The sequence below is a fragment of the Rattus norvegicus genome, chromosome 1 (assembly GCF_021556685.1).
Source record: "Rattus norvegicus strain SHRSP/BbbUtx chromosome 1, alternate assembly SHRSP_T2T, whole genome shotgun sequence".
NCBI lineage: Eukaryota > Metazoa > Chordata > Mammalia > Rodentia > Muridae > Rattus > Rattus norvegicus.
Window position 1 is genome coordinate 37,167,898 of NC_141534.1, and position 125,084 is coordinate 37,292,981.

Below are 125,084 nucleotides of genomic sequence, written 5' to 3' on the forward strand. Positions count from 1 at the left end.
CAGCAGCTCCAGTTGCAGAAACTTGCACAGCCTATATCGTGAAAACTGTGCCTGCTACACCCGAGTCCCACTTGTATCCAAGTCAATTCGCAAGGAAACTGCGATTGCATTCACCAAAAGCTTCCTTAGGGTATTTCTTGAAAACTACGCGTCCTACAAATGAGACCCACTCTGAACAAAGCTAGTTCGCTTAACCACTTTCACCTTATTATCGAAATCTCCTCCTGCCTAAATCTTGTAAACTATGCCTGCCTACACCTGAGTCCCAATGGGAACGAATTAAATTTGCTGAGAAACGGCGGTTCCGTTCGCCAAACGCTTATTTAGTCTGTATCTTGAAAACTACGTCGGCGACAAATGAGTAGCACTTGGTAAGAAGAAAATTCGCTTAGAAACTTCAGCTCCATTCGCGAATAGTACCCCTGCTTATATCTTGAAAACTATGCCTGCTACAACCAAGGCCCACATGGAACGAAGTTAATTCCCGAAGAAACATGCGATTCCATTCACCAAACACTTGCTTAGTCTATATCTTAAAAAGTACAGGTACTACAAATCAGTCCCGCTTTGAACGAAGAGAATTTTCTTAGAAACAGCAGCTCTAGTTGGAGAAACTTGCACAGCCTATATCGTGAAAACTGTGCCTGCGACAACAGAGTCCCACTTGTATCCATGTCAATTCGCTGAGAAACTGCGATTGCATTCGAAAAAAGCTTCCTTAGGGTATTTCTTGAAAACTACGCGTGCTACAAATGAGACCCACTCGGAACAGAGACAGTTCGCTTAAACACTTCAGCTCCTTTATCGAAACTACTCCTGCATAGAAACTACACGTGCTACAAATGAGTCCCGCTTTGAACGAAGAGAATTTTTTTAGAAACAGCAGCTCTAGTTGCAGAAAGTTGCACAGCCTATATCGTGAAAACTGTGCCTGCTACAACAGCGTCCCATTTGTATCCATGTCAATTTGCCGAGAAACTGCGATTGCATTCGCCAAAAGCTTCCTTAGTGTATTTTTTGAAAACTACGCGTGCCTCACTGAGACCCACTAGGAACAAAGATAATATACCTTGGGGAATTCAAATTCGCTTAAACACTTCAGCTCCATTTGTGAACATTACCCCTGCCTATATCTTGAAAACTATGACTGCTACAAATGAGGCCCACATGGAACGAAGTTAATTCCCGAAGAAACATGCGATTCCATTCGCCTAACACTTGCTTAGTCTATATCTTAAAAAGTACAGGTACTACAAATGAATCCCGCTTTGAACAAAGAGAACTTTCTTAGAAACAGCAGCTCTAGTTGGAGAAACTTGCACAGCCTATATCGTGAAAACTGTGCCTGCTACAACAGAGTCCCACTTGTATCCATGTCAATTCGCTGAGAAACTGCGATTGCATTCGAAAAAAGCTTCCTTAGGGTATTTCTTGAAAACTACGCGTGCTACAAATGAGACCCACTCGGAACACAGACAGTTCGCTTAAACACTTCAGCCCCTTTATCGAAACTACTCCTGCATAGAAACTACACGTGCTACAAATGAGTCCCGCTTTGAACGAAGAGAATTTTTTTAGAAACAGCAGCTCTAGTTGCAGAAAGTTGCACAGCCTATATCGTGAAAACTGTGCATGCTACAAACGAGTCCCACTAGTATCCACGTCAATTCGCAAGGAAACTGCGATTGCGTTCACCAAAAGCTTCTTTAGTGTATTTCTTGAAAACTACATGTGCTACAAATGAGACCCACTCGGAACAAAGCTAGTTCACTTAAACACTTCAGCTTCATTATCGAAAACTGCTCCTGCCTAAATCTTGAAAACTATGCCTGCTACAACCAAGGCCCACATGGAACGAAGTGAATTCCTGAAGAAACATGCGATTCCATTCGCCAAACACTTGCTTAGTCTATATCTTAAAAAGTACAGGTGCTACAAATCAGTCCCGCTTTGAACGAAGAGAATTTTCTTAGAAACAGCAGCTCTAGTTGCAGAAACTTGCACAGCCTATATCGTAAAAACTGTGCCTGATACAAACGAGTCCCACTAGTATCCACGTCAATTCGCAAGGAAACTGCGATTGCGTTCGCCAAAAGTTTCTTTAGTGTATTTCTTGAAAACTACATGTGCTACAAATAAGACCCACTCGGAACAAAGCTAGTTCACTTAAACACTTCAGCTTCATTATCGAAACCTGCTCCTGCCTAAATCTTGAAAACTATGCCTGCTACAACCAAGGCCCACTTGGAAGGAAGTGAATTCCTGAAGAAACATGCGATTCCATTCGCCAAACACTTCCTTAGTCTATATCTTAAAAAGTACAGGTGCTACAAATGAGTCCGCTTTGAACGAAGAGAATTTTCTTAGAAACAGCAGCTCTAGTTGCAGAAACTTGCACAGCCTATATCGTGAAAACTGTGCCTGCTACAACAGAGTCCCATTTGTATCCATGTCAATTCTCCGAGAAACTGCGACTGCATTCGCCGAAAGCTTCCTTAGTGTATTTTTTGAAAACTACGCGTGCCTCACGGAGACCCACTTGGAACAAAGATAATGTACCTTGGGGAATTCAAATTCGCTTAACCACTTCAGCTCCATTTGCGAACATTACCCCTGCCTATATCTTGAAAACTATGACTGCTACAAATGAGGCCCACATGGAACGAAGTTATTTCCCCAAGAAACATGCGATGCTATTCGCCAAACACTTCCTTAGTGTATATTTTAAAAACTACAGGAGCTACAAATGTGTCCCGCTTTGAACGAAGAGAACTTTCTTAGAAACAACAGCTCTAGTTGTAGAAAATTGCACAGCCTATATCGTGAAAACTGTGCCTGATACAAACGAGTCCCACTAGTATCCACGTCAATTCGCAAGGAAACTGCGATTGCGTTCGCCAAAAGCTTCTTTAGTGTATTTCTTGAAAACTACATGTGCTACAAATGAGACCCATTCGGAACAAAGCTAGTTCACTTAAACACTTCAGCTTCATTATCGAAAACTGCTCCTGCCTAAATCTTGTAAACTATGCCTGCTACAACCAAGGCCCTCTTGGAACGAAGTGATTTCCTGAAGAAACATGCGATTCCTTTCGCCAAACACTTGCTTAGTGTATATCTTAAAAAGTACAGGTGCTACAAATGAGTCCCGCTTTGAACGAAGAGAATTTTCTTAGAAACAGCAGCTCTAGTTGCAGAAACTTGCACAGCCTATATCGTGAAAACTGTGCCTGCTACAACAGAGTCCCATTTGTATCCATGTCAATTTGCCGAGAAACTGCGATTGCATTCGCCAAAAGCTTCCTTAGTGTATTTTTTGAAAACTACGCGTGCCTCACTGAGACCCACTTGGAACAAAGATAATGTACCTTGGGGAATTCAAATTCGCTTAAACACTTCAGCTCCATTTGCGAACATTACCCCTGCCTATATCTTGAAAACTATGACTGCTACAAATGAGGCCCACATGGAACGAAGTTATTTCCCCAAGAAACATGCGATGCTATTCGCCAAACATTTCCTTAGTGTATATTTTAAAAATTAAAGGAGCTACAAATGAATCCCGCTTTGAACGAAGAGAACTTTCTTAGAAACAGCAGCTCTAGTTGCAGAAAATTGCACAGCCTATATCGTGAAAACTGTGCCTGCTACACCCGAGTCCCACTTGTATCCAAGTCAATTCGCCTAGAAACTGCGATTGCATTCACCAAAAGCTTCCTTAGAGTATTTCTTGAAAACTACGCGTGCTACAAATGAGACCCACTCGAAACAAAGCTAGTTCGCTTAAACACTTCAGCTTCATTATCGAAATCTCCTCCTGCCTAAATCTTGTAAACTATGCCTGCCTACACCTGAGTCCCAATGGGAACGAATTAAATTTGCTGAGAAACGGCGGTTCCATTCGCCAAACACTTCTTTGGTCTGTATCTTGACAACTACGTTGGTGACAAATGAGTAACACTGGGTAAGAAGAAAATTCGCTTATACACTTCAGCTGCATTCGCGAATATTACCCCTGCATATATATTGAAAACTATGCCTGCTACAAAGGACGCCCACATGGAACGAAGTTAACTCGCTAAGAAATTGCGATTCCGTTCGCAAAACAATTCCTTAGCCTATAACTTAAAAACTACACGTGCTACACTGAGTCTCGCTTTGAACGAAGAGAACGTTCTTAGAAACAGCAGCTCCAGTTGCAGAAACTTGCACAGCCTATATCGTGAAAACTGTGCCTGCTACACCCGAGTCCCACTTGTATCCAAGTCAATTCGCAAGGAAACTGCGATTGCATTCACCAAAAGCTTCCTTAGGGTATTTCTTGAAAACTACGCGTCCTACAAATGAGACCCACTCTGAACAAAGCTAGTTCGCTTAACCACTTTCACCTTATTATCGAAATCTCCTCCTGCCTAAATCTTGTAAACTATGCCTGCCTACACCTGAGTCCCAATGGGAACGAATTAAATTTGCTGAGAAACGGCGGTTCCGTTCGCCAAACGCTTATTTAGTCTGTATCTTGAAAACTACGTCGGCGACAAATGAGTAGCACTTGGTAAGAAGAAAATTCGCTTAGAAACTTCAGCTCCATTCGCGAATAGTACCCCTGCTTATATCTTGAAAACTATGCCTGCTACAACCAAGGCCCACATGGAACGAAGTTAATTCCCGAAGAAACATGCGATTCCATTCACCAAACACTTGCTTAGTCTATATCTTAAAAAGTACAGGTACTACAAATCAGTCCCGCTTTGAACGAAGAGAATTTTCTTAGAAACAGCAGCTCTAGTTGGAGAAACTTGCACAGCCTATATCGTGAAAACTGTGCCTGCGACAACAGAGTCCCACTTGTATCCATGTCAATTCGCTGAGAAACTGCGATTGCATTCGAAAAAAGCTTCCTTAGGGTATTTCTTGAAAACTACGCGTGCTACAAATGAGACCCACTCGGAACAGAGACAGTTCGCTTAAACACTTCAGCTCCTTTATCGAAACTACTCCTGCATAGAAACTACACGTGCTACAAATGAGTCCCGCTTTGAACGAAGAGAATTTTTTTAGAAACAGCAGCTCTAGTTGCAGAAAGTTGCACAGCCTATATCGTGAAAACTGTGCCTGCTACAACAGCGTCCCATTTGTATCCATGTCAATTTGCCGAGAAACTGCGATTGCATTCGCCAAAAGCTTCCTTAGTGTATTTTTTGAAAACTACGCGTGCCTCACTGAGACCCACTAGGAACAAAGATAATATACCTTGGGGAATTCAAATTCGCTTAAACACTTCAGCTCCATTTGTGAACATTACCCCTGCCTATATCTTGAAAACTATGACTGCTACAAATGAGGCCCACATGGAACGAAGTTAATTCCCGAAGAAACATGCGATTCCATTCGCCTAACACTTGCTTAGTCTATATCTTAAAAAGTACAGGTGCTACAAATGAATCCCGCTTTGAACAAAGAGAACTTTCTTAGAAACAGCAGCTCTAGTTGGAGAAACTTGCACAGCCTATATCGTGAAAACTGTGCCTGCTACAACAGAGTCCCACTTGTATCCATGTCAATTCGCTGAGAAACTGCGATTGCATTCGAAAAAAGCTTCCTTAGGGTATTTCTTGAAAACTACGCGTGCTACAAATGAGACCCACTCGGAACACAGACAGTTCGCTTAAACACTTCAGCCCCTTTATCGAAACTACTCCTGCATAGAAACTACACGTGCTACAAATGAGTCCCGCTTTGAACGAAGAGAATTTTTTTAGAAACAGCAGCTCTAGTTGCAGAAAGTTGCACAGCCTATATCGTGAAAACTGTGCATGCTACAAACGAGTCCCACTAGTATCCACGTCAATTCGCAAGGAAACTGCGATTGCGTTCACCAAAAGCTTCTTTAGTGTATTTCTTGAAAACTACATGTGCTACAAATGAGACCCACTCGGAACAAAGCTAGTTCACTTAAACACTTCAGCTTCATTATCGAAACCTGCTCCTGCCTAAATCTTGAAAACTATGCCTGCTACAACCAAGGCCCACTTGGAACGAAGTGAATTCCTGAAGAAACATGCGATTCCATTCGCCAAACACTTCCTTAGTCTATATCTTAAAAAGTACAGGTGCTACAAATGAGTCCGCTTTGAACGAAGAGAATTTTCTTAGAAACAGCAGCTCTAGTTGCAGAAACTTGCACAGCCTATATCGTGAAAACTGTGCCTGCTACAACAGAGTCCCATTTGTATCCATGTCAATTCTCCGAGAAACTGCGACTGCATTCGCCGAAAGCTTCCTTAGTGTATTTTTTGAAAACTACGCGTGCCTCACGGAGACCCACTTGGAACAAAGATAATGTACCTTGGGGAATTCAAATTCGCTTAACCACTTCAGCTCCATTTGCGAACATTACCCCTGCCTATATCTTGAAAACTATGACTGCTACAAATGAGGCCCACATGGAACGAAGTTATTTCCCCAAGAAACATGCGATGCTATTCGCCAAACACTTCCTTAGTGTATATTTTAAAAACTACAGGAGTTACAAATGTGTCCCGCTTTGAACGAAGAGAACTTTCTTAGAAACAACAGCTCTAGTTGTAGAAAATTGCACAGCCTATATCGTGAAAACTGTGCCTGCTACAAACGAGTCCCACTAGTATCCACGTCAATTCGCAAGGAAACTGCGATTGCGTTCGCCAAAAGCTTCTTTAGTGTATTTCTTGAAAATTACATGTGCTACAAATGAGACCCACTCGGAACAAAGCTAGTTCACTTAAACACTTCAGCTTCATTATCGAAAACTGCTCCTGCCTAAATCTTGTAAACTATGCCTGCTACAACCAAGGCCCTCTTGGAACGAAGTGATTTCCTGAAGAAACATGCGATTCCTTTCGCCAAACACTTGCTTAATGTATATCTTAAAAAGTACAGGTGCTACAAATGAGTCCCGCTTTGAACGAAGAGAATTTTCTTAGAAACAGCAGCTCTAGTTGCAGAAACTTGCACAGCCTATATCGTGAAAACTGTGCCTGCTACAACAGAGTCCCATTTGTATCCATGTCAATTTGCCGAGAAACTGCGATTGCATTCGCCAAAAGCTTCCTTAGTGTATTTTTTGAAAACTACGCGTGCCTCACTGAGACCCACTTGGAACAAAGATAATGTACCTTGGGGAATTCAAATTCGCTTAAACACTTCAGCTCCATTTGCGAACATTACCCCTGCCTATATCTTGAAAACTATGACTGCTACAAATGAGGCCCACATGGAACGAAGTTATTTCCCCAAGAAACATGCGATGCTATTCGCCAAACATTTCCTTAGTGTATATTTTAAAAATTAAAGGAGCTACAAATGAATCCCGCTTTGAACGAAGAGAACTTTCTTAGAAACAGCAGCTCTAGTTGCAGAAAATTGCACAGCCTATATCGTGAAAACTGTGCCTGCTACACCCGAGTCCCACTTGTATCCAAGTCAATTCGCCTAGAAACTGCGATTGCATTCACCAAAAGCTTCCTTAGAGTATTTCTTGAAAACTACGCGTGCTACAAATGAGACCCACTCGAAACAAAGCTAGTTCGCTTAAACACTTCAGCTTCATTATCGAAATCTCCTCCTGCCTAAATCTTGTAAACTATGCCTGCCTACACCTGAGTCCCAATGGGAACGAATTAAATTTGCTGAGAAACGGCGGTTCCATTCGCCAAACACTTCTTTGGTCTGTATCTTGACAACTACGTTGGTGACAAATGAGTAACACTGGGTAAGAAGAAAATTCGCTTATACACTTCAGCTGCATTCGCGAATATTACCCCTGCATATATATTGAAAACTATGCCTGCTACAAAGGACGCCCACATGGAACGAAGTTAACTCGCTAAGAAATTGCGATTCCGTTCGCAAAACAATTCCTTAGCCTATAACTTAAAAACTACACGTGCTACACTGAGTCTCGCTTTGAACGAAGAGAACGTTCTTAGAAACAGCAGCTCCAGTTGCAGAAACTTGCACAGCCTATATCGTGAAAACTGTGCCTGCTACACCCGAGTCCCACTTGTATCCAAGTCAATTCGCAAGGAAACTGCGATTGCATTCACCAAAAGCTTCCTTAGGGTATTTCTTGAAAACTACGCGTCCTACAAATGAGACCCACTCTGAACAAAGCTAGTTCGCTTAACCACTTTCACCTTATTATCGAAATCTCCTCCTGCCTAAATCTTGTAAACTATGCCTGCCTACACCTGAGTCCCAATGGGAACGAATTAAATTTGCTGAGAAACGGCGGTTCCGTTCGCCAAACGCTTATTTAGTCTGTATCTTGAAAACTACGTCGGCGACAAATGAGTAGCACTTGGTAAGAAGAAAATTCGCTTAGAAACTTCAGCTCCATTCGCGAATAGTACCCCTGCTTATATCTTGAAAACTATGCCTGCTACAACCAAGGCCCACATGGAACGAAGTTAATTCCCGAAGAAACATGCGATTCCATTCACCAAACACTTGCTTAGTCTATATCTTAAAAAGTACAGGTACTACAAATCAGTCCCGCTTTGAACGAAGAGAATTTTCTTAGAAACAGCAGCTCTAGTTGGAGAAACTTGCACAGCCTATATCGTGAAAACTGTGCCTGCGACAACAGAGTCCCACTTGTATCCATGTCAATTCGCTGAGAAACTGCGATTGCATTCGAAAAAAGCTTCCTTAGGGTATTTCTTGAAAACTACGCGTGCTACAAATGAGACCCACTCGGAACAGAGACAGTTCGCTTAAACACTTCAGCTCCTTTATCGAAACTACTCCTGCATAGAAACTACACGTGCTACAAATGAGTCCCGCTTTGAACGAAGAGAATTTTTTTAGAAACAGCAGCTCTAGTTGCAGAAAGTTGCACAGCCTATATCGTGAAAACTGTGCCTGCTACAACAGCGTCCCATTTGTATCCATGTCAATTTGCCGAGAAACTGCGATTGCATTCGCCAAAAGCTTCCTTAGTGTATTTTTTGAAAACTACGCGTGCCTCACTGAGACCCACTAGGAACAAAGATAATATACCTTGGGGAATTCAAATTCGCTTAAACACTTCAGCTCCATTTGTGAACATTACCCCTGCCTATATCTTGAAAACTATGACTGCTACAAATGAGGCCCACATGGAACGAAGTTAATTCCCGAAGAAACATGCGATTCCATTCGCCTAACACTTGCTTAGTCTATATCTTAAAAAGTACAGGTGCTACAAATGAATCCCGCTTTGAACAAAGAGAACTTTCTTAGAAACAGCAGCTCTAGTTGGAGAAACTTGCACAGCCTATATCGTGAAAACTGTGCCTGCTACAACAGAGTCCCACTTGTATCCATGTCAATTCGCTGAGAAACTGCGATTGCATTCGAAAAAAGCTTCCTTAGGGTATTTCTTGAAAACTACGCGTGCTACAAATGAGACCCACTCGGAACACAGACAGTTCGCTTAAACACTTCAGCCCCTTTATCGAAACTACTCCTGCATAGAAACTACACGTGCTACAAATGAGTCCCGCTTTGAACGAAGAGAATTTTTTTAGAAACAGCAGCTCTAGTTGCAGAAAGTTGCACAGCCTATATCGTGAAAACTGTGCATGCTACAAACGAGTCCCACTAGTATCCACGTCAATTCGCAAGGAAACTGCGATTGCGTTCACCAAAAGCTTCTTTAGTGTATTTCTTGAAAACTACATGTGCTACAAATGAGACCCACTCGGAACAAAGCTAGTTCACTTAAACACTTCAGCTTCATTATCGAAAACTGCTCCTGCCTAAATCTTGAAAACTATGCCTGCTACAACCAAGGCCCACATGGAACGAAGTGAATTCCTGAAGAAACATGCGATTCCATTCGCCAAACACTTGCTTAGTCTATATCTTAAAAAGTACAGGTGCTACAAATCAGTCCCGCTTTGAACGAAGAGAATTTTCTTAGAAACAGCAGCTCTAGTTGCAGAAACTTGCACAGCCTATATCGTAAAAACTGTGCCTGATACAAACGAGTCCCACTAGTATCCACGTCAATTCGCAAGGAAACTGCGATTGCGTTCGCCAAAAGTTTCTTTAGTGTATTTCTTGAAAACTACATGTGCTACAAATAAGACCCACTCGGAACAAAGCTAGTTCACTTAAACACTTCAGCTTCATTATCGAAACCTGCTCCTGCCTAAATCTTGAAAACTATGCCTGCTACAACCAAGGCCCACTTGGAAGGAAGTGAATTCCTGAAGAAACATGCGATTCCATTCGCCAAACACTTCCTTAGTCTATATCTTAAAAAGTACAGGTGCTACAAATGAGTCCGCTTTGAACGAAGAGAATTTTCTTAGAAACAGCAGCTCTAGTTGCAGAAACTTGCACAGCCTATATCGTGAAAACTGTGCCTGCTACAACAGAGTCCCATTTGTATCCATGTCAATTCTCCGAGAAACTGCGACTGCATTCGCCGAAAGCTTCCTTAGTGTATTTTTTGAAAACTACGCGTGCCTCACGGAGACCCACTTGGAACAAAGATAATGTACCTTGGGGAATTCAAATTCGCTTAACCACTTCAGCTCCATTTGCGAACATTACCCCTGCCTATATCTTGAAAACTATGACTGCTACAAATGAGGCCCACATGGAACGAAGTTATTTCCCCAAGAAACATGCGATGCTATTCGCCAAACACTTCCTTAGTGTATATTTTAAAAACTACAGGAGCTACAAATGTGTCCCGCTTTGAACGAAGAGAACTTTCTTAGAAACAACAGCTCTAGTTGTAGAAAATTGCACAGCCTATATCGTGAAAACTGTGCCTGATACAAACGAGTCCCACTAGTATCCACGTCAATTCGCAAGGAAACTGCGATTGCGTTCGCCAAAAGCTTCTTTAGTGTATTTCTTGAAAACTACATGTGCTACAAATGAGACCCATTCGGAACAAAGCTAGTTCACTTAAACACTTCAGCTTCATTATCGAAAACTGCTCCTGCCTAAATCTTGTAAACTATGCCTGCTACAACCAAGGCCCTCTTGGAACGAAGTGATTTCCTGAAGAAACATGCGATTCCTTTCGCCAAACACTTGCTTAGTGTATATCTTAAAAAGTACAGGTGCTACAAATGAGTCCCGCTTTGAACGAAGAGAATTTTCTTAGAAACAGCAGCTCTAGTTGCAGAAACTTGCACAGCCTATATCGTGAAAACTGTGCCTGCTACAACAGAGTCCCATTTGTATCCATGTCAATTTGCCGAGAAACTGCGATTGCATTCGCCAAAAGCTTCCTTAGTGTATTTTTTGAAAACTACGCGTGCCTCACTGAGACCCACTTGGAACAAAGATAATGTACCTTGGGGAATTCAAATTCGCTTAAACACTTCAGCTCCATTTGCGAACATTACCCCTGCCTATATCTTGAAAACTATGACTGCTACAAATGAGGCCCACATGGAACGAAGTTATTTCCCCAAGAAACATGCGATGCTATTCGCCAAACATTTCCTTAGTGTATATTTTAAAAATTAAAGGAGCTACAAATGAATCCCGCTTTGAACGAAGAGAACTTTCTTAGAAACAGCAGCTCTAGTTGCAGAAAATTGCACAGCCTATATCGTGAAAACTGTGCCTGCTACACCCGAGTCCCACTTGTATCCAAGTCAATTCGCCTAGAAACTGCGATTGCATTCACCAAAAGCTTCCTTAGAGTATTTCTTGAAAACTACGCGTGCTACAAATGAGACCCACTCGAAACAAAGCTAGTTCGCTTAAACACTTCAGCTTCATTATCGAAATCTCCTCCTGCCTAAATCTTGTAAACTATGCCTGCCTACACCTGAGTCCCAATGGGAACGAATTAAATTTGCTGAGAAACGGCGGTTCCATTCGCCAAACACTTCTTTGGTCTGTATCTTGACAACTACGTTGGTGACAAATGAGTAACACTGGGTAAGAAGAAAATTCGCTTATACACTTCAGCTGCATTCGCGAATATTACCCCTGCATATATATTGAAAACTATGCCTGCTACAAAGGACGCCCACATGGAACGAAGTTAACTCGCTAAGAAATTGCGATTCCGTTCGCAAAACAATTCCTTAGCCTATAACTTAAAAACTACACGTGCTACACTGAGTCTCGCTTTGAACGAAGAGAACGTTCTTAGAAACAGCAGCTCCAGTTGCAGAAACTTGCACAGCCTATATCGTGAAAACTGTGCCTGCTACACCCGAGTCCCACTTGTATCCAAGTCAATTCGCAAGGAAACTGCGATTGCATTCACCAAAAGCTTCCTTAGGGTATTTCTTGAAAACTACGCGTCCTACAAATGAGACCCACTCTGAACAAAGCTAGTTCGCTTAACCACTTTCACCTTATTATCGAAATCTCCTCCTGCCTAAATCTTGTAAACTATGCCTGCCTACACCTGAGTCCCAATGGGAACGAATTAAATTTGCTGAGAAACGGCGGTTCCGTTCGCCAAACGCTTATTTAGTCTGTATCTTGAAAACTACGTCGGCGACAAATGAGTAGCACTTGGTAAGAAGAAAATTCGCTTAGAAACTTCAGCTCCATTCGCGAATAGTACCCCTGCTTATATCTTGAAAACTATGCCTGCTACAACCAAGGCCCACATGGAACGAAGTTAATTCCCGAAGAAACATGCGATTCCATTCACCAAACACTTGCTTAGTCTATATCTTAAAAAGTACAGGTACTACAAATCAGTCCCGCTTTGAACGAAGAGAATTTTCTTAGAAACAGCAGCTCTAGTTGGAGAAACTTGCACAGCCTATATCGTGAAAACTGTGCCTGCGACAACAGAGTCCCACTTGTATCCATGTCAATTCGCTGAGAAACTGCGATTGCATTCGAAAAAAGCTTCCTTAGGGTATTTCTTGAAAACTACGCGTGCTACAAATGAGACCCACTCGGAACAGAGACAGTTCGCTTAAACACTTCAGCTCCTTTATCGAAACTACTCCTGCATAGAAACTACACGTGCTACAAATGAGTCCCGCTTTGAACGAAGAGAATTTTTTTAGAAACAGCAGCTCTAGTTGCAGAAAGTTGCACAGCCTATATCGTGAAAACTGTGCCTGCTACAACAGCGTCCCATTTGTATCCATGTCAATTTGCCGAGAAACTGCGATTGCATTCGCCAAAAGCTTCCTTAGTGTATTTTTTGAAAACTACGCGTGCCTCACTGAGACCCACTAGGAACAAAGATAATATACCTTGGGGAATTCAAATTCGCTTAAACACTTCAGCTCCATTTGTGAACATTACCCCTGCCTATATCTTGAAAACTATGACTGCTACAAATGAGGCCCACATGGAACGAAGTTAATTCCCGAAGAAACATGCGATTCCATTCGCCTAACACTTGCTTAGTCTATATCTTAAAAAGTACAGGTGCTACAAATGAATCCCGCTTTGAACAAAGAGAACTTTCTTAGAAACAGCAGCTCTAGTTGGAGAAACTTGCACAGCCTATATCGTGAAAACTGTGCCTGCTACAACAGAGTCCCACTTGTATCCATGTCAATTCGCTGAGAAACTGCGATTGCATTCGAAAAAAGCTTCCTTAGGGTATTTCTTGAAAACTACGCGTGCTACAAATGAGACCCACTCGGAACACAGACAGTTCGCTTAAACACTTCAGCCCCTTTATCGAAACTACTCCTGCATAGAAACTACACGTGCTACAAATGAGTCCCGCTTTGAACGAAGAGAATTTTTTTAGAAACAGCAGCTCTAGTTGCAGAAAGTTGCACAGCCTATATCGTGAAAACTGTGCATGCTACAAACGAGTCCCACTAGTATCCACGTCAATTCGCAAGGAAACTGCGATTGCGTTCACCAAAAGCTTCTTTAGTGTATTTCTTGAAAACTACATGTGCTACAAATGAGACCCACTCGGAACAAAGCTAGTTCACTTAAACACTTCAGCTTCATTATCGAAACCTGCTCCTGCCTAAATCTTGAAAACTATGCCTGCTACAACCAAGGCCCACTTGGAACGAAGTGAATTCCTGAAGAAACATGCGATTCCATTCGCCAAACACTTCCTTAGTCTATATCTTAAAAAGTACAGGTGCTACAAATGAGTCCGCTTTGAACGAAGAGAATTTTCTTAGAAACAGCAGCTCTAGTTGCAGAAACTTGCACAGCCTATATCGTGAAAACTGTGCCTGCTACAACAGAGTCCCATTTGTATCCATGTCAATTCTCCGAGAAACTGCGACTGCATTCGCCGAAAGCTTCCTTAGTGTATTTTTTGAAAACTACGCGTGCCTCACGGAGACCCACTTGGAACAAAGATAATGTACCTTGGGGAATTCAATTTCGCTTAACCACTTCAGCTCCATTTGCGAACATTACCCCTGCCTATATCTTGAAAACTATGACTGCTACAAATGAGGCCCACATGGAACGAAGTTATTTCCCCAAGAAACATGCGATGCTATTCGCCAAACACTTCCTTAGTGTATATTTTAAAAACTACAGGAGCTACAAATGTGTCCCGCTTTGAACGAAGAGAACTTTCTTAGAAACAACAGCTCTAGTTGTAGAAAATTGCACAGCCTATATCGTGAAAACTGTGCCTGCTACAAACGAGTCCCACTAGTATCCACGTCAATTCGCAAGGAAACTGCGATTGCGTTCGCCAAAAGCTTCTTTAGTGTATTTCTTGAAAATTACATGTGCTACAAATGAGACCCACTCGGAACAAAGCTAGTTCACTTAAACACTTCAGCTTCATTATCGAAAACTGCTCCTGCCTAAATCTTGTAAACTATGCCTGCTACAACCAAGGCCCTCTTGGAACGAAGTGATTTCCTGAAGAAACATGCGATTCCTTTCGCCAAACACTTGCTTAATGTATATCTTAAAAAGTACAGGTGCTACAAATGAGTCCCGCTTTGAACGAAGAGAATTTTCTTAGAAACAGCAGCTCTAGTTGCAGAAACTTGCACAGCCTATATCGTGAAAACTGTGCCTGCTACAACAGAGTCCCATTTGTATCCATGTCAATTTGCCGAGAAACTGCGATTGCATTCGCCAAAAGCTTCCTTAGTGTATTTTTTGAAAACTACGCGTGCCTCACTGAGACCCACTTGGAACAAAGATAATGTACCTTGGGGAATTCAAATTCGCTTAAACACTTCAGCTCCATTTGCGAACATTACCCCTGCCTATATCTTGAAAACTATGACTGCTACAAATGAGGCCCACATGGAACGAAGTTATTTCCCCAAGAAACATGCGATGCTATTCGCCAAACATTTCCTTAGTGTATATTTTAAAAATTAAAGGAGCTACAAATGAATCCCGCTTTGAACGAAGAGAACTTTCTTAGAAACAGCAGCTCTAGTTGCAGAAAATTGCACAGCCTATATCGTGAAAACTGTGCCTGCTACACCCGAGTCCCACTTGTATCCAAGTCAATTCGCCTAGAAACTGCGATTGCATTCACCAAAAGCTTCCTTAGAGTATTTCTTGAAAACTACGCGTGCTACAAATGAGACCCACTCGAAACAAAGCTAGTTCGCTTAAACACTTCAGCTTCATTATCGAAATCTCCTCCTGCCTAAATCTTGTAAACTATGCCTGCCTACACCTGAGTCCCAATGGGAACGAATTAAATTTGCTGAGAAACGGCGGTTCCATTCGCCAAACACTTCTTTGGTCTGTATCTTGACAACTACGTTGGTGACAAATGAGTAACACTGGGTAAGAAGAAAATTCGCTTATACACTTCAGCTGCATTCGCGAATATTACCCCTGCATATATATTGAAAACTATGCCTGCTACAAAGGACGCCCACATGGAACGAAGTTAACTCGCTAAGAAATTGCGATTCCGTTCGCAAAACAATTCCTTAGCCTATAACTTAAAAACTACACGTGCTACACTGAGTCTCGCTTTGAACGAAGAGAACGTTCTTAGAAACAGCAGCTCCAGTTGCAGAAACTTGCACAGCCTATATCGTGAAAACTGTGCCTGCTACACCCGAGTCCCACTTGTATCCAAGTCAATTCGCAAGGAAACTGCGATTGCATTCACCAAAAGCTTCCTTAGGGTATTTCTTGAAAACTACGCGTCCTACAAATGAGACCCACTCTGAACAAAGCTAGTTCGCTTAACCACTTTCACCTTATTATCGAAATCTCCTCCTGCCTAAATCTTGTAAACTATGCCTGCCTACACCTGAGTCCCAATGGGAACGAATTAAATTTGCTGAGAAACGGCGGTTCCGTTCGCCAAACGCTTATTTAGTCTGTATCTTGAAAACTACGTCGGCGACAAATGAGTAGCACTTGGTAAGAAGAAAATTCGCTTAGAAACTTCAGCTCCATTCGCGAATAGTACCCCTGCTTATATCTTGAAAACTATGCCTGCTACAACCAAGGCCCACATGGAACGAAGTTAATTCCCGAAGAAACATGCGATTCCATTCACCAAACACTTGCTTAGTCTATATCTTAAAAAGTACAGGTACTACAAATCAGTCCCGCTTTGAACGAAGAGAATTTTCTTAGAAACAGCAGCTCTAGTTGGAGAAACTTGCACAGCCTATATCGTGAAAACTGTGCCTGCGACAACAGAGTCCCACTTGTATCCATGTCAATTCGCTGAGAAACTGCGATTGCATTCGAAAAAAGCTTCCTTAGGGTATTTCTTGAAAACTACGCGTGCTACAAATGAGACCCACTCGGAACAGAGACAGTTCGCTTAAACACTTCAGCTCCTTTATCGAAACTACTCCTGCATAGAAACTACACGTGCTACAAATGAGTCCCGCTTTGAACGAAGAGAATTTTTTTAGAAACAGCAGCTCTAGTTGCAGAAAGTTGCACAGCCTATATCGTGAAAACTGTGCCTGCTACAACAGCGTCCCATTTGTATCCATGTCAATTTGCCGAGAAACTGCGATTGCATTCGCCAAAAGCTTCCTTAGTGTATTTTTTGAAAACTACGCGTGCCTCACTGAGACCCACTAGGAACAAAGATAATATACCTTGGGGAATTCAAATTCGCTTAAACACTTCAGCTCCATTTGTGAACATTACCCCTGCCTATATCTTGAAAACTATGACTGCTACAAATGAGGCCCACATGGAACGAAGTTAATTCCCGAAGAAACATGCGATTCCATTCGCCTAACACTTGCTTAGTCTATATCTTAAAAAGTACAGGTGCTACAAATGAATCCCGCTTTGAACAAAGAGAACTTTCTTAGAAACAGCAGCTCTAGTTGGAGAAACTTGCACAGCCTATATCGTGAAAACTGTGCCTGCTACAACAGAGTCCCACTTGTATCCATGTCAATTCGCTGAGAAACTGCGATTGCATTCGAAAAAAGCTTCCTTAGGGTATTTCTTGAAAACTACGCGTGCTACAAATGAGACCCACTCGGAACACAGACAGTTCGCTTAAACACTTCAGCCCCTTTATCGAAACTACTCCTGCATAGAAACTACACGTGCTACAAATGAGTCCCGCTTTGAACGAAGAGAATTTTTTTAGAAACAGCAGCTCTAGTTGCAGAAAGTTGCACAGCCTATATCGTGAAAACTGTGCATGCTACAAACGAGTCCCACTAGTATCCACGTCAATTCGCAAGGAAACTGCGATTGCGTTCACCAAAAGCTTCTTTAGTGTATTTCTTGAAAACTACATGTGCTACAAATGAGACCCACTCGGAACAAAGCTAGTTCACTTAAACACTTCAGCTTCATTATCGAAACCTGCTCCTGCCTAAATCTTGAAAACTATGCCTGCTACAACCAAGGCCCACTTGGAACGAAGTGAATTCCTGAAGAAACATGCGATTCCATTCGCCAAACACTTCCTTAGTCTATATCTTAAAAAGTACAGGTGCTACAAATGAGTCCGCTTTGAACGAAGAGAATTTTCTTAGAAACAGCAGCTCTAGTTGCAGAAACTTGCACAGCCTATATCGTGAAAACTGTGCCTGCTACAACAGAGTCCCATTTGTATCCATGTCAATTCTCCGAGAAACTGCGACTGCATTCGCCGAAAGCTTCCTTAGTGTATTTTTTGAAAACTACGCGTGCCTCACGGAGACCCACTTGGAACAAAGATAATGTACCTTGGGGAATTCAAATTCGCTTAACCACTTCAGCTCCATTTGCGAACATTACCCCTGCCTATATCTTGAAAACTATGACTGCTACAAATGAGGCCCACATGGAACGAAGTTATTTCCCCAAGAAACATGCGATGCTATTCGCCAAACACTTCCTTAGTGTATATTTTAAAAACTACAGGAGCTACAAATGTGTCCCGCTTTGAACGAAGAGAACTTTCTTAGAAACAACAGCTCTAGTTGTAGAAAATTGCACAGCCTATATCGTGAAAACTGTGCCTGCTACAAACGAGTCCCACTAGTATCCACGTCAATTCGCAAGGAAACTGCGATTGCGTTCGCCAAAAGCTTCTTTAGTGTATTTCTTGAAAACTACATGTGCTACAAATGAGACCCACTCGGAACAAAGCTAGTTCACTTAAACACTTCAGCTTCATTATCGAAAACTGCTCCTGCCTAAATCTTGTAAACTATGCCTGCTACAACCAAGGCCCTCTTGGAACGAAGTGATTTCCTGAAGAAACATGCGATTCCTTTCGCCAAACACTTGCTTAATGTATATCTTAAAAAGTACAGGTGCTACAAATGAGTCCCGCTTTGAACGAAGAGAATTTTCTTAGAAACAGCAGCTCTAGTTGCAGAAACTTGCACAGCCTATATCGTGAAAACTGTGCCTGCTACAACAGAGTCCCATTTGTATCCATGTCAATTTGCCGAGAAACTGCGATTGCATTCGCCAAAAGCTTCCTTAGTGTATTTTTTGAAAACTACGCGTGCCTCACTGAGACCCACTTGGAACAAAGATAATGTACCTTGGGGAATTCAAATTCGCTTAAACACTTCAGCTCCATTTGCGAACATTACCCCTGCCTATATCTTGAAAACTATGACTGCTACAAATGAGGCCCACATGGAACGAAGTTATTTCCCCAAGAAACATGCGATGCTATTCGCCAAACATTTCCTTAGTGTATATTTTAAAAATTAAAGGAGCTACAAATGAATCCCGCTTTGAACGAAGAGAACTTTCTTAGAAACAGCAGCTCTAGTTGCAGAAAATTGCACAGCCTATATCGTGAAAACTGTGCCTGCTACACCCGAGTCCCACTTGTATCCAAGTCAATTCGCCTAGAAACTGCGATTGCATTCACCAAAAGCTTCCTTAGAGTATTTCTTGAAAACTACGCGTGCTACAAATGAGACCCACTCGAAACAAAGCTAGTTCGCTTAAACACTTCAGCTTCATTATCGAAATCTCCTCCTGCCTAAATCTTGTAAACTATGCCTGCCTACACCTGAGTCCCAATGGGAACGAATTAAATTTGCTGAGAAACGGCGGTTCCATTCGCCAAACACTTCTTTGGTCTGTATCTTGACAACTACGTTGGTGACAAATGAGTAACACTGGGTAAGAAGAAAATTCGCTTATACACTTCAGCTGCATTCGCGAATATTACCCCTGCATATATATTGAAAACTATGCCTGCTACAAAGGACGCCCACATGGAACGAAGTTAACTCGCTAAGAAATTGCGATTCCGTTCGCAAAACAATTCCTTAGCCTATAACTTAAAAACTACACGTGCTACACTGAGTCTCGCTTTGAACGAAGAGAACGTTCTTAGAAACAGCAGCTCCAGTTGCAGAAACTTGCACAGCCTATATCGTGAAAACTGTGCCTGCTACACCCGAGTCCCACTTGTATCCAAGTCAATTCGCAAGGAAACTGCGATTGCATTCACCAAAAGCTTCCTTAGGGTATTTCTTGAAAACTACGCGTCCTACAAATGAGACCCACTCTGAACAAAGCTAGTTCGCTTAACCACTTTCACCTTATTATCGAAATCTCCTCCTGCCTAAATCTTGTAAACTATGCCTGCCTACACCTGAGTCCCAATGGGAACGAATTAAATTTGCTGAGAAACGGCGGTTCCGTTCGCCAAACGCTTATTTAGTCTGTATCTTGAAAACTACGTCGGCGACAAATGAGTAGCACTTGGTAAGAAGAAACTTCGCTTAGAAACTTCAGCTCCATTCGCGAATAGTACCCCTGCTTATATCTTGAAAACTATGCCTGCTACAACCAAGGCCCACATGGAACGAAGTTAATTCCCGAAGAAACATGCGATTCCATTCACCAAACACTTGCTTAGTCTATATCTTAAAAAGTACAGGTACTACAAATCAGTCCCGCTTTGAACGAAGAGAATTTTCTTAGAAACAGCAGCTCTAGTTGGAGAAACTTGCACAGCCTATATCGTGAAAACTGTGCCTGCGACAACAGAGTCCCACTTGTATCCATGTCAATTCGCTGAGAAACTGCGATTGCATTCGAAAAAAGCTTCCTTAGGGTATTTCTTGAAAACTACGCGTGCTACAAATGAGACCCACTCGGAACAGAGACAGTTCGCTTAAACACTTCAGCTCCTTTATCGAAACTACTCCTGCATAGAAACTACACGTGCTACAAATGAGTCCCGCTTTGAACGAAGAGAATTTTCTTAGAAACAGCAGCTCTAGTTGCAGAAACTTGCACAGCCTATATCGTGAAAACTGTGCCTGCTACAACAGAGTCCCATTTGTATCCATGTCAATTTGCCGAGAAACTGCGATTGCATTCGCCAAAAGCTTCCTTAGAGTATTTTTTGAAAACTACGCGTGCCTCACTGAGACCCACTTGGAACAAAGATAATGTACCTTGGGGAATTCAAATTCGCTTAAACACTTCAGCTCCATTTGCGAACATTACCCCTGCCTATATCTTGAAAACTATGACTGCTACAAATGAGGCCCACATGGAACGAAGTTAATTCCCGAAGAAACATGCGATTCCATTCGCCTAACACTTGCTTAGTCTATATCTTAAAAAGTACAGGTGCTACAAATGAATCCCGCTTTGAACAAAGAGAACTTTCTTAGAAACAGCAGCTCTAGTTGGAGAAACTTGCACAGCCTATATCGTGAAAACTGTGCCTGCTACAACAGAGTCCCACTTGTATCCATGTCAATTCGCTGAGAAACTGCGATTGCATTCGAAAAAAGCTTCCTTAGGGTATTTCTTGAAAACTACGCGTGCTACAAATGAGACCCACTCGGAAGAGAGACAGTTTGCTTAAACACTTCAGCCCCTTTATCGAAACTACTCCTGCATAAAAACTACACGTGCTACAAATGAGTCCCGCTTTGAACGAAGAGATTTTTCGTATAAACAGCAGCTCTAGTTGCAGAAAATTGCACAGCCTATATCGTGAAAACTTGCCTGCTACAACAGAGTCCCATTTGTATCCATGTCAATTCTCCGAGAAACTGCGACTGCATTCGCCAAAAGCTTCCTTAGTGTATTTTTTGAAAACTACGCGTGCCTCATGGAGACCCACTTGGAACAAAGATAATGTACCTTGGGGAATTCAAATTCGCTTAACCACTTCAGCTCCATTTGCGAACATTACCCCTGCCTATATCTTGAAAACTATGACTGCTACAAATGAGGCCCACATGGAACGAAGTTATTTCCCCAAGAAACATGCGATGCTATTCGCCAAACATATCCTTAGTGTATATTTTAAAAATTAAAGGAGCTACAAATGTGTCCCGCTTTGAACGAAGAGAACTTTCTTAGAAACAGCAGCTCTAGTTGCAGAAAATTGCACAGCCTATATCGTGAAAACTGTGCCTGCTACACCCGAGTCCCACTTGTATCCAAGTCAATTCGCCTAGAAACTGCGATTGCATTCACCAAAAGCTTCCTTAGAGTATTTTTTGAAAACTACGCGTGCTACAAATGAGACCCACTCGAAACAAAGCTAGTTCGCTTAAACACTTCAGCTTCATTATCGAAATCTCCTCCTGCCTAAATCTTGTAAACTATGCCTGCCTACACCTGAGTCCCAATGGGAACGAATTAAATTTGCTGAGAAACGGCGGTTCCATTCGCCAAACACTTCTTTGGTCTGTATCTTGACAACTACGTTGGTGACAAATGAGTAACACTGGGTAAGAAGAAAATTCGCTTATACACTTCAGCTGCATTCGCGAATATTACCCCTGCATATATATTGAAAACTATGCCTGCTACAAAGGACGCCCACATGGAACGAAGTTAACTCGCTAAGAAATTGCGATTCCGTTCGCAAAACAATTCCTTAGCCTATAACTTAAAAACTACACGTGCTTCACTGAGTCCCGCTTTGAACGAAGAGAACGTTCTTAGAAATAGCAGCTCCAGTTGCAGAAACTTGCACAGCCTATATCGTGAAAACTGTGCCTGCTACACCCGAGTCCCACTTGTATCCAAGTCAATTCGCAAGGAAACTGCGATTGCATTCACCAAAAGCTTCCTTAGGGTATTTCTTGAAAACTACGCGTCCTACAAATGAGACCCACTCTGAACAAAGCTAGTTCGCTTAACCACTTTCACCTTATTATCGAAATCTCCTCCTGCCTAAATCTTGTAAACTATGCCTGCCTACACCTGAGTCCCAATGGGAACGAATTAAATTTGCTGAGAAACGGCGGTTCCGTTCGCCAAACGCTTATTTAGTCTGTATCTTGAAAACTACGTCGGCGACAAATGAGTAGCACTTGGTAAGAAGAAAATTCGCTTAGAAACTTCAGCTCCATTCGCGAATAGTACCCCTGCTTATATCTTGAAAACTATGCCTGCTACAAACAAGGCCCACATGGAACGAAGTTAATTCCCGAAGAAACATGCGATTCCATTCACCAAACACTTGCTTAGTCTATATCTTAAAAAGTACAGGTACTACAAATCAGTCCCGCTTTGAACGAAGAGAATTTTCTTAGAAACAGCAGCTCTAGTTGGAGAAACTTGCACAGCCTATATCGTGAAAACTGTGCCTGCGACAACAGAGTCCCACTTGTATCCATGTCAATTCGCTGAGAAACTGCGATTGCATTCGAAAAAAGCTTCCTTAGGGTATTTCTTGAAAACTACGCGTGCTACAAATGAGACCCACTCGGAACAGAGACAGTTCGCTTAAACACTTCAGCTCCTTTATCGAAACTACTCCTGCATAGAAACTACACGTGCTACAAATGAGTCCCGCTTTGAACGAAGAGAATTTTTTTAGAAACAGCAGCTCTAGTTGCAGAAAGTTGCACAGCCTATATCGTGAAAACTGTGCATGCTACAAACGAGTCCCACTAGTATCCACGTCAATTCGCAAGGAAACTGCGATTGCGTTCACCAAAAGCTTCTTTAGTGTATTTCTTGAAAACTACATGTGCTACAAATGAGACCCACTCGGAACAAAGCTAGTTCACTTAAACACTTCAGCTTCATTATCGAAAACTGCTCCTGCCTAAATCTTGAAAACTATGCCTGCTACAACCAAGGCCCACTTGGAACGAAGTGAATTCCTGAAGTAACATGCGATTCCATTCGCCAAACACTTGCTTGATCTATATCTTAAAAAGTACAGGTGCTACATATGAGTCACGCTTTGAACGAAGAGATTTTTCTTAGATACAGCAGCTCTAGTTGGAGAAACTTGCACAGCCTGTATCGTGAAAACTGTGCCTGCTACATCCGAGTCCCACTTGTATCCAAGTCAATTCGCCTAGAAACTGCGATTGCATTCACCAAAAGCTTCCTAAGGTATTTCTTGAAAACTACGCGTGCTACAAATGAGACCCACTGGAAACAAAGCTAATTTGCTTAAACACTTCAGCTTCATTATCGAAATCTCCTCCTGCCTAAATCTTGTAAACTATGCCTGCCTCCACCTGAGTCCCAATGGGAACGAATTAAATTTGCTGAGAAACGGCTGTTCTGTTCGCCAAACGCTTATTTAGTCTGTATCTTGAAAACTACGTCGGCGACAAATGAGTAGCACTTGGTAAGAAGAAAATTCGCTTATACAGTTCAGCTCCATTCGCGAACAGTACCCCTGCTTATATCTTGAAAACTATGTCTGCTACAACCAAGGCCCACATGGAACGAAGTTAATTCCCGAAGAAACATGCGATTCCATTCGCCAAACTCTTGCTTAGTCTATATCTTAAAAAGTACAGGTGCTACAAATGAGTCCCGCTTGGAACGAAGAGAATTTTCTTAGAAACAGCAGCTCTAGTTGCAGAAACTTGCACAGCCTGTACCGTGAAAACTGTGCCTGCTACAACAGAGTCCCACTTGTATCCATGTCAATTCGCCGAGAAACTGCGATTGCATTCGACGAAAGCTTCCTTAGTGTATTTTTTGAAAACTACGCGTGCTACACTGAGACCCACTTGGAACAAAGATAATTTAACTTGGGGAATTCAAATTCGCTTATACACTTCAGCTCCATTCGCGAACATTACCCCTGCCTCTATCATGATAACTATTACTGCGACAAACGAGGCCCACATGGAACGAAGTTAATTCCCCAAGAGACATGCGATTCTATTCGCCAAACACTTATTAGTGTATATCTTAAAAACTACACGAGGTACAAATGAAAGAAGAGAACTTTAAACGAAGAGAACTTTCTTAGTAACAGCAGCTCTAGTTGCAGAAAATTGCACAGCCTATATCGGGAAAACTGTGCCTGCGACAACCGAGTTCCACTTGTATCCGAGTCAATTCGCCAAGAAACTGCGATTGCATTCACCAAAAGCTTCCTTAGCGTATTTCTTGAAATCTACGCGTGCTACAAATGAGACCCACTCGGAACAGAGACAGTTCGCTTAAACACTTAAGCTTCATTATCGAAAACTGCTCCTGCCTAAATCTTGAAAACTATGCCTGCTACACCTGAGTCCCTATGGGACTGAAGTAAATTTGCTGAGAAACTGCTGTTCCGTTCGCCAAACGCTTCTTTAGTCTTTATCTTGAAAACTACGTAGGTGACAAATGAGTAGCACTTGGTAAGAAGAAAATTCGCTTATACACTTCAGCTCCTTTCGCGAATATTACCCCTGCATATATCTTGAAAACTATGCCTGCTACAAAGGAGGCCCACGTGGAACGAAGTTAACTCGCTAAGAAATTGCTAATCCGTTCGAAAAACAATTCCTTAGTCTATAACTTAAAAACTACACGTGCTTCACTGAGTCCCGCTTTGAACGAAGAGAATTTTTTTTAGAAACAGCAGCACTAGTTGCAGAAACTTGCACAGCCTATATCGTGAAAACTGTGCCTGCTACAACAGAGTCCCACTTGTATCCATGTCAATTCGCCGAGAAACTGCGATTGCATTCGCCAAAAGCTTCCTTAGTGTATTTCCTGAAAACTACGCGTGCTACAAATGAGACCAACTTGGAAAAAAGGTAATGTAACTTGGGGAATTTAAATTCGCTTATACACTTCAGCTCCATTCGCGAACATTACCCCTGCCTATATCTTGAAATCTATGACTGCGACAAACGAGGCCCACATGGAATGAAGTTAATTCCCCAAGAAACTTGCGATTCTATTCGCCAAACATTTCCTTAGTGTATATCTTAAAAACTACACGAGCTACAAATGAGTCCCGCTTTGAACGAAGAGAACTTTCTTAGAAAGAGAAGCTCCAGTTGCAGAAACTTGCACAGCCTATATCGTGAAAACTGTGCCTGCTACAACCGAGTCCCACTTGTATCCAAGTCAATTCGCCAAGAAAGTGCGAATGCATTCACCAAAGCTTCCTTAGTGTATTTCCTGAAAACTACGCGTGCTACAAATGAGACCCACTCGGAACAAAGCTAGTTCGCTTAAACACTTCAGCTTCATTATCGAAATCTCCTCCTGCCTAATTCTTGTAAGTAAGCCTGCCTATACCTGAGTCCCAATGGGAACGAATTAAATTTGCTGAGAAACGGTGTTTCCATTCGGCAAATGCTTCTTTAGTCTGTATCTTGAAAACTACGTCGGCGACAAATGAGTAGCACGTGGTAAGAAGAAAATTCGCTTAGAAACTTCAGCTCCATTCGCGAATAGTACCCCTGCCTATATCTTGAAAACTATGCCTGCTACAACCAAGGCCCACATGGAACGAAGTTAATTCCCGAAGAAACATGCGATTCCATTCGCCAAACACTTGCTTAGTCTATATCTTAAAAAGTACCGGTGCTACAAATGAGTCCCGCTTTGAACGAAGAGAATTTTCTTAGAAACAGCAGCTCTAGTTGCAGAAACTTGCACAGCCTATATCGTAAAAACTGTGCATGCTATAACAGAGTTCCACTTGTATCCATGTCAATTCGCCGAGAAACTGCGATTGCATTCGCCAAAAGCTTCCTTAGTGTATTTCTTGAAAACTACGCGTGCTACAAATGAGACCCACTTGGAACAAAGATAATGTAACTTGGGGAAATCAAATTCGCTTAGAAACTTCAGCTCCATTCGCGAACATGACCCCTTCCTATATCTTGAAAACTATGCCGGCTACAACCGAGGCCCACTTGGAATGAAGTTAACTCGCCAAGAAATTGCGATTCCCTTCGCCAAAAGGTTCCTTAGTGTATTTCTTGAAAACTACGCGTGCAACAAATGAGAACCACTTGAAACATAGAGAATTATCTTAACAACTTCAGTTCCATTATTGAAAACTAGTCCTGCCTAAATCTTGAAAACTATGCCTGCTACACCTGAGTCCCTATGGGACTGAAGTAAATTTGCTGAGAAATGGCGATTCCGTTCACCAACCTCTTCTTTAATATGTATCTTGAAAACTAGGCCAGCGAAAAATGAGTAGCACATGGTAAGAAGAAATTCGCTTAGAAACTTCAGCTCCATTCTCGACCATTACCCCTGCTTATATCTTGAAAACTAGGCCTGCTACAACCGAGGCCCACTTGGAACGAAGTTACTTCCCCAAGAAACATGCGATTCCATTCACCAAACACTTCCTTAGACTATACCTTAAAAACTACACGTGGTACAAATGAGTCCTGCTTTGAACGAAGAGAATTTCTTACTCCAGTAAAACGAAGAGAATTTTCAACTCCAGTTGCAGAAACTTGCTCAGCCTGTATCGTGAAAATTGTGCCTGCTACAACAGAGTCCCACTTGTATCCAAGTCAATTCTCCAAGAAAGTGCGATTGCATTCGCCAATAGCTCCCTTAGGGTATTTCTTGAAAACTACGAGTGCTACAAATGAGACCCACTCGGAACAAAGATAATTCGCCTAAACACCTCAACTTCATTATCGAAATCTCCTCCTGCCTAATTCTTGTAAAGTATGCCTGCCTATACCTGAGTCCCAATGGGAACGAATTAAATTTGCTGAGAAACGGCGGTTCCATTCGCCAAACGCTTCTTTAATCTGTATCTTTAAAACTACGTCGGTGACAAATGAGTAGCACTTGGTAAGAAGAAAATTCTCTTATACACTTCAGCTCCATTCGCGAACATTACCCCTGCCTAAATCTTGAAAACTATGCCTGCTACAACCGAGGCCCACATGCAACGAAGTTAATTTCCGAAGAAACATGTGATTCTATTCGCCAAACACTTCCTTAGTATATATCTTAAAAACTACACGAGCTACAAATGAGTCCCGCTTTGAACGAAGAGAACATTTATAGAAACAGCAGCTCCAGTTGCAGAAACTTGCACAGCCTATATCGTGAAAACTGTGCCTGCTACAACCGAGTCCCACTTGTATCCAAGTCAATTCGCCTAGAAACTGCGATTGCATTCACCAAAAGCTTCCTTAGAGTATTTCTTGAAAACTACGCGTGCTACAAATGAGACCCACTCGAAACAAAGCTAGTTCGCTTAAACACTTCAGCTTCATTATCGAAATCTCCTCCTGCCTAAATCTTGTAAACTATGCCTGCCTATACCTGAGTCCCAATGGGAACAAATTAAATTTGCTGAGAAACGGCGGTTCCATTCGGCAAACGCTTCTTTAGTCTGTATCTTGAAAACTACGTCGGCGACAAATGAGTAGCACTTGGTAAGAAGAAAATTCGCTTAGAAACTTCAGCTTCATTCGCGAATAGTACCCCTGCATATATCTTGAAAACTATGCCTGCTACAACCTAGGCCCACATGGAACCAAGTTAATTCCCGAAGAAACATGCGATTCCATTCGCCAAACACTTGCTTAGTCTATATCTTAAAAAGTACAGGTGCTACAAATGAGTCCCGCTTTGAACGAAGAGAATTTTCTTAGAAACAGCAGCTCTAGTTGCAGAAACTTGCACAGCCTATATCGTGAAAACTATGCCTGCTACACCTGAGTCCCTATGGGACTGAAGTAAATTTGCTGAGAAACTGCGGTTCCATTCGCCAAACGCTTCTTTAGTCTTTATCTTGAAAACGTCGGTGACAAATGAGTAGCACTTGGTAAGAAGAAAATTCGCTTATACACTTCAGCTCCTTTCGCGAATATTACCCCTGCATATATCTTGAAAACTATGCCTGCTACAAAGGAGGCCCACGTGGAACGAAGTTAACTCGCTAAGAAATTGCTATTCCGTTCGCAAAACAATTCCTTAAAAACTACACGTGCTACACTGAGTCCCGCTTTGAACGAAGAGAATTTTTTTTAGAAACAGCAGCACTAGTTGCAGAAACTTGCACAGCCTATATCGTGAAAACTGTGCCTGCTACAACAGAGTCCCACTTGTATCCATGTCAATTCGCCGAGAAACTGCGATTGCATTCACCAAAACCTTCCTTAGTGTGTTTCTTGAAAAATACGCGTGCTACAAATGAGACCCATTTGGAACAAAGATAATGTAACTTGGGGAATTCAAATTCGCTTAGAAACTTCAGCTCCATTCGCGATCATGACCCCTTCCTATATCTTGAAAACTATGCTGGCTACAACCGAGGCCCACTTGGAATGAAGTTAACTCGCCAAGAAATTGCGATTCCCTTCGCCAAAAGCTTCCTTAGTGTATTTCTTGAACGCGTGCAACAAATGAAAACCACTTGGAACACAGAGAATTATCTTAACAATTTCAGTTCCATTATTGAAAACTAGTCCTGCCTAAATCTTGAAAACTATGCCTGCTACACCTGAGTCCCTATGGGACTGTAGTAAATTTGCTGAGAAATGGCGATTCCGTTCGCCAAACACTTCTTTAATATGTATCTTGAAAACTAGGCCAGCGAAAAATGAGTAGCACATGGTAAGAAGAAATTCGCTTAGAAACTTCAGCTCCATTCTCGAACATTACCCCTGCTTATATCTTGAAAACTAGGCCTGCTACAACCGAGGCCCACTTGGAACGAAGTTACTTCCCCAAGAAACATGCGATTCCATTCACCAAACACTTCCTTAGACTATACCTTAAAAACTACACGTGGTACAAATGAGTCCTGCTTTGAACGAAGAGAATTTTCTTACTCCAGTAATTTCTTACTCCAGTAATTTCTTACTCCAGTAAAACGAAGAGAATTTTCAACTCCAGTTGCAGAAACTTGCTCAGCCTGTATCGTGAAAATTGTGCCTGCTACAACAGAGTCCCACTTGTATCCAAGTCAATTCTCCAAGAAAGTGCGACTGCATTCGCCAATAGCTTCCTTAGGGTATTTCTTGAAAACTACGAGTGCTGCAAATGAGACCCACTCGGAACAAAGATAATTCGCATAAACGCCTCAGCTTCATTATCGAAATCTCCTCCTGCCTAATTCTTGTAAAGTATGCCTGCCTATACCTGAGTCCCAATGGGAACGAATTAAATTTGCTGAGAAACGGCGGTTCCATTCGCCAAGCACTTCTTTAATCTGTATCTTGAAAACTACGTCGGTGACAAATGAGTAGCACTTGGTAAGAAGAAAATTCGCTTAGAAACTTCAGCTCCATTCGCGAACATTAGCCCTGCCTATATCTTTAAAACTATTCCTGCTACAACTGAGGCCCACATGGAACGAAGTTAATTCCCGAAGAAACATGCGATTCCGTTCGCCAAACAGTTGCTTAATCTATATCTTAAAAAGTACGGGTGCTACAAATGAGTCCCGCTTTGAACGAAGAGAACTTTCTTAGAAACAGCAGCTCCAGTTGCAGAAACTTGCTCAGCCTATATCGTGAAAAGAATGCCTGCTACAACAGAGTCCCACTTGTATCCATGTCAATTCGCTGAGAAACTGCGATTGCATTCGCCAAAAGCTTCCTTAAGGGTATTTCTTGAAAACTACGCGTGCTACAAATGAGACCCACTCGGAACAAAGACAGTTCGCTTAAACACTTCAGCTCCTTTTTTGAAACTTCTCCTGCCTAAATCTTGAAAACTATGCCTGCTACATATGAATCCCAATGGGAACGAATTATAATTGTTGAGAAACGGCGATTCCATTCGCCAAACGATGAAAACTACATAGACGAAAAGTGAGTAGCACTTGGTAAGAAGAAAATTCGCTTAGAAACTTCAGCTCCATTAGCCTACATCACTCCTGCCTATATCTTGAAAACTAAGCCTGCTACAACCGAGGACCATGTGGAACGAAGTTAACTTTCCAAGAAATTGCGATTCCATTCGCAAAACCATTTAAGTCTATAACTTAAAAACTACACGTGCAAAAATGAATCCCGCTTTGAACGAAGAGAATTTTTTTAGAAACAGCAGCTCTAGTTGCAGAAACTTGCACAGCCTATATCGTGAAAACTGTGCCCGCTACAAACGAGTCCCACTTGTATCCAAGTCAATTCGCCACGAAACTGCGATTGCATTTGCCAAAAGCTTCTTTAGGGTATTTCTTGAAAACTACGCGTGCTACAAATGAGACCCACTCGGAACAAAGCTAGTTCGCTTAAACACTTCAGCTTCATTATCGAAATCTCCTCCTGCCTAAATCTTGTAAACTATGCCTGCTACACCTGAGTCCCTATGGGACTGTAGTAAATTTGCTGAGAAATGGCGATTCCGTTCGCCAAACACTTCTTTAATATGTATCTTGAAAACTAGGCCAGCGAAAAATGAGTAGCACATGGTAAGAAGAAATTCGCTTAGAAACTTCAGCTCCATTCTCGAACATTACCCCTGCTTATATCTTGAAAACTAGGCCTGCTACAACCGAGGCCCACTTGGAACGAAGTTACTTCCCCAAGAAACATGCGATTCCATTCACCAAACACTTCCTTAGACTATACCTTAAAAACTACACGTGGTACAAATGAGTCCTGCTTTGAACGAAGAGAATTTTCTTACTCCAGTAATTTCTTACTCCAGTAATTTCTTACTCCAGTAAAACGAAGAGAATTTTCAACTCCAGTTGCAGAAACTTGCTCAGCCTGTATCGTGAAAATTGTGCCTGCTACAACAGAGTCCCACTTGTATCCAAGTCAATTCTCCAAGAAAGTGCGACTGCATTCGCCAATAGCTTCCTTAGGGTATTTCTTGAAAACTACGAGTGCTGCAAATGAGACCCACTCGGAACAAAGATAATTCGCATAAACGCCTCAGCTTCATTATCGAAATCTCCTCCTGCCTAATTCTTGTAAAGTATGCCTGCCTATACCTGAGTCCCAATGGGAACGAATTAAATTTGCTGAGAAACGGCGGTTCCATTCGCCAAGCACTTCTTTAATCTGTATCTTGAAAACTACGTCGGTGACAAATGAGTAGCACTTGGTAAGAAGAAAATTCGCTTAGAAACTTCAGCTCCATTCGCGAACATTAGCCCTGCCTATATCTTTAAAACTATTCCTGCTACAACTGAGGCCCACATGGAACGAAGTTAATTCCCGAAGAAACATGCGATTCCGTTCGCCAAACAGTTGCTTAATCTATATCTTAAAAAGTACGGGTGCTACAAATGAGTCCCGCTTTGAACGAAGAGAACTTTCTTAGAAACAGCAGCTCCAGTTGCAGAAACTTGCTCAGCCTATATCGTGAAAAGAATGCCTGCTACAACAGAGTCCCACTTGTATCCATGTCAATTCGCTGAGAAACTGCGATTGCATTCGCCAAAAGCTTCCTTAAGGGTATTTCTTGAAAACTACGCGTGCTACAAATGAGACCCACTCGGAACAAAGACAGTTCGCTTAAACACTTCAGCTCCTTTTTTGAAACTTCTCCTGCCTAAATCTTGAAAACTATGCCTGCTACATATGAATCCCAATGGGAACGAATTATAATTGTTGAGAAACGGCGATTCCATTCGCCAAACGATGAAAACTACATAGACGAAAAGTGAGTAGCACTTGGTAAGAAGAAAATTCGCTTAGAAACTTCAGCTCCATTAGCCTACATCACTCCTGCCTATATCTTGAAAACTAAGCCTGCTACAACCGAGGACCATGTGGAACGAAGTTAACTTTCCAAGAAATTGCGATTCCATTCGCAAAACCATTTAAGTCTATAACTTAAAAACTACACGTGCAAAAATGAATCCCGCTTTGAACGAAGAGAATTTTTTTAGAAACAGCAGCTCTAGTTGCAGAAACTTGCACAGCCTATATCGTGAAAACTGTGCCCGCTACAAACGAGTCCCACTTGTATCCAAGTCAATTCGCCACGAAACTGCGATTGCATTTGCCAAAAGCTTCTTTAGGGTATTTCTTGAAAACTACGCGTGCTACAAATGAGACCCACTCGGAACAAAGCTAGTTCGCTTAAACACTTCAGCTTCATTATCGAAATCTCCTCCTGCCTAAATCTTGTAAACTATGCCTGCCTATACCTGAGTCCCAATGGGAACGAATTAAATTTGCTGAGAAACGGCGGTTCCATTCGGCAAACGCTTCTTTAGTCTGTATCTTGAAAACTACGTGGGCGACAAATGAGTAGCACTTGGTAAGAAGAAAATTCGCTTAGAAACTTCAGCTGCATTCGCGAATATTACCCCTGCCTATATCTTGAAAACTATGCCTGCTACAACCTAGGCCCACATGGAACGAAGTTAATTCCCGAAGAAACATGCGATTTCATTCGCCAAACACTTGCTTAGTCTATATCTTAAAAAGTACAGGTGCTACAAATGAGTCCCGCTTTGAACGAAGAGAATTTTCTTAGAAACAGCAGCTCTAGTTGCAGAAACTTGCACAGCCTATATCGTGAAAACTATGCCTGCTACACCTGAGTCCCTATGGGACTGAAGTAAATTTGCTGAGAAACTGCGGTTCCATTCGCCAAACGCTTCTTTAGTCTTTATCTTGAAAACTACGTCGGTGACAAATGAGTAGCACTTGGTAAGAAGAAAATTCGCTTATACACTTCAGCTCCATTCGCCCACATTACCCCTGCCTATATATTGAAAACTATGCCTGCTACAACCGAGGCCCACATGGAACGAAGTTAATTCCCCAAGAAACATGCGATTCTATTCGCCAAACACTTCCTTGGTGTATATCTTAAAAACTACACGAGCTACAAATGAGTCCCGCTTTGAACGAAGAGAACTTTCTTAGAAACAGCAGCTCTAGTTGCAGAAACTTGCACAGCCTATATCGTGAAAACTGTGCCTGCTACAACAGAGTCCCACTTGTATCCATGTCAATTCGCCGATAAACTGCGATTGCATTCACCAAAACCTTCCTTAGTGTGTTTCTTGAAAAATACGCGTGCTACAAATGAGACCCATTTGGAACAAAGATAATGTAACTTGGGGAATTCAAATTCGCTTAGAAACTTCAGCTCCATTCGCGATCATGACCCCTTCCTATATCTTGAAAACTATGCCGGCTACAACCGAGGCCCACTTGGAATGAAGTTAACTCGCCAAGAAATTGCGATTCCCTTCGCCAAAAGCTTCCTTAGTGTATTTCTTGAACGCGTGCAACAAATGAAAACCACTTGGAACACAGAGAATTATCTTAACAATTTCAGTTCCATTATTGAAAACTAGTCCTGCCTAAATCTTGAAAACTATGCCTGCTACACCTGAGTCCCTATGGGACTGTAGTAAATTTGCTGAGAAATGGCGATTCCGTTCGCCAAACTCTTCTTTAATATGTATCTTGAAAACTAGGCCAGCGAAAAATGAGTAGCACATGGTAAGAAGAAATTCGCTTAGAAACTTCAGCTCCATTCTCGAACATTACCCCTGCTTATATCTTGAAAACTAGGCCTGCTACAACCGAGGCCCACTTGGAACGAAGTTACTTCCCCAAGAAACATGCGATTCCATTCACCAAACACTTCCTTAGACTATACCTTAAAAACTACACGTGGTACAAATGAGTCCTGCTTTGAACGAAGAGAATTTTCTTACTCCAGTAATTTCTTACTCCAGTAATTTCTTACTCCAGTAAAACGAAGAGAATTTTCAACTCCAGTTGCAGAAACTTGCTCAGCCTGTATCGTGAAAATTGTGCCTGCTACAACAGAGTCCCACTTGTATCCAAGTCAATTCTCCAAGAAAGTGCGACTGCATTCGCCAATAGCTTCCTTAGGGTATTTCTTGAAAACTACGAGTGCTGCAAATGAGACCCACTCGGAACAAAGATAATTCGCATAAACGCCTCAGCTTCATTATCGAAATCTCCTCCTGCCTAATTCTTGTAAAGTATGCCTGCCTATACCTGAGTCCCAATGGGAACGAATTAAATTTGCTGAGAAACGGCGGTTCCATTCGCCAAGCACTTCTTTAATCTGTATCTTGAAAACTACGTCGGTGACAAATGAGTAGCACTTGGTAAGAAGAAAATTCGCGTAGAAACTTCAGCTCCATTCGCGAACATTAGCCCTGCCTATATCTTTAAAACTATTCCTGCTACAACTGAGGCCCACATGGAACGAAGTTAATTCCCGAAGAAACATGCGATTCCGTTCGCCAAACAGTTGCTTAATCTATATCTTAAAAAGTACGGGTGCTACAAATGAGTCCCGCTTTGAACGAAGAGAACTTTCTTAGAAACAGCAGCTCCAGTTGCAGAAACTTGCTCAGCCTATATCGTGAAAAGAATGCCTGCTACAACAGAGTCCCACTTGTATCCATGTCAATTCGCTGAGAAACTGCGATTGCATTCGCCAAAAGCTTCCTTAAGGGTATTTCTTGAAAACTACGCGTGCTACAAATGAGACCCACTCGGAACAAAGACAGTTCGCTTAAACACTTCAGCTCCTTTTTTGAAACTTCTCCTGCCTAAATCTTGAAAACTATGCCTGCTACACATGAATCCCAATGGGAACGAATTATAATTGTTGAGAAACGGCGATTCCATTCGCCAAACGATGAAAACTACATAGACGAAAAGTGAGTAGCACTTGGTAAGAAGAAAATTCGCTTAGAAACTTCAGCTCCATTAGCCTACATCACTCCTGCCTATATCTTGAAAACTAAGCCTGCTACAACCGAGGACCATGTGGAACGAAGTTAACTTTCCAAGAAATTGCGATTCCATTCGCAAAACCATTTAAGTCTATAACTTAAAAACTACACGTGCAAAAATGAATCCCGCTTTGAACGAAGAGAATTTTTTTAGAAACAGCAGCTCTAGTTGCAGAAACTTGCACAGCCTATATCGTGAAAACTGTGCCCGCTACAAACGAGTCCCACTTGTATCCAAGTCAATTCGCCACGAAACTGCGATTGCATTTGCCAAAAGCTTCTTTAGGGTATTTCTTGAAAACTACGCGTGCTACAAATGAGACCCACTCGGAACAAAGCTAGTTCGCTTAAACACTTCAGCTTCATTATCGAAATCTCCTCCTGCCTAAATCTTGTAAACTATGCCTGCCTATACCTGAGTCCCAATGGGAACGAATTAAATTTGCTGAGAAACGGCGGTTCCATTCGGCAAACGCTTCTTTAGTCTGTATCTTGAAAACTACGTCGGCGACAAATGAGTAGCACTTGGTAAGAAGAAAATTCGCTTAGAAACTTCAGCTGCATTCGCGAATATTACCCCTGCCTATATCTTGAAAACTATGCCTGCTACAACCTAGGCCCACATGGAACGAAGTTAATTCCCGAAGAAACATGCGATTTCATTCGCCAAACACTTGCTTAGTCTATATCTTAAAAAGTACAGGTGCTACAAATGAGTCCCGCTTTGAACGAAGAGAATTTTCTTAGAAACAGCAGCTCTAGTTGCAGAAACTTGCACAGCCTATATCGTGAAAACTATGCCTGCTACACCTGAGTCCCTATGGGACTGAAGTAAATTTGCTGAGAAACTGCGGTTCCATTCGCCAAACGCTTCTTTAGTCTTTATCTTGAAAACTACGTCGGTGACAAATGAGTAGCACTTGGTAAGAAGAAAATTCGCTTATACACTTCAGCTCCATTCGCCCACATTACCCCTGCCTATATATTGAAAACTATGCCTGCTACAACCGAGGCCCACATGGAACGAAGTTAATTCCCCAAGAAACATGCGATTCTATTCGCCAAACACTTCCTTGGTGTATATCTTAAAAACTACACGAGCTACAAATGAGTCCCGCTTTGAACGAAGAGAACTTTCTTAGAAACAGCAGCTCTAGTTGCAGAAACTTGCACAGCCTATATCGTGAAAACTGTGCCTGCTACAACAGAGTCCCACTTGTATCTATGACAATTCGCCGAGAAACTGCAATTCCATTCGCCAAAAGCTTCCTTAGTGTATTTCTTTGATACTACGCGTGCTACAAATGAGACCCATTTGGAACAAAGATAATGTAACTTGGGGAATTCAAATTCGCTTATACACTTCAGCTCCATTCGCGAACATGACCCCTTCCTATATCTTGAAAACTATGCCGGTTACAACCGAGGCCCATTTGGAACGAAGTTAACTCGCCAAGAAATTGCGATTCCCTTCGCCAAAAGCTTCCTCAGTGTATTTCTTGAAAAGTACACGTGCTACAAATGAGAACCACTTGGAACAAAGAGAATTCGCTTGAACACTTCAGTTCCATTATCGAAAACTACTCCTGCCTAAATCTTTTAAACTTTGCCTTCCGACACCTGCGTTCCAAAGGGAACGTATTATATATGCTGAGAAACAGCGATTCCATTCGCCAAACGCTTCGTTAATCTGTATCTTGAAAACTCCGCCGGCGACAAATGAGTAGCACATGGTAAGAAGAAAATTCGCTTAGAAACTTCAGCTCCATTCTCGAACATTACCCCTGCCTATATCTTGAAAACTATGCCTGATACAACTGGCCCACTTCCACACAGAAGGAAGTCAATTTACCAAGACACTGTGATTCCATTCGGCAAATGCTTCCTTAGTTTGTGTCTTGAAAACTACGCCTGTGACAAATGAGTCCCACTGGAACCCAGAGAATTCGCTTAGAAAAACCAGCTCCATTTGGGAAAACTAGGCCTTCCTATATGTTGGAATCTACGCCTGCTACAACTGAGTCCGACTTGTAACCAATGTAATTCACTTAGAAACTGCAACTCCATTCGCGAAAACTTGCCCTGTTTATATCTTGAAAACTACACCTGCTACAAGTGGTTCCACTTGGAAAGAAGATAATTCGCCAAGAAACTGCGTTTCCGTTGGCCAAAGGCTTGCTTTCTCTATATCTTGAAAACTACGCCTTCTACAAGTGAGTCCCGCTTGGCACCAAGAGAATTCGCTTAGAAACTGCAACTCCATTCGCTAAAACTTGCCCTGCCTATGTGTTGAAAACTATGTCTGCTACATGTGAGTTAGACTTGGAACAGAGAGAATTCACTTAGAAACCGCAGCTAAATTCGTGAATAATTTCCCCGCTTATATCTTGAAAACTGCACTTGCTACAAGTCAGGCACGTTTGGGTCGAAGAGAAATGCTTAGAAACTGCAGGTCCATTCGCGAAAACTTGTCCTGCCTATAACTTGAGAATTATGTCTGCTACAAGTGAGTACTGCTTGGAACGAAGAGAATTCACTTTGAAACTGCAGCTCCAGTCGCAAAAACTTTCCCAGCCTATATCTTGAAAACTATACCTGCTACAAGTGGTTCCCAGTTGGAATGAAGAGAATTTGCCAAGAAACTGCAATTCCGTTCGCTAAACTCTTGCTTTGTCTATATCTTGAATACTATACCTTCTACAAGCAAGTCCCACTTGTAACGAAGAGCATTTGCTTAGAAACTGCAGCTCCATTTGTGAAAACTCTCCCTGTCTATATCTTGAAAACTACGCTTGCTACAAGTGAGTCCCACTTGGAACGAAGAGAATTTGCTTAGAAACTGCAGCTTCATTCGTGAAAACCTGCCCTGCCTATATTTTTCTAGGGTGTAGCTTGCTTCCTTATGTTGGGCTTTACCATTCATTTTCCTTTGTAGGGCTGGATTTGTAGAAAGATATTGTGTAAATTTGGTTTTGTCATGAAATATCTTGGTTTCCCCATCTATGTTAATTGAGAATTTTGTAGGATATAGTAATCTGGCCTGGCATTTGTGTTCTCTTAGGGTCTGTATGACATCTGTCCAGGATCTTCTGGGTTGTCCCCTTTGATTCATTCTATTGTAATATTTCCTACTTGTTTAGAAATGTGGTACAAAACAGGAGTCATTGAGTATGACCAAAGACGAGCACGGCAAGTCATTGGTTCGATAATAGTTGATAAGTAACTAGATGTTGGGCAGCACACACTGCAAGGAGATTCTAGGTTATAGAATGATTGTCATCCTTGTAGATATAAGGCACTAATTGCTAAATATTCTTCCCTTAACTCAGTATGGTAAGCATTCTCTTGATACTACAAATTTGAACTTTTTATGTTTCAGACTATAGTCAATTAAGGCTAATTGCAAGTGTGCAAAGAAGAAAAATTAAGTAGTCAAAAATGAAGGAATTAAATATTTACATTTAATTTATTTCACATTATACTATGAAAATGAATTTACCTTCTCAGAGAGGAGTGAAAAGTCAAAGGACTTGCACTGACAATCCTAAAGAGAAATAATAAGACATAATATGTTGAATTTTAAAGGGGTCCTTAGGTTTCTGAGAAACCAAATGAAGACCCAGAACTATGTTCAGTTCTATGGTAAAATAACTTCACTTAAGTCTAATCAAAGGACAGTTGTTTACAGCTGAGCTGTTAGTGTCACTTATTGCACCTATTCTGATATCTTGGCCATACTGGTTATTGTCATATTTCATAGGTGTTGCAGGTGAGTAAAAGTATCATTTGCTTCCTTAACATGTCAACCTGCCTACTATTTTATCTACCTAAGAACCTTCTAAGACATATCCATCTACAATCAGTTGATTGCTGAGACATCCCTGTAAGATTTATTTAGGAACAGGCACTTAAGCCGCCAACTTTGACAGAAATCCAAGTGCTACCTAAAGCATCTATATTTTGGAAAAAGTCACATGAAATACTTTAACAATTGGAAGAATTTCTCTCAAAATGAATGAAATCATGGCTGGTTGCAAGAAATCTAGTCAGATTTATGGAACTAGTGATGTCATAAACCTTAAACTTTATCACACTAATTTACTAATCTGCCACGCTTCTTACAGGATTCTAAATATTAGTATTATATCTACCAACAAGTGGGGCCATCATCCCTCATCAAAGAACCCTCTTTGTAGAGAAAATGGAGACCATTACAGAAAAGAAAAACTGGACACAAAGTGCTTTGTGTAAAACGCAGCACCTGTGAGTACATGTACAATATAGCGAAAAATCTCTATAGCTCAGGGAACATTGTAAAAGAGGGATTACAAATACTTTAAGAGCCACCATACTTGAAAGTGTGTTTTCAAATTGCCTGTCATAAAAATGGGTGCAAAAACACAATGTTAGCAATATCAATGCACTAGTAAAACAGTGGAAAAAATTCATGTGTCAAAAGTTATAGGCATCTAAAGATGACCGTCAGAAGGTTAATTTTTACAGAAATGACCTGCATATGGATTGTCTAATACACACTGCACATCATGGAAACTAAATCACAAACACAGGAAAATGGACTCAAGTTGTATCCATATTTTAGGATACAAATATACATAAATAAACACATATATAAAGCAATATTGATGAGTTTGAGATTGCAGTGACTGAAGGGAGAAAAGTCAGCCTATAGTGCTTAATTCATTTTTTAATAATGCATAGGTGAAATACCTGTGTGGGGGGAGGGGAGGAAATGGGGGCTTATGGACAGGAAACCAGGAGGGGGGATAACCTTTGAAATGTAGGTAAAGAAATATATCTAATAAAAATATTTTAAAAATTTAAAATAATAATAGTAATAAATGAAAACATTTTGAACTTATTATAGTTGGGAGTTCAGGAGGGACCAAGAAAGAGTAAATATGGAAATTATCAATTATATTACTGGAGATTTTCTCTAAGATTTCCATATCTCAAAATTGTATTACAGAGCATTTCCACATAGACAATGAATAAAGAATATTTCATGCTGAGGTCTCAGGTCATGCAGAGAGATAAAACAAATATACTGTATGCTTCTGTATATTTCTGAATGTATGTAATGTATAAGGATTAATATATGTGTGCATGAGTGTGTGTGTGTGTAAAGCATGTTTATGTACATTTGAAAAGAGCATCCAGTATTGGTCTTTCTTAGTTTTTTTTTTTTTTTTTTTTTTGGCATAAGGTCTCTTTTGATCATTGCTGAACAACATGTCAGGAATATCTGGCGTATAAGCTTCTGTTAACTACTGTCTCCAACTCCCACCTTCATCCAGGTAGAAGCTTCTGGTCTAGAGATGCTTGTGCAACAATACTCAGTTTTTTTTGTGTTCTAAAGTATGTTTCGCTGACCCAAGTTCATGTCACAAAGCCTGTATCTCAGTTGCTTAAGCACTGATCTTTTCAGGTCATTTTGTATAATCTAACAACTTTGATCCATCTTTAACTTCATCATGCGTGATGATTAAATTTGATTGGTAATGGAATTTTATTTAGAACTTTGTATGGCACAGAATTCTGGGCACAATTCTGAGGGATTATTTAATGTCATTAGTTTTGGCTGCACTTTAGAAACTGAGGTGGGAAAGCAAGTACTATAACTGGGCTGTAGAGGCAGAGACAGAAAAATCCCACTTTCCAAAGACTATGGAGAATCATGACCAAGGCACATTGGAGTGTAAGCAATAACACTTTTATTTATTATAACATTTATTATGATAGCATATGAATGCTGAAGCAGGATGTTGTAATAATTGTTCTGCTATGATTAAGTGGAAAATAGAAGGGAACATTAAAATAGAATGACCTTATAATGACTTCAGTCATCTTCTACCACTTATATGTGGTAGGTGTTCTGTTCTGTCCTGTTAAATGAAACATAAAATGTCATTGTTAGACAAACATTCTCAGATGATAGATTCACTTCACTTCAGATAAGAGTAATATTTCGGTATATTTTCTTAACTCTATACAAATAATTACTTGCATTATCAATGTATAGGAATTTGAGTGGTACTACCATATTAATCAGTTGCGTTTTAGCCTCTTTATCTTTCTTCACGTAGGTTTTGTAATGGATCCTGTGCCTTTTAATATTTATGCCAATGCTAAGCATTTGGCAAGATTGTCTCTCGTAGGAAATTAAACAAACATTATTGTTTTTGCATTAAAATCAAAAAGCATGTTGACAGTGGTACAGGACTTAAACATGCAGAATGGATGTATGAATTAAAACATTGTTTCTAAATGATCTTATCAAAAATAATAATAATTATAAAATTATAAAATTATAAAATAATAATTTCATATGCATGAATCCTCTATGACTTAAAGACCATAGGAAGAATGGCAATATTGTGGGATTCTTACAGAAGCTGAATAAAGAGTCTGTCATACTTCCATGTGGTATATATAGTACATAAGTATTTGTGTGTGTGTGTGTGTGTGTGTCTGTCTGTTTGTGTGTATACATATAAATTATACATACATATATATTGGTTTGTATTTACATATGCATAAATTTAAGTATAATTTAATTAAAGTTTTTCCATACTCTAATATCATTTTGTGCCCAAAACTGCTCTCATATTTACAAATTTATGAAATAAGTGAATGATGTCATCCTTCCATTCATTTGATGACTAAATAAATCTTGGATCACCTGTAGGACCTTCCTCCTGCAGAGCAATGGATAAAATTTTTAATTTTTCACCATTATCGCATGTATTCTTGTTATGGCCAGCTAGGAATTCTTTGATTTGCCAGAAGAGTTTATCTGCACAAGTCTTTAAATCCTCAGATCTTCTGTCAATATGTTTATTAAATATATCATCATTTCCAAATATTTGATGATAGTTGTCGATCATGATTTGTATAATGGACATCTGTAACAACATAAGGCAAAACAAGATTGTCATTTCACATGGTTTACAAAATTGAAATTTAAAAATGAAATCCAAAACTATGAGGAAAATAACAGTTGCCACAGATAGGAACGCATGATATGAAGTTTCTGAAATGAAGACTCTTAAGTTCTCTGCATTTTACCAAAACTTGTCAAAATTTAAGGCATACTTGCAAAGAATAGAAGAACTACTTAACCAAAGCAACATTTCAAACCTGATGTGCTGCCAAACACTGTGAGTTAATCTAATATTAACTGTCTTTCATTGACATTTTTAGGGGGTAGGGGGATTGGGAGTTTCTGTTGGGATGTTTTGAATGGGAATGTTTTGAATGTTTCTCGTTCCAGGCATGGCAATACCCTCTTTGTGACAACTTTCTGGTGGCTTAAGTCCCTTGGCCCTCCTGTTAAAAGTATGCCATTGCCTATAATTTGGAATTACAAAATACAGGTGCCCATTTTCAATGTACTTTCTCTGCTAAATTTTTGCTTCCCAAGACAAGAGACATCAGGTTTCAGCTTGCTGGTTTTTTTTTTTTCTTTCTGCAGACATGCTCCTCTGTCATGACATTGAAGTGCTATACTCTCTCAGCATTTCTAAGTCCCAACGAACCACTTACTTGAATAAGTTTCCCTGGTCATATTGTTTTGTTTTTTATTGATTATTTTATTTATTTATATTTCAAATGTTATCCCCCTTCACAGTTCACCTCCACAAACCCTGTATCTCCTCCCCCTGCCTCTATTACAGTGCTCCCTCCCTCACCTATACACTCTGGCCTCAACACCCTAGCATTCCCTAACTCTGGGTCACCAAGCTTCCTTAGGACTAAGCAGCTTCCCTCCTAGTGATGCCAAATAAGGCCATCCTCTGCTACATATTCAGCTGGAGCCACGGGTTCCCCCATGTGCAATCTTTATTTAGTGTTTTAGATCCTGGTGTTTTATTAAGGCAAAACAAATGTGCCTGAGAAAAGAAGTTGGTGAGATAAGGGAGTTTAATGGAGACAATGCCTCCATCAGATTGACCTAATGTATAGAGAAGTCTAAGGGATATTGTCCTGATTAACCTTGGAATTTGTAGGGCCCAGATCTCCAGGATGGTGCCACCCTTGAGCTATTAGTCAGAAAATGAAAGATATGAGGTACAAGGCAAGAGGCAGAACTCCTACTCAGCTTTTACTTCAGTTATTGAATTCAGGTTCCTGCCCTGCTTCAGTTTAGGCCCTGATATTTCTCAGGAGTTAACTGGTAACTCCAAGTATATCATGGAGTGTAACCTGTCTTCCATAAGTTGCTTTTATCAGTGTTTTGTCACAGCAATCATAGAAATTATAACACTTCCTAAATTGAGCAACACTGATAAGTTACTTTTCTTCTGAGGTGATGGCTTAGGTTAAGTCAACTCTACTCATCACATATTTCTTACATATTTCTTATGCAGCTAAGTTTATGTTTGAGCAGTCCTGCACAAGATAGTCATATTTTATATGCAGCTTGTACAGAATAGTTTTGCTTGTTTGTTTTCATGCTTGACCATACAAAAGAATATATTTGAAAAGAACTGCCCATAACAGAAGAATCACTAATAGTTATTAGGAGTGAAAAATGAATTTTGTTGCTTCATTTGGACATGCGTTTTGATACAGGCTTGGATTTTACGTTTTCAGGAGCTTGGTAATAAGAAATTACCTATAAAAGGTAGGTTTCTAGTCCAAGCCAAGTTGAGTCCTGGGTGAGAATACTATTCATGTGTGTGACATCACTAATTCGTCCTTCCTGTGGACTTAATCCCTGGAAACTACTAGTTAAAATGTACCCTGCTTTCTTTCAGTTTTAACTCTTTTGTTGCCTTTTATCCTTTTCAAAATATATGTCTTTTTTGAATCTCTTTAAATTTATCATCATGATCACAAGTAGCTCTCATTTTATTTTTCAATCCTTCCAACTATCTCTTGATAACAATCCCCCTCGCAAACTTCAAAAATTAAAATTAAATAAAGTTTTAAAGTTAAATTAAAAAACCAAACAAAAAATAAAATTCTTTTTAAAAATGCAGGAATTATACCCTTTTGTCCAAACAGGTTTACTTGCAATTGTACATCGAAATAAGTCACTGGTCTGCTTCAAGCCCTATGGATTTTGCTACACCATCAATACCGGAACCTCCCAGACATGCCTCTCCTTATATATCCTAGCTTGCTGTAGCCTTTAAATCATTGTGATCCTTCAGCTTTGAATCTGCAGGACCTCCCCCTTCATATGCTCCAGCAGCAGGATCTAGGCCCCCTACATATATGTAGCAGATGTGCAGCTGGATCTTATATATGTACCTTAAGTATTAGTGTGCAGGCTAGCTCTGACTCTGTGGTCTACCACTTGATTGCTTTCTTTTAGCTGGGCTGCTTTGTCTAGCTTCAATGGGAGGAGATGCACTTATTCCTGTTGTGAGTTGATGTATGAGAGTGAATTGGTGTTTGTGGAAGTTCTACACTACTAAGATGAAGGAAAATGGAGGGAAGAAGGGGTCGTGAAGATGGGACTTGGAGGAAGGGACTGTAATCAGGATATAGAGAAAATAAATTAGTGAAAAAATATTTTTTCTTTATTAACTTGAGTATTTCTTATTTACGTTTCGATAGTTATTTCCTTTCCCTGTTTTCGGGCCAACATCCCCCTATCCCCTCCACCTCCCCTTCAATATAGGTGTTCCCCTCCCCATCCTCCCCCCCATTATGGTCCTCCCTCCAATAGTCACATTCACTGGGGGTTCAGTCTTAGCAGGACCAAGGGCTTCCCCTACCACTGGTGCTCTTACTAAGTTATTCATTGCTACCTATGAGGTTAGAGCCCAGGGTCAGTTCATGTATAGTCTTTGGGTAGTGGCTGAGTCCCTGGAAGCTCTGTTTGGTTGCATTGTTGTTCATATGGGGTCTCGAGCCCCTTCCAGCTCTTGCAGTCCTTTCTCTTATTCCTTCAATGGGAGTCCCCTTCTCAGTTCAGTGGTTTGCTGCTGGCATTTGCCTATGTATTTGCTGTACTCTGGCTGTGTCTCTCAGGAGATATCTACATCCGGTTCCTGTCGGCCTACACTTCTTTGCTGCATCCATCTTGTCTAATTGGGTGGCTGTATATGTATGGGCCACATGTGTGGCAGGCTCTGAATGGGTGTTCCTTCTGCCTCTGTTTTAATCTTTGCCTCTCTATTCCCTGTCAAGGGTATTCTTGTTTCCCTTTTAAAGAAGGAGTGAAGCATTCGCATTTTGATCATCGGTCTTGAGTTTCATGTGTTCAGTGCATCTAGTGTAATTCAAGCATTTGGGCTAATGGCCACTTATCAATGAGTGCATACCATGTGTGTTTTACTGTGATTGGTTTACCTCACACCGGATGATATTTTCCAGTTCCCTCCATTTGCCTATGAATTTCATAAAGTCATTGTTTTTGATAGCTGAGTAGTATTCCATTGTGTAGATGTACCACATTTTCTGTATCCATTCTTTGTTGAAGGGCATCTGGGTTCATTCCAGCTTCTGGTTATTATAAATAAGGCTGCTATGAACATAGTGGAGCACGTGTCTTTTTTATATGTTGGGGCATCTTTTGGGTATATGCCCAAGAGAAGTATAGCTGGGTCCTCAGGTAGTTCAATGTCCAATTTTCTGAGGAACCTCTAGACTGATTTCCCGAATGGCTTTACCAGTCTGCAATCCCACCAACAATGGAGGAGTGTTCCTCTTTCTCCACATCCTTGCCAGCATTTGCTGTCACCTGAGTTTTGATCTTAGCCATTCTCACTGGTGTGAGGTGAAATCTCAGGGTTGTTTTGATTTGCATTTCCCTTATGACTAAAAATGTTGAACATTTCTTTAGGTGTTTCTCAGCCATTCGGCATTTCTCAGCTGTGAATTCTTTGTTTAGCTCTGAACCCCACTTTTTAATAGGGTTGTTTGTCTCCCTGCGGTCTAACTTCTTGAGTTCTTTATATATTTTGGATATAAGCCCTCTATCTGTTGTAGGATTGGTAAAGATCTTTTCCCAATCTGTTGGTTGCCATTTTGTCCTAACCACAGTGTCCTTTGCCTTATAGACGCTTTGCAGTTTTATGAGATCCCATTTGTCGAATCTGGATCTTAGAGCATAAACCATCGGTGTTTGGTTCAGGAAATTTTCTCCAGTGCCCATGTGTTTGAGATGCTTCCCCACTTTTTCTTCCATTAGTTTGAATGTATCTGGTTTGATGTGGAGGTCCTTGAGACCTGAAGAACTTAAAACTGCACCTGAACACATTAGTTGTAAAGTAATTGAAAGTATACAAAATAATATACACCAATTTGTCACCTACACACACACACACACACACACAAATATGCACACACACATATGAAATATATATATACATATATATATGTGATATGTACTTTTATATGACCATTATTTCACTTGATGTGAATATTTAATAATATAATAGTCTAATTACTGTGAAACACAACTATTATATACTCCAAAAAGAGGACTGGAATGAAAAAAAAAAACAAGCAAAACCTGGGTAAATAGGATTATTTTAAACTTCACTCTAGTCTTCTTTGACTACCATTATATGTGAAGCATTCTGTTGGCCAAAATCAATATCTATGAAGAAAGAACAAAAGAAAGACTGAAATGATTCATTTATTTTAAACTACATTAACCATCTTTCTTCCCAAATCTTCCTGAAACAGATAAATATATATTTCACTCCACTCCAGAAAATGGAATCCTAGGGTTTCCTTTTACAGAAATGATCTTTCCAAAATATTCCTACTTCCTGCATTACAATGAGAATTTTGTTCCCAAAGGCAAAAGTCAGATCCCCTTACCTTTCTTGATACATCACTCCAAAACCATGCATCCTTTGTAGTCTGATCCCACAAAACATAAGGAGCTATCCGGATAGATAACCTGTGAGTGTCTAAATTATTCGTGGATGAGTCTCTTATTATGACTAATACGCAAATGAAATGCTTTAGAAGGAGAAAGTTTGCCTGAGGAATCTTCAGTAGAAGTCTAAACAAAGAAAAGGGATAATTTTATTTTAGACCATCTGAAAACTAATGTTAGTTACAAAACTAACTATGAAGAAAACAGAGCAAATGTTTTGTAGACCAACTCATAGTATAACCAGAATTCAAAAGAAGTATAATATACAGCTAGAGTACTACATAAAATATTTTCTGCAAATCATTTTACTGTATAAAATCATGGGAACATTTTAAAAGTATGAATGATTTTCTATGTAATAGATATTTGACTGCTTCCTACAGAAGCCAGAGGAAGGTGTCGGGATATTGGTATTAGAATGAATGAGATTGTTGCAGGCCATATGTGTTCTGTGTATGTGTATCTAGTGTTACTAAACATCAATCCATCTTCCCAAGCACCATGGAGTGGAGACACATTTAATGTCTAATGTAGTATAAATCCATGTAACATTCATGTGACACTCTAGAACGTAAGGAGCAGAAAGCACTCTAGTGACCCTACACAATGCGATTATAAAAGTTTCACTACAGCAAGACAGAGATGCATGGCACCTGGGTAGCATGTGGAGCTCAATGCTCTTGTTACACACAAAATCATTCTCTGTAGTATTGCACAGAAAAAAGATTCAAAGAAGTCAAAGCTATACCTGACCTAGACTGTTCGAGGTAGTTATATCTGAGAAAGAAGTATTCAGTAATAGCTTCATGTTCTAATCAATGACATATATTTAGCATGTGGTATATTCACAGTAACATGGTAATAATATTAGGATGCAAATAATCCACAGGTATTATACACACCGCCTTCTTTTAATTTGTTTCACACAGGGACTAAACCAATACTCTAGGCTGACCTGCACACAAGGTGTTGCATAGGCTGTCTTCTAAACTGTGACAGTTATAAAGGAGAAGACACCCAGGTGGGATTACAGACATGGTTCAACACTCTAGTTTGAGAAATGAACGTGTTTAAAAAGTGACAATACGTGTCTGTGCTAAGGAAACCTCTTGGCATGGGACATCACCCCAGCTTATAATACTGTAAACACAAGCCTATGTACCTTACAAAAACACTGCTTCTATATTGGTATAGTTCCCCAAGTGCTTTCTGAATCATTACCTTTGGATGGCATTAATTTTTCCAGCCAGAGTTCTTTCATCTGGGATGCTAAGTCAATTCTCATATAAGTCAGAAGTAAGTAAACTTCCTTCAATGTTTGCAATGAAGTCCTTTTTTAAAATGAAAATAAAAAAGTAATGGTCAATGTACACTTTAGAAAGAACATGAAAAGCATTTTTGTTTAAAATTAACAGTTTAGACTAGTGATTCTTAACTTGGGAGTTATAATCCATTAGGGGTTCACATATCATATCTCTTCTATGTCATATATTCTCTCCATTTTTCTTTATAATTCTTGCCAATGGCAAAATTTTAATTGTGAGAAAGCAGCAAAATGATGTAATGGTTAGTAATCACCAAACCATATGGAAATATATTAGTGTTACAGTATTAGGATGGCTGAGAATCATTGGTTGAAAGCATATTACATAAAAGACTCCCAAACTTCTATCTCCCCAGAATCTTGGATCAAATGTTGAACCTATATGGAGGACCTTGTGTTTTCTTCCCTAAGACTAGAATCAATGAAGCAGTGTCCTAGTTGCTATAGCAATGAAACAAACCTATTGTCTGTTCAAATTGCCTCTCCTGACTTCTAGTCCACACCATGACTTGCAATCATAGATCTGCACTCCACTTCCCAGCCCAAAGCTCTCTCTGCCTTGAAAAACGCCAGATGCTATGTGGAATATCCAGACAGGAACCTATCATAACTGCCCTCTGAGAGTCTCCACCCAGCAGCTGACTCAAACAGGCTATGTAGAGCCACAGCCAATCATTGGATCTTATGGATCAATCAAGGGCTTGTATGGAAGAAATGGGGGAGAGATTCCATGACCTGGAGGAGATAGGAACTCCACAGGAAGAGCTACAGAATCAACTAAGCAGCACCACTTGGAGCTGTCAAAGGCTGAATTAACATCTAAAAATCCTGCAGAAGCTGCAGCATGACCTACAGCACAATTTCTAGCAAATGTAAAGCTTAGTCTCCTTGTGGGTCCCCCAACATGTGGAGCAGGGGCTATCTGTAAGCTGTTGACTGTGAAAACCTGTCCCTACCTGGCTTTAGGGGGAGAAGATATGCTAAATCTGAAGAGAGTTGATGTGCCTGGGTAGGAGGACAACCCAAGGGTCCCAATTCAGCTCAGGGAAGGAGAGAGACCCTGTGAGGGGAGAATAGGTAGGGGGCAGCATACAAGACATAAAATGAACAAACAAAAAAAAAGTAAAATGACGATGATGATGACGATGATGATGATGGTTTAAAAATCTACCAAAACAATCAAACCAAAACCAAAGTCCTCTTCTTGGCATAGGCAACTATCAAAAATGACAGCACCCAAAATTAACTCATCCTGACTGTATAATTGTTGAATCTGTACTTTAGGCTCACACAGTGTAAAGCTGTTGTATACAAGTACACCTTGCTTACAGACCCAGCAGGAATAGTGATGAAGCTTACTTATTTTCCATGTGAGAAGGTCTCACAGTTTCATGTCTTTTCCTTAAAATTTGTAAATATTCAACTATCTAAATTTAGTTGTAAGCATCAGATTGTTTGAAGGACAGAAACTGTCTTTTGCATGAAATACAACAATGAACTTTCATGTTGTACTAAGGATAGCAAGCCATAAAAATGGAAGAATCCCAGGTGCCCTTGTACCTGTAAATTGCTTTGAATACACATGGCTAACTTCAGTAAGGTCTTAAGTTTCTGGCAGTGAGAATCAGACAGACTTGGAAGGCCAAGGAAGGATCATTCAGTACCTTTGCCTAATGTTAGTAAGCATAGTTAATCCCAGAGCATTATTTTTATTATTTATGTCTGGGCCATAGCTTCACAGACTTCTGAAAGGTGAAATCAGATCATGGCCCAAGTAAAAATAAAACAATGATATTTGCTCTAGAGTCAGTGCAGCTCCCTGGCAAGTTAGGAGTGTTAGTGTGTTAGACAAGTTAAAAGTAGGTTAGGCTAATACTTGAATATTTGACATGGAATTAGAATGGCATTTTCTGGCAAAAGTGAAAGTGCTGGATTATTTTTTGATTGAGAAGGAAAACGACTTCTGGTATATACAAGACAGAGGGTAATATTCAACATCGATAGCTTATTGTAGGTGAGTGTTGGACTTGTCAATTTGAACTGTTATTTGTGAAGGATATTTTTTGGTAAATATTATTTAATACATTCATTTGATAAAGCACATTTTTACCACCATTATAACTTGTTCAACTATTAATTCACAGGGTATGTTCAGAGGCGAAATCAGTGGGAATATTTGTAATGCCCAACTAAAGCCCATAGGATATATGAGGATGTGAACTTCCAACAGAAGCTGTTCACCTGTGTCATTATGATGAATCTTTGGGTTTGTCAGACTTTTACCTGCCATGCCTCTTATCAAGAGGTCACATGTCCATAGTTCTTGGAAACAGTCATCCTCATGTAATCTTAAGCACAGAAAGCACATATGCATCTCTAGAGAGATGCTTAATGTTGGTGACACGAAAACCTTCCTTACCTTCAAGACAGATGCTATTACAAGCATGCATTCTTTCATCCATTCAATGAGTTGTTCACTGTCAATCCTCTCTCTGAGGCACCAGTGTGAATTTTCAGGTAGAATTTTGAATATGTGATCTGATTCTCGTCCTTTCCCTGCAATTATGGACGACATATCCTGTGTGGGGTAAGGATGTAGTATTAGAGATCCACACCTGAAGCACAAATATGTCTTTTATTGTGAACCTGAGCAAGGACAGTTTTGGATGCACAGCTATAACTGAGAGGAATAAAGTAGTCATTGAACTTTTTTTCTGTTTTAGCTTCCAAATACATTTTCTTCCCTAATCCATTTTTTCCCCAATTTGTAACATCATGGTTTTGTTGGACTTCTGTTCCCCAAAGCATTTTTGGTGAATGGCAAACAGCAGGCTGAAGATAACGTACATATACACAAGAGGACAGAAATGATAAATAACCCTATAGTCTTTCGAAAAAGAGGGGGAAAAGTATGTGTCAACAAAAAAATAACAAAGACCCATAAATACTGCTCATTAATAACTCTAAGCATTAACTGTCTCACACCAATAATATACAGACTATCAGTTTGGGTCAGAAAGCAGGTTTCATCTTTCTCCTGCATCCAAAAAATACACTTGTTTTAGATAAAATCGCGTACTCGTGTTTACGATGCAAGTACCTATATTCCTTTGTCAAGGTTTCAGGTGCCATATAGTTTTCCATGTTCATTGGTGTTGCCTTGTTCAGTTAATGTTTAGGAAGTGATGTTGGTGAGGCTTTATGGGTGAGGTCAAGGGAACATGGCAGAAGACTGGGAGGAAAGAAGTTTAAAAAATCACTTCTACAATATTGTTTCTCCTAATAACATCAAGAGTGTTATAAATTTTATCAAGCTTTCAAAGGATAGAATCAAAATGTTACTACAGGATGGTCTAGAATTTTTACTGTTTAAATCTGACTGATTCATGAACATGTGGGAATCTTTCCATTATCTGATATCTGTTCAATTTATAAGACATTTTGTTTTGTTTTGGGTTGAATTTTTTTTCATTTTTTCTTTTGTTTTTGGTTTTGTTTTTTTAATCATAAAAGCCTTTTATTTCTCGGTTAGAATTTTCCCATGAAACTTAATACTTTTAAAAGTTACTGTTAATGACAGGTTTTCATTGATTTACCTTTCAGTAAGTTTGTGAATTTTACAAAGAAGGAGTACTCACTTTGTGTGTTATTCTTCTATGTTGCTACTTTTGAAAGAATTTACAAGATATCTTATTATACTTATGGAATATTTAGGCTCACTTATGTTTACTATTATATGATTTTCGAAAAGACATACTTTGAATTCTGCATTTCTAATATATGTCCCCTTGGTCATATGCAGTTTTAATATTATCTTATTTGTTTACATATGCTGTATGAAACAAGAGTAAATTGAGTATGACCAAAGATCAGCAAAGGAAGCCATTGGTACCATAATATTTCATAAATAACTTGATGAGGGGTAGCACACACTATAAGGAAATTCTAGGTGATAGAATCATTATCATCCTTGCAGACATAAGGCACTTACTGTTAAATATTCTTCAATTAACTCAATATGGTAAGCAGTCTTATTGCTAGAAATTTCAACTTTTGATGTTTTAGACTATTGTCAATTAAGGCTACTTGCAGATGTGGAAAGAAGAAAACTAAAGTAACCAAAAGAAGGAATTGTATATTTATATAACATTTATATCATATTACTTTAGGAAAATGAATTTATCTTGTCAGAGAGGAGTGAAAATGTGTGACTTGGACAAGTCAAAGGACCTGCACGGATGATCCTAAAGAGAAATAACAAGATACCAAATGTTGAACTTTAAAAGCATACTTAGGAATAACATTTTTTTCTGAGAAACCAAATGAAAGACCCAGAGCCATGTTCAATTCTATGGTAAAGGAAATACATTTAAGTCTAATCAAAGAACAGTTGTTTTGAACTGAGCTGTTAGTGTCACTTATTGAACCTATTCTGCTATCTTGCCATACTGGTTATCATCGTACTTTATAGGTATTACAGGTGGGTACAACTATCAATTGCTTCCCTAATGTGTCAACTTGCCTACTGTTTTATCTACCTTAGAACTTTGACTTAAACCTAGAGGCTTCTAGGACATATCCAGGTAGATTGCTGAGATTCCTTGTAAGATTTATTTGGCAACTGGCACTCAAGCCACCAACCCTTAGAGAAATCCAAGTGCTACCTGACGCATCCATATTTTGGGGGAAAGCCACAGGAAGTACTTTAACAATTGGTAGAATTTCTCTCACCAGGATTGAAATCATGGCTGGAGGTAGAAATCTAGTCCGATTTATGTAGCTAGTTTGGTCATAAACTTTAAAATTGATGACATTAATTTAATAAATTAGCGACGTTCCTTACAGCATTTAAATATTAGTCTTATATGTACCATCAATTGGGGCCATCATCCTACACCAAAGAAGCCTCTTTGTATAGAAAATGGAGACCATTACAGAAAACAAAAACTTGGACACAATGAAGAGATAATTGCATTACGAAAATTCCAGCACCAGTGAATAAATGTACATTAGAGCTAAATGCTCTGTAGCTCAGGGACCATTGTAGAGGGCTTACAAATACTGTAAGACCCAGCATACTTGAAAGTCTGTTTTGAAATTGCCTCTCATAAAAATAGGTGCAAAATCACAATAATAGCAACGTCACTGCAGTGTTAAGGCAATGGTCAAAATTTTGCTTGTCAAAAGTTATAGGCAGCTAATTATGACTGACAGAATATTATTTTTACCAGAAATGACCTGCATATGGATTGTCTAATACATACTGCATATCATGGAAACCATATTCACAAACAGAACAAAATGAACTCAAATAATATTCATATTTGTAAAGATAAATATATACCAGCTAATTATGACTGACAGAATATTATTTTTACCAGAAATGACCTGCATATGGATTGTCTAATACATACTGCATATCATGGAAACCATATTCACAAACAGAACAAAATGAACTCAAATAATATTCATATTTGTAAAGATAAATATATACCTACCTACCTACATATATATATATATATGTATATATATATACATATATATAAACATGTACAAAACAATATTGAAATGAGTATGAAAGTGCAGTGACTGTGATGGACTTAAGGGAGAAAAGTCAGGCTACAGTGCTATAATTTAATTTTTGATAAAAATTTAAAATCATACTAGTAATAAATGAAAATATTGTAAACTTATAGTAATGGGAGTTCAGGAAAGAAGAAGAACAGCAAATATGGAAATTATCAATTTCTTTACTGGAGGTCTTCTCTAAGATTTCCATTTCTCAAATTTGGATTACAGACACTTTTGAGATAGACATACCATGAATAAACAATATTTCATGTTGAGGCCTCAGGTGATGAAGAGAGATATAACAAATATGCTGTATGCTTCTGTGCATTTCTCAGTGTACGTAATGCATGCATGTGTGTGTGTGTGTGTGTGTGTGTGTGTAAAACACATGCAGGTCACATCACTGGTGATATATATTTAGAGATTAATTAGAGCTTTGAGCTTATTAACATATGAGGAGCCTCCAGTATTAGTCTTTCTCTGTGTCTCTTTTTTTGGGGGGGGAGGGGGAGTGTCTTTTGATCATTACTGAACAATATGTCAGAAATATCTGTCCAATAAGCTTCTGTTACTGTATCTGACTGCCATCTTTATTCAGGTAGAAACTTCTCGTTTAGAGATGATTGTGCTACAATACCTACTTTTGTTTGTTTTTTAATGTATGTTTTGATGACCCAAATTCATGTTACAAAGTCTAAATCTCAATTGCTTTGGACACTGGATTATCTTTTCAGGTCATTTTGTATATTCTAAAACCATGATCCACCTCTAAGTTCATCATGTGTGATGATTAATTTTGATTGTTAATGGAATTTTATTTATAACTTTCTATGGCACAGGATTCTATGCAGAATTCTGAGGGATTATTCAGTGTCATTAGCTTCTGGCCACACATTGGTAACTGAGGTGGGAAAACTAGTATTATAACTGGGCTGTAGAGGCAGAGACTGAAAATTTTTCCAAAGACTGTGTAGGACCATGAACAAGGCACATTGGAGTGTAAGCAATAACCCAATTTAATAACATTTGTTATAATAGCAAACAATATGAAATATGCAGCATAAAATAAGTACAATGAGTGGAAACTATTTGTAACTAATACGGTGAAATATAAAACTACCATAGGATCTTGGAATGATTCTTCTAATATGATTAAATGGGAGGTAGAAGGGAACATTAAAATACAATGACCTTAGACCTTCTTAAATCATCCACTACCACTTATATGTGGTAGTTGTTGTGTTTTGTCCTACTAAATGAAACATAAAGTGTCATCATCAGACAAATATTCTCAGATGATAGATTCACATCACTTAAGATAAGGGTAATATTTGGGTGTATTTTCTTAACTCTGTAGAAAGAATTACTTCATTTAAAAATGTATTTGAATTTGTGTGCTACCACCTGATAATCAGGTGAGTTTAACCTCTTTATCATACCTCTCATAGGTTTTGTAGTGGATCCTGTGCAAATACTTTTACCAATGATAAGATTTTGACAAATATTGTTTCTCATAGGAAATTAAACAAACATTAGTATTTTCATGCTAGGAAACCAAAGCATGTTGACAGTGATGCAGGGCTTAATCTTGCAGATGTTTAATCAATTTTTAAATCAAATCATTGTTTCTAAATGAACTTATCAAAAATAATAATTTCATATGCAAGAAATTCTCTAACTTAAGGACCATGGGAAGAAAGGGGGGAAAATATAGCAGACAATATTGGTGGATACTCTAAATAAACAATGTGTCATACATACCTGAATGATGTATCCAGATGTATTTCAGTATATGAGTACATATATGTGTGTGTGTGTGTGTGTGTGTATATGATGTTTAAAAACTTTTCCCACACTCTCTCAAATAATCATTTTGTGTCCCAAAGCTTCTCTGATATACACAAATTTATGACATCAACAAATGATTTGATCAAATGACTCCATTCAATTGATGAATAAATAAATCTTGTCTTACCTGTAGGACTTTTTTCCTGCAGTGCAGCATATGAAATATTAAATTTTTCATCAATATCATTGGTTTTCCAGTTGTAGCCAGCTATGGCTTTTGTCATAATAGGAGATTTTCCAGAATAATTTATTGATTCTTTGTATGTCTTTAAGTCTTCAGACCTTTTGTCAATGTGTTTACTAAATATATCATCATTTCCAAATATTTGATCATAGTTGTCAATCATAATTTGTATAAGAGACATCTGTAACACCACAAGACAAAAACAAGATTGTCATTTCACATAGTTTACAAAATAAATTTAAATATGAAAAGAAATACTAGGAGGAAAATTACAGATAGGAACCCATGCAATGAAGTCTCGAAATGGAGACTCTAAGTCTTTTGCATCTTTATACAACTTGTTAAAATTTCATGCATATTGCAAAGAACAGAAGAACTACTTAACCAAAGCAACATTTCAGAACTGATATGCTGCAAAAAAAAAAAAAAACTGTGAGTGTACCAAATTAATGACTGCTGTGTGTTACGTTTTTGTGTGTGGGTGGGGGTAGCTGTTTATTGTGATGTTTTGAATGGGATGCCTCTCTAGTTCCAGGCATCGCAATACCCTCTCATTGACAATTTTCTGGTGCCTTGGTCTGCCTGGTGAAGAGTGCCACTGCTTAGAATTTGTAGTTACAAAAGGTAGGTGCCCATTTTCAATGTACTTTCTCTGCTACATTTTTGCTTCCCAAGATAAGAACCATCAGGTCTCAGCTTCCTGTTTGTTTTTTCTTCTTTTCTGCAGTCGTGCTCCTCTGTCATGACACTGAGGTGCTCAGCATTTGTAGGTCCCAAATAACCACCTACTTCAATTAGTTTCCCTGGTCATGTAGTTTTAATTTTTATTGTTTATTTCATTCATTTACATTTCAAACCTTATCCCCCTTCACAGTTCCCTTCCACAAATCCTATATCTCCTCCCCTGCCTCTATTGCAGTTTTCTCTCACTTGACCACACACTCCTGCCTCAACAACCTAGGCCATCAAGCCCCTCAGGACTAAGCAGCTCCCCTCCTAGTGATGCCAAATAAGACAATCCTCTGCTACATATCCAGCTGGAGCCATAGTTCCCCCATGTGCACTCTTTGGTTGGTCTTTTAAATCCTGATGTTTTATTAAGGCAATAGAAATGCGACTGAGAGAAGTTTGTGAGAAGAGGGAGTCTTAATTGAGAAAATGCCTCCATCAGATGAATCTATTGTATAGTGAAGCCTAAGGGATATTGTCCTGATTATCCTTGGAATTTGTAGGGCCCAGATCTCCAGGATGGTGCCACCCTTGAGTTATTAATCAGAAAAAGAAAGATATGAGATACAAGGCAGGAGGCAGTGCTCCTACTAGGCTTCTACTTCAGTTCTTGCCTCCCTGTTTTATTTTTGGCTCTGACATTTCTCAGTATTTAACTGGTAACTGCAAGTATATTGTGGAGTGTAACCTGTCTTCCATTAGTTGCTTTTCATCAGTGTTTTGTCACAGCAATTGTAGAAAATTATGACACTTCCTAAGTTGAACAACACTGGTAAGTTACTTTTCTTCTGAGATGATGACTTAGGTTAGGCAAACTCAATTCATCACATATGTTTCTTCTCAGCATGCACCTCAGTTTATTTTTGAGCAGTCCTGCACAGGATAGTCTTATTTTATATGCATAATGTACAGGATAGTTTTGCTTCTTTGTTTTCATACCTGACCATACAAAAGAATATTTGAAAAGAACTGTCCATAAAGGAAGAATCTTTAATAGTTATTAAGAGTGAAAAATACATTTTATTGTTTCATTTGGACTAAACATGCAGTTTGATATAGTCTTGAATTTTAGGTTTCCAGTACCTTGGTAATTAGAAATTAACTAAAAAAGCTACGTTTCTAGTTCAAGCCAAGTACAGTCCTGAGCAAGAATCTTATTCAAGCTATCCCTTGGGCTATCATCCTCCATTGTGAGTAACATCATGATATCTTCTTTCCTGTGGACCTAATACCTGGGAGCTACTAGCTAACATGTACCTTGCTTTCTGTCATATTTACATTTTCTTTATCTTTTACCCTTTTCAAAATATGTGTCCTTTATTAATTCTCTGAAATTTCTAATCATGCTACCAAGTAACTCTCATTTCTTTTTTCAATTCTTCCATATATCCCTTGGAAACAATCCCCCCTCACTAAATTTCAAAAATTAAAATTAAATAAAAATTTAAATAATTAAAAAAAATTAAAAATACAGTGTGTGAGATGTGTTGTGCCATAAGTGGTCACACATTATACCCTCTTGTCCAAACAGATTTTCTTGCAAATGTATAGTGAAGTAAGTCTGGTTTAAGCTCTCTGTATTTTACTATACTCTCAATACTGGAACGTCCTGGAGATGCCTCTCCCTCTATATCCTGGTATCTTGCTGTAGCCTTTAATCATTGTGATCCTTCAGCTTTGAATCTGCAGGATCTCCCCCATCATATGCTCCAGCAGCAGGATCTAGGGCCCCTATATATATGTAGTAGATATGCAGCTTGATCTTCAGGTATGTCCCCTACCAGTTGTATGTACACATGCAAACTCACACTCATACACACACTCATGCACACACACATATGTCCTCTAGACCTTATGCAGATGGCTCTGACTCTGTAGTCTACAACTGGATTGCTTTCTTTTATCTGGGCTGCTTTGTATGGCTTCAGTGGAAGGTGATTCACTTATTCCTGTTGTGAACTGATGTATGAGAGTGGGCTGGTGTCAATGGTAGGTCTACACTACTGAGGTAAAGAAGAATGGAGGGAAAAACAGGTTGTAAAGATGGGACTTGGAGGAAGGGACTGCAATCAGGATATAAAGTAAATAAATGAGTGAAGAATATTGATGTATATGTGTTTATAATAAAATTAACAGCTACAGTATACCTGAGGATCATAAAACTGTACCTGAAATAGGTTAGTGCTAAAATAATGGAAAGCATACAAAATAATATACAACAATTATTCATCATTACATATGTATATACATATACATATAGAAATACATGCACATGTATAAGTACACTTTCACGTATATGTACACATGCAAACACACACTCATACACACAATCACACACACACATATATGTATACACACACACATATATGCAATGTGCTTTAATATGGCCAGCAATTCACATGATGTGAATATTTAGTAATATCATGGTCTCACCACTGTGAAACACAACTATGCTATACTCCAAAAATAGGGCTACAGTGGAAAAAACAAACAAAACCTAGGTAATCCAGATCTTTAAAATTTCACTCTAGTTTTCTTGGATTACCATTATATGTACAGATTATTGTTGGCTAAAACATCAATATCTAAATCAATATCTAAGAAGAAAGAAGGAAAGAACAGTAGAAAGAAATGATTAACTTACTTTAAACTACATTAAAAATCTCCCTTCCCAAATCTTCCTGAAATAGATCAATACATAATCTACTCCACTCCATAAGAATGCAATCCTAGGGTTTCCTGTTAGAGAAATCATCTTTGTAAAGTATTCCCAATTACTGAATAATAATTAGACTTTTGTTCCCAAAGGCAAATTTCAGATCCTCTTACCTTTCTTAAGACATCACTCCCAAATAATGAATCTCTTGAAGTCTGACCCCACAGTACATGTGGATCTATGCTCAGAAATAACCTGTAACTGTCTAAATTATTCATGGAAGAATCTTTTATTATTACTAATACACATATGAGATGTTTTAATAGTATAAAGTTTGGTTCTGGGATCTGTTGCAAGAGGCTAAACAAAGAAAAAGGAGAATTTTAGGTTAGACCATCTTGAAAATAATGTAAGTTAGAAATCTAACTACAAAGAACAAATAGGGTAAATGTTTTGTAGACCAACTCACAGTATAACCAGAATTTAAAAGAAGTAAGAATACATAGCTAGAGTATTACATAAAATATTTTCTGCAAATCACTTTTCTGTACAGAATCACGGAAAAAACATTTTTCAAATTATTTATGAATTTCAGTGTACTAGATGTATGACTGTTACCTACAGAAGCCAGAGGAACATGTCAGGATCCCTGGTAACAGAATGAATGGATATTGTTGCAAACCATGTATGTTTTGTGTGTGAAAACATCCAGTGTTATCAAACAGCAAACCATCTTTCTTGCCACCGTGGGGACACATTTAATATCTAATGTATTATGAATCGACGATACACCCTTATAACAATCTAGAACATAAGGAGCAAAATCACACTCATGACTCTACTCAATGCCCTGGTATTAGAATGAATGAAGATTTTTGAAAACCATGTGTGTTCTGTGTATGAAAACATCCAGTGTTATTAAACAGCAAACCATCTTTCCAACCATAATGGAGTGGAGACACATTTAATATCTAACGTAGTATGAATCCATGTAACACTCTTGTGACACTCTAGAACATAAGGAGCAGAAAGCACACTTGTGACCCTACAAAATGCGATTATAAAAGCTTTGTTACAGCAAGACAGAGATGCAGGGCTCCTGGGTTGCAATGGGAGCTCAAAGCTCTGGTTAAGTATGAAACCATTCTATGTATCACACAGAAAAATGATTCAAAAAAGTCAAAGCTATACCTGATCTAGACTTCTCTAGGTAGTTATAGTTGAGAAAGAAGAATGCAGTAAGAGATTCCTGTTCTAATCAATGACATATATTGACCATGTGAACTATTCACAATACCATGGTAACAATTCTAGGATGCAAGTAACCCACAAGTATTATACACACTTACTTCTTTTAATTTGTCTCACACAGGAACTAAAGCAATACTCTAAACTGACCTGAACACGCGGTGTTACATAGACTGTCTTCTAAATCACGACATTTATAAAGGAGAAGGCTCCCAGGTAAGATTACAGACATGGTTCAACATGCTAGCTTAAGAAATGGGAACGTTTAAAAAGTGACAATACCTGTCTGACCTAAGGAAACCTCTTGGCATAGAACATCATTCCAGCTTATAATCCTGTAAACACAAGCCTCTGTACCTTACAAAAGCATTGCTTCTATATTGGTGCAGTTCCCCAAGTATTTACTCTATCATTACCTTTGAATGGCATTAATTTTTCCAGCCAGAGTTCCATCTGGGATGATAAGCCAATTTTCATAAAAATCCAAGGTTAGTAAGCTTCCATCGATGTTAATAATAAAATCCTTTTTTATTGAAAATAAACAAAAATAGTAATGGTCAATGTACATTGTAGAAAGTACTTGAAAAACATTTTTGTTTAAAATTAGCAGTTTAGACAAGCGATTCTCAACTTGTGGGTCATAATCAATACAGGGTCACATATATTTTCCATATCAGATATTCCATCCATTTTTCTTTATAATCAAATCAGGAGCAAAATTTGAATTATGAAGGGAAGCAAAATGAAGTAATGGTTAAGAGTCACAAAGCCATGAGAAAATATATTAGTGTTACAGGATTAGGGAGGCTGAGAATCATTGGTTGAGATCGTACTTCCCTAAAAGATTCCCAAACTGTCATGGCTCCAGAATCTTGGCTCAAAATTGGAACCTATATGCAGGATCTTATTTTTCTTCTTCCCTAAGACTAGAACCAATGAAGTAGAGTCCTAGTTGCTATAGCAATGAAGTAAACCTACGGTCTGTTCAAATTGCCTCTCCTGGCTTCTAGACTACAACACTCCTTGCAATCATAGATCTCCACTCCACTTCCCATTTTATGTAGTCCTGGCTGACCCAAACTCACAGAGATCCTCCTGCTTCATCTTCCCAGTGTCGGGATTACACACATGTGCCACCATGACTAGAATGTCTCTCCTTGAAATCTGTTTTACATGTTAATGTTGGTGTTGTACATACAGTATACTTAAAGACTGCAATTTGGAGATTTTCTTGTTTATGAAGCTTCCTCTGGACCCTTTCCCTATTTTTAACATGCCTGCCTGTTCACACGGATTTGTAGATGTCTTACCACATGAGTTCCTTCCCCTTTACTAAATCACATGCCCGAGAATCAACTTAATGAAGTGGTGTATGTTGGCCAACAATTAGAGGCCATCGTCCACCATGGCAGGTTGAGCAGCTGTCTACATATTATCCTCTCTGAGAATGCAGAGAGCAATGAATACTTATGCTCCACCCCCTTTCTCTTTATATACAGTCAAGGCCTATTAATTGATCAGTGCTGCTCACTGTTAAGATTTATTGTCCAACTAGCCTGACCCCAGTAATCTCTCAGGGTATCCAGAAGGTTATGTAATCAAGGTGTGGTACATTTCTTCAGGCTCTTCTTTTTTTGTTTTTCTTTGTGGTTTTTTTTTTTTTTTTTTGAGACAGGGTCTCACTCTGGACTGAAGTTGGTCTTCACCATGACTTATTCTCTGTCTCCAGGTTGTTAGAATTACAGGGCCTAACCACCATATTTGCCTGGAAATCTCCACAGACCTAAATCTATTTGTTTCTTGGTGATCAAAAAGAGAATCTAACAATGGTCAAGCTAGGCCCAATGTCTTTGCTCCCTTCCTGCTGCCTGCTGATTGGAATGTAGAAATCTCAGCTATCTCTCTGGTACCATGGCTTCCTGTCTTCCCACCCCCCCCCATGACAATAATAGACTAGACCCCTGAAAATGTTAAGCCAGTACCAATTAAAAATTTTCCTCTGTAAGTGTTGTCATGGTCACGGTGTCTCTTCATAGCAATAGAACATTGACTACGACACTGGTAGTATGTCTGATCTTAAACAACTGTAAACTCAACCAGGCATGATGCTAGTAGAACATCCAGGTGAGATGATGTTGGGGCTACAAGCTCATAGAGAACCCCAAACAACAGATACCTGTAAGGTCTCATGGGCAGGTCTCTGTTTTCTTTAGTGTCCTCTTTCTGTCTATCTTACTGATTTTTATTCTCCCCATGAACAGAGTGTAAAAATACATTGCCTTTACTTCTAAGTCATCCTTAGCATTCTCTTTAAGGCCTGAGTTTATGGGACAAGGTTTCTTACTAGAATCTTCACCTTTGGTGTACTTCTAATCTCTGGCCTCTTGGGCCCTGAAGAACAATATAAGAACCAGGTTCTCAGAGACTCTCAAAGAGAAGAAATGAAGTCCATGAACTCAGTGAAAATTTTTACCAACCCAAAGTCAAACTGATTCAAATCAACGCTGGCCCACTAAATATCAGATCTTCTTCAAGAGAGAAAGCTCCCAGGACTGGGGACAAAAGTTGAAACTTGAGCTTTTAATCTCATTTCAGATGAAAGCGATGTGGTATGGGAGTCAGAGGCATGAGGGTCTCTAGGTTGTGTTAAGTCTGGGCTGTGCATTGAGAACCTTTCTCAAAAGAACAGCCATAAGGAAGTGACATGGAAACAAGCTGTCATCTCAGGAGATGTCACTTTATATGATTTGGTGACTTAATCCTATGAAAAGAAACTCAGATATGGGGTGACAGTCTAATGGCAGAACCTTGTCTAGCACAGACAAATAGAAGGACAGGAAGGAGAGAGGAAGAAGGGCCAAAGATGAGCGATGATACAGGCATTCAAATGTTAAGAACTGGAGGAAAGCTAGCTGTCCCACACTGTAGCAGTGCTTACAGTTTACTGCAGTTAAGAAACTGGAGATGATTGTCCCTGTGTTGCTGTACAGAAAAGACTGGAACAGTAGCAAAGACAGTGGCTGCGCCCATTTCCTGGGTGCTTTAGAGCAAGACACCTTCTGGAGAGGTTTCCAAATTAAAATGTCCAAGTGGTACTTCTGAGCTTAAAATTTCATAGCTTAGGTAAAATCAGATTTTTCTTATTTCCAAATGAAGTTTTGAAGGTTTTCAAGTTGTTCCTCTAGAGGGTGCCCAAGTGCTTGAATATTCTGACAGTGAATCTCTCCAAATGAAGTTTGGAAGGTTTTCAAGTTGTTCCTCTAGAGGGTGCCCAAGTGTTTGAATATTCTGACAGTGAACCTCCCCAGGCATCTCCCCAGTGGTCAACGTTTAATATGGGAACAGTTAGTTATTTTTACACAGTTCTTTTTGCTTGTGTGTGTGTGAGCTGTCCTTGTCGACAATAGCTTTTTGTTTTCCTCAATGAGGAGTGTTGCTCATTTGTGAGCCTTCATGAACTCAAAGTGAAATGGTTAACAATATTTATCCTGCTAGAATAGGCTGCATCTTTTTCACAACGCATTAAAAAACAACAACAACGATAACAAGACTCTGGCTTTTTCTCTGTGTGTGTGTGTAAAAATCAAACTTTTATTTTAGAATTTATATCAACATCATAAAATATATGTATTGCTGGGGCACATAGTGACAGGGGTATATATATATATATATATATATATATATATATATATATATATACACACACACACACACACACATATATATATACACACATATAATATATACAGCATCAGCATTATGCCTTAATTGCCATATAGTCTTTCTCTCTCTCTTTTTTTTTTTATTAACTTGAGTATTTCTTATTTACATTTCGAGTGTTATTCCCTTTCTCGGTTTCCGGGCAAACATCCCCCTAACCCCTCCCCCCCCATTCTTTATGGGTGTTCCCCTCCCCATCCTCCCCCCATTGCCACCCTCCCCCCAACAATCACGTTCACTGGGGGTTCAGTCTTAGCAGGACCAAGGGCTTCCCCTTCCACTGGTGATCTTATTAGAATATTCATTGCTACCTATGAGGTCAGAGTCCAGGGTCAGTCCATGTATAGTCTTTAGGTAGTGGCTTAGTCCCTGGAAGCTCTGGTTGCTTGGCATTGTTGTTCATAGGGGTCTTGAGCTCCTTCAAGCTCTTCGAGTTCTTTCTCTGATTCCTTCAACGGGGGTCCCGTTCTCAGTTCAGTGGTTTGCTGCTGGTATTCGCCTCTGTATTTGCTGTATTCTGGCTGTGTCTCTCAGGAGCGATCTACATCCAGCTCCTGTCGGCCTGCACTTCTTTGCTTCATCCATCTTGTCTAATTGGATGGCTGTATATGTACGGGCCACCTGTGGGGCGGGTCTGAATGGGTGTTCCTTCTGTGTCTGTTTTAATCTTTGCCTCTCTATTCCCTGCCAAGGGTATTCTTGTTCCCCTTTTAAAGAAGTGAACCCCATTTTTAATAGGGTTATTTGTCTCCCTGCTGTCTAACTTCTTGAGTTCTTTGTATATTTTGGATATAAGGCCTCTATCTGTTGTAGGATTGGTAAAGATCTTTTCCCAATCTGTTGGTTGCCGTTTTGTCCTAACCACAGTGTCCTTTGCCTTACAGAAGCTTTGAAGTTTTATGAGATCCCATTTGTCGATTCTTGATCTTAGAGCATAAGCCATTGGTGTTTTGTTCAGGAAATTTTTTCCAGTGCCCATGTGTTCCAGATGCTTCCCTAGTTTTTCTTCTATTAGTTTGAGTGTATCTAGTTTGATGTGGAGGTCCTTTATCCACTTGGACTTAAGCTTTGTACAGGGTGATAAGCATGGATCAATCTGCATTCTTCTACATGTTGACCTCCAGTTGAACCAGCACCATTTGCTGAAAATGCTATCTTTTTTCCATTTGATGGTTTTGGCTCCTTTGTCAAAAATCAAGTGACCATAGGTGTGTGGGTTCATTTCTGATTCTTCAATTCTGTTCCATTGGTCTATCTGTCTGTCTCTGTACCAATACCATGCAGTTTTTATCACTACTGCTCTGTAATACTGCTTGAGTTCAGGGATAGTGATTCCCCCTGAAGTCCTTTTATTGTTGAGGATAGTTTTAGCTATCCTGGGTTTTTTGTTATTCCAGATGAATTTGCAAATTGTTCTGTCTAACTCTTTGAAGAATTGGAATGGTATTTTGATGGGGATTGCATTGAATCTGTAGATCGCTTTTGGTAGAATGGCCATTTTTACTGTATTAATTCTGCCAATCCATGAGCATGGGAGATCTTTCCATCTTCTGAGGTCTTCTTCAATTTCTTTCTTCAAGACTCTGGCTTTTGAGATGACATATACTAATTCACATTGTTTACCTAGCTGTAGTGCTATATGAACACTACTTAAAAGGCAAAATAAACTTGGTTTGTATTTTAAAAAAAAGGTTTCAGAGCTGCAGAGGAACAGCCTTGAAAGATGCTACTGACATGGAGACTCCAGGCTCAATCTCAGCCCATGAAGAAGATAACAGAACACAGAAATCTTCCTGTTCCTGCTAGCGCTGTGGCAGCGCATACGTGCCCTCCTGATGCATGGGGAACTGAGATAGGAGAGCCTGGAGTTTGAGGCTACAAACGGAGGCACTGTGCTTTCTCATTACCAAGCCTAGTATAGGACAAATCAGCACAACTCAGAAATCGGTCTCTCCCGCTCTTGCAGTTGCAAAGGGAAATGGGATGTAGCTTTGGACAGTTCTCAAGTTCCATCTGGGTCTCCCCTCTCCAGCTCTGAGTCCAGTCTCGCCAGTTTGTTGGATGTGAATTCTATGATCCCAAATTAATGTGCAAAATCTTTTTTCCTATAATTTAGCTTTTCATCAAAGCCACTAAGAACCAGAAGCTAAACAAAAAGTCACAGCTTCTTAAGAACTTTTTACTTCTTTTGTTTTCAAGGGCTCAGGTCACCATCAAGGAGACTAAAGCTGGGGTAGGAAGAGCATGAGAATGTCTCAGAGGTATTGGGCCTTTACTGGGAAGATCTTTTCAGATACCCCTGGAATGCTCTGAACTCACAGGCAGGGGATTTAGAGGTGGGACTCTTTATCCTAGTAGCTAGATGTGGAAATGGCACTTCCAAGTCCTATTTGAGGATGGCTTGCCCAGGGAGCTTGGCTCAGTGGAGTGTAGAATGAATGTCACCATGAACAATAATTCTGGTCCAAGTGCAAATGTCTGCATCAAGTTCTCAAAAAATCCTTTTATGGTCCATTTGTTAGGACACACCCTGGTTTGAAACCTTGTTTTGCCTCAGGACCCAAATTCTTAGAAACATGCTAGCTTGCTGCAACACTGACTGGATGCTAAGATTCATTCTTAGGCACTGTGACATTTGAGCCTTTGCAAAATATATTATGTTTATTCACTCCCCCCCCATCTTTGTGTGTGTGTGTGTGTGTGTGTGTGTGTGTGTGTGTGTGTGTGTGTGTGCACTTGTGCACATGAATTCCACCGTGCACTGTGTGGCATCAGTGGATAACTTTTGGGAGGAGTTCTGTCCTTTGGACCTGATTCCAGAGATCACACTCAAGTCACCAAGCTTGGTAGCAAGTTCCTTTACCTGATGAGCTTGTTGGTCCAGTCTGACCTTTCACTGAACCCTTAGCCCCTCTTTCCCCATCAGCCACAAGAAAGCAATCTCTGCAGGGTTACTTTTGGTCCTACGTGACTTTCTTAGGTTCCAACAGCTAAACATTTTAATTAGAATTCAACATAGTAACTAAATTGCTAAATTTAATAGGAATTACAGAATGTGGGCTTTTCTGATTCTGTATTGCTTTCCATATTCTTAATTGAGAGTCTTCTATACAGTAAAACAGTCATCATTTGGACCTATTTGGTTTCCTTAAGATATATTTTTAGGAAGATTTTATGAAGTTTGGATGTTTAATTTGCTCCTCAAATACCAATTTTCAAACTAGGAAGTGAGTGTTCTATGAACTTCACATGAGAACTCACTCAATAGATTTTTTTTAAAAACACTTTTGAGTCATTCGAAAGCTGTTTCTACCTCCTTCTTTCCAGGTCTTAGAATTCCTGGGAGGACTTTTGTTTTCCTAATGAGAAAGCAGACTGTGGTGGAGCAGTGGATGCACTGACACTGTCTCTCCTCTTGCTGTGCCTTCCATGCAGATGCCTGAAGCCTTGGAGGAGCTGAATGGTAGAGTTTCCTTGTATCTTCCAGAGGAGAAGAAAACACCATCCAGAATCCTTGTGACAAGCACTCGCTTGCGATTGAGCAAGGGTCATGTTGCCTGTCATCTGAAAAGCAGCAGAGAAGCATCATCATTGTGCCCCCACTCTACAAACAAAATGCAAGTCTCTGGGCATGCTGGTGGCATCCCACACTCCCCCTGACCTGCTGGCTCATCCTGCTGCATAGGACATCATCTGCACTTGGAACTCCTCGGTCTCCACCAATGGTTCTTCAAGTCTCAAGTCATGTACATTTTCAGATCATTGAGCTCCTCTGCAGGATACTGGTGCTACTAAGGCTGGAGACGGTAAGACATGTGCACATCCAGTGTATCCTCAAAGGCTTCAGTCCTTCATGAGTTCTAGGTTATCTTCATGGGGCTCATCTTTCTTGCTATCTTCTATGACCGAGATCTACTCAGACTGCCTTTCTAGCAGATCCTCAATGAGGTTCAGGCTCAAAACAAGAACCAAGGATAGTGACTGATGGTGCTGGAGGATAGCAAACACCCAATAGCCAGCAACATAGAAACTTCGCAGGGCTCTGTGGACTGTGTGGATGACAGTGCACATCCTTTAAATCTAATCTCCATGTTTCAGTGACTTCTGTTTGCTACAGTGAATGGTGTGAGCCTTGTCTAGTTTACTACCAGGCACAGATGGAGTTCTTAGAACTCCCTTTGAAAACATTTAGACATGTGTAGAAATCAGGAAGTAAAGATTGAGTGTTTTGACAGACACGAGTCCTGCCAATGTAACTATGCAAGCCCAGTGTTAACTTCCTCCACGACGTTCACCTTTCCTTCATGTTTATCTTCGGCTTCCTTTGAAGAATGACCTACAGCAAGTAACTTGCCTTCCAAAGCCTCTGACTTACAGATCCACAAAGAAAACTATGAATTTTAGATTTCAAGTACTAAGTATTAGTCAGAGTTCTTCAAAGAAATAAAAGAAATAGAACCAATTGTATATGTCTCTCTCTGCATGTGTGTTCTGTATACACAGTCATATGATGCACAATGTTTTTTTCAATAGTGTATTTCACACTCAAGCTACAAAACTGCCTAGGAACAGTTTTCTCAGTCGGTATTCCAGCCCTTGACTTACATGTAGCTCTCTATGTGTGTCTACTTGTAAAGTCAGTGTTATGTTTGAAAGAAATCTAAAAACTGCAGAGCTCACAGTTGAGATCTAGTCAGCCTGACAGCCTGAGAATTAAAAATGTCACTGACAGATCAATCCCCCAAATCAAGCTAGGAATCAACCTTCACCTATATTCCTCTTTCTATTCAGCCAGCAACTGGCCAGATGTCACACATACATACACACATACACACACACATACACACATACACACACACATACACACACACACACACGCACACACACACAGAGGAGCAGTTATGTCCTTTAGTCCACCATTGTACATGCAAAGCTCTTTAGAACACTCTTCCAGATACTGTAAGACATACTCTTTAGTCAGTTCCTGGGCATCCCATGCTTGACCAAGTTGACGTGCAATTACTAATCACATGATGTTTCCCAAATACAATGGCCTCAAGAACAGGAACTGAAAATTAGCAAAGCTTCATGTCTCAGTTCTAAAGCTGAGGGTATCAATATATTTTCTGTTAAGAAATCCTAGACTACTAAACTTGTACTGAGATGCTGATGCTACAATTAGAAGTGAGAAGAAGTCACTTTTGAATTACAAAATGAGGATTCCAATTTACTAATCCAGATTGATGGTCTAAGTGCAGAAGTAGAGACAGAAAGTCAACCATCCAGTCATATGTCTGAAACACAGAACACAGTAGAACTGCTACCTCTCTCTGTCCAATACTGGAAACAGACAACAAATAAACAAAACTGGTGACTTGAATATGTGGCGAATGAAAGCACACAGCCCAGAAGTGTAATTGATAAGATACGAAGTTCTAAGAATGTAAGGCTCAGCTCTGGTCTCTTTCTTGTGACAAGTCCACCTTTAAGTAGGGATTACTCACGGAGACCCAAAGCCACCTGTCAGGCAGACAAAGTTCCCTGAACCTGAGATCAGGGTATGCCCTGCTAAAATGTTTGCCCTAAGCAAAAGTCAGGGGCTTCATACTGGCTGTCTCACATTACTAGGATGCATATCCTAGGGTTTGAGGGGTTGTCGTTGAGGAAGTGATGTAGACAAAGCTTGTTCCTCAGAAACTAGACTGTCCACACACCTCTGTGAGAATCCTCTCACGATGCACTACTGAGCTGGGGTGGAGACTAGCCAGATAAAGGCAGATGGGGTTGGGGTGTGGATCTCAAATTTTCTCTGGTATCTATTAAAGTCAGCAGAGTCTTGCCACCATGTACTCATGTAGTGACAAGCTAGAGACAATTATATAGAAATAGTGCCACAGAGGCTCTTGTTATAAGGGGAACATGAAAACAAGGATATAAAAGCATTTGGAAAGTAAACAGTGGAAACAGCATCAGAGCCTGCATATCCTTCTCATTCCCCCATCCACATGGGATGAGATGGTATAAGATGAAGATGCCACTTTGGGAGGCAGCATTGAGGATGCTACTGGCCTGCAGTTTACAGCCTGAAGGAAAACTAGAGAAGTTTCATACCCACTCCATCAATGCTCTGCAGAGTTTAGCAGTGGGGTGGATAGTACTGCTGTGGGAAATGAGCCTGCAGGCTTCATAAGTAAATTCTGCTTGCTTTATTTTGCTAGAAAACCCTCTGCACTCCAGTCCCCAAGCAAAGAAACATAAACAGATAATCCAAACATTTTAATTAAATCAGTTCTTCCTCTCTCTCTCTCTCTCTCTCTCTCTCTCTCTCTCTCTCTCTCTCTCTCCTTTTCTTGGAGGTTGGATTTTTCCGTGATGCACAAACTTTTCCTGAGTAGCCTATAGATCAGCCTGGTTTCTAAGTCAATGCCTATATACCTCTGTATCCAGAGTGCTGGGATTAATGGTATGTTACTATTTCTTGTTCTCTGACACTTTTCATTGTTGTCAAAAGATAAAATAGAATTCATTTTTATTTATTTTTTGAGTGAAATTTTGCTGCCTACCAAAATTTGTTTGCCTTTCAAAGTAGTTTATCAGTAAGTCTAGAATGAAATAAAAATGAATTGCTGAGAATGGGAAAGCTACAGATGCCGTTCCTAGGTTTTGCTTTGATGTTCTACTGGAAATACAATTGTGGTGACGAGAGAACTTACTGGGGCTTCCTTTATTCAGACAGGAAAACCCTAGAAGATCTCAGGGAATTCTGTTTCTTTTGTGTTCAGGAAGGAGAGGTGTCTTATTATCTTTAGTGTGATGTTTTCTACCATTTTGTACAAGGAGCTTTCCTACATGTTGTATTTTGGCTCTCAAGTTGGAGCGTATTTTTACTTAGCATTTGTCCTTGGCAAATGGTGTTTTGTAATTCCTTTTATATATCAGTCTCAACCTTATGTCATAGGATTGTAAGCCTTGTGCCTGACACTTAAAAATGAACACGAAATCCTACTTGTTTTTTAACATTTGTACCAAAACTTAATAATAATTGGTGAATTCCATAGTATGGACCATGCTACAGGACTCTTTGCTAAGTGGTTTCCCATTTAATATTCCAAAGCACTATTTAAATTTGGTGAACGGACAAAGGAACAGGTTTGTAGAGATAACAGTACTTGATTGGCTCACATGGTATAAAAGGAACCAGAATTTTTACTTCCCTTTGATTCATAACCCAGGTCCTAACACTTTTGTGAGCTACATTTTAAAAGGAAAAATTTTGCATTTTTGCCATATATTTGTAAGTGTGTGTTCCTCCAAATTACTGGCAGTACTTCATTATTTCTGCCCAAGAGGATGTTGTCTGATTCCTGGTAGATGTAGTGGCTGGTGTTTGCAGGATGATGGGATTTGGACTCCAAGCCTTATGATCGCACAGCAAGTTCTTTTAACCAGGAAACCATGTGTCTAGCCACCAGATCTGTAGTTTATAAACGAGTGAATATAGAGTTAAACATGGACACTAAGAGAGGAGAAACACACATACAAGCATGAAAGGCATGTGAGAAGGAGAGGCAGATGTGGGGAAGCGAGCTGTGTAAACCAAAGACAGAAGTGAGCGGGGGCCAAGAACAGATGATTTGAAAAACCTTTAATTAATTTATTAATCCATTAATTGATACATTATCGTATTCTGTGTGCATATGCCTATATGTCTTAGTGTGCATATATGGAGGTCAGAGGACAATGAGTGAGGAAGTCATCCTCCTACCACATGGGTTTTAGTGATAGAACTTGGATCCCCATGGTTGATGACAAGTTCCTTATCCCCCTTTTTAAAATTACATTTATTTTGTGTGTGTGTGTGTGTGTGTGTGTGTGTGTGTGTGTGTGTGTGTGTGTAGAGGGGCAGGAGTTGTGAGTGTAGATGTTGTAGAAATTATTTAATCCCAACCCAGGTTTTCTCCCCTGCCTCTGACCACTTAGTTCCCAGATAAAAGACACCCACAAGCTTTATATTTACATTAAGCCTTAATCAGCACAGGAGCTGGGCAGATATGGATACTCTGGCAGTTATGCCTGTTTCCCAGCTAATAATCCCGCTATATAATGTGCTGTGTTTCATCTGGGCTGCTCTTAACTCCAATTAGCCAACCCACCTGACCCATGGCGGCTTCCTCCTCCCTTCACCTCATTATTCCTCATGGTTCTTCTTGGATGCCTCAAGTCCTGGGATGCTAAACCCTCCCTGTGCCCAGCTGTTGACTGTTGGAATCCTTATTCATCTATCAGAAATAATTTGGGGACACAAGTTTACATAGTATCACTTGGGTCTACATATGGACTCTCTTGTCTCTGGGACAATCAGGCCATGGAGGCCTGCAGTTACCATTACAATACAGAGCAACATACCAAACCTCAAAGCATGGAGGTCAGGGCCATCTGGTAGGAGTCAGGTTTCTATGTAGGTCCCAGGTATTGAACTGATTATGTCAGGCTTGGCCACACAAGAATCTTTACCCATTGAGCTATCTTCCTGGCTCATGAAAAACCTTTTACAGGCTAGTTTGGTCCTGTGGCTCTGCATATGTGAGCTTCCATGTGTGCAGGCCAGAGGACAACCTTGGGGTTTACTCTTCAGGTGCCATCCACCAGTTTTTATAAAATGGGAGTTTTCATTTGACTAGGAATAGGACAGGTCAGCCCGGCTGACTGGCTAGGGAGGATATGGAGCCTCTGTCCTCCCCAGCAAAAGTGTGTGCCATCAAACCAGGTTTCTTTATTGTTGTTGTTATTTTAATTGGCTTCTTGTGTTTGGACTGAAGTTTATCATCTGAGTTTCTGGCTCCATTGCTTTCCATGTAAGCTGAGAGGACAAAAGAAAATGTCTGTGATTGATGTGTGTATTGTATATGATTGTCCTTGAGTCTAGTATAAAAGTGAACCAGAATGTTGCTTTCTGGCTCAGTCTTGCTTGGTTACACTCAAGGTTTAAGAGGAACTTCTTAAAGGTTTAGTTATCCAACAAAGGCTGTATAATTCTCTAAAGTCCCTGATTCTTACATCTGAGATTACTAAGAATTTACTTAATTTCATTTTTCCCATTTTAGGCACAGTCTGAATTATGTAGCTGAAATGTGGAATAAATTATTAATAGTAAAATTATTAAGTGTTTTTAAGTTAATTAGGACACAGGCCAAACTATTGGAAAAGACTGGATCCGGTGCAAATATTGAGAGTTTTCCCTTGCCTGTGATAGCCCAAAGGTAGGCAGCCAATCCACAGAGGGCAGCATTTCTCTGGCTATTCAGGGCCACAGGTCCCTCTGTCTGCTTAGCCATTCTCTAGGGATTAGGGATGACACTATTTTTCTTTAATTTAGAGAAATGTCATGAGGCAACTGCTCCTAGCTTGCCAGCTGCAGGGCACCCTAGGATGGTTCGGCCACTCTCAGCACACTGAGATACAGAGGAGGCAACTTCCTCAAGCAGAGGATCCTGGTGCTCTGTCTCCCAAATAAGCTGCGAACCTGAGGACGTGGACTTCATGTCATTTTCTCATGAGAAAGTAACTTTGTTTATACCTTAATTAGACAGCAGCACCTCTAACACGTCTAAGAGTTGGACTGCTGACAGATTCTGCAAGGAGGTTTGGGTCACTTTGATCCAGTATGTGCTATTGCTAGAGAAATAGCAGCTGGTGAGAACTAGAAACGGTGGGAAACTTTTATCCTGCTTTGCCTTTAAAAGAAGTTGAAACTGAATAAACTGTGCATTGGCTGACTGGGCTGTGTAACTCTTGTCCAGGTTAATGCGACCCTCACTTAAGACCTCAATGTACCAGACTATAGCAGTGAATTAATTAAACAACTTTGGCTCCTTAGTACAGTCATGGCACCTGCCGAAGTGTTCTCTGGTTTCGAGAATGAAAGACACATTTCTAATTCTCCTGACAGCTACCATACATCTCCCTTCCACTCAGCATCCCAGGTTTAACACCTTTTAAATCTATGTTTTATCTTTGCTGCCCTGTTACCTTCTGGGAAACACCCCACTCCCCCAATAGGGTCCAGTTCCCTTCTACCTACATCATAGGCTGCTTTCTCTCCTGTAGCTCTTAAATCTGATCCTTCTAACTCTGGATCATGGTGACTCTCTTCATCCTTTCCTCTCTCCCAATCCCTTGACCTGTTTATCTTTCTGCTCAGCCATTGGCTATGGCAACTCTTTATTATCAGTTGAAGCCCTCAGGGGCACTCAGGTCTAGAAGTGAGGCTTTTTGGGGACAAAATAAGACAATTCCCAACACCAGATGTTGACAGTTTACACATACATTCTTGATATTGAATAAAGCCACTATCTTTGAGAATATAGGAATTTGATCCTCAGTACTAGGGAGGGTAAACATAAAGAAGAAAATGGCAGTCATTTTGTCTATGGACACTGTTCACATGTTTCTGGCTAGAACTTAGTCACATGCAAACTCTTGATTTGAGAGACACCTAGGAAATATAATTCATAGTTGCCAACTCTGTACTCTATTAAAGATGTAGAAAATGTGAAGGGAAGATAGAAAATAATAGTACAGACTCTCTCAAAATTCTCTGAGGTCTGTGGATTTGTACTCCAGGGACCCTGGAGCCTGCTCTCCCTGCTCTAACCAGAGACATAGGAGGCCCACACTAAACAGTGACAGTACTACCTGACTCCCAGGAGACTAGCTGTCACCCTGCTCACAGAGCTCTACATTCCTCCAGTGAGGCTTGATCCAGTCAGAGACATGAATGACAGTTAACACCAGAGATAAACATAAGGGAGAGGCAAACTCCAGGTCATAAACAACAGAACCCAATGCAAAATCTGCTGCTCAATCAGAGGACCTATAGTGTGCTTAATCATCATCTGTAACAGGGTATCTAGTGCCATCTGCTGGCCACTGAGGGAACTGCATGCAGAGGGACCACAGACAAAAGTCAGCCAAAGAACAATTCATCAAAATAAATAAAAATGAATACATTTTTCTTTCAAAAAGGCATACAAATGTATGGTCAAGGCAAACAACACCCAAGAAAACACAATAATGCAATATTTCATAACAACCCCAGAGTGCAAAGAAACAGCATAAAAACAGTCTCTTAAACCTATAATAATTCTGTATGTATTTCTTGAAAAAGCAGTTGGAGTAAGCAACCAGGCTGTAATGCTCTTATAAGTTCCATAGCCTCATCAACCCTTCGTACCAATCTCCACCTGTTTGATTTTTCCTTAATCACAAATATGTGTGAGTTAGAATCCTGCGTCTCTCTGTGATCGAACTGTAAACAGTAGTCAATGTAACACTGGCAATCATTAACCACAATCTTTAAGTATCCCTTGTAACACAAGAGCACAGCCATAACTTTGGAAAGCAAAACTCACCCTCCAACAAACAATCTATTCTCTAAAATCCAGTCTCTCCAAAACTCCAAGTCCATTCCTCGAGCTATAAAGTATGACTGCCAAGTCTTGCATATGAACGAGCAATGGTGCAGGCTCTAATACCTCACTAAAGAGACAATGCCCTAAATTCTTTTATAAGTCTGGTTTCCATGATAAGAGTTATATTAAAATATGATCCCAATCTAGACCTGTTTCCCTATGTTGGCTCATGCCACGTGTTGTCTAGAATGACTCCAGTTTTAAGCCAACTTTCTGTTACCAATGTTACAAATTTTTAACCATACCCAATAACTTAAAAGCCAGTCACCTATAGCCAAGACATGTAGAGCGCATTATACATTTAAAACCAAACAGAAAAAAATGAAGTGACAACACATATCTTTAGTACTTAGATCAAACACCATTTTTACTTTTTCTAGCTGTCATTTTAAAAGAAGCACCTTGTTACCTGTTGAATCCAATAATCACAGTCAAAGATTTCTCTAAGAGAAACAGCTAACAGCTCCATTACCATAGAAGGTTTGAAGCTGCTGGTACCTTTAAGATCAGCTAGTGTAAACATTTAGCCAGCCCCCTGGGGAGCTTCCCCAGTGGACAGACCTAGGCTCCTAACTACATTCCTCCATTGATGCGAGATCCAGTCAGAGACAAGCATGACTGTGACACCAGAGATAACCAGTTATCTATGATGCAGGTCTCCAAAGGTCAATTTAAACTGCTTTTTATTTATTTGTTCCTTTCTTGAAAGGACTTAAAACTAAATCAAGGGAGGAATCAACCAGCATTTAAAGTTTTAACCATGTTTTTCTTTTAAACATGAAACACAAAACATTCAAGCAACTAGAAGCAAAACCCAGTCATAAACTGACATACATGGACAGCTTGGAGCATCAAGGACAGACAATAGACATAGAGGGAAGGAGCTAGATGGTGTCCCACCAAAAGGTCCCAGATATCGTACTTAAAGGAAATAAGAGCCAGAAATAAGTGGGTGTGGTTATGGCCTTGCTGGAGTGGGTGTGACCCTGGCTGGAGTGGGTTTGGCCCTGCTGGAGTGGGTTTGGCCCTGCTGGAGAGGGTTTGGCCCTGTGGGTGTGGTTTGTCTCTCGGTGCTCTGCTAGCAGCCTTCAGATGAGGATGGAGAACTCTCACCTCCTCCTGCACCATCCTGCCTGGACGCTGCCCTGCTCCTGCCATGATGATGACGGAATGAACTTCTGACCCTGTAAGCCAGGGCCAGTCACATGTTGTCCCTGTGAGAGCTGCCTCGGTCATGCTGTCTGTCTGCAGCAGTAAAACCCTAAGTAAGTCAGAAGTTGATACCAAGGCCTGGGTATTACTGATAGGCCTCACCATACTTTTATTTGGAAGAACGTGAATTTTGGGACTTTGGATTTGGAAAGCCACAAAATGGTTTGAGTGGGGCCCAATGAGCTATCCTGGCAGGAAGACTTTGTGGCTGTGAGTGATTTTAACTGCATAGACCTGGCCCAGGAGGCTTCAGGGAGAATAATTTCAGTGTGTGGCCTGGAGATTGTTTTTGTGGTGTTTTGGTGAAGAATGTGGCTGCTTTTTGCCCCTGTCTGAAGAGTCTGCCTGAGGCTAAGGTTCATTGCACCGACAAAGGACGTCTCAGAAAAGCCCAACAGAGACTCTGTTCTCTGGTTAAGTCTCAGGAGGAGAATTTTGGGCAAGTGCAGTGAGATTAGTAAAGAAACAATATATAATATATTGTTTGGGTATTAAAGGGGCACCCACAAGTGAAACAGAGCCATGTCTGAACCCAGCACAGAGGCCCTAGCAGATGCTGAGCTGATGCCAATGCCCACATGTACTCAAGACAGTTAAAAACTATGCCTGTGTGAAATCTTCTATACGCCCATATACAGACGTTCACAGCAGCACAGTTCTTTCATGAAGCCTTTGGTCTGGCAGTCCATCCACTGAAAAATAGCAAAGTAAAATGTTTGGTAATATATGGAAAAGGGCTCGGTGATATGAATTATTATAGAACGATGAGGAGAAACTGGGTCAAGGGCATGTACATGAGATCATGATGTATACCGACTTTCTAAAAACACATATATTCAAAGACACGAAACTGTGACCAGGACAAATGCCCTGTTCTGATTGAATTTGCAAAGATTACAAAACTATGATGCTTGCCCGATTGAGGTTACAGGGACCTTGTCGCTATCTCAACCACCTTTACTTGGATGGACCCCATAGAATAAGAGGAATTACTTCAGTGAGGAAGTTGTGCTCAGTGGTTTGAATAAATCTTGTCCCCACGGAAAATTGCGGTAAAAACCGTGATGCTTCTGTTCGGTGCCAGAAGAGCAGGCTGTGTTGCCTTATGGGTCTGTGCCCATTTGCCCTTTTGTTTTTCTGCCATGTTAGGGTGCAACGTGAGTCCTTCACCAGATATAGCCACCCATCTTGGTCACCCGGCTCCCAGAACTTGGAGGTAAATAAACATCTTTCCTTTATTAATATTACTATTAATTATTAATTATCTATTTTTCTTATAGGGAAAGACAATGGGTTAAGAAATTATGAGTAAGTTTTGCTGTTAACAGAAGTGTCAGACTTTCAGCAGCTCAGAAACAAAGACGACAATGCACACAGACAGACAAACACACACACACACACACACACACACACACACACACACACACACACACACACACGTCAGCCTCGAGTCCTGTGGAGCCACTTACTGGGAGAGGCAGGGACATGAGGTGGGAGTCTGCCCCTCTCTGATGGCCACCTAGGTTGTGGTTCACACATCTGGTTGTCAAGGACACAGAGAATCATGGGATGGTGGAGAGATCATGTTGACAACTGCTGGGGACGTTGTGAGTGTCCCAGGCTTCCAGCAAGAAACAGCAAGGGCTTTTAAATATTTTTAAAATGTGCTTTTATTGTCTCAAAAAATAGCAAGAGAAGTATGGTGTTTTTAAAGTCAATAAATAAAGCTACGCCAGGTGGCGCCACACTTTAACCTAGAGAGCTAAGTCAGAAAGCTTGTGACATCCAGGCAATCTGGGGATGTAAAACAAAACCCTGCCGAGAAAAAAAAGTAATAAGAACAGAAAAAGTAATAAAAAGGGGGAAAATAATGCTGTAAAAAACTTATAATTACTAAATAAAAGTAATAGAGGAAAATATTGCTGCAAAAAAACCTTGTAATTGCTAAATAAGATCAAACAGAAAAATTACTCCAAAATGTACCATCTGGGCTAACGACCAGGGAATATAGTATTCTTGCAGTTGCAAAATCTCTCACAGAGATTTCATCCATTTCCTACCACAAAACTGAGAGTACTCTGTAGGTAATGCGCTGTTATCTACATCAAGACACCCAATATTATACATGAAGAGCAGCTCAACAACTTCCCTATGTTCATGCTGCACTCCCTGATCTGTTGGAGCGACTGTGGGTGTCTGATGTGTCTCCTTACCATGGAACGGTATTCCCCCACGTTAAAGCCAGAAATATTGTGGAAACAACTCCAAAGAAACCTCTTTGGACCCTCTTTCATCCACAATATGAAAAGAACAAGCCCCATTTGCAAAAAATGGCAACAGTGTGAGTCCTGAAAGGTCAAAGGAGGAGGAAGAAAGGAGGGTTTGCAAGCCACTCACTTCAAGAAATGCTGGAGGACTCAGGTACACACTCGCAGTGTGTCAACAATGTTGTCTTGAGGAAAAAATACACAACGGATAACATATTACTTGACAAATCCACGCCAGAATGACTGAAGCTACGTTGTAAAGACTCAAGTCGAGGAAGTTTGCTTATTGAGTTTATAATGTATGGAAATTATGTGATGCTTCCCCTTCCCTCGCCATCATGAGCTTGGTTTTTGGTGGAAGGGACGGTGTCTGTGAATGTCACCCGTGTTCCCGTGTCGCCCTTTGATCTTCTTTTCCGACACTTACAGTGATGGGTGATAGAGGGAGTAACCGTAGCCAACAATTAATTATTCTTTACAAGATGAGCTCCAATGTGAGCCCAATTAAAGAATTTCTGGACACCTCTTCCTTGCTAAAACAAGTACATTTAATGAAGAGAAGCCCCCTGCCCGTCACTCAGGCTTTCATTCCCGTGCACGCTTACAGAGGTAACCACTGCCCTTCTCTCCCCATCTGGAAATACCAATTGTCACCCTTTAAATGCTCCGTGTCCTCCTGACCCCTGGAAATTTAACTTAGAGGCTTTTACAACTTTTTCCTCGAGATGACACCATCTGGAAAGGTGTTTCTGGGGACAAACATGACTACAGGGCATTTTAAGCAACAGAACACCGGTTCCATATGCAAGGCACAGCAATTGCAAGAATGAAGCAAATGCTTAACTTCAGCCAGAACTCGGAAAGAGAGGTCTTGATGGACTCAAAGCTTGAATTCTTTGGACCCTGCTACAATTTGTCCATCATAACATGGAATAATAAACAAAGGGTTTCAAACACCACAACATTCCAACATCTTGTCAAAAGTGATTATTTGAAAGGTCACAACTGTGGCATGTGACTCCTATGGGTTCCAACAGGAACGTACTTCACCACACAAGCCTCAGACATCTCACCCCATCCAAGCTTAAGATCCCATCTGACAGATGTGTGAAGAAAGGTTTCAGTCACAAACAGCTGTGGAAACTGCAAACATGAGGCTTGGGAAGGACATGACTGTTCAAGGGGCAGCATGCAGAAAAGATTTTATGATAATCTCTCCCTGGTTGTGTTAAGTGCTATTGAAATCTACACATGTGATAAAATTTCACACACACACACACACACACACACACACACACACACACACACACACACACACACAATGAGATCTAACATAATTTCCAAAATGTCAATAGGTGACTTTATTTCACAGATAACAACTTCCGATCTAGAACAACCATCTCTATAGTTCTACAATGGAGGCTCCTTGGGCGAGGCTGGATGAAGATTCTGTAGGAGTTTTCCTGAACCGTTTTAAAACTCTGACCGGTGCTACATTATTTTTTTAATATTAAGGGCTTTTATTTCTTTTTCAGTTGGTTGTTTTTGTTTTGTGTTTTGTTTTGTGTGTCAGACTGGATGGAAAATTCTAGACAGTCTGATCCTGTGGTTTAATTTTCCTACACATTTAAACACAGTTAAACCTCAGGGATGGCTACCTTGAAATTCTGTTGCAAAGTAGCAAAGCTCCCATGATCTTTAAGGTAAGAATGGATTCTATCAACTGATAAACAGGACTCGGGGCTCGGACCCAGCAAGGAACAATATGGGAATTTTTGTCTTTCTTTTTTTTTTTAATTTTTCACTAAATAATTTTTTTTATAAATTGCTTTTTGTATTAATTTTTCTTTTTTTAATTTTTTATTAGATATATTTCTTTACTTACATTTCAGATGTTATTCCCCTTCCTGCCTTCCTGTCAATCAGCCCCCATTCCCTCCCCTTCCCCTCCCCCAACTTTTTGCCTTTTTAATTAAAAATAGTTTCTTCACTCACATGATACACCCCAAGGAGAGTTTCCCCTTCCTGGGATCCAATAGGAGGGAAGTGTGAATCTTCCTGGGAAGGGGAAATGGAATCCAAAGGAATTTTGTGAACATCTGATTTGCTAGGGGCTTCTTTAAAATGTGTGCCATGTTAAGTTTAAACCCTTGCACTGCATGGAAAACTGGCTTACGAGGTGCACCTAGGTAGTGGGGACACCAGCTTAGGCTTAAAGAGCAACAGAGCAAATGGGTAGCATCCCAGGATGGCTCACAAATGAGCCCCCACCAGCAAGAGTGAGAGCCCACTGCACATGACAAGTGCACATGTCGAAGCCTGATTTGCCAGAGGCTGAGAGTGACATGTTTAAATGGCGGCTGGATGGTTAGCATTTTAAGGAGAATCCATGTGTTGCCAGACAAAGCAACATTCCTACCTTTATTCTTGTCAGGTTTGTATTCCCCGTCTCCCAAGATATCTTCAAGATCCTTGTCTGACCAACCTACAGAAAAACCACACATTTCAGTGGCCAAAAGAAAAAAATCTCAGCAGCAAACATTTGGATTAGTTAAAGTTGTCCATGACACGTGAGTGTTCTTCATGGAACTGAGAGTGTGGTTCAGTGGCACAGCAGATGTAAGGTCTCAGAACCACACCTTGTGCTCATACTAGGGATCGATGGGGAAGGGGAGAAGGAGGAGGAAGGGAAGGAGGTTGAGGGAAATGAACAAGGAAGAAAGGGGTTAGGCAAAATTTCAATCAGCCCCTCAGACAGCTCACTGCCGATGTATATGTTCTGTAGAACGTCCAATCATCTTGAGTGTTTGTGTGACCACAGAGAGAAGAATACAATCCTATAATTAAGTTCAGATGAGACGCCATCCCCCTGCCTGGATGGCAGCTCTCTGAGGTCTGACTCTATAGAAGACTCTGCTTCTTAACTGAACCAAGGAGATTAATGCCTTTCTGCAAAAATAAGTCTCAACTTTCTCACAATCTGCGACATAATCACAGATGACTAATACGAGAAGCAGAATCATTATTAACCATAGTTCAGTAATTAAGTACACATCTTCCTGAATGTCCTATGCTCTGTGTGCAAAGTGTGCTTAAAGCCGTCCTGCTGTATTCCAGAGGACAGGGGAATGATTTGCTAAGCCCCTGGCATCACTGTCCCTTCTCTTACTTGACTTTGTCTGCTTTGTGTCATGAGACCACTTTTGCCAGACAGAATGAACGTCGTACCAACTGGATGACTTGGGAAGCATTTCTTACAACTGAATGAAATGAATCCATCAGTCCAGGACAGCCACTGATGGTGCGTGTCGACAAGATTTCGGGCAAAGCCTTTATAAGCTACCGTGAGTCTTTTCCAGTGGTATGGGTGGTGTTAGAAGCAAGTTAGATTTTTTTATTATAGCATGCAGCATTACACTGAAGTTTTATAAACCATAAGAGAACGAGGTTTTCTAAAAGACTAACCTGCAATGCTAGAAAACTACAAATTGGCACAAGTCCATTGAATGGGTATTGTAGTTCAAACTTGAAATTTCCCTATAGGCTTATGTGCTGGGACTCTTGAGGCCTGCTTTTGGAAATACATCACTGAAAGTTGACATCTGGGTTTTACTAGCCCACTTCCTGTCTCTGTCTCTGCACTTCCTGTGTGTGGATACAAAGCAAGCAGCAGAGTCATATCGGGGCCTCATCGCTTCTAAAATGATAAGGTGAAAGAATCCTTCCTTTTCTCTTCGCTTGCTAGGTCCTTGTTCAGGGCAACCAGAAAAGTAATGAAAGGAGAACTAAGTGAGGAAAGGTTACTAAACATTTTTTACAATGTATTATTCATTTATATATCTGTTTTAAACCCTTTTGAATTTAATTGTATTTGTGTGTGTGTGTGTGTGTGTGTGTGTGTGTGTGTGTGTGTGTGTGTGTGTGTGTGTATGTGTAGGTCAGAGGACAGCTTTCAAGTTGCATATCTCATTATGAGAATCCAGGTATCTCCTAGCAAGATTGACATTCTAGAAATTCCTAAGAAGTATAAAATAATGCCACTCTCTGACAAATTGTTTTTCTATCGACACACAGACTCATACAATGTGCTATTTATGTTAATATGTATTGGTTTAGTATTATCATTTTATACGAACAATACTGATTTTTTAAAAAAATTAAATATATAGATGATAAACAGAGATAGATATGTCACACACAGACAGTAGTTATTGAGATTCCCAATAATTCGGAGAATCCCACGACCAAAATATATCAGTACTACAGTTGTGGGGTTCTCCTACAGTTCGACGTGGCCCAGATCTGGCCCAGATCTACAGTACTCTGGACGTCTCAGAACGCCATTGCAGGTATAAGACAAACCATACCAGAAACTATAGCACTGGCCTGCGATGTCGAGCATCTAGAACTTACCTCTTCCTTCTCCTGTACTTGGCTTTTTGGGGCCATCTAGATCGTTCCAATCATCGAAGGTGTCTTCCAAGTCAAACCCATCAAGTTCTGGGGACCACAGAACAAAAGAGATAATGACTGCTGTACTGGGTAGTTTTTATGTCGGCATGAGCTAGAGCCATCTGCAAGGAGGGAACCGTGTTTAAGAAAAGGCCTCCATAAGCTCAGGCTGTTAGGCATTTTCTCAGTGATTGATCAGTGGGGAAGGACACGGTACACCGTGGAAGGTACCATCCCTACGCTGGAGGTCATAATTCAAATAAAATAAACCCTTTCTTTTCCATGTTGGTTTTGATCGTGGTGTTTAATTAACACAAAGTAGGGTACCCACTGAAACAGGTAGCTGATATGGAAAATCCTTCCTTCCTTTTTTCCTCTGAGAGCTTGTCTTACCCATAGGATTTGATGGTGCTCTAGTTGTTCCTGGCCTTCTCGCTGTAGTAGTGGTGATGTGGTCCCATCTCTCTGAAAGTAGGAGGGAAAACAGCAATAAAAAATAAATAATAATAAAATGTATACCTACATCATAGTTTAAGGAAGTCACACTGTGAATAGACCATCGTTAGTACTTATTAAAGCTCCTATACAAACTCATGACTACCCGAAGAAAGATGGCAAAGAAGATAGAACAGGTTTAAGTGAGGGAGATTCTAACCATTTTCCATAGGTTGGGGACCGAGAGACCCACATCTCACCACTTGACCAGAGCAAGAACATGAGCCCAGATCCGCTGCACACATGGAGTAGGGAATTCTAGATGATCCCCGAGACCTTTGAGCTATGGTTTCCTCCACTGTTAGTGCAAGAACTGAACAGCAGATTATGATGCCCAGAGATGAATGAGCTGGTGTTGTCTGTAGTGTGCAGAGAATTGTTTTATAAGCTAGCATTTATGTGATGTACAGAGAACTGCTTTACAAACTGAAAGTGGTTAAAGAAGCAAATTAGACCGTCATGCTACATTAAAATCAACTAAAAGTGGATCAAAGATCTAAAAAGCTAGTTTCTAAACACTCAGCAGAAAATATTTTGGAAAAAATATATATCCAGTTCCTGTCAGCCTGCACTCCTTTGCTTCATCCTCCTTATCTTGTTTGGTGGCTGTATATGTATGGGCCACATATGGGGTAGGCTCTGAATGGCCGTTCCTTCAGACTCTGCTCTAAACTTAGCCTCCCTATCCCCTTCTAAGGGTACTTTTGTTCGCCTTTTAAAGAAGGAGTGGAGCATCCGCATTTTGGTCATCCTTCTTGAGTTTCATGTGATCTATGGCGATGCACTCTTTTAATCACAGTACTCCAGAACAGAGGGAAAAGGATCTCTGAACTTGAAAACAGCCTGGTCCACAGAGTGAGTTCCAGGACAGCCAAGAGAAACCCTCCATTAAAGAAAGAACAACAAAAACAAAAGAGGAAAGAAATGAAAAGAAAAAACAACAAGGATTTCCAAACAACTCACTTGCACCGTCACAGAACAACAAAAAATGGGTGTTGTAGTCAAACGTGATATGACCCTACAGGCCAATTGTTGGGAATACGTCACTGGAAGGTGACATGTAAGTTTTACTAGTCCACTTCAGTGGGGTCACATGGGGCCCAGGTTAAGAGTAAAGAAGATCTACTGTGGCATTTTGTGAGTGATGGATTGGACGTTGCCTTGTCATCACTATTACATGTCGATGCTATTGAACTCATTACAGCAGTGTCTCAGAAAGCAAAGTATTTAAAGCAGAGGTGAGGGAAATTACTATAAACGTAGAGTAAACCTAAAGGTATAAAACCAAGAAGATCCAAATAAAGACACACACCAGAAAACACACCAGATTGGCAACATCAGCTCCCACACTCTCTATGTTCAATGAAAGCCTATAGAAGTCCCACTGATTGTTTCTTTCCAGAAAGAGTCAAATTTGATCTAAACTTTTTGGGGAAGGCAGAACCTGAGATTGTCTTTTTTAAACCTTAAAAAGAATAAAGTGGGATGAATCACTCTACCTAATATTTCATAGTCAACATTTATCAAAGATGTGGCAGATAGATAGATACTGGCAACAGAACAGAATGAAGAGCTCAAAAGACCTCAGATCTGCTCAAGGGATTTTTTTTATACATATGCAAAGCAACTCAAGGGAGCAAGAAATGTTTTCAGCAAAGGGTGCTGGAATAATTAAACTTCCAAAACAAAAATCAATGGGTTTCATTTTATATAAAACTAACTGCAAATGGATAGGTTCTATTTGCTTAAATATTAAACCATTAAATTTTCAGAAAGAATTGTTTCAGAATTGAATGCTTAGTAAAGAATTCACATATTTCACACCCGCGGATCCCGGCCCGCAGCAGCTCTCTGCCTCCAGACCCGGTGAGAGAGAGACCCAACCGCCTGGTCAGGTGGGCACTCCTGAGGCTGCAGAGCGGAAGAGACCACCAACACTGCTCACCCCTGCCCACATCCCTGGCCCAAGAGGAAACTGTATAAGGCCTCTGGGCTCCCGAGGGGGAGGGCCCAGGAGGGGCAGGACACCTGCCTGAGACACCGCCAGAACCTGAAAGAAACAGACCGGATAAACAGTTCTCTGCACCCAAATCCCGTGGGAGGGAGAGCTAAACCTTCAGAGAGGCAGACAAGCCTGGGAAACCAGAAGAGACTGCTCCCTGCACACACATCTCGGACGCCAGAGGAAAAAGCCAAAGACCATCTGGAACCCTGGTGCACTGAAGCTCCCGGAAGGGGCGGCACAGGTCTTCCTGGTTGCTGCCGCTGCAGAGAGCCCCTGGGCAGCACCCCACGAGCGAACCTGAGCCTCGCGACCACAGGTAAGACCAAATTTTCTGCTGCAAGAAAGCTGCCTGGTGAGCTTGGGACACACGGAAGCAGAATTTCTCTAGGACCGGGCACGTTCTGTGTTGACCAGAAGTCCCACACCCGCGGATCCCGGCCCGCAGCAGCTCTCTGCTCCCAGACCCGGTGAGAGAGAGACCCAACCGCCTGGTCAGGTGGGCACTCCTGAGGCTGCAGAGCGGAAGAGACCACCAACACTGCCCACCCCTGCCCACATCCCTGGCCCAAGAGGAAACTGTATAAGGCCTCTGGGCTCCCGTGGGGGAGGGCCCAGGAGTGGCAGGACACCTGCCTGAGACACCGCTGGAACCTGAAAGAAACAGACCGGATAAACAGCTCTCTGCACCCAAATCCCGTGGGAGGGAGAGCTAAACCTTCAGAGAGGCAGACAAGCCTGGGAAACCAGAAGAGACTGCTCCCTGTACACACATCTCGGACGCCAGAGGAAAAAGCCAAAGACCATCTGGAACCCTGGTGCACTGAAGCTCCCGGAAGGGGCGGCACAGGTCTTCCTGGTTGCTGCCGCTGCAGAGAGCCCCTGGGCAGCACCCCACGAGCAAACTTCAGCCTCGGGACCACAGGTAAGACCAAATTTTCTGCTGCAAGAAAGCTGCCTGGTGAACTAAAGACACAGGCCCACAGGAACAGCTGAAGACCTGTAGAGAGGAAAAACTACACGCCCGAAAGCAGAACACTCTGTCCCCATAACTGACTGAAAGAGAGGAAAACAGGTCTACAGCACTCCTGACACACAGGCTTATAGGACAGTCTAGCCACTGTCAGTAATAGCAGAACAAAGTAACACTAGAGATAATCTGATGGCGAGAGGCAAGCGCAGGAACCCAAGCAACAGAAACCAAGACTACATGCCATCATCGGAGCCCAATTCTCCCACCAAAACAAACATGGAATATCCAAACACACCAGAAAAGCAAGATCTAGTTTCAAAATCATATTTGATGATGATGCTGGAGGACTTCAAGAAAGACATGAACACACTTAGGGAAACACAGGAAAACATTAATAAACAAGTAGAAGCCTACAGAGAGGAATCGCAAAAATCCCTGAAAGAATTCCAGGAAAACACAATCAAACAGTTGAAGGAATTAAAAATGGAAATAGAAGCAATCAAGAAAGAACACATGGAAACAACCCTGGATATAGAAAACCAAAAGAAGAGACAAGGAGCTGTAGATACAAGCTTCACCAACAGAATACAAGAGATGGAAGAGAGAATCTCAGGAGCAGAAGATTCCATAGAAATCATTGACTCAACTGTCAAAGATAATGTAAAGCGGAAAAAGCTACTGGTCCAAAACATACAGGAAATCCAGGACTCAATGAGAAGATCAAACCTAAGGATAATAGGTATAGAAGAGAGTGAAGACTCCCAGCTCAAAGGACCAGTAAATATCTTCAACAAAATCATAGAAGAAAACTTCCCTAATCTAAAAAAAGAGATACCCATAGACATACAAGAAGCCTACAGAACTCCAAATAGATTGGACCAGAAAAGAAACACCTCCCGTCACATAATTGTCAAAACACCAAACACACAAAATAAAGAAAGAATATTAAAAGCAGTAAGGGAAAAAGGTCAAGTAACATATAAAGGGAGACCTATCAGAATCACACCAGACTTCTCGCCAGAAACTATGAAGGCCAGAAGATCCTGGACTGATGTCATACAAACCCTAAGAGAACACAAATGCCAGCCCAGGTTACTGTATCCAGCAAAACTCTCAATTAACATTGATGGAGAAACCAAGATATTCCATGACAAAACCAAATTTACACAATATCTTTCTACAAATCCAGCACTACAAAGGATAATAAATGGTAAAGCCCAACATAAGGAGGCAAGCTATACCCTAGAAGAAGCAAGAAACTAATCGTCTTGGCAACAAAACAAAGAGAATGAAAGCACACAAACATAACCTCACATCCAAATATGAATATAAAGGGAAACAATAATCACTATTCCTTAATATCTCTCAATATCAATGGCCTCAACTCCCCAATAAAAAGACATAGATTAACAAACTGGATACGCAACGAGGACCCTGCATTCTGCTGCCTACAGGAAACACACCTCAGAGACAAAGACCGACACTACCTCAGAGTGAAAGGCTGGAAAACAACTTTCCAAGCAAATGGTCAGAAGAAGCAAGCTGGAGTAGCCATTCTAATATCAAATAAAATCAATTTCCAACTAAAAGTCATCAAAAAAGATAAGGAAGGACACTTCATATTCATCAAAGGAAAAATCCACCAAGATGAACTCTCAATCCTAAATATCTATGCCCCAAATACAAGGGCACCTACATACGTAAAAGAAACCTTACTAAAGCTCAAAACACACATTGCACCTCACACAATAATAGTGGGAGATTTCAACACCCCACTCTCATCAATGGACAGATCATGGAAACAGAAATTAAACAGTGATGTCGACAGACTAAGAGAAGTCATGAGCCAAATGGACTTAACGGATATTTATAGAACATTCTATCCTAAAGCAAAAGGATATAACTTCTTCTCAGCTCCTCATGGTACTTTCTCCAAAATTGACTATATAATTGGTCAAAAAACGGGCCTCAACAGGTACAGAAAGATAGAAATAATCCCATGCGTGCTATCGGACCACCACGGCCTAAAACTGGTCTTCAATAACAATAAGGGAAGAATGCCCACATATACGTGGAAATTGAACAATGCTCTACTCAATGATAACCTGGTCAAGGAAGAAATAAAGAAAGAAATTAAAAACTTTTTAGAATTTAATGAAAATGAAGATACAACATAATCAAACTTGTGGGACACAATGAAAGCTGTGCTAAGAGGAAAACTCATAGCGCTGAGTGCCTGCAGAAAGAAACAGGAAAGAGCATATGTCAGCAGCTTGACAGCACACCTAAAAGCTCTAGAACAAAAAGAAGCAAATACACCCAGGAGGAGTAGAAGGCAGGAAATAATCAAACTCAGAGCTGAAATCAACCAAGTAGAAACAAAAAGGACCATAGAAAGAATCAACAGAACCAAAGTTGGTTCTTTGAGAAAATCAACAAGATAGATAAACCCTTAGCCAGACTAACGAGAGGACACAGAGAGTGCGTCCAAATTAACAAAATCAGAAATGAAAAGGGAGACATAACTACAGATTCAGAGGAAATTCAAAAAATCATCAGATCTTACTATAAAAACCTATATTCAACAAAACTTGAAAATCTTCAGGAAATGGACAATTTCCTAGACAGATACCAGGTATCGAAGTTAAATCAGGAACAGATAAACCAGTTAAACAACCCCATAACTCCTAAGGAAATAGAAGCAGTCATTAAAGGTCTCCCAACCAAAAAGAGCCCAGGTCCAGACAGGTTTAGTGCAGAATTCTATCAAACCTTCATAGAAGACCTCATACCAATATTATCCAAACTATTCCACAAAATTGAAACAGATGGAGCCCTACCGAATTCCTTCTACGAAGCCACAATTACTCTTATACCTAAACCACAGAAAGACACAACAAAGAAAGAGAACTTCAGACCAATTTCCCTTATGAATATCGACACAAAAATACTCAATAAAATTCTGGCAAACCGAATTCAAGAGCACATCAAAACAATCATCCACCATGATCAAGTAGGCTTCATCCCAGGCATGCAGGGATGGTTTAATATACGGAAAACCATCAACGTGATCCATTATATAAACAAACTGAAAGAACAGAACCACATGATCATTTCATTAGATGCTGAGAAAGCATTTGACAAAATTCAACACCCCTTCATGATAAATGTCCTGGATAGAATAGGAATTCAAGGGCCATACCTAAACATAGTAAAAGCCATATACAGCAAACCAGTTGCTAACATTAAACTAAATGGAGAGAAACTTGAAGCAATCCCACTAAAATCAGGGACTAGACAAGGCTGCCCACTCTTTCCCTACTTATTCAATATAGTTCTTGAAGTTCTAGCCAGAGCAATCAGACAACAAAAGGAGATCAAAGGGATACAGATCGGAAAAGAAGAGGTCAAAATATCACTATTTGCAGATGACATGATAGTATATTTAAGTGATCCCAAAAGTTCCACCAGAGAACTACTAAAGCTGATAAACAACTTCAGCAAAGTGGCTGGGTATAAAATTAACTCAAATAAATCAGTTGCCTTCCTCTATACAAAAGAGAAACAAGCCGAGAAAGAAATTAGGGAAATGACACCCTTCATAATAGACCCAAATAATATAAAGTACCTCGGTGTGACTTTAACCAAGCAAGTAAAAGATCTGTACAATAAGAACTTCAAGACACTGAGGAAAGAAATTGAAGAAGACCTCAGAAGATGGAAAGATCTCCCATGCTCATGGATTGGCAGGATTAATATAGTAAAAATGGCCATTTTACCAAAAGCAATCTACAGATTCAATGCAATCCCCATCAAAATACCAATCCAATTCTTCAAAGAGTTAGACAGAACAATTTGCAAATTCATCTGGAATAACAAAAAACCCAGGATAGCTAAAGCTATCCTCAACAATAAAAGGACTTCAGGGGGAATCACTATCCCTGAACTCAAGCAGTATTACAGAGCAATAGTGATAAGAACTGCATGGTATTGGTACAGAGACAGACAGATAGACCAAGGGAATAGAATTGAAGACCCAGAAATGAACCCACACACCTATGGTCACTTTTTGACAAAGGAGCCAAAACCATCCAATGGAAAAAAGATAGCATTTTCAGCAAATGGTTCTGGTTCAACTGGAGAGCAACATGTAGAAGAATGCAGATCGATCCATGCTTATCACCCTGTACAAAGCTTAAGTCCAAGTGGATCAAGGACCTCCACATCAAACCAGACACACTCAAACTAATAGAAGAAAAACTAGGGAAACATCTGGAACACATGGGCACTGGAAAAAATTTCCTGAACAAAACACCAATGGCTTATGCTCTAAGATCAAGAATCGACAAATGGGATCTCATAAAACTGCAAAGCTTCTGTAAGGCAAAGGACACTGTGGTTAGGACAAAACGGCAACCAACAGATTGGGAAAAGATCTTTACCAATCCTACAACATTATATCCAAAATATTATATCCCAACCAACAGATTGGGAAAAGATCTTTACTAATCCTACAACATTATATCCAAAATATTATATCCAAAATATACAAAGAACTCAAGAAGTTAGACCGCAGGGAAACAAATAACCCTATTAAAAAATGGGGTTCAGAGCTAAACAAAGAATTCACAGCTGAGGAATGCCGAATGGCTGAGAAACACCTAAAGAAATGTTCAACATCTTTAGTCATAAGGGAAATGCAAATCAAAACAACCCTGAGATTTCACCTCACACCAGTGAGAATGGCTAAGATCAAAAACTCAGGTGACAGCAGATGCTGGCGAGGATGTGGAGAAAGAGGAACACTCCTCCATTGTTGGTGGGATTGCAGACTGGTACAAGCATTCTGGAAATCAGTCTGGAGGTTCCTCAGAAAATTGGACATTGAACTGCCTGAGGATCCAGCTATACCTCTCTTGGGCATATACCCAAAAGATGCCTCAACATATAAAAGAGACACGTGCTCCACTATGTTCATCGCAGCCTTATTTATAATAGCCAGAAAATGGAAAGAACCCAGATGCCCTTCAACAGAGGAATGGATACAGAAAATGTGGTACATCTACACAATGGAATATTACTCAGCTATCAAAAACAACGAGTTTATGAAATTCGTAGGCAAATGGTTGGAACTGGAAAATATCATCCTGAGTGAGCTAACCCAATCACAGAAAGACATACATGGTATGCACTCATTGATAAGTGGCTTTTAGCCCAAATGCTTGAATTACCCTAGATCCCTAGAACAAACGAAAGTCAAGACGGGTGATCAAAATGTGAATGCTTCACTCCTTCTTTAAATGAGGAAAAAGAATACCCTTGGCAGGGAAGGGAGAGGCAAAGATTAAAACAGAGACTGAAGGAACACCCATTCAGAGCCTGCCCCACATGTGGCCCATACATATACAGCCACCCAATTAGACAAGATGGATGAAGCAAAGAAGTGCAGACCGACAGGAGCCGGATGTAGATCGCTCCTGAGAGACACAGCCAGAATACAGCAAATACAGAGGCGAATGCCAGCAGCAAACCACTGAACTGAGAATAGGTCCTCTATTAAAGGAATCAGAGAATGAACTGGAAGAGCTTGAAGGGGCTCGAGACCCCATATGAACAACAATGCCAAGCAACCAGAGCTTCCAGGGACTAAGCCACTACCTAAAGACTATACATGGACTGACCCTGGACTCTGACCCCATAGGTAGCAATGAATATCCTAGTAAGAGCACCAGTGGAAGGGGAAGCCCTGGGTCCTGCTAAGACTGAACCCCCAGTGAACTAGTCTATGGGGGGAGGGCGGCAATGGGGGGAGGGTTGGGAGGGGAACACCCATAAGGAAGGGGAGGGGGGAGGGGGATGTTTGCCCGGAAACCGGGAAAGGGAATAACACTCGAAATGTATATAAGAAATACTCAAGTTAATAAAAAAAAAAAAGAATTCACATATTTGACAACAGAAACACGGCCCATAAGAGGAAAAGTTGTTACGAAGCTGGAAAGAGCAGGCCACCTGGTACACGGCCACGATCCAGGAAGCTGAGGTGGGAGGACCTGGCATTTGAGATCCAGCTAGGACTGCTTGCCAAGAAAGTAAGATTCAGTCTCAAAAGAGGGAGGAAGAGGAAGAAGTGGCACAGGAATAGGATGTGTAGAAAGGAGGGAGGACAAAGGATTCTAGACAAGAAAACCATCAGAAAGCTTTAATGGAGCTAAGGTTCTTGTGGGCTGGTGGGGTAGCTCAGAAGCAAGCATGCATTTACTTAGAGGTCATAGGTTTTTCCTCAGAACAAACGGGAAAACCAGGGGGAGGAGAGGAAAGAAAGGAAATCTGGAGTTGGCTTTTTGACAAAAGAAAACAAGATTCAAAACTTGTTCTAATGACTCAAAATTATAAATGGGAGAGGAGGCATTGCAACTAATACTAAATAGGTACAAAGGAAACTACAATGGACAATGTATTCCAACAAATCAGACATGCTAGAGGAAACAGATAGAGTTCTAGAAGCACACAAACTATTAAGGTTATTATGAAAAATCAAAATATAACTGGATGAATGATAATTAGAATAATTAACAACCTCCCAACAAAGAAATATCCAGGAAAGAGAACGCTATAAAAATAAATTCAAAGAAAAGTTAAAGCTAATCATTCTCAAATCCTTGCAGATCTGAAGAATAATTCCAAATTCACTTCATGAGAACAGCATAACCCTCACGCGAAGCCAGACAAGAATGCCAAAAACAAGCAAAACTACATGAATAGAGGCAAAAATCAAGGAAACATTACATTCGCAAAGAGCATGAACAGCACATTTAAAAGATTGCACCCTATAATCAAAACTGGATTTATGCCCGGGACACAGGATTGCTCAACATAAATTAAATCATTAAACATTAAAGGTATGAAGCATAAAAAGCATGTGATCATGCCAGTAGGTATAGAAAGAGAAATTGGCAAAATTTAACATCTTTTTGATGACAATCCTCCACATATCCGCCATAGAAGCTAGAGTGGTTAGCGGGAGTTGTCAACTCAATGAGTTCTAGAACCTCCTGAGAGACAGGCCTCCAGCAATATGCTAGGAGATCATCTTGACTCAGTAAACTGTGTTGAAAAGAAGCACCTACGGCAGATGACATGGTTCTTCAGTCTGAGATCCTAGCCTGCACACAGGTGATGGAGTGAGCTGAGTGTACGCCATCATCGCTCAAACTGGGCAAAAATAACTCTCCCTTAAGTGGCTTCCACCCTTGCGTTTTCTTACGGCAACTAGAAAACTAACTAAGATGAAAGCAATGTCACCCAATGGAATGAGGACCACACAGGATGAGGGACCAGGGCACATAGTCAAGGGGGAAACACTGAAAGATTTCCTTCTAACCTGAGGAACAAGACAACCGTGTCCAATGTACCAATTCTATTCAGTGCAATACCAGGAGGCCTAGCAAGAATGAGGAAAGGTATTGAAAACGGTCTGTAGGTGGCAGGACTGTATGCACAGAAGGTCCACGGGAACTAAGTGTGGTGGTGACCACTTATGATCCCAGAATCTGACAGGCAGACTCAGGAGGAGGAGGACTTGGAGGGCAGCCTGAAGTATATAACAAGTTTCAAATCAGCCTGGGCTACAGATACAGAAAAATAGACAAACTGAAAAAGGAAACACTGGCATATTCATGGTTTTGAAGATGAACAAAGTAGTCATAAGCCAAAAAATGTAGATGGCAAAAGGAGAGAAGTCACTCCCCCGCAGAGCCTCCAAGAGGAATGCTGCCACACAGGCACTAGTGCTTTGCACCACTGAACTATCCCTGCAGCCTCCCTGCTCATATCTGCTGCCAGTAACGAAACCTGGAATTTAAGACAGAGTTTTCTGAAAACTTGCTGGTGGCTGTGATATGAGAAGCTTTTCAATATCTAGATGGTTTTTTAAATCATTGTTTTACTCATCATTTATTTGTTTATTTGTTTTTGGACAAGAGCTCTTGCTGTTGTAACCCTGATTACCCTGGAACTTGCAATACAGAACAGGATTATCCTCAAACTTTTGGTATTCTCCCCAAAAGTTTGCCTCCTCAGTGCTGGGATTACAGGTGGTGCCACCCCATATGACTTACTGAACGCTTTCTTCAATGAGATAGGTGTGATTCTGTAATATAGTACATTGTGCATTGGTTGGGGTATCAGTGTTTCCAAGTGACCAGTGCACAGCGCTAGCACACTGTGAATGATCCATTCAAAGAATAGGAGAGTCCAATGGAAGAGCTGGAGGAAGGACTGAAGGACCAGAAGAGGACACGGTCTCCAAAGAACCATGAACACCTTGGAGCTCTCAGGGTCTGAACCGCCAACCAGGGAGCATGCACATCTGGCCCTAGGTCCCCACACATAGGTAGCAGATATGCAGCTTGGTCATGTGGGTCCCCAAACAACTGGAGCAGGGGCTGTCCCTAAAGATGTTGCCTGCCTGTGAATCCTGTTTCCCTGGCTGGGCTACCTTACTAGCCTCAGTGGAAGAAGATGAATCCAGCCCCAAAGAGGCTAGATGTGCCAGCTAGGTGTGGGGGGTGGGGAGTGGGGGCAGATACCCTGGGGGATCCACCCTCTCTGAGGAGAAGGGGAGAGAGAGGTAGAGGGAGAGACTGTGTAAGGGAGCAGGGAAACTAGCAGCAATTTGGACAAAAAGGGAGTAAATAAATAAATAAGAAAATACTAAAGAAAAAAAGCACATTGAGTTCTTTCCCCTTTCCTCCTACACATCTGCATGAGTCTGGATTTTCTCCGTATGTTGTACTGAACCTAAGGAACTTATAACTGCTCAGTCCAGATGCAGATATTAAAAATCCAGGTGGAGTGGTAACACACATCTGTAGTCCCAGCACAGGGGTTGAGGGGTGGGGAGGTAGAGGCAGGTAGACAGATCTCTGTAAATTTGAGGCCAGTCTGGTCTGTCTAGTAAAGTGTGGTCTACATAGTGATACCTAGGTCTGTCTCATAGTAACACACACACACATACACACACACACACACACACACATACACACATACACACACACAGAGACACACACACATACACACACAGACACACATACACACACAGAGACACACACATACACACACAGACACACATACACACACAAACACACACACATACACACACAGACACACAAACATACACACACACATACACACACAGAGACATGCACGCACACACAGACACACACACAGAGGTGCACATAGACACAGACATGCACACACACACACACACACACACACACACACACACACACACACACACACACACACAAAGAATCCAGATGCATTCTATTGAAGCCAGACATTACAGAAAACTATAAAATGTCATTCATTACTCTAAATTATGTTTTCACCTTATAAGCACAGTTATTTCTCATAAAAAACCCACCACATATGTCAATGCATATGGCTTTTTACTTTCCTCAGATTAATATCAGTTTTTAGTTCTAAGTTCTCAGATGAGAAGTATTTATAGATGTGACCCACATACACAAACTCTCCTGAGATCTTCAAAAACTTAAGAGAATTTCAAGAAAACATCTGAATATCTTCATTGAAGACTTCTCCTTTGGCCTCAGGTTGCCCTACTGTGCTCGACTATGAATGGCTCATGTTTAACCTGGGAGCTATGGGGATAGGCTGGGTCTTCAGTCAAGCCCAGCTCACCCCTTCTGCCTCCTATACCTGGATTCTGGCAGCCATCGTCACCCAAAGAAATAGGAAGTGGAAATGCATGGTTTTCCCATAAGGTACAGTGACCAACTAGATGGGATTCTGTTGAATTAAATCTAACATTCACATGGGTGCCTTTGCTGACTTTTCATATGTGCAGCTAAAAATTCTACATGGCTCCTTTTGACCCTGTCCCAGATGGAGTCCCAACAAGTCCCTCCTTGTGTCCCTTCTCAGGTGAGTCTGGCCTTCCTCACTTCCCACACCTCGTTACCTGCTGGATTTGATGGGGCTCTGGTAGTTCCTGTCCTCCTAGTCGTGGTGCTAAAGTGGCTCTCTGAAGGGAGATGGGAGGATGAAAGGAAGCAGATTGTAAAACACATTGGCTGCTTTATGGTTTACAGAAGTCACATCGTGAGAATGGTCTCGGTATCGGTCCCCGAGGCCATTGTGGGGATCACACTGAAGAATCATAAAAAGTCATGGGTTCTGAAGCTAGAAATGCATCAGTGGACAAGAGTCACTGTTGTTCTAGCACTGGATCCAAGTCAAAGCCGGCCTTGTCGGCACAGAGAATTTCAGGACAACTCGGGCTAAATCAAGAGACCCTGTCTCAAAACAAAACAGTGAGAGGAATGAAACGGGTAGGAGTTCTCTTTTTGTACAGCAGAAAAAAGGCGAAGGCAGATGCACGTTCTCTTGTGGTTTCGACTAGACTAAATGAAAAAGGAAGATGACACACGTATGACGAGACGACACAAGCCTTGCACAACAGAACTAACAGGTAGATGGAGGTGCAGCTAGTCTCATATGCATGTACTTTTCTGAAGGCAAGATTGTGAGTGTGGTGCACGGCCGAACACTTGTGTTTGCTTGGTGGACTCGTTTGTTTGAGTCACGCTTTACTCAGGAAGTTTCTTTCAGCACATCCTCTAGATTAAAATCATTGAAGTCTCCATATCCTGCAAAGAAGAAGACAATTTTAAGTTTAGGTAGTTTTTAAAATGAAGGAAAGATTGTAATATTTTCTTTGTCCTTACCATTATAATTTGTGGTTCTGAGAACTGAACCTAGGACCTAGAATGTACTAGGAAATTGTTCACCACTAAGGCTGATGCTAAAATATACTCTTGACATGGTGTTTGTCATTTAAAAAAATAAGGGGATGTGAATGCAAACGGAAAACAAAAATTCAAAGTCGCTACACTTCCGCCAGGAAAAAATAGAGCAGAAGTCAAACACTCCATTGTGATAGAAAGAAACAGATCATTACATAATGAAAAAGGCCAACAAGTCAAATGCATTTGAGATGTGTGTGTGTGTGTGTGTGTGTGTGTGTGTGTGTGTGTGTGCGCGCGCGCGCACGTGTGTCTCCATTGTCAGGCACCCAAACATATATGGCAATCATTAATAGATATGAACATAGAATGTAACACAGTAATAGGAAACTTCCATCATCAAATGGATGACCTAAGCATGGGGAGAAACAGTGGGTTTTACAAGTGTTCTTTGCAAATGCACACATAGGGAACATCACAGATCATGTGCTAATACACAAAGTACATTCCAGCAGTGATTATGGAAGAGTGGGATCATATCAAGTCTCTTTTCTGACTACAACAGCAAGAAACTAAGACTGAATGGTGAGATAGAGAGCTCACAAATATGTAGAAATTAAACAACACTCTTCTCAATAATCCATAAGTCAAGGATAACCAACTAGACAGAAACCAAACAGGATCCAGAGACAAGGGCAAATGGGATCACAGTATATTCAAACGGAAAGCAGTCCTGATCAGAAGCCTGCATTACATCAGCCCTCATGTTACACCTCAGAAAGCTAGAAAGCAGAACAAAGGGAAAGCCAAGCAGAGCAAAGCATTTTTTAAAAAAACAACAAAGTGGGTAATCTAAAGGAAACGACTGAAATTTCTTTGTGTGTGTGTGTGTGTGTGTGTGTGTGTGTGTGTGTATGTTTTGTGGCACCATGTATGTTTCTGCATGGCATGCAAGCAGTGCCTTTAGAGGCCAGAAGAGGGTGTGTCAACTCCTCTACAACTGGAGTTACAGATGACTGTGGTCTGTCATGTGGATGTTAGGGATCAAATAAACCCATGTCCTGTGGAAAAGCAGTCAGTGATCTTTACTGCTGGGTCATTTCTGGAACCCCACAGAAGAAGCGGTTGTATACAAGGATGAATTCAGAAAGCTGAATATCACACACTTTGTCTCAAATGCAGAGTCTAGATTTTAATTTTTATTTATTTTTAATTTTTAAAAATTACACATATATATGTATTTGTGGACAAAAGTACAATTGCTCTTGGAAACCAGAAGTGAATGTCAGTTCCCTAGGAGGCAGAGCTAGTAGCCCACCATGGATGCTGGGAACCAAAATCTTAATGACTAAGCTAGCTTTCAAGTCTGAGTCTAGATTTTAAACAAGCACTCGAGGAACAAAACAAATAAAATAAAATCACACATCACAAATCCTAGGACGCAATTCAGAATAAGTGAAAGCCCTGTGTGGCCAGTGTGGAAAGTAACAGGGCCAACATTGGTCAGTGACAGGCACAAACTACAAGTTGGCAATAATATAAAAGTCAGAAATACAAAATGATCTAAAATCCATATGAGCGGTACTCGACCTGTATGCTACAAAGCTGCCAAAAATAAGAGCAAAATAATAGTTGTGTAAAATACACAACCCAGAAATAAACTCAAACGGAACTCTTACGGAGAGTTGAAAATGCACAAAGGGTTAAGGATAGTGTCTTCAGGAATCACTGGTGGGAAAACACAAAAGAATAAAATTAGACCTTTATTCCAATATAGTAGCTGAATCATAATTAATTTGCAATTTATTAAATGCAATACCCAATCCTGAAGAGCTACTAAAAGAAGTAGCGGGCATTGGTCTGGCTTATGGTTTCCTGAAGAGCATTCCCAAAGCATAGGCAAAAGCAAACTGCAGCAGTGAGGCGGAGCTTACAGGGCAAGGGCTCACTCCACAAGTGGAAAGCCCTGGGTTCAATTCCCAGCACCACAAAACAAGGAGACTAACATGCGTCCAACCAAAATGCTTCACCACAGCTAAAGAATGACCCATGCAATTAAGTGACATTTTCCACAAAGAAATGATGTTTATGGTCAACTGATGAATTAAAAGATAATGTACGACAAGTCTAATCTTTGAGGAAACAAAAATTGCAAATGCAATGAAGCCAGATTTAGTCCTAGCCTACGGAAAATGGTATGGACACTCCTGAAAAGTAAGCATAGAATTATCCTATAATCCAGTTATATGAAGCTTGGGAACTGAGGTTGGTAAATCAGAGGCATCTGCACGTTCATGCTCAGTGCACAACTATTCACAGTAGCCAAGGTATGGGGGAAAAAACTCAAGCTTTCCTAGGTAAATGAATACAGGAAATGTTATTAGACTAGGGAAATGGCTTGGTGATAGCACACTTACTTGGTGTGTGCAAAAGGCCCTTTATTTCTGAAATTACATGTGGGGTTACAGGTTTTAAAGAAAGAGTAGGGAGGCCCAAAATGCTGGGGATAAAGACCCCAGTACTAAGGAAAGAACACTTAGAGAAGAGATAGAAAATGTGAAAAATATGTATGCTTTTCTGACTTGGTCATAGGGTAGACTTAGGACCTTTTACATGACTGGTCAGTAAGCCTCTGAACAATGGTGGTGGGGATCGAGGGAAAGAAAAGTACAGTGTCTCATTTTAAAAACCATTCTATCTTTTCAGTAAGGTTTTAGTTGGTGAGCCAACCTTTCTGTGGTGATCCCTTACCAAAGGGATCGACCAGTCTCCACTCAGACCGGAGATCTTATCCTCTTGACTGACACTAACAGTACCATAAACCAGTAGAGATGGACAGTTCTCTCTCTAGCCCTGGGCCCAAAGCACTGCCCCAGAAACACACACTTGAATGCTAACCCAACTTACAGAACAAGCAGCCCTTAAGCAGTTTTCCCTGATATACCAGTCTGGAAATAATGTGAAATTACTTCGCCTGTTTTATTGCTCCGCTCCCCTTGTCACATTCTGGTCCATCTAATTACTGCTACTCATAAGGAGATTCAAGACTTGTGTGTGAGCTGGATGATGGCTTAGGGGAAGCTAATTTGAAAAAGGAAACCTTTCCTCAGCAAAGGCAAAGAGTGATATAATGTACCTACGTAGGCAAGAACTATATATAAATATATCTTTCATTTATTTAATATATGTTATTAATATGATACACACACACATAAAATCAACAACGAGTGAGCGAGAATCCTTGTAAATCAGAAGAGGTTTTCGGATCCCCTAAAACTGGACTTAGAGGCACCTGCGAGTTATCGTGTGGATGCTGGGAACTGAATACAGGTCCTCTCCAGAGCATCTCTACTCCCAGGAACTGGGAGTCATCAGACGTTCTACTAGAGGTGCAAGGTGAGCCTGGTATGCACAGCGATTTCAAGTACAGCTTGGTGTACGTGTCAAGTCCTAGGTCAGCCAGGGCTACACGCTGAAACCCTACCTCAAAGAAGAGGAGGAAGGTATATAATGAAGGAGGCCTCTTGAAGATAGAAATGGACTGGAGTGAAGCAGCTCTAGCCAAGGCAGGGCAAGGATTTTAGTTCCAGTCCAGCTACAACCTACCCTTTGACTCTTTACTGCACACCGTTTACTTTAAGGACTTTTGTCCCTTCCAACAGCTCAAAGTATGGTCCTCTATAAAGCCAGTCACTGCTACCTTCCTAGAGTGAGAAGGTAGACTCGTAGGGCATATAAAACTTAAAAAAATGCCTCTGGTTCCTCGGGCTACCTCTAAATTGTTCAGAGAGCTCTATGGCTACAGCTCTGGTGAGCCATCACCCATGCTGGGGTCGAACTTCAAAACCAAACTTTGTAGATGTATGTGCAGGTGTGTGTGTGTATGTTTCTATGTTTGGGTTCACACACCTTTGTGGGTATTTGAAGGCCCTTCTTTTTTGAGACAGAATCTTTCATACATACACAGAAAATAGCAATTAAGTCAAATCAGCTTGCTACTCAGTGCCAAGGATCTGCTCTCCCCCTTTCACCAACAATGAGAGCACAAGTGTGTGCCACTAGCATTGGCTTGTCATGTGGCTGTTCGGTATTGAGCTCAGACTCTTGTGCTTATGCAGCAATCACTTTATGGACTGAACTCTCTCCCCAGCCTCTGTGGTGAGCTTTTGGTGATGCAGCTGCCTTTCAGTCACACATGTTCTTCTCAGTAACTAAGCCTCAATAAATTAATTGATTTACCAAGCTAATAGACACGCCAAAGTGGATGAAAGCCCGTGAGGCCTCAACTCTACACAATGAACTACATGGAACTAAGAAATGGTGAGAGAGAGATAGTCTTCCCCGGGGAAGAGCAGGTCAATTTCTACCCAATACCAAGTAGTCAGCACTGAAAACATAAACATACAAGCAACATGAGACAGGTTGAATAGGTTATATTTATGTATGTAGGAAAATCTATACATAGTTGCATGTAACAACAATTAATGAAAAAGGAGGTCGTAGACATGAAAGAGAGCAAGCAAGAATAGATGGGAGTCATTTTAACATTTTATTTTATTTTATTTTCATCCCGTGTATGTGTGAATGCCCAAGGCAACCAGAGGCATCAAAGCCTGTGAGATAGAATTCCATGCAGTTGTGAACCATCTGCCAAGGGTACTAGGCACCAAACTCAGTTCTTCTGGAAGAGTGAAATACACTTCCAAATACTGAGCCATCTCTCCAGCCCACATGCAAGGGTTTGGTGGGAGGAGAAGTGGAGGGAATGGAGAAGTGTTGGGATGATGTTATAATTTCAAAAGTAAAAGAGATAATTTTTTAAAACACACTTAAAGCATCATGTCTCTCCCCACCCCCCAACCAGAATCATTTTGTCCTGGCTATCACCCCACATCCCTGTGGGATCACTGGGTAGATGAGTTCTAACATTTCTGCACAAAGAATGCCCAAGAGGCCTGAGGCAAGACATCTGTGCTAGAGCCGCTGAGACACAACCCCACTGTACACTCAACATGTTTGTCACACCTAGACCTGCATTGGGAGGAACATAGACATTACCAAATGAGACGCATGTAAAAACATGAATACCAGACCTGTGCAAAAATAGCAGAACCCAGGCTACAAAAGAAGAAGACTGCATGCACAGTCCATTTAGCTTACTGTGTGCTCATTAACCACCACTTAGTGGAAGAAAAAAGTACTTAGGCCCCTGCAATGGGTCTGAGTCATTTCAGCTGACCCCTCACTTAACACACATATTGTGGAATTTTCATTTCTGTTTTTCATAAGATCTTATACTGTTTTTAAAACCATATATGGAAGTTGTCTAGCTATGATCTTTTCTGAGAATCTATTGTGATTTTATGTAAAATAAAAACAGTGTGACATCATGACACAATGCTAATGATATAATGTTCAATTTCCTGTAATGCACGCAATCCCTCAGGGGTTTCTCATTTCGAGTGTCAGGGCATACACAGTTGATACTTTACAAAGCAGAAATCACTATAAAATGTAACTAAGCTATCTTCTAAGGTATTGGAGATACAGTTATTATCTTGTATTATCTGGACTGGCTCAAAGTGAATTCTAGGGTCATGATAAGAAAAGAAGAGTGATAATCAGACAACATGTGGTCAGTGGATCAGGGGAAGGAGCCATGATCCATAAGATGAAAACACATTTCACAAAACAAAAAGAAACAAAACAAACAATAAGAACAAACTCAGGAAAGGCAAAGAAACTAGAGCCTTCAGAGGAGGACAACACTGCTAAAGCTGAACTTTATTCTAGTGCGAATCTTTCAGCTGCCTAATACCCAAAATGTAAATGGATGGATTTGTGTTGCTTTAGGCATCTAAGTGCAAAGCAGAAATAGAGAGACAATTTCCCCCTTTCTCCTATGTATATAACAATCCATCACAGGCCTGGAGAACAGTAAGAACGATGTATTCTTTGCCTGAAAGAAGTTTCCACAGCAGGTGACATCTGTTTAAAATAAACCACGTGCTCGCCTTTGTTCTCCTGAGGTCCGCAGTATTCATTGGGAAATCTTTACACTTCCTATTCTGCTAACTCTCGAATGTCACACTTTTAACAAGCAATTAATCTTTTTGTAAAAAAAAATTGGAGTCCTACTTACAATTATGTATATTCTAACTGGGCAATATGACTGGCAAAGGCCTTAATTGAGGTTCATAATTCACACCTAGTGTATTATTAGGCCTTTGCTACACATTGGCATTTGTGAACATTGTACCATGGCCCTGTCGTCTGCACAGCTTCTTGTAATTACTGTGATTACAAAGGACTTGTGAAAGCTGAGGTGACAAAGGATGGCATTCCACTCACCTGAGGGACACATCCCTTGCTCACACTAACCTAAACCCAGAAGAAAGGCTTCCAAGACATCACATCTATGAACAGGAAACTGCTTAGCTGTTCTTATATTTTAGTGAGATACAAAGTAGTTAAGAATGGCGGGGGGAAGTGAACTAGACTATGGGGGGAGGGCGGCAATGGGGGGAGGGTTGGGAGGGGAACACCCATAAGGAAGGGGAGGGGGGAGGGGGATGTTTGCCCGGAAACCGGGAAAGGGAATAACACTTGAAATGTATATAAGAAATACTCAAGTTAATAAAAAAAAAAAGATATGAATTCAAAAAAAAAAAAAAAAGAATGGCGTGGGGAGAGGTGGAGGGGGAAGGATTCCATTCAAATCCAGGAGCACTCAGGAGCATGGCTCTGCTGATATTTTGAACTCTGGGGAATTCTACTCTGGGGAATTTAAAAAAATTATTATTATTTCTTTTCAAATTTTAAGTTATCCAGTTGATTGTACAGTTATCTTCCACATAAAAAGCAGAAACCCTGACAACCTGAGCTCGATTCCTTGAACCAATGTAGAGGTGAGAAAGTATCAACTCCATAACTTTTCTTGGACTTCCACAGGCAACATGGTATATAACAATCACTATTTGTGTGTGTGTCTCTGTGTCTGTCTGTCTCTCTCTTCTTACACATATACATACACATACACATAAATGTACACACTCTCGCACATGCGCACACACACACACACACACACACACACACACATGCACACTCACTCATGCTCACACTAAATTACCCAAAATGTAAGCTCTCAGCTGCTCCTGACACCATGGCTTCTCGCTGCCATCATGGACTCTAATCTTCTAAAAACATCATCCTAATTTTATTTTTAATTTGCTTTGGCCATGGTGTCTTTCAAAGCAATAAAGAAGTAAATAATACATACTGTCATGTATTCAGTCTTTAATGGATCAAATGTTGCTGTGTGGCCAGTTGTTAATGTAGTACTTTAACCCCACTGTGTCCCAGTAGCCCTAAGAAAGCAGTGCAACACAGATACCTACAGTGTCCAAACATAAGAAGTAGTCTGACAACACTTCCTAAAAGCTGCCTGGAAGCCAGTCTTCTCCTATCTGCCCTCGGAAGATGTTGAACTCTCAGCTTCTCCAGCCCCACATCTGTGTGGACGCTGCCCTGAACCGCCCTGATGATAACGGACTGAACCTCTGAACCTGTAAGCTGGCCCCACTTTGTTCTAAAAGCAGGAACCATAGAGATTGGCAAGGTAAAAGACAATGGAGAAATGGGTTCTGTCTTTGATTAGAGTACTGAGCACTCCTTGAAGGAGGAGATAGTGAAGATACACTACTTTACACCTATCCTGTGATCAAAAATTATTTACACAGATCAATAAGGAGGCAACACAGAATCATTGATAGAGTGTTGGTCTAGCACACACAAGGTCATGGTTTCCAGCCTTAGTACTCAAAAGAATGGAAAGAAGGGAGGGAAAATGGAGGAGGGTGTGGTTGAAACATTAGAAACTATAGCGTGTCAAATGACTATCTTTCCAGTATCTGTTTCTCCCACAATGACCTGCTTCTCCTCACACTGTACACAGTGTACTAATGAATGCTTATGAACAGATCATAAGCACAAAAAGACACATGTCAAACTATGCTTTGAAGACAAAGCAAGTTATAATGTGGGATGCCTCCATAGGTATGGTTTCTAAAAGCAAAGATAGATCATCTTTGACTGGTCCTTTAGTTTTTATCTAATACCTGTCTGCGATTTTCATGTCCTCTTTACATGGGTACATAGGTATGTTACCTTCTTCATCTTCTAGATTTTCCCAGCATTCTCTGCTGACTTAACAGTCAGCCTGTAAGAGAGGGTGTGTGCTCCTGGCACTGTTTGTTGCCAGCCAAGGCAGGCTGGTGTGCACTCGTGTGTTCTTTCTTCGCACTCAAGAGAGAGGAAAATGGACTCCCATTTTGGAGTGTTTTCCTTAGAACTATCTGCAAAAGCAAAGAGACACTTAAAAATCCCTCCGGTGCATTTGTATCTTTGGCCTTCTTCAAGAAGGGGAGAGAAGGAACAGAAAGGACTACTGACTGAGAAGGTTGTTCTCATTCCCACTGCTGGTGAGGAGTTTGATTTCCTAAGTATTAATCAAAATCACTCTTGATTATAGCAAAAACAACCTTTGCTATAATTTTAATGAAATTAATGAGAATATATGGTAATTCTGAGCAATCTTGCTCTAGAGATTAAAGAACAGCCTGCCAGGAAACATACGAATAAGGCTTTAAGATCAAAATTTGCATAATTAAGTTTCTTCCCTACACTGCCCACCCCCACCCCCAGCATCACTAGCTGTGCTAAGTTCTATGAAAAAAAATGTTTAAAGTCAAGTTGGCAAAGCCTCTAGCCTGGGATTCCCCCTGAGCCAGAATATCCTTTTCCAATACTGTTTTCGTGTTTTTTCAACTCATGCCTGCCAGACTAACAGATAGCCAATGATGATTGACCAAAATTACAGAGTGCAGAGAGTTTGAGCCCTCCTCTTAAATTCTTAAATGAATGAAAAAAAAAAAAAAAACCGAGACCTTCTCCCTCAGGAAACTGCTTTCCTGCTACGTTGGTACCATAGGAATCTGTGTGTCCTGCTCTATGGAAGAGTCCTGCCAAGTCGTAGCCTAAGCAACAATCAAAGCCCCAAATGACAAGCATTGTTTAAGAATACCGGACCCCCTCCAGTACTACTCCCTCAATAGAGGCTGTGAAGGCCTCAGCCCAGACTGCCGCCTGCCCCCTCTATCAGCACAACAAACTCTGGTCCTTTCAGGAGGGTATGTGTTTGTTCCAAGAGTACAGACAAAGCAGTAGCTGCCTGTTTTCTGAGAATGTAAGGACACTCAGGACAGTGCACACATTACAGGTGTTTGTGCCCTTGGCCCCACCCTCAAAAGATCTTTAACATTTCAAAAAATCCTGTAAAATGTCAAGAGGCCCATTTCCCCCCTTCAATGAGTAGTTCTTGGCTTTGTGATAAGGCAATAGCTGAAAGGTTAAGTCTTTGATCAGAGGGAACAGAAATCATCATTTTTCGTTATCTGCCTCTATACAAAGAAAAAGCAGAGAAGAGGAAAATGTCAGGAACAGCTGGCCCTGTTTACAGAGAACTTCAAGCTGGATGCCACACACATCTGTATAATTAAAACATTATGTCCTCAAGCATGCATGTCTGTATCCTTGGTCTGTCCAAACACCTGGGACACAGTAAAAAAAAAAAAAAAAAAGAGCACATGGGTGTCCACAGACACTAGCTAGACACAGGAGGCATTCCAAAGTGCTTCTACCATTTTTCTGTGTTTCAGTCAACATTTATTAGTGATTCAAAGCTCTTCTTCAGTGAATTTGTTTTTATGATTTAAGTCACTTCTGTTTCTCTGGAAGTTCCTCTTAATCTTAGGAAGAATGGAATGTGCCATGCATTGCTACTGAGAGTATAACATGGTAGGAACATTTTAGAAACCCCCAGAAGTTTCTTAAGACATTAGACATATATGTGCTCCATTAGTCAGGAATGCCCCCCCTTGGTCTCTCAGACATGTTTTATTTGTAATAAAAACAAAGCAACTCAAACATCTATTTTCAGGAGAAACACGTGGGATACAGAAAATTACCCAAGAACAATGAAAAGGGTGATGCTGGCCAATCACATATCACTTGTAACACTACTGAGCAGACAGCAACACAGCTATCTTACATTGCATGACAAGCAGAAGTGCAGGATCACTGGGGCAATCCAGCCTGCTGAAAGGAATACAAGAAGAAACGGGGTGGGGAGAGAGGAGAAGGAAAGAAGAGAGAAGTAAAACTAGAGAAAGGTGAGGACAGGTCATCTCCTATGATGCAGTCCAGCTACGCAGTGGGCTATCAGTCAGGCGCAAAGGCACAGAGTCCTGAGCCATGCTGCAGCTAGAATGCACTTTGACAGCATGTGTAAGTGCTGTCTCTGTGCCTGGGATTACCTGATGGTAGGAACCAAGCAAGTTCTGAACCAAGTGAGGAACAGCCCAGCCCATCTCTCCACTCTCGGACTTCTAGTCTTGTGGCTGGGACAAACACTTGACAGAAGCAACTTACAGAGGAAGGCCACACACTGACTCCAGTCTTAGAGGATAAAGTGCATCATGGTGAGGGAGGCCTAACAGAGTGGCTCGGTAAGGGACCACAGGAGTCAGCAGATGACATGTCTCACATCTTAGTGGATCAGGATTTCTGCAGCTCCCATCTGCATCAGTGATGCACTGTATAATGTGTGCTGAGAAGAAGGATGAAAAATTGCCAAGTATTCAGGGTGTGAGGTGGAGAGAGGGAGGTCTTATGTCTTAAGGAACATAAATATACATGGCTTCCAACCAAAACCTAAGCCTGACTGCCCAAGCATGAAACCAGCTGTGCACATGAGCACGAGGAACTGGGCGCTACGATTCCAATGTCAGAAAAGCCTATTCTATTTCAAACAGTCAAACAGGGTCAGGGAGACCGCTCAGTAACGTTACTGCTGCACAAGCATAAGAGCCTGAGTTCAGGTGTGCAGCAGCCATATAAAGGCAGGATGTGGTGGTGCTCGGCTGTAAATCTAGCACTGGGTATGTGTTACCTGGCTTACAACCACCCGCACTCCAGTTCAAGGAGATCTGGCGCCCTCTTCTGGCACTGCATTCTAGTGATGCACTTATGTATGAGCAGCCAAAACAGACACAAAAGGGCAAATAAATAAATATATTTTTTAAAGTAGAGAACAATTGAAGACACATGGTGTTGCCCTCTACCCATGACTTGTATGCAGATGTCTTCAGAATTACTGAGTCACGGGATCTCAAAAGTTTACCAACATAACTACAGGGTCACAGAGTTGTAAGAAGCAACAGAAGAGGTTTCTTGTGCTTCGCTCAGTTTCCTCCAAAAGCTTCCTTGCTATAATGTTATGGCAAGACATAGTCTATCATCAAATAAAAATACTGAAATTCACACAACTGTACACTGGGTTTAGACTTTCGCTGTTTTACCTTCGCTCTTTGGAGAATGTTTGCTCAGCCATACTTTTGTCAAATGTGTCATGTGACCACCACAGTCCAGGGAAAGAACAGTTACATCACTGTAATGGCCCCTTCTCCTCACCTCCGATTAACACACATACTTGTCTCTATCTCTCCTAGGTCTCCATCCACTACCCACCTCAGAACCCAAATGACCACTAATTTGTTTTTTGCCTCCATAGTGAGGAAATTCCAACAAAGTCATACTTGTGGCATCATACTGCTTGATGTGTTCAACACTGAGTCCATTCACCCCAACTGTGAAGCCATCTCTCTCAACAGAGTACACCAAGTGATTGTTACAGTTCATTCCATTGTCTGGAACATATGAGTTCATTCCAGTTGACAATTTCAAATAAAGCTGTTATGAAAACTCATGAATAAGAAGCCTGGTGAGGCAGAGAGTTACCATATAAAAGGAATCAGAGAATAAGAAGACACACAAACCATCTTCTTACTTCAACTTCCCCACTATGCCTGGTTCAAAACAAAATCACTATAGCTCTGTGCTTGTGAAAGGAAAATTTGGTATTTATCTGTTATTCCCTCCACTGAACTGAAAAACACCTACCCTCTTGCACGTCCTAGGGATATAACAGTAAATAAAACAGACCAAAAAACCTGTTTGTGTACGAATCATATATTCAACTGGACTTAATAGATAGTATTCTATAACTATACATTTCAAAACTTGGTCAAAACCAAGCATCCTGGCACATTCCTAGGCTACACAGCAAAACAAAACATGGGTGGAGGAATGTAGCTCAGTCAGTGAAGTGTTCCCTGTCTCCCTCTCTCCATCTCCATCTGTCTCTGTGTCTTTCTGTCTCTGTGTCTTTGTCTCTCTGTCTTTGTTTCTCTATCTTTATCTCTATCTTTCTGCCTCTCTAGCTCTCTCTTTCTCATGTGTGTGTGTGTATGTGTGTGCATGCGTGTATAGACTAGAGACTATGGGTCATCCATCATCAGAAGCTGTTCATGTTATACATGCACACACAAAACTTTAAAAAGTAGTTAAGAGTGTTGCTGCTAATTTCAGATATATGAAAAAAATCTTAAGTTTTCTCAGGCAACAGTATTCATAAGTTAGAGAAATCGGGGAGGAGGAAAAGATCCTATTCATAACAGGAATCTATACTATACAATGCTTGGCAACAGCCCTGTGAGAAATGAAAATGAATAAGATTATGAAAACAAACCCAAAGTTAAAAGAATTACATAGCTCACATTTGAATGGGAAATGTCAATAATGTAAAAGAAAATTACATCTTTTAAGATTTTTTAAATTATGCATATAGGGGCCGAGGGGTTAAATCTGTATTAGTGCAGTCCCTACAGAGAGGGCCTCAGATCCTCTGGACATGGAGCTATGGTGGTTGTAAGTGACCTGACCGGGGTGCTGGCAACTGATTTCCAGCATCTGCATGGCATGGCTGCTTACATCTGTAACTCCAGTGTCAGGGGATCGAACACCTTCCTGACCTCTGCGGGTGCAAAGCACCACATGATACACATCCATACATGTAGGAAAAATATTTCCAGTGATAAAATAGTAAAAAGTAAATCTAAAACAATATTTTAAAGCCCAAGGTAGGCCAGGCATAGTGGGGCAGGCCTCCAGTGGCAGCACTGTAAACACTAAGGCGGAGGATTGAGATTTCATGGCAGACTGAGCTACACAGGGAGATCTTCTCTAAAAAATAAAAAATCAATGGCAGTGGGGAGGAATCCTAATAGCATTTAAAACTTTGAAAATTTTATTCTCAGCTGTACATGGCAGAAACTTGCAGGTAAGTAGATCTCAAAAACAAAGCATAATTTTAGAAAGACAAGGTTGGGGCTGTGCATAGAGCTCAGAAGCATTTGGCTAGTAAGCGACTATGCTAGGTTCAATCCCTTGTTTATATTATATTCTCCTGGTTTTGTTGTACTAGATTATAAACTGAGAGCAAAGAAGAATATTTTACGTCCTTGTCTGTTAACACAAAGTACATGACTTGATAAACAAAAGATACTGACTTTTTAAAATAAGTCAATAAAGAAATTATCAGTCCTTTCATATACTACTTAAGATTAGGGCAAATAATGGGAACGACTTGGATAGATAGACAGAAAGACAGAGAGATCAATAGATAGATATTGTAATGATAATAAAAAAAATGAAAAAATACAGCAAAGAAAACAGGAAAAAGGAGCATTGTGAGCAGGAAGCGGGAGAAAATATACACAAGGAAATGAGCCAAAGGGTTGATCAGGCAATTCATTAAAGAAGAAACTATCTTAGACAACCCCATAGTAATCAGAAGCATGTAAATTAAATATAATTACAAATATATAATTATAATATAATTGTATAATAAATGTGTAAATCTTGTGTGTTTAGATCATGATAAAGTTGACAAGTGCTGGCAAGGCCATTATACAATGGCTCCCTTAGTACACTGCTGGTGGCCAGAACCAAAACACCCACTTCAGGAGACAGTTGGGTATCACTTCATAACAATAAAGTGATAAACACTGTGCACAGCAGAAACCACACTCCTGAGTATAATTTTGCAAAAGGAATCATCAAACTTTTTGGTCTTACAACTCTAGATGCTAAAACACTTGAAGACCTTCATGTGCTTTTTAAATATGGTTTCTGACTATTGATATCTATCATATTACAGGTTAAAATATATTTTTAAGGCATAAGACAGAGTGCATCTTCCACTAGTCATCAAAGCACATTTTTTCTTAAAACTTTTGTTATACAAGATGTTCAAATTAAACAACAAACAAACAACAACAAAAACAAAAATAAAATAAAAGTCATTGGGCACTGAGACTGGTGAGACCTAACATCTACCCATCTCAGTGACTTGCTATACAGTTAGGACAGCCAAAGCTCACCAGCGTCCAGGGGAGGTCTGAGATGAGTGGAGCTGATACCAACCCACAAAGATGGCCCCTGACCTCAATTCTTCCAACACATCTGTCCTGAGGCAGCAAGGAAAATAGAAAACTTTGGTGTTTGAGTATATTGAAATCAAGAGAGGGAACTTCCAAAAAAAAAAAAAACAAAAACAAAAACAAAACAACAACAACAACAAAAACCATCTGCAAGCTGTCTGAAACCGTTTTTTTTTTTTTTATTAACTTGAGTATTTCTTATATACATTTCAAGTGTTATTCCCTTTCCCGGTTTCCGGGCAAACATCCCCCTCCCCCCTCCCCTTCCTTATGGGTGTCCCCCTCCCAACCCTCCCCCCATTGCCGCCCTCCCCCCATAAGTCTAGTTCACTGGGGGTTCAGTCTTAGCAGGACCCAGGGCTTCCCCTTCCACTGGTGCTCTTACTAGGATATTCATTGCTACCTATGGGGTCAGAGTCCAGGGTCAGTCCATGTATAGTCTTTAGGTAGTGGCTTAGTCCCTGGAAGCTCTGGTTGCTTGGCATTGTTGTACTTTTGGGGTCTCGAGCCCCTTCAAGCTCTTCCAGTTCTTTCTCTGATTCCTTCAACGGGGGACCTATTCTCAGTTCAGTGGTTTGCTGCTGGCATTCGCCTCTGTATTTGCTGTATTCTGGCTGTGTCTCTCAGGAGCGATCTACATCCGGCTCCTGTCGGTCTGCACTTCTTTGCTTCATCCATCTTGTCTAATTGGGTGGCTGTATATGTATGGGCCACATGTGGGGCAGGCTCTGAATGGGTGTTCCTTCAGTCTCTGTTTTAATCTTTGCCTCTCCCTTCCCTGCCAAGGGTATTCTTTTTCCTCATTTAAAGAAGGAGTGAAGCATTCACATTTTGATCACCCGTCTTGACTTTCGTTTGTTCTAGGGATCTAGGGTAATTCAAGCATTTGGGCTAAAAGCCACTTATCAATGAGTGCATACAATGTATGTCTTTCTGTGATTGGGTTAGCTCACTCAGGATGATATTTTCCAGTTCCAACCATTTGCCTACGAATTTCATAAACTCGTTGTTTTTGATAGCTGAGTAATATTCCATTGTGTAGATGTACCACATTTTCTGTATCCATTCCTCTGTTGAAGGGCATCTGGGTTCTTTCCAGTTTCTGGCTATTATAAATAAGGCTGCGATGAACATAGTGGAGCACGTGTCTCTTTTATATGTTGAGGCATCTTTTGGGTATGCCCAAGAGAGGTATAGCTGGATCCTCAGGCAGTTCAATGTCCAATTTTCTGAGGAACCTCCAGACTGATTTCCAGAATGGTTGTACCAGTCTGCAATCCCACCAACAATGGAGGAGTGTTCCTCTTTCTCCACATCCTCGCCAGCATCTGCTGTCACCTGAGTTTTTGATCTTAGCCATTCTCACTGGTGTGAGGTGAAATCTCAGGGTTGTTTTGATTTGCATTTCCCTTATGACTAAAGATGTTGAACATTTCTTTAGGTGTTTCTCAGCCATTCGGCATTCCTCAGCTGTGAATTCTTTGTTTAGCTCTGAACCCCATTTTTTAATAGGGTTATTTGTTTCCCTGCGGTCTAACTTCTTGAGTTCTTTGTATATTTTGGATATAAGGCCTCTATCTGTTGTAGGATTGGTAAAGATCTTTTCCCAATCTGTTGGTTGCCGTTTTGTCCTAACCACCGTGTCCTTTGCCTTACAGAAGCTTTGCAGTTTTATGAGATCCCATTTGTCGATTCTTGATCTTAGAGCATAAGCCATTGGTGTTTTGTTCAGGAAATTTTTTCCAGTGCCCATGTGTCCCAGATGCTTCCCTAGTTTTTCTTCTATTAGTTTGAGAGTGTCTGGTTTGATGTGGAGGTCCTTGATCCACTTGGACTTAAGCTTTGTACAGGGTGATAAGGATGGATCGATCTACATGTTGCTCTCCAGTTGAACCAGCACCATTTGCTGAAAATGCTATTTTTTTTTCCATTGGATGGTTTTGGCTCCTTTGTCAAAAATCAAGTGACCATAGGTGTGTGGGTTCATTTCTGGGTCTTCAATTCTATTCCATTGGTCTATCTGTCTGTCTCTGTACCAATACCATGCAATTTTTATCACTATTGCTCTGTAATACTGCTTGAGTTCAGGGATAGTGATTCCCCCTGAAGTCCTTTTATTGTTGAGGATAGCTTTAGCTATCCTGGGTTTTTTGTTATTCCAGATGAATTTGCAAATTGTTCTGTCTAACTCTTTGAAGAATTGGATTGGTATTTTGATGGGGATTGCATTGAATCTGTAGATTGCTTTTGGTAAAATGGCCATTTTTACTATATTAATCCTTCCAATCCATGAGCATGGGAGATCTTTCCATCTTCTGAGGTCTTCTTCAATTTCTTTCCTCAGTGTCTTGAAGTTCTTATTGTACAGATCTTTTACTTGCTTGGTTAAAGTCACACCGAGGTACTTTATATTATTTGGGTCTATTATGAATGGTGTCGTTTCCCTAATTTCTTTCTCGGCTTGTTTCTCTTTTGTGTAGAGGAAGGCAACTGATTTATTTTAGTTAATTTTATACCCAGCCACTTTGCTGATGTTGTTTATCAGCTTTAGTAGTTCTCTGGTGGAACTTTTGGGATCACTTAAATATACTATCATGTCATCTGAAAATAGTGATATTTTGACTTCTTCTTTTCTGATCTGTATCCCCTTGATCTCCTTTTGTTGTCTGATTGCTCTGGCTAGAACTTCAAGAACTATATTGAATAAGTAGGGAGAGAGTGGGCAGCCTTGTCAGGTCCCTGATTTTAGTGGGATTGCTTCAAGTTTCTCTCCATTTAGTTTAATGTTAGCAACTGGTTTGCTGTATATGGCTTTTACTATGTTTAGGTATGGGCCTTGAATTCCTATTCTTTCCAGGACTTTTATCATGAAGGGGTGTTGAATTTTGTCAAATGCTTTCTCAGCATCTAATGAAATGATCATGTGGTTTTGTTCTTTCAGTTTGTTTATATAATGGATCACGTTGATGGTTTTCCTTATATTAAACCATCCCTGCATGCCTGGGATGAAGCCTACTCGATCATGGTGGATGATTGTTTTGATGTGCTCTTGGATTTGGTTTGCCAGAATTTTATTGAGTATTTTTGCGTCGATATTCATAAGGGAAATTGGTCTGAAGTTCTCTTTCTTTGTTGTGTCTTTCTGTGGTTTAGGTATAAGAGTAATTGTGGCTTCGTAGAAGGAATTGGGTAGTGCTCCATCTGTTTCAGTTTTGTGGAATAGTTTGGATAATATTGGTATGAGGTCTTCTATGAAGGTTTGATAGAATTCTGCACTAAACCCGTCTGGACCTGGGCTCTTTTTGGTTGGGAGACCTTTAATGACTGCTTCTATTTCCTTAGGAGTTATGGGGTTGTTTAACTGGTTTATCTGTTCCTGATTTAACTTCGATACCTGGTATCTGTCTAGGAAATTGTCCATTTCCTGAAGATTTTCAAGTTTTGTTGAATATAGGTTTTTATAGTAAGATCTGATGATTTTTTGAATTTCCTCTGAATCTGTTGTTATGTCTCCCTTTTCATTTCTGATTTTGTTAATTTGGACGCACTCTCTGTGTCCTCTCGTTAGTCTGGCTAAGGGTTTATCTATCTTGTTGATTTTCTCAAAGAACCAACTTTGGTTCTGTTGATTCTTTCTATGGTCCTTTTTGTTTCTACTTGGTTGATTTCAGCTCTGAGTTTGATTATTTCCTGCCTTCTACTCCTCCTGGGTGTATTTGCTTCTTTTTGTTCTAGAGCTTTTAGGTGTGCTGTCAAGCTGGTGACATATGCTCTTTCCTGTTTCTTTCTGCAGGCACTTAGCGCTATGAGTTTTCCTCTTAGCACAGCTTTCATTGTGTCCCACAAGTTTGGGTATGTTGTATCTTCATTTTCATTAAATTCTAAAAAGTTTTTAATTTCTTTCTTTATTTCTTCCTTGACCAGGTTATCATTGAGTAGAGCATTGTTCAATTTCCAAGTATATGTGGGCATTCTTCCCTTATTGTTATTGAAGACCAGTTTTAGGCCGTGGTGGTCCGATAGCACGCATGGGATTATTTCTATCTTTCTGTACCTGTTGAGGCCCGTTTTTTGACCAATTATATGGTCAATTTTGGAGAAAGTACCATGAGGAGCTGAGAAGAAGGTATATCCTTTTGCTTTAGGATAGAATGTTCTATAAATATCCGTTAAGTCCATTTGGCTCATGACTTCTCTTAGTCTGTCGATATCACTGTTTAATTTCTGTTTCCATGATCTGTCCATTGATGAGAGTGGGGTGTTGAAATCTCCCACTATTATTGTGTGAGGTGCAATGTGTGTTTTGAGCTTTAGTAAGGTTTCTTTTACGTATGTAGGTGCCCTTGTATTTGGGGCATAGATATTTAGGATTGAGAGTTCATCTTGGTGGATTTTTCCTTTGATGAATATGAAGTGTCCTTCCTTATCTTTTTTGATGACTTTTAGTTGGAAATTGATTTTATTTGATATTAGAATGGCTACTCCAGCTTGCTTCTTCTGACCATTTGCTTGGAAAGTTGTTTTCCAGCCTTTCACTCTGCGGTAGTGTCTGTCTTTGTCTCTGAGGTGTGTTTCCTGTAGGCAGCAGAATGCAGGGTCCTCGTTGCGTATCCAGTTTGTTAATCTATGTCTTTTTATTGGGGAGTTGAGGCCGTTGATGTTGAGAGATATTAAGGAATAGTGATTATTGCTTCCCGTTATATTCATATTTGGATGTGAGGTTATGTTTGTGTACTTTCATTCTCTGTGTTTTGTTGCCAAGACGATTAGTTTCTTTCTTCTTCTAGGGTATAGCTTGCCTCCTTATGTTGGGCTTTACCTTTTATTATCCTTTGTAGTGCTGGATTTGTAGAAAGATATTGTGTAAATTTGGTTTTGTCATGGAATATCTTGGTTTCTCCATCAATGTTAATTGAGAGTTTTGCTGGATACAGTAACCTGGGCTGGAATTTGTGTTCTCTTAGGGTCTGTATGACATCAGTCCAGGATCTTCTGGCCTTCATAGTTTCTGGCGAGAAGTCTGGTGTGATTTTGATAGGTCTCCCTTTATATGTTACTTGACCTTTTTGCCTTACTGCTTTTAATATTCTTTTTTCATTTTGTGTGTTTGGTGTTTTGACAATTATGTGACGGAAGGTGTTTCTTTTCTGGTCCAATCTATTTGGAGTTCTGTAGGCTTCTTCTATGTCTATGGGTATCTCTTTTTTTAGGTTAGGGAAGTTTTCTTCTATGATTTTGTTGAAGATATTTACTGGTCCTTTGAGCTGGGAGTCTTCACTCTCTTCTATACCTATTATCCTTAGGTTTGATCTTCTCATTGAGTCCTGGATTTCTTGTATGTTTTGGACCAGTAGCTTTTTCCGCTTTACATTATCTTTGACAGTTGAGTCAATGATTTCTATGGAATCTTCTGCTCCTGAGATTCTCTCTTCCATCTCTTGTATTCTGTTGGTGAAGTTTGTATCTACAGCTCCTTGTCTCTTCTTCTGGTTTTCTATATCCAGGGTTGTTTCCATGTGTTCTTTCTTGATTGCTTCTATTTCCATTTTTAATTCCTTCAACTGTTTGATTGTGTTTTCCTGGAATTCTTTCAGGGATTTTTGTGTCTCCTCTCTATGGGCTTCTACTTGTTTATTTATGTTTTCCTGGAATTCTTTCAGGGATTTTTGTGTCTCCTCTCTATGGGCTTCTACTTGTTTATTCATGTTTTCCTGGAATTCTTTCAGGGATTTTTGCGATTCTTTCAGGCATTTTTGCGATTCCTCTCTGTAGGCTTCTACTTGTTCTCTAAGGGAGTTCTTCACGTCTTTCTTGAAGTCCTCCAGCATCATGATCAAATATGATTTTGAAACTAGATCTTGCTTTTCTGGTGTGTTTGGATATTCCATGTTTGTTTTGATGGGAGAATTGGGCTCCGATGGTGCCATGTAGTCTTGGTTTCTGTTGCTTGGGTTCCTGCGCTTGCCTCTCGCCATCAGATTATCTCTAGTGTTACTTTGTTCTGCTATTTCTGACAGTGGCTAGACTGTCCTATAAGCCTGTGTATCAGGAGTGCTGTAGACCTGTTTTCCTCTCTTTCAGTCAGTTATGGGGACAGAGTGTTCTGCTTTCCGGCGTGTAGTTTTTCCTCTCTACTGGTCTTCAGCTGTTCCTGTGGGCCTGTGTCTTGAGTTCACCAGGCAGCTTTCTTGCAGCAGAAAAGTTGGTCTTACCTGTGGTCCCGAGGCTCAAGTTCGCTCGTGGGGTGCTGCTCATGGGCTCTCTGCAGCGGCAGCAACCAGGAAGACTTGTGCTGCCGTTTCCCGGAGCTTCAGTGCACCAGGGTTCCAGATGGTCTTTGGCTTTTTCCTCTGTCGTCCAAGATGTGTGTGCAGAGAGCAGTCTCTTCTGGTTTCCCAGGCTTGTCTGCCTCTCTGAAGGTTCAGCTCTCCCTCCCACGGGATTTGGGTGCAGAGAACTGTTTATCCGGTCTGTTTCCTTCAGGTTCTGGTGGTGTCTCAGGCAGGGGTCCTGCCGCTCCTGGGCCCTCCCCCACGGGAGCCCAGAGGCATTATACAGTTTCCTCTTGGGCCAGGGATGTGGGCAGGGGTGAGCAGTGCTGGTGGTCTCTTCCGCTCTGCAGCCTCAGGAGTGCCCACCTGACCAGGTGGTTGGGTCTCTCTCTCACAGGGTCTGGGGGCAGAGAGCTGCTGCGGGCCGGGATCCGCGGGTGTGGGACTTCCGGTAAACACAGAACGTGCCCGGTCCTGGAGGAATTCTGCTTCCCTGTGTCCCAAGCTCACCAGGCAGCTTTCTTGCAGCAGAAAAGTTGGTCTTACCTGTGGTCCCGGGGCACAAGTTCGCTCGTGGGGTGCTGCCCACGGGCTCTCTGCAGCGGCAGCAACCAGGAACTGTCTGAAACCTTTTATCCTAGCATTTCAGAGCAGAAGCAGGAGGGGCTTATATGTTCAAGACTAGCCTGACATACACTCAGAGATCCTGTCTCTGAAAAATTCTGCCAAGGTCTAGGCTGTGTCTTGGCAGTAGAGCATCTGAGTGATATGTACAAGGCTCTCCTCCTTCCCAGCCCTAGAACCACACACATACAGAGATATCTCAAGAGTCATGAGATAGACATCTTTGTCAATATCTCTGGTGCTCCACCAGTAGAAATCTACTGCTCGGCACACACTGGGCACTCTCTGCAGTCGTCTTCAGGTAGCAAGGCAAGTGAGCAGGGTGCTGTACCTGCTGGGTAGAGGCAAGAGATTATGTGCCAAACATCTTATACCACACAGGATAGTACCCACGTTTCCCTTGCTTACAAGATATCTACTGTCAATCAACCAACTTTCCTTTTCCTGTTATTGCCCCACCACTACTTCCTGGAACCCAGAACCTCGTATATGCTAGACAGGTTTCTCTCACTATGCTACCCCAACCCGCATACAACTTCCAGGCTAAAAGTCAAAGGCCTGGTGCTAAGGAACTGCTCTGCAGTCTGCATCTAGAAACAGGCAAAGCTAAGTAACTTTTCTCTGTCATAGACAAGGGCCCCCAGGTTGCTCCAGCTCCTGATCTAGACTTCTGAAGACCGATGCTCTGCCAATTCCACTAAGGGAGCTGTCCCACTGGACATTGTACTCTCTGTATGAAGCCTTGACCATAGAGAAAATTCTAGAAAAATCTTTGGATCCAACTAGCTCACACCCAACCCCAATGGAGAGGGAACACCCAACCCCAATGGAGAGGGAACGTGACAACCGACAATTGACAGACACATCATGGTCTCATTCAAAGGGCTAGAAATAAAGAGATGTGCAGGTCACCAAATACCTCTAATGGTCATTGCTACTCAAAGAACTAAAGGGACCAGCTTCATGCTAGAGGTCACTGCCACTGGGAAGACTGGGGAAACTTTAGGGGTGCAGCATTTCAGCAGGACCCTACAACTCCATGAGTTTGTGCCTGTTGAGAAACTGGGGCTAAAATTCACTGGACACTCCTCCACTTTCATGGTGGAATATGTACCATTACCTAGACTCTCCACCATCCTATGGGACTTACAATGTGCAGAGTTCAATGAAAGCAACACTGTGTGACTGTGAAGGCCACAAAGGGCAGATATGCAGATGTATGGAAAAGTTGAGTCAAGTCTCATATACCACTGGGTAGCCTCTAATTGGCTGTGTAGCTGAGGCTAGCCTTGAAGTCCTGGTTCTCCTGCCTCCACCTCCTGAGTGTTGAGATTACAGACATTCACCAGAAATCCAATGGTGATCTTATATACATACCTACTTTAGAACAACAAATCCTCAGTCACTGGACCTCTGAGCGGGCTACTGGGAGAGCTGAGTCTAGAATAAACAAAGGTTCAGGAGCCTCTGAGCCAGGCTTTCTGGGAACCCAGAGCAGCAGAGGAACAGCATTCAAAATGTACAAAGTGACAGTAGACACAAAGTTGGAAAATCCAAACCATCAATTAGGAAGCACAACTGGAGACAGGAAAGTCAGTGTGTCTAGAAAGTCTACTCTCAGAACCCAGTGAAGCTCCTGGCTTCAGGCCCCTCTGAGCAGTCTTTTCGTTGTCATCTCACACTGTGATCCTTTAACACCATTTCTCACGCTGTGGAGACACCCAACCATAACTTTAGTTTTCTTGCTACCCACAAATATCCATTCAAATGGCTTCTGTTCACTTGATACAGGTACCTGGTGTCTGTCTTGTATTGAAAAATGAAGACATGGCCTATACCACCAAAGGAGGGGCTGAAAACTTATCAAAAGTCTCAAGAATGAGGCTCTAGACCCTGTGGAGGATTAGCTGACAAAATGGTGACCCCAGAACCACTGAGGGAAAGAAAATTCTCTCTGTCCTCATGATGCCCAATTCCCAGGACTGATGAAGGAAGTCAAGGAGCTTGAAGCCAATCCCACACTCTTTCTGGGGCACATCTATAAAGCTTGATACCCCCAAATCAGTGCACAAGTTCCTGTTAGGAACCCAGCCTGGTCACTCAGTATAATTAGCACTGGGGTCATTGTGCTCTTACCCACAATTATGTACACCTTATTCTGGTTGGCTGTTTGCTGAGCGGAGTCTAGCCCCAAATTCAAGATCCTCCTGACTCAGCTCGTGGAGCACTGAGATTAAAAGGCATGTGTCACCACATAGGGTATAATTAGGAAAGCATTTTTTTCTATTGGACGTGATGTGGTATTTTGGATTCCTTTCCTTTCCGTAGACTAGCCTGGACCTCATCACGTAGTCTAGACTGCTCTCAAACTCACAGCAATCCTCCTGCATCATCCCCAAATGCTAGGATTACAGACATAGGCCAACACATCCACTTACCTTTTAAAAAACTTACATTTATCTACTCATTCCTTTCTTTTTGTGGGACTGAAGATAGAACCTAGGGCCTTGCACATGTTAAATATATATTCTACCTGACAATGAGCGACATCTTCATAACCCTTTGGGGATTATTCTAAATGAATATAGAATTCACATAACACAAGTCACCCTTTCAACTTGTCTAATTCAATGATTTTTATGATACTTTAAGAACCTACAGCATTACCTTTCTCTATTTCTAGAAGGTTTTTATTACTTCCCACAGCCTTTGCCCTTTAAGCTGTCACTTGCCATCATCCCCTTCCCCCTTTTTGTATGTATAGGTGTGAGATCTCTGATCATTTCATGTAAACAACACTGTCAGGATTTGCAAAGTGTATTTATTAAAATGTTGCTGGGAACATCGAAGAAGTAAGATTAATAAGTACTAATCTGAAAGGGGCTACTGGAAGGCCGGTCCTGTGCTAAGCACTTTAGACCCATTTATTTAATCCTGCTAACTGCCACACCAGGAGAAAAGGGCCGTCATCCCCATGGTATTACTGAAGAAATGAATAGTAATGTCCCCAATAGGTTGCTAAAGCCTTTAGAGCTACATGTTGCTTATGTAGGACCAACAGTCCTACTGTTACTGACCAGTTCTTTTATTTTGTTTTTAACATTAACATATAAAGTAGTGGGCTTCATTATGACATTTCATACTTCACTCATGCTCACCATCCCCATTATCCACTACTTAGTCTCCCTTCTGATTTCACATCTGAGAAAAAGGTTCTATTTATCTTTTCCCTATTAACCTCCTCTTTTTCTTGCCACATTACTACTCCCTTTCCTCTCCTCAACAGTCCTGTTTTATCTTCATGTCTTATAAATATAAATATATACATGGATACACATATAGACTTAGCACATGAGAGGAAAAACTTGGGTATTTGTTTTTCTGGGTGATGTATTTTACTTAACATGATCATATTCAGTTCTACCCATGATTATATTCAGTTCTATCCATTTTCCAGCAAGGAATATAACTTTCTTTGTTCATAGATGAATGAAATCCATTGTGAGGCTGGTAAAATGCTTCAGTAGGTAGAGGCACTTGCCATCAAGCCTGATAACCTGAGTTTGATCCCTGGGACCTGTAGGGTGGAAGAAGACAATCAACTAAAGAAACTTGTCCTTTGACTTCCATGTGTACCCTGCAGTGTGGCTAGACATATATACCCCAATAGTAAAATAATAATAAAAATAATGATAAAGATAATCGTCTCAAAACTTCATTATGTACATGTATGTACCACATTGTCATTAGCTGCCTGTCAACTGATGGGAGTCTAGACTGATTCCATACCCTAGCTATTGGGAATGATCACAAACATGGTGCACATCTTCATGGTCTGTTGACCTAAGCTCCTTTAGGTATATGCACAGGAGTGGTGAAGCTGAATCATATGGGAGTTCTATTCACAGATTTTGAGGAACCGCCAACTAATTTCCACAGTGGGTGCACCAATGTTGAGTAAGCCGCCCCCACCCCATCCTCATCAACACCATTCTAAGCTCAAGCAATTTTAATTTGCATTTCCCCAAAGACCTAGGATATTGAACATTTCCTCAAATATCTATTAGCCATTTATAGTTTGCCCATTGAGAGCTATCTATCTGATTGTATGGTCCTGACTATGGCGAGATAGAATTGCAAAGCAGTTTGAAACAAGTCACTATGTACGTTGAGTGTCAGAGCAGATAACTGTGGCAACCTTCCCAGGTTGGTACGTGGCATACATGTGTGTGATGCACCTGTCGTCAAAAGATGTTTCACAAGCGGTAGAACACATTAATGTTAACTCCCCTTTGTCTCTATAGAGTTACTTTTTAATCACCCTTTCAACTTTTGAGAGCTAAAATGTGTTTCTACTTCCTAGCGCCTGGAGGGACTTTGGAACCCTCCAGGAGTTCCAAAGTGCTTCTGGAATCTTTTGCATGCCTTCTAGGGTTGTTCAGGTACAACCCATTAGTGAGTACCAGGAACAAGAATAAAGGGACACTGGGGCAGAGCTCCCAGGACCCCACCACAGAAAAATTAGGTCCCTACCTTTAAAGCAAAGATACTTCTGGTTCAGTATTCTTAGGTCAAACGAAACAAAACAAAAAGGTCACAGAGTGGCGTTCTTATGTGGTTGAACCCTGCTACTCTTTCTGATGTGTAGCCACAGTCCCCTTACTTGGAAGTGAGGATTATCTAACCTAAACAGTTGTAGTGCTGATTCAAACCAAGATGCATGTCAGACATGCATGTAAGTGTAACTCCAGGTGTGAGAGGCAAGAGAATCAGGAATCTAAGCCTAGGTCTCAGGAAGCAGAGGCAGGAGGATCAAGAGTTCAAGGCCAGCTTTGAACACAGAGCAAATTTGAGACTCTGTCTTTTAAAAAAAGGAAACAAGCAAACAAGGATGGAAGACATATGATGGGCACAAAAACACGCAGGGAGTAGTACTTGATCTAAGATGGACACATTCCTGGACCAGAGACATCTTTTGCGAATATTAGTCATTTTATGGACTGATTGAACGGGTTTAGAAAACTCGTTTTCAGAAAGCCACAGAAGGTTAGAAGTGGGGCAACCTCCAGGTCTAAATGAATTATGCCACGTGTTTTAAGATGGTGACTGTGGAGTCATAGAATCCTGGGAGCAAACCCTAGCCGCCAATTAATCACTGTATGACTTCGCCTCTATCAGCTTCTCCCATCTCTCTCACTTCAAAGCAGGAAAAGCTAAGGGCATTCACAGTCTAGTTTCAAAACCTCCATGCTATAAGATGCAATTATCTACCATGCACAGGGCTTTGTGTTTCAACTCAGCAATGAAAAACTATTGACATTTACAGTCTCAGTCATCTCCCGCAGTGTGTGGGACACAAACCTCAAGGTGGGCTACTGGATACTTTTCTCTACAAAAGGCCTCTAGACAATAAAAATTTTATCCCCAAAGGGAGACTAAAATCATGAGCCACTCTTTATCCCTGTGATTGTTTGCTTTCTTCCCTCCATAGCAGACATAGATCTGACGTTTGTGCTGGGTTTCTTCCTCTACCATATTGTCATTGCAGAGATACAAGTGTTGGCTGTCTTTACCCTCTGCAGCATCAGTTCCTACAACCCAGAACCCAGACTGGCCATTTCTCTGTAGCTCACTGAAAGGTTCTTGTACCAACACCAGCAGAGTTGCCTTAGGAAAACCATTTCTGCATTCATTCATTCATCCATCTATCTATCCATTCATTCATTCATTCATTCATTCATTCATTCATTT

The 125,084-nt window shown here is 40.7% G+C and overlaps 1 protein-coding gene across 1 annotated transcript; it reads right to left on the reverse strand.

The window, feature by feature from the left end:
• Positions 1-40,968: 40,968 nt before the first annotated feature.
• LOC120099102 (rho GTPase-activating protein 20-like) lies at positions 40,969-89,778 on the reverse strand. Its single transcript, XM_087598161.1, has 11 exons — positions 84,196-89,778; positions 83,764-83,850; positions 81,770-81,835; positions 61,097-61,203; positions 59,606-59,792; positions 55,991-56,228; positions 50,864-51,022; positions 48,342-48,451; positions 47,060-47,246; positions 41,958-42,180; positions 40,969-41,160 (listed from the first exon to the last, which is right to left on the reverse strand). The coding sequence occupies exons 2-7, from the start codon at positions 83,797-83,799 to the stop codon at positions 50,958-50,960; spliced, it is 699 nt and encodes a 232-aa protein (XP_087454287.1). The 5' UTR covers positions 83,800-83,850; positions 84,196-89,778; the 3' UTR covers positions 40,969-41,160; positions 41,958-42,180; positions 47,060-47,246; positions 48,342-48,451; positions 50,864-50,957.
• Positions 89,779-125,084: the final 35,306 nt, after the last annotated feature.

Bases quoted from the DNA above. Each gene is read 5' to 3' on its own strand.
- LOC120099102 (XM_087598161.1), bottom strand. From the start codon at position 83,799: ATGGCCCCAAAAAGCCAAGTACAGGAGAAGGAAGAG. The intron at 81,836-83,763 runs GTAAGTTCTAGA...GTTTTTCTGTAG, and splicing joins AAGTACAGGAGAAGGAAGAG to GTTGGTCAGACAAGGATCTT. The intron at 51,023-55,990 runs GTAAGACAAGAT...TACCCCACACAG, and splicing joins GCAGGAAAAAAGTCCTACAG to GATATGTCGTCCATAATTGC.